Source organism: Salvelinus alpinus, chromosome 25 (assembly GCF_045679555.1).
Source record: "Salvelinus alpinus chromosome 25, SLU_Salpinus.1, whole genome shotgun sequence".
NCBI classification, from domain to species: Eukaryota; Metazoa; Chordata; class Actinopteri; order Salmoniformes; family Salmonidae; genus Salvelinus; species Salvelinus alpinus.
The window spans coordinates 32911850-33056028 of NC_092110.1; the positions used below are offsets into that span (position 1 = coordinate 32911850).

At 42.1% G+C, this 144179-nt stretch overlaps 6 protein-coding genes across 21 annotated transcripts in view; 3 read left to right on the forward strand and 3 right to left on the reverse strand.

Moving 5' to 3' along the window:
- Window positions 1-25846: 25846 nt before the first annotated feature.
- Window positions 25847-105302, reverse strand: LOC139553101 (doublecortin domain-containing protein 2C-like). Its single transcript, XM_071365055.1, has 13 exons — window positions 104736-105302; window positions 104529-104577; window positions 104128-104204; window positions 103667-103798; window positions 103201-103353; window positions 103030-103093; window positions 98035-98194; window positions 96274-96374; window positions 95885-96001; window positions 94625-94726; window positions 90286-90364; window positions 82132-82186; window positions 25847-26576 (listed from the first exon to the last, which is right to left on the reverse strand). Exons 1-12 carry the CDS (start codon window positions 105023-105025, stop codon window positions 82170-82172), a joined length of 1341 nt encoding a protein of 446 aa, XP_071221156.1. The 5' UTR covers window positions 105026-105302; the 3' UTR covers window positions 25847-26576; window positions 82132-82169.
- An 18091-nt stretch (window positions 105303-123393) lies between these two features.
- LOC139553815 (putative nuclease HARBI1) lies at window positions 123394-127127 on the reverse strand. 6 transcript variants are annotated; one of them, XM_071366521.1, is made up of 11 exons: window positions 126749-127127; window positions 126381-126451; window positions 126117-126293; window positions 125965-126026; window positions 125793-125882; window positions 125664-125705; window positions 125422-125595; window positions 125307-125342; window positions 124469-125208; window positions 124261-124372; window positions 123394-124166 (listed from the first exon to the last, which is right to left on the reverse strand). In XM_071366521.1, the coding sequence occupies exons 1-8, from the start codon at window positions 126904-126906 to the stop codon at window positions 125307-125309; spliced, it is 810 nt and encodes a 269-aa protein (XP_071222622.1). In that variant the 5' UTR covers window positions 126907-127127; the 3' UTR covers window positions 123394-124166; window positions 124261-124372; window positions 124469-125208. The 6 variants fall into 6 exon arrangements, with proteins under 6 accessions (XP_071222622.1, XP_071222621.1, XP_071222619.1 ...); XM_071366520.1 differs by having other exon boundaries at window positions 125307-125595; XM_071366518.1 differs by having other exon boundaries at window positions 124654-125595.
- A 639-nt stretch (window positions 127128-127766) lies between these two features.
- LOC139553820 (collectin-11-like) lies at window positions 127767-132776 on the reverse strand. 4 transcript variants are annotated; one of them, XM_071366534.1, is made up of 8 exons: window positions 132573-132776; window positions 132179-132314; window positions 131536-131690; window positions 130124-130195; window positions 129312-129383; window positions 129163-129216; window positions 128972-129067; window positions 127767-128747 (listed from the first exon to the last, which is right to left on the reverse strand). In XM_071366534.1, exons 2-8 carry the CDS (start codon window positions 132295-132297, stop codon window positions 128356-128358), a joined length of 960 nt encoding a protein of 319 aa, XP_071222635.1. In that variant the 5' UTR covers window positions 132298-132314; window positions 132573-132776; the 3' UTR covers window positions 127767-128355. The 4 variants fall into 4 exon arrangements, with proteins under 4 accessions (XP_071222635.1, XP_071222634.1, XP_071222637.1 ...); XM_071366533.1 differs by having other exon boundaries at window positions 127767-128765; window positions 132573-132712; XM_071366536.1 differs by having other exon boundaries at window positions 131536-131666; window positions 132179-132697.
- A 534-nt stretch (window positions 132777-133310) lies between these two features.
- LOC139553816 (putative nuclease HARBI1) lies at window positions 133311-136427 on the forward strand. Of its 5 annotated transcripts, XM_071366527.1 has the most exons (10): window positions 133311-133443; window positions 133531-133707; window positions 133798-133859; window positions 133942-134028; window positions 134116-134157; window positions 134226-134399; window positions 134479-134514; window positions 134613-135167; window positions 135449-135560; window positions 135655-136427. In XM_071366527.1, the coding sequence occupies exons 1-7, from the start codon at window positions 133380-133382 to the stop codon at window positions 134512-134514; spliced, it is 642 nt and encodes a 213-aa protein (XP_071222628.1). In that variant the 5' UTR covers window positions 133311-133379; the 3' UTR covers window positions 134613-135167; window positions 135449-135560; window positions 135655-136427. The 5 variants fall into 5 exon arrangements, with proteins under 5 accessions (XP_071222628.1, XP_071222627.1, XP_071222626.1 ...); XM_071366526.1 differs by having other exon boundaries at window positions 134226-134514; XM_071366525.1 differs by having other exon boundaries at window positions 134226-135167.
- A 725-nt stretch (window positions 136428-137152) lies between these two features.
- On the forward strand, window positions 137153-140889 carry LOC139553817 (myb/SANT-like DNA-binding domain-containing protein 4). Of its 3 annotated transcripts, XM_071366530.1 has the most exons (11): window positions 137153-137533; window positions 137832-137902; window positions 137990-138166; window positions 138257-138318; window positions 138401-138490; window positions 138578-138619; window positions 138688-138861; window positions 138941-138976; window positions 139075-139629; window positions 139911-140022; window positions 140117-140889. In XM_071366530.1, exons 1-8 carry the CDS (start codon window positions 137376-137378, stop codon window positions 138974-138976), a joined length of 810 nt encoding a protein of 269 aa, XP_071222631.1. In that variant the 5' UTR covers window positions 137153-137375; the 3' UTR covers window positions 139075-139629; window positions 139911-140022; window positions 140117-140889. The 3 variants fall into 3 exon arrangements, with proteins under 3 accessions (XP_071222631.1, XP_071222630.1, XP_071222629.1); XM_071366529.1 differs by having other exon boundaries at window positions 138688-138976; XM_071366528.1 differs by having other exon boundaries at window positions 138688-139629.
- A 718-nt stretch (window positions 140890-141607) lies between these two features.
- Window positions 141608-144179, forward strand: part of LOC139553819 (putative nuclease HARBI1) — a 3743-nt gene continuing 1171 nt past the window's right edge. The window contains exons 1-8 of one of the 2 annotated variants that reach the window (XM_071366532.1): window positions 141608-142363; window positions 142451-142627; window positions 142718-142779; window positions 142862-142951; window positions 143039-143080; window positions 143149-143322; window positions 143402-143437; window positions 143536-144090. In XM_071366532.1, the coding sequence (XP_071222633.1) occupies window positions 142300-142363; window positions 142451-142627; window positions 142718-142779; window positions 142862-142951; window positions 143039-143080; window positions 143149-143322; window positions 143402-143437 (645 nt within the window). In that variant the 5' untranslated portion in view covers window positions 141608-142299 and the 3' untranslated portion in view covers window positions 143536-144090. The other variant, XM_071366531.1, reaches the window with a different exon arrangement.

The window sequence follows — 144179 nt, forward strand, 5'->3', positions numbered from 1 at the left end:
AGATGACTAATAATGATCTGTTTTAGTTTTGCTAACCCTGCTAGGTTCAAAGAAACCCAATGTAGCAGGCATAGAAAGACGCCTGAGCGGAGTAATCACATACGTGTTTTAGGGGAAACAGAAGTTAGGTTGAAAATACTGTATCCCTGAAAATCGGCAACATCCGCTTTCTTCCAACGTGGCTAAGGGTGGGTTGAAAGGGACAGGAGAACAGGTTGACCGGGAGGAGAGTAGTCCTGGTATCCGTCTGACAAGACATGCTTTATTCTATGTCTGTCTCCAATTCCACTGAGGAGACATGAAAGGCAAAGAGAAGCACAGAAAACATTGATTGAGGCACAGTTGAGACATGCTAATATTTTGTTTTCATTTGGCAGGACTTCTGGCTGTGGGGCATCATTTGATTTCTGCATGCATGGAGTCACAGCGCGTGAACCGTCACAACATGTGTTTCTGTCTGCTGAAGCCTGAATAACTGCCTTTCATTGGACAATCATCTGGGGACAACGGTTGGATGTTTATTTTGGCAGAAATCCCATCATGTGTTCATGCCCATTTCCTTTGGTCTGTCTGGTGGCCCCGTGTATCATTGTAAAACCAAATAGAAACAGAATATACTGTAGTGTAGATATTGTAGTGCAAGATAGTAAAAACATAATTAAACCTTGACTCAAAACACAGTACACAATTTGCAGTAAACTGATTATGAACAAATGTTCTTTATCTCTCTCGTATCTAGCTGGTTTTAAGAGCTAGGCCATTAAAACAGCGAGGACTTTTAACACCATCCCGTTAACACATCTTAGCAAAATACTCTCTGTCCGCCTGCCTTTTCCTCATTTAAATTAAATTACTGTGGAGAAGCAATTTAGACAGCCGGGGGAATAATGAGGAGAGAAAGTGCACAGGAAACATAAAGGTGCCTGCATGGTGACATCTTTTGTTCCGTTTTCCCGGATTGGCAAGATAATGGCGCGAGGAGCCGCGAGGGGGGCAGGGAAAAGTGGAGCTCACCACACAGGTTATCTTTCACACTGTACAGGATAATCATGGTGTAGGGAGGCTGGGAGTAGTAGGAGAGACATATCTGCTTTGATATCAAGGTCAAAACAACTCACACGGAACAAGGTGGAAATTCCGTTTCAGAAACACTCATAGCCTCCTGAAACCGTATTGATCTAGATTCTAGTTACTCTTCCCCTCCAGTTCCAAAGTAATTTCACTGATAGACTCAAGTAGAAAAATATATTATTTTCTTGTCATAAGGCCCACAATGGATCACTGTTAAGAATATACTGTATTGCAGAGGAGAAAGGAGGCAGTAGGGAGGAATTGTAAGAGGCTCATTGTATGAGACGTTTCAAAGAGAAACAGTGACCTACCCATCAAGTGTTCAAAACGCCCTGCATTCCCAAGACCTGAAATTTACATCACTCAAGACTGGAACATGGTAAATTGTCAGTATTTTATTGTGGAATTTCAACACAGACTCGAAATACCCCTGTATTATAGGTTTAAATAAGACACCTGAAAGATGAACGAATGTTGAGCAAATGTTTGTCCAGAACTATTATCATGTGGATTGAAGGAGATTCATTTTTTGGTTTCAAGGCTAGACAGCAGTTAGCCGCTATCCCTGAGAATACACTCCTGCTTTCTACATGCAATCAGTGGGTTGAAACTTTACACACACAGATCAATACCCCCCTAGCATAAGGTCCATTGAGGCGTTGCAGTGAGCTCAGCCCTGAATGCAACCGAGCCAAAAGCACTTTACAACAATGTGAGAGCTACTTTTTCTTATTTATTCATATGATTTATGCACCAACTTTATTTAAGTAATAGAGTTCTCTATCTTTATACAGTACCAGTCAAAAGTTTGGACACACCTACTCCTTCAAAAAATGATTACATTGTAGTGAAGACATCAAAACTATGAAATAACACACTTCTTCTACAAAGTAGCCACCATTTGCCTGATGACAGCTTTGCACTCTTGGCTTTCTCTCAACCAGCTTCATGAGGAATGCTTTTCTAACAATCTTGAAGGAGTTCCCACATATGCTCAGCACTTGTTGGCTGCTTTTTCTTCACTCTGCGGTCCAACTCATCCCAAACCATCTCAATTAGGTTGAGGTCAGGTGATATTAGAGGCCAGGTCATCTGATACAGCACTCCATCACTCTCCATGGTCTTATAGCCCTTACACAGTCTGGAGGTGTGTTTTGGGTCATTGTCCTGATGAAAAACAAATGATAGTCCCATTAACCTTTCTAGCCCAGGGGTTCCGCTAGCGGAACACCCACAACATTCCGCTGAAAAGGCAGCGAGTGAAATTCAAAAATATTTTTTAGAAATATGTAACTTTCACACATTAACAAGTCCAATACAGCAAATGAAAGATAAACATCTTGTTAATCTACCCATCGTGTCCGATTTTTTTAATGTTTTACAGCGAAAACACAACATATATTTATGTTAGATCACCACCAAATCCAAAAAACACAGCCATTTTTCCCAGCCAAAGATAGAGTCACAAAAGCAGAAATAGAGATAAAATGAATCACCAACCTTTGATCATCTTCATCAGATGACACTCATAGGACATCATGTTACACAATACATTTATGTTTTGTTCGATAATGTGCATATTTATATCCACAAATCTCGGTTTACATTGGCGCCATGTTCAGAAATGCCTCCAAAATATCCGGAGTAATTACAGAAAGCCACGTCAAATAACAGAAATACTCATCATAAACTTTGATGAAAGATACATGTTTTACATATAATTAAATATACACTGGTTCTTAATGCAACCGCTGTGTCAGATTTTTTTTAAACTTTAGGAAAAAGCATACCATGCAATAATCTGAGACGGCGCTCAGAAATACACAACATTTCGCCGCCATGTTGGAGTCAACAGAAATACGAAATTACATCATAAATATGTAATACCCACTGATTGCATGTTTTCGCTGTAAAGCCTATTTGAAATCGAACACTTTGGTGGGATTAATAACAAGATTACCTTTAAAATGGTATAAGATACATGTATGTTTGAGGAATTTTAATTATGAGATTTCTGTTGTTTGAATTTGGCGCCCTGCACTTTCACTAGCTGTTGTCATATCATCCCGTTAACGGGATTGCAGCCATAAGAAGTTGTGTGCCTTGAATTCTAAATTATTCACAGACAGTGTCACCAACAAAGCACCCCCACACCATCACACCTCCTCATCCATGCTTCACGGTGGGAAACACTGATGCGGAGATCATCCGTTCACCTACTCTGCGTCACACAAAGAAAAAAACAAGTGATGCAATCAGTGGGTTGAAACTTTACACACACAGATCAATACCCCCCTAGCATAAGGTCCATTGAGGCGTTGCAGTGAGCTCAGCCCTGAATGCAACCGAGCCAAAGGCACTTTACAACAATGTGAGAGCTACTTTTTCTTATTTATTCATATGATTTATGCACCAACTTTATTTAAGTAATAGAGTTCTCTATCTTTATACAGTACCAGTCAAAAGTTTGGACACACCTACTCCTTCAAAAAATGATTACATTGTAGTGAAGACATCAAAACTATGAAATAACACACTTCTTCTACAAAGTAGCCACCATTTTCGCTGTAAAGCCTATTTGAAATCGAACACTTTGGTGGGATTAATAACAAGATTACCTTTAAAATGGTATAAGATACATGTATGTTTGAGGAATTTTAATTATGAGATTTCTGTTGTTTGAATTTGGCGCCCTGCACTTTCACTAGCTGTTGTCATATCATCCCGTTAACGGGATTGCAGCCATAAGAAGTTGTGTGCCTTGAATTCTAAATTATTCACAGACAGTGTCACCAACAAAGCACCCCCACACCATCACACCTCCTCATCCATGCTTCACGGTGGGAAACACTGATGCGGAGATCATCCGTTCACCTACTCTGCGTCACACAAAGAAAAAAACAAGGCTGTTTGAACCAAAAATCTCATCAGGCCAAAGGACAGATTTCCACCGGTCTAATGTCCATTGCTTGTGTTTCTTTGCCAAAGCAAGTCTCTTCTTATTATTGGTGTCCTTTAGTAGTGATTTATTTGCAGCATTTTGACCATGAAGACCTGATTCACACAGTCTCATCTGAACAGTTGTTGTTGAGATGTGTCTATTACTTGAACTCTGTGAAGCATTTATTTGGGCTGCAATTTCTGAGGCTGGTAACTCTAATGAACTTATCCTCTGCAGCAGAGGTAACTCTGGGTCTTCCTTTCCTGTGGCGGTCCTCATGAGCGCCAGTTTCATCATAGCGCATGATGGGTTTTTGCGACTGCACTTGAAGAAACGTTCAAAGTTCTGGAAATGTTCTGTATTGACAGACCTTCATGTCTTAAAGTAATGATGGACTGTCGTTTCTCTTTGCTTATTAGAGCTGTTCTTGCAATAATATGAACTTGGTCTTGTACCAAATAGAGTTATCTTCTGTATGCCCCCTTACCTTGTCACAACACAACTAATTGGCTCAAACGCATTAAGAAAGAAACAAGGCACACCTGTTCTCTAGCATAGGGTGCAGCATTTTCACGTTTGGATGAAAAGCGTGCCCAGAGTAAACTGCCTCCTACTCAGTCTCAGATGCTAATATATGCATATTATTGGATAGGAAACACTCTGAAGTTTATAAAACTGTTTTAATCATGTCTGTGACTATAACAGAACTTATTTGGCAGGCAAAACCCAGAGGACAAACCATTCAGATTTTTTTTTTTTAGGTCACTCTCTTTTCAATGAGTTTTCATTGGGAATCCAGATTTCTAAGGGACGTTCCTGCAGTTCCTATCGCTTCCACAGGATGTCAACAGTCTTTAGAAATTGGTTGAGGTTTTTCCTTTGAGAAATGAAGAAGTAGCAATGTTCAGAATGAGGCTCCAGTGAAGTGTACTGTTTGTTAGAGGCGCATGACCAGAAAGCATGCTACACATTGTTTTCCTCCGGTATTGAACACAGATCATCCCGTCTTCAATTTTTATTGATTATTTAAGTTAAAAAATACCTAAAGTTGTATTACAAAAGTAGTTTGAAATGTTTGGACAAAGCTTACAGGTAACTTTTGATATATTTTGTAGTCACGTTGTGCAAGTTGGAACCGGTGTTTTTCTGGATTAAACGCGCCAAATAAATGGACATTTTGGATATATATCGACGGAATTAATCGAACAAAAGGACCATTTGTGATGTTTATGGGACATATTGGAGTGCCAACAAAATAAGCTCGTCAAAGGTAAGGCATGAATTATATCTTTATTATATTGCGCCGGGAGGGTTGAAATATGATGGTCTGTGAATGTTAGCTGGGGTGCTATCCTCAGATAATAGCATTGTTTGCTTTCGCCGTAAAGCATTTTTGAAATCTGACACGTTGGCTGGATTCACAACAAGTGTAGCTTTAATTTGGTATATTGAATGTGTGATTTCATGAAAGTTGAATTTTTATAGTAATTTATTTGAATTTGGCGCTCTGCATTTTCACTGGATGTTGGCCAGGTGGGATGCTACCGTCCCACATATCCCAGAGAGGTTAATTGAAATGCATTCCAAGTGACTACCTCATGAAGCTGGTTGAGAGAATACCAAGAGTGTGCACAGCTGTAATCAAGGCAAAGGGTGGCTACTTTGAAGAATCTCAAATATAAAATATATTTTGATTTGTTTAACACTATTTTGGTTACTACATGATTCCATATGTGTTATTTCATAGTTTTGATGTCTTCACTATTATTCTACAATGTAGAAAATTGTAAAAATAAAGAAAGACCCTGCAATGAGTAGTCCAAACTTTTGACTAATCTGAAATAAATTAGGTGTTGTCCTCTTTTCTGAGGACTTGATTAAGTCATTTAATTAATTTGTCAATGTCAAGAGTAAGTGGCGCTACTGTGCTGTAGCCTACGTCGTTTTCATTGTTTTTCAGTGGTTAATATATTGACTGAGTGCTTAATTGATTAACTGAAGCCTTTTGTTCAAAGTCACCTCACCTGGATGTTCATGGGGAAACACATCCAATCATCCTCTCATCCACGCATCAGCACCATTAATTAATTAATCCATTAATTACTCCTGTTAATCAGATGCGGACAGACCTAATCAACTGTTAACGAGATATCTCCACTATAATGACTCTCTAATAGTTGCATTTCAGTACACATTATTGTTGCGTTATCATTTTATTTTAATCCTCCAAAGTATTAAGTACCAATGCTTACTTGTTGTATATTTATATTAATCTCAATAAAATGTGGGACTTTTCTCAAAGTTAACATGAAAACTACATTAAACATGAAAACTCTTCAAAAATAAAGCAGGGCATAAAATAAAATAAAAGGTTATTCAGAAACCAAATGCCCAAAACAGAAAGCAAAGCATTTTGGGGAAGTGAAGCCATGTTGATGAAGCTTCCCTGTGTTTGGGCCTGGCTGTGTAGTTTGAAAGAGTCACACATCAATCATTAATAGGAAGAGTCGTGCTGTCTGGCCATCCTGGTAGGGAGTTACAGGAGCTAGACATATACACGCACACTCAAGCCGCTCTCTTCGCTAGGCTAGAATAATTGGCTGTCGCACCATGTCAATGTCTCGTTAGCCCCTGTATTGGCTCCTCTGTAGGTCAGAGCAGTGTCAGTGTCACACTGAGCCGAGCCGAGGACAGACATAGCCAGGTGCAGCTCTAATATGGGCCAATAGGAAGACACCAAGGCTGTGAATGACGTGAGCTGTGAGACTCAGAACCATACTATTATTGAAAGCTATTCAGACAAGATCAGTGACCAGATTTCTGGGATTAAGTCACAAATCCTACCAGGGCAAGACGAGACGTTTAAGCTTTGATTATTCAAAATTTAGCCTAAATGTGATATATAGGCTACAATGTGCATTATCTGTGCTTGATGAATGTTGTTTTTCTTAAAGAGTTTCTCCGGCACATTTGTTAACTTTTTTGCCAGTAGATGTGAAAGTAGCCTTCAAAAGCCAAAATTGGTCCCCGAAAACTGATCTCTCTCTCTCTCGCTCTTATGTATGTGCATCCTGCTAGCTGTCACTCAAATGGCGAAGGGCTGAAGCTCATTCGCTAGAACTCAAATTGCTAGGGGGCTGGCCCACGTGGGGGGGGAAATTAAGGGAAAATAGCGCCGCACAGCTTCCAGTAAACAGTCGCTTTGAAACTAGGGATTTTGTGGCTAATTGAGGCAAGACAGTAATTCTGCTCATAGATTATGCATGTATGATCTACACATTGACACATCCAGCCCAAAGCGGGAGTTTCAAAAATACTTACTAGTTTCCAAAGTTTTGGGGCATATCTTTAACTTTTCCTGGACATTTAGTTCCCTGTTTTGATTGAACAGGGCTTGTCATGGTCCTTCGAGCCAGATTGGATCAATTATCAATGTTGCTGCTATGACAGAGAATAGGGGACAGATAGCACTGAACCACCTTTACTATCCAACTAGTCTATCCTCATCACCCAATGTTACTACTGACAATGTGGGGCAGATAGGTTGCATTGAAGTACTTTTACTAACCAACCATCATTGCAACATACAATGTGCATAGCTCAGAAGTCAGAACACAATAAATGACTGTCGTGAATGAACAACAACGACAACGACATAGCCATATGGAACGTGCTTTACACAGTATTAAAAGTGGCTATCTGCTGACCTTTCAATCACTTCTATACAACATTTCCACCTCTAATTCCACAAGACATTTCTGCCGTAATTGTCCCCTACAAAATACAGGGTATGAAAACCACCCGTCACTCGACAGTCTTTTGTATGTTGACTTGAAGATGAGCCTTAACAGCTGTGACATTTACCAGCTCAACGAAATAGGATTTGCAACACAAATTACACATCCTCGCCTGACACGAATCCTCGACTGACCTATTCTAGTCTCAGGAATATATTTTTCAGCCTCGTGTGATTGTTCCTTTGTCCTGTTTTCTCTCTATAAACCGAGTTTGATTCCGTATAAGTATCCCGGTATCCATTTAAGGTTTTTGACAAGCCTGATAACGGTCTTCAGTGGAAGAGGGAAGGGATGAGAACTGACAGGTGATGAGACACAAACAGGAAATTCAGCCGGTGCCCTGTCTACCGTGCACTCTAATACGTCCAGGCATAGACAGAGCTGAGATACAAAACAATATGGCACATTTCTTACAGTCCGCCGACAGTCTTTCATTTTTAGGACTGTGCAGCGGTGCTCAGCAATTGGCGGAACTATTAGCCGAATCACATCAATGTGTTTATTTTCTCCTCCTCTCGTCAGACAGGTCAGATATTATAAACCTGTATTAATCTGGTTATCCCAGAGATACCGGTGGAAAGGTTACAACGCCCAATTGAATCTCCTTATCCTTCATCCCCATCCAGCTGTCCTGGCAGACTGAACACAGAGACAGCTAGGCTAGAGCTCGATGGGCTATCTGCGCCAAAAGAAGGACTAAAGGAATAGTAATTATCTATCTAGAGTGGTGAGAGAGGCCAGTCAGCGCACATGTCACTGCCTGGAAGCTGGGGGAGTGTATAAATCTTCAATGCTACCCCCCCCCCAACCCCCCTTTTCCAAACCTTTATCTATTGCCATTACACCCATTTATCAACCAGTAAACAAAACCTGTTACCCCCCCAACAGTTCAACTCTAAAGCAAACCATCAGACAAAGCTAAGTCATTTAAAGGAGAACCGAAGACTGAAGGTCACCGAGGACATTCATTAAAATACTGTAACTTGGCTAATTGAAGCCAACTCCTGATAAAGGGGAGAAGAAAAAATATATTTTCTGTTGACTGGGCCAGCCGTCATGGCTGAGTGGCCGTCAACGGCACAAAGAGACCCATTATAGCTTTTTCTGGATACATAGAGGAAAAGTGAGTCTTGGCTAGGGGGTGGGGATAGAGGGAGAGGGAGGTAAGGGAGAGGTGACGGATGAGGCCACTGTGGAGCTGTGGGGAATGGGAGAACACACGCAGTGGCAGCAGAAGGATACTCAATCCGGAATGCCTAGCCTTCATTAGGGGTGCTATTTGTGAATGCAATTACGTCCCCCGCCCTACAATCAAATCACATAGAACTTATGTGGTGACTATAGGCCTAGTTTCATTCCATATGCTCTTCACTCATGTGAAAATTAGTGTTTGTAGCCTACCAGTTTGTAGTATACTGTATGTCCCCCCCACAAACGTAGACCAAATGTACAGTAACTAGTCTATATAAATAACATAATGCATACATTATTTACCAAAAGCTCCAAGTGCATTCTACTAAAGTGTATACGTTAGTGCTCGGTTTGTTTAAATTAATGAAAAGACGGCTGACAATTTGTAGCACGTTGCCGGACTGTGTGTTCATGGGTTGAACAGAGTGTAACCTTTACTGAAGTGCACAGTTAATCAAGTCTTTCATCTTGGAGCATTCACTCCCTTTACCAAATTCCAGCCACATAGAACTCGCTGCATTCATCGGATTGGTTGCACCTTCAAGTAAAGTGACAAAGACAAACTCCATTACTATCAATGTACCTTAGGGTTTTCCTGCTTGCGCTCTCCTTCATCCGAACCAAATAATGTTGGACTTTTCAGCTTTGGAAACTTTTAATAGAGTTCATTCCGCAATCAACCTCAGTTGGGAGCAGAGTGAACTGTGACCTCATAGTATTGATCCTCTCATATGTTTTCTGGCCGAGGTCACAAGAATCCGTTTCCCCTTCCAGAGGTCAATAATGTCAATACAGTAAATTAGGTCATTTTGCTGGAAAACATCCCGAGATGGGTCTATTTCCATTATACCAAACTTTATATGCAGGATAGACAATTACGGCCACATTTCAACTTGTCAAGTTGCCACACTTCCTGGTCTGAGAAGAAACCTGCGGTTCGAGATATATCTAAGGAAGATAAACAAGCTACCTATTGTCAGGACCAATGATAAATCACTTGCTCATTGGAGACAGAGGATTAGTGGCATTTAACCATTTTCTCTCCGTTTGAAATGGAGAGCTAGAGAAGCCTGAGAGGATACAACAGCTCCACCACAGGAGGTTGGTGGCTCCTTAAATTAGGAGAAAAGGCTCATGGTAATGACTGGAGTGGACGGGTGGAGGTATCAAATACATCAAAAACATAGTTTCCAGATGTTTGATGCCATTCCATATGCTCCGTTCCGGCCATTATTATGAGCCGTCCTCCCCTCAGCAGCCTCCTGTGACCTCCACAGACTGTTCTATTTGGTCAAATAACCTAGCTACTACTGACTCGTAATTCCACTAAAACATAGGAACGGCTAGTATTTAGGTTAAAATGACTCCCTGAGTAAAGTTTCATCTAGCACATTTAAATCATGGTCAGTATACTTAGAAAAAGGCAGTAGTACTTGTAAGTGTTTAAAAAATATATATATATCAAATGGAAGTAGGCCCTTAAGCCCAAATGTTACAATTAAGCTGTAGTTATCTGCTTCAGTCTTTTCCTTGAGGTTGCCTACTTGCAATAATAGGGCATGAAAAAAACTACAAAAGAGCGAAGAAGAAATTGACTAACGCAACAAATCCTTTGAGAGCAAGAATTCATCACTGGAGCTGAACTACTTTTTTTTTGCTAATGCCATGCACGATATCCCTCTGGTTTAGGTCAGTGAAGTAAAAAGTAGTAGTAAACAGTTTGTCAAATCGCTCCCTTCATTTTGTTCAGGTTGGAGTGGACGCCAAGGCCTGACCTCCAGTGCATATTGGAAAAGCTCACCGACGGGATAGTGTAATCAATGGGCATGATCGGGGCGGAAAGAGGAGAAAGGAGATATAGGAGAGAGGAGATATAGGGGAGAGAAGAGAGTAGATATAGGAGAGAGGAGATATAGGGAAGAGAAGAGAGTAGATATAGGAGAAAGGAGATATAGGGGAGAGGAGAGAGGAGACATAGGAGAGAGGAGATATAGGGGAGAGGAGAGAGGAAACATAGGAGCGAGGAGATATGAGAGAAGAGATATAGGAGAAAGGAGATATAGGGGAGAGAGAAGATTTAGGAGAGGAGAGAGGAAAGAGGAGATAGGAGATATAGGAGAGAGGGGATATAGGTGAGAGGAGATATAGGTGAGAGGAGAGAGGAGATATAGGTGAGAGGAGAGGAAAGAGGAGATATAGGTGAGAGGAGAGAGGAGATATAGGGGAGAGGAGATATAGTGGAGAGGAGATGTAGGAGAGAGGACATATAGGGGAGAGGAGATGTAGGAGAGAGGACATATAGGGGAGAGGAGATGTAGGAGAGAGGACATATAGGGGAGAGGAGATGTAGGAGAGAGGACATATAGGGGAGAGGAGATGTAGGAGAGAGGACATATAGGGGAGAGGAGATGTAGAAGAGAGGAGATATAGGAGAGGAGAGAGGAAAGAGGAGATATCGGGGAGAGGATAGAGGAGATATAATAGAGGAGAGAGGAAAGAGGAGATAGGAGATATAGGAAAAGATATAGCGGAGAGGAGAGAGGAAAGAGGAGATATCGGGGAGAGGATAGAGGAGATATAATAGAGGAGAGAGGAAAGAGAAGATAGGAGATATAGGAGAAGATATAGCGGAGAGGAGAGAGGCTTCAGACTTGGCTAAAGGGCTGCAGACAGACAGAGCACCGACTGGGACCACTGAGATGGAGTCCAAATAGACCCTAAATATGCCCCGTGAAACAGGAAATATATTTTATTGGAGAACTAAGGGGGTAGGGCACAATTTAGATTTAGATTGGATTCCTACTGACGTCAGTGTTATCAATGTGTCTCATAAGTCCACACTGCAGTCTGATGAATGTTCTGGTGCATGGTTGATGTGTTTAATCGATTGGTTGCTTACTGTGTAGTCTGCATTGCCATTGGCTAGTTATGACTGGTTAATCACTTTGTTTTTGTCATGATTTGTATTTGTCGTAACAGTACCATGCATTGTGACAAATGCTCAAGGTGCCTAAGTTTTAGAGGTACTTTTGTGTTTTGTTGATGGGTTTTAGATAACCTACAGTGCAACTTGAGGTAACCACATTCTACATCACTAGCAATGCTCAAATTCTAATCTAATTGCATAATTATTTGAGAAGGTAACTCAATTTGCCACAGCAGGCAATATAAAACATATGATGGCATACACTTACATGATGATGAACAAGTCAATATGTCAAGTTGTTTCACATTTTATCTCTAACAAAAAAAAGGTTTGTCACGGTCTTGGAAATGAGTGGACCAAGGCGCAGCGTGAGTATAGTTCCACATATTTATTTTAGTGAAACTAACAAAACAAAATAACAAAACTTACAAAGATCGTGAGGACGTAGTGCCCAAACACACTAACAATCAATCAATATCCCACAAATGCAGGTGGGGAAAAATCCTACCTAAATATGATCCCCAATTAGAGGCAACGTTGACCAGCTGCCTCTAATTGGAAACCACACAAACCACCAACCTAAAAATCTATGAACTAGATAACCCCCCCAGACAGTACCCCCCCCAAAGATGCGGACCCCGGCCGCAAAACCTGAAACCAAATGGGGAGGGTAGGGGGGTGACTAATGTCGGTGGCGGCTCCGGTGCGGGTCTTTGCCCCCGCCCAGACCACGGGTCCGGCCATGGAGCCGGGTAGAACGCCATGCCCGGACTGGACATTGGCGCAGAGGAGGACCCTGGCCATGGAGCTGGGTTGGACGCCGCACCCGGACTGGGCACCGGCGCAGAGGAAGACTCCGGCCATGGAGCTGAGTTGGCCGCCGTGCCTGGACTGGGCATCGGCGCAGAGGAAGGCTCTGGCCTTGGAGCGGGACTGGAAGCCGTGCCTGGACATCGGCGCAGAGGAAGACTCCCGCCCTGGAACAGGACTGGACGCCTTGCCTGGAAGCTCCGGACCGTGGACCGTCGCTGGAGGTTCCGGACCGTGGACCGTCGCTGGAGGATCCGGACCGTGGACCGTCGCTGGAGGATCCGGACCGTGGACCGTCGCCGGAAGGTTCCGGACCGTGAAACGTCGCCGGGAGGTTCCGGACCGTGAAACGTCGCCGGGAGGTTCCGGACCGTGAAACGTCGCCGGGAGGTTCCGGACTGGGAACCTTCGCCGGGAGGTTCCGGACTGGGAACCGTCGCCGGAAGCTCTGGACTGGGAACCGTCGCCGGAAGCTCTGGACTGGGAACCGTCGCCGGAAGCTCTGGACTGGGAACCGTCGCCGGAAGCTCTGGACTGGGAACCGTCGCCGGAAGCTCTTGACTGGGAACCGTCGCCGGAAGCTCTGGACTGGGAACCGTCGCCGGAAGCTCTGGACTGGGAACCGTCGCCGGAAGCTCTGGACTGGGAACCGTCGCCGGAAGCTCTGGACTGTGAATGCGCACTAGAGGCCTGATGCGTGGAGCCGGCACAGGTGGCACCGGACTGGTGACACGCACTTCAGGGCAAGTGCGAGGAGCAGGCACAGGACATACCGGCCTGGTGACACGCACTTCAGGGCGAGTGCGAGGAGCAGGCACAGGACGTACCGGACTGGGGAGGCGCACTGGAGGCCTAGTGCGTGGAGCCGTTACAGGTGGTACCGGACTGGTGACACGCATTTCAGGGCGAGTGCGGGAAGCTGACACAGGACGTACCGGACTGGGAAGGCGCACTGGAGGCCAGATGCGTGAAACCGGTGCAGATGGCACCGGACTGGTGTCACGCTCTTCAGCATGCCTGTACGGCAGCATTCTCATCGCTACCACCTCTCTCCGGAATCTTTCATCAAATTCCTCCTCTGACTCCCAAACAAGCTCTGGCACTCACCGCTGCTCGACCGCCAGCTCCATGTGCCCCCCCCCCCCAAAACAATCTGGGGTTTCTGTGGCCGTGGTCCCCGGTGTCATCGCTGTCCTTCCATGCTTGGCGACTCCCGCCAAGGAAGGGACTCGTGTCCTCTCATGTCCTCTCAAGTCCAAAACTTCCTTACCTCATTTTCACACTGCTTGGTCCTTTGTTGGTGGGATATTCTGTCACGCCCTTGGAAATGAGCGGACCAAGGCGCAGCGTGAGTATAGTTCCACATATTTATTTTAGTGAAACTAACAAAACAAAATAACAAAACTTACAAAGGCCGTGAGGACGTAGTGCCCAAACACACTAACAAACAATCAATATCCCACAAATGCAGGTGGGGAAAAAATCTACCTAAATATGATCCCCAATTAGAGGCAACGATTACCAGCTGCCTCTAATTGGGAACCACACAAACCACCAACCTAGAAATCTATAAACTAGATAACCCCACCGGTCATGCTCTGACCTAAACACAATAGAGAACTGAGGGCTCTCTATGGTCAGGGTGTGACAAGGTTAGAATGTTGCATTTTGAAATATGTGTATTACTTACAACCTGCATACAAAACATTGTGATGAAAGCCTTTCTTTTAAATATATATACATATATATTTATAATTGCTTTTTTCCTCATCAATCTACACACAAACTCCAAGCGGGCTGTCAGAGCAAAAACATTTTTTTATTTTTTATTATTAATTTAAAAAATATATATAATAATAATCAGTTACATAAGTATTCAGACCCTTTACTCAGTACTTTGTTGAAGCACCTTTAGCAGTGATTACAGCCTTGAGTCTTCTTGGGTATGATGCTACAAGCTTGGCACACCTGTATTTGGGGAGTTTCTCCCATTTTTTTCTGCAGATCCTCTCAAGCTCTGTCAGGTTGGATGGGGAGCGTTGCAACACAGCTATTGTCAGGTCTCTCCAGAGATGTTCGATCGGGTTCAAGTCCAGGCTCTGGCTGGGCCACTCAAGGAAATTCAGAGACTTGCCCGGAAGCCTTTCCTGTGTTGTCTTGGCTGTGTGCTTAGGGTCATTGTCCTTTTGAAAGGTGAACCTTGGCCCCAGTCTGAGGTCCTGAGCGCTCTTGAGCAGGTTTTCATCAAGGATCTCTCTGTACTTTGCTCCGTTCATCTTTGCCTCGATCCTGAATAGTCTCCCAGTCCCTGCCGTTGAAAAACATCCCCACAGCATGATGCTGCCACCACCATGCTTCACCGTAGGGATTGTGCCAGGTTTCCTCCAGACGTGACGCTTGGCATTTATGCCTAATAGTTAAATTTTGGTTTCATCAGACTAGAGAATCTTGTTTCTCATGGTCTTAGAGTCTTTAGGTACCTTTTGGCAAACTCCAAGCGGGCTGTCATGTGCCTTTTACTGAGGAGTGGCTTCTGTCTGGCCACTCTACCATAAAGGCCTGATTGGTGGAGTGCTGCAGAGATGGTTGTCCTTCTGGAAGGTTATCCCATCTCCACAGAGGAACTCTTGAGCTCTGTCAGAGTGACCATCGAGTTTTTGGTCACCTCCCTGACCAAGGCCCAATTTTTAAAAATAGCCGAAACATTTCTAAAAAACTGTTTTTTCTTTTTCTTTATGGGATTTTGTGTGTAGATTGCTGAGGAAATGTTGTTATTTAATCAATTTAAGAATAAGGCTGTAGCGTAACAAAATGTGGAAAAAGTCACGTACTTTCTGAAGGCACTGTACATTTTACATACACATTTTACATATACATTTTACATACACATTTTACATATACATTTTACATACACATTTTACATATACATTTTACAATCATGGTACTTTTATATACAGCAATCACATAACAAGAATACATTATCGAACATAAACTCTTTAATCCCAACCCTCAGTCACTCTCAACCCATCCCACCTATCATCATTGGCCACCCTCGTTTGGTTTCCTTGTGCCATATATTTTTCAATTGTGCTGTGACGTTTTACATACATTTTTTACCTTTCTAATCGCATACTATCTACAGATTGCAAGCTAAAAATGAAAACCTTCCCTACAAGTATTATTATATTATTGATTGATTTACTATGGCTTTCCAAATTACCCAACACTGCTATTTGTAAGGTTAATTTTAAGTGATTTTTTAACCACTCCTGAACCTGTGACCATAAACAAGCTTCATAGGGGCAATACCAGAATAACTGATCTAGTGATTGTCTCTTCGTAGTGCTGAGATTGTTGTATGCCCTATATATAGCATTCTGCTGATGGCAGAATTTTGTATAGTAATTTAAATTGAAAAACTCGAAGTGTTGAATCAAGTGTTGTTTTTTGTATCAGTTCATGTGCCATGGAATCGGTACATCGAAAATCTCTTCCCATTTATTTTGCAACCTGTATGGCGCAGCTGCTACCATTTTTGTCCTCAAATGAAACTGGTATATTTTTCTATTTATACCAATTATTTTCAGCCAAGTTCCCTACCTTCTCCCTCTTCCACTTGCCTCCTCCATTTTTGTGGTAATGCTGCAATCAGTCAGTTGTATGTTTGGATTGAGCAGACGTTCACATATATTTTCAATAGCTGCATATGTGACATAACTCCACCGTTTCTATTCATAATATTCATAAATATTTATTATATTTAATAAATATAATACCTTTTTTTTTTCATTCCCCCCCCATTTTTTTAATGAATGATTATATTTGATTTTAACGAGAAGATTTTTTGTGATATTTCTTCTATCTTTTCTGGAGGAAAAGCAGCTTTGTAACCCGCTTTGTATGGCTTGTTTAAGAAAGGACGGTACTTTAAACAAAGTTTCATCTTCAATTAGTCGGAAATTAGACTTTCTAATCTGTATAAAGGCAAAAATACACATTTTTAACAAAGGATGAACCTTTCTTAATAATCTTAATAAAGGCCTTTCTTTAAAGCTGGACCTAACCCCTGCCTCTCCAAGTCCCATGTCACGTGTGTCCCTCTCCGGCCTCTAGGTCACCAGGCTGCTCGTTAGGGTGCACACCTGTCACCAGCGTTACGCGCATAATGACACTCACCTGGACTCCATCACCTCCTTGATTACCTGCCCTTTATATGTCACTCCCTTTGGTTTCTTCCCCAGTCGTCATTGTTGCTGTTTCATGTCGGTGCGCTGTTTGTGTATCTTGTTTTGTTCATTTATTTATTAAATGTATTCACTCCCTGAACTTGCTTCCCGACTCTCAGCGTACAACGTTACACCCCAGGACTCGCCTCTAGTCTGTAGCAGCACCCCACTCCAAATGTTATCATACAGGCTGACACTTTATCATACCGACACTTTATCACTCCAAGTTCAGGTTGAAAAACTTACTGAGGGAGTGCAAACTGTTTTCCATCAACTTTCTTTCTCCCTCCCTAGCAATTAAACCTTTGGGTCTAACCCAAATAACCGCTACATTTCAGCCGCTCATTAATCTAGAGAATTTCATTTGGATACACTACAGTAGCACAACCGTCACCTTAGATCAATTTGACGACCCAGTCCCTAGCCATTTATATGACAATAAATAGGAGTGAAATGGTAAGTGAAATGGTAGTTAGTAAACAATGTAAATGAACATCTGTGAACAGTGTGTATTGATCTTGTTTTCATTTGAATGTTGGCTCATACCCTTCATTTGTCTGTTTCGCCTCCTCCATCAGGTATAATGAAAGTGTTTTATTGAATTTAGCATCTGGTGTGCTAACTAGCAATATCTGAACCCAATTTGGCCTGTAATAACATTGGCAAGCAAACAGCATTCATGTCAGGTTCTCTCCAACATGGTATGGTGTTGTTGACTGTAGCCTTGGGGATTCTCTGTTCTTTTAGATGTTTCTTTTAGAGGCTATAGCATGAAGTCATTGATACAATATAATATATGATATAAAATTATGTTAAAACGATCCATAAGAGTGCATGCAGGCAAGGGAACAGCTAAAGGGATGAGAGTGCATGCAGGCAAGGGAACAGCTAAAGGGATGAGAGTGCATGCAGGCAAGGGAACAGCTAAAGGGATGAGAGTGCATGCAGGCAAGGGAACAGCTAAAGGGATGAGAGTGCATGCAGGCAAGGGAACAGCTAAAGGGATGAGAGTGCATGCAGGCAAGGGAACAGCTAAAGGGATGAGAGTGCATGCAGGCAAGGGAACAGCTAAAGGGATGAGAGTGCATGCAGGCAAGGGAACAGCTAAAGAGATGAGAGTGCATGCAGGCAAGGGAACAGCTAAAGGGATGAGAGTGCATGCAGGCAAGGGAACAGCTAAAGGGATGAGAGTTCATGCAGGCAAGGGAACAGCTAAAGGGATGAGAGTTCATGCAGGCAAATGAACAGCTAAAGTGCCAACACATTACTTGATATGCATTTCCTACTCTATATTAAACTTTCAGGTATGCATTTTTTGTTTACCTGTGTTTTGGCACAATTTCAAAGTAATGTTTTCTCACCCTCACCTACTAATCTCTACATGTTCATAATTTTGATCGGGTGTTGGTTTTGACATTGAAAATACTTAGAATATCCTCTTATGTGGAGATCAAGAGGGATACTTTTTAATGTGGCCCATTCTAAGATAGCTCAATGCCAAATACCATCAAAACCAGCCTTTGATGCCCGAGCCAAAGATATTAAACATTGTGGAATGTGGTAGTGGAGTGCAAGTGCCAGGTGTATACCACAGTATAATTAGGTCTGAATTGAATTAAAGCAACATATAAAATACAATGTCACTTACTTGTTAGGTTCATCTTTACGGTCGGTATTGGTATACGTTAAGGTTTGGGTTTGGTTTGGGTTATTATAGCTGATATAGTTTATGGTCAGGTGTAAATCAGGATTTTTTTTAATAATTTTTCTCCACATCAAAGGATTTCCTATGAGACACATAGTTCATGAGGTATGTATGTGAGTAGGTGTTTCAAGTTTCAAGTTTTTATTGTCACGTGCACTAGTTCAGTCTTTCTTGCTTGCTCTTTCCCAACAATGCAGTAATCAATATCAGTAGAACTATAAAAAAAAAAAAAAGTAGAACAAAAACAGACGAGAAATAGAAATAAGAAGAACACAAGAAAGTAATTAAGCTATATACAGGGTCAGTTCCAGGGCAAGTGCTAATAACATATTTACAATTAGCAAAGTTTGTTCGGAGCTCGCAAGATGGCAGCCATACAGTACAGCGCCAACTTTGTCTTAAGGTGTCAAGAATCTGTCGTATTAAGGTTGAAGAATGTCAACCTTATAATGACCTAATGAGGGAAGTGAATGCTTATGCAGGGATCAAGGATAAAGTCTTCAAAAACACACTCACTCACACTCACACTCATTGGCTTACTCTGACATTGTAACTTACTCTCCCTGCCCACTCATTTTGAAAAATATTTTAAATATGTATTTACTGCATGTAGGAGTTTCACAGTATTGCATGCCTCTATTGTGTATGGATGTGGGGATGAGAAGAAGGAGATACAGTGCATTTGGAAAGTATTCAGACCCTTTGACTTTTTCTACATTTTGTTACGTTACAGCCTTATTCTAAAATGGATTAAGTAAAAACATTTCCTCAGCAACCTACAAACAATACCTCATAATGAAAAAGCGAAAACAGGTTTTTAGAATTTTTTGCAAATGGGGAGAAGGGCCTTGGTCAGGGAGGTGACCAAGAACATTATGGTCACTCTGACAGAGCTCCAGAGTTCCTCTGTAGAGATGGGAGAACCTTCCAGAAGAAGGACAACCATCTGTGCAGCACTCCACCAATCAGGCCTTTATGGTAGAGTGGCCAGACGGAAGCCACTCCTCAGTAAAAGGCAAATGACAGCCTGCTTGGAGTTTGCCAAAAGGCACCTAAAGGACTCTCAGACCATGAGAAACAAGATTCTCTAGTCTGATGAAACCAAGATTGAACTCTTTGGCCTGAATGCCAAGCGTCACGTCTGGAGGAAACCTGGCACCATCCCTACGGTAAAGCATGATGGTGGCAGCATCATGCTGTGGGGATTTTTTTCAGTGGCAGGGACTTGGAGACTAGTCGGGATCGAGGGAAAGATGAACGGAGCAAAGTAAAGAGAGATCCTTGATGAAATCCTGCTCCAGAGCGCTCAGGGCCTTAGACTGGGGCAAAGATTCACCTTCCAACAGGACAACGACCCTAAGCAGACAGCCAAGACAACACAGGAGTGGGTTCGGGACAAGTCTCTGAATTTCCTTGAGTGGTCCAGCCAGAGCCCGAACTTGAACCCGATCTAACATCTCTGGAGAGACCTGAAAATAGCTGTGCAGTGACGCTCCCCATCCAACCTGACAGAGCTTGAGAGGATCTGCAGAGAAGAATGGGAGAAACTCCCCAAATACAAGTGTGCCAAGCTTGTAGCATCATACCCAAGAAGACTCAAGGCTGTAATTGCTGCCAAAGGTGCTTCAACAAAGTACTGAGTAAAGGGACTGAATACTTATGTAAATGTAATATTTCATATATTTTTTTTTTTATTAGCAAAAATGTCTAAATAACAGTTTTTGCTTTGTCATTATGGGGTATTGTGTGTAGATTGATGAGGATTTTTATTTAATCCATTTTAGAATAAGACTGGAATGTAACAAAATGTGGGAAAGGTTAAGGGGTCTGAATACTTTCTGAATTCACTGTAGTTGCAGCCTAACTCCTGATAGCAGAGTATTCAACCTTGACATTGCCTCTCCTCTCAATACATAGCTGTGCAATGCTTGATGTCGATAGCAAACAACCTATTGAATCCCGCCGCTAAAAGCAATCAAATGAAGTATGTAATTGTGAAGTCAAGCGTTAATCGCCAGCATAACTATAATACCAGAATAATGAAGGGTGTTATTTTTCTTAAGGATTGGCACACAATTATACCTCTCATCACAGTGGCATACAGAGACATTAAATAGAAGAGATGCACGCTAATAACAATAACGACAGGGACAATAGAATTAAAACATGGCTATGAGTGATACAATACAGTACTAATGGAGTACTGCTGCAAGGCTGTATCCAAGAGGGTTGCCATATCTCCAAAGTCAATTTGCATGCCTATTATGTCCAATAAGAATTTTTAGGTTTGCATTCTAGTCTTCACACATAAATGAAATCATAACCAATGAGATCCATCTAGAAACAGTGTTAAACAGAAATGTGAGTTCCATTATATTTTGTTTTCCCAAGGTAGCTTGTTTGTATTTGTATGCAGGTCATAAATGCCACCTACTCAGTCGTTCTGATGAAGAAAATAATCACCATGGCTGACATGGGTGTCTTTCCATTCCCTTCTCTACCAACTAAGATGTGTTTCCCTATGTCACCCTGACAGTTAACTAGTTGCACTGTCAATAGCTATAGCAGTGGATTTTGTGGTGAGTAATTCAATTTAAGTCAAATTATTCATAATTTCAAAATGGAAATCCCCAAGGCTGCTATATGTTGAGCTCCATTCTCAGAGGGGTGCAAATAACTAGCACCAAACATCCCTAAACAACTAGCACCAAACATCCCTAAACAACTAGCACCAAACATCCCTAAACAACTAGCACCAAACATCCCTAAACAACTAGCACCAAACATCCCTAAACAACTAGCACCAAACATCCCTAAACAACTAGCACCAAACATCCCTAAACAACTAGCACCAAACATCCCTAAACAACTAGCACCAAACATCCCTAAATAACTAGCACCAAACATTCATAAACAACTAGCACCAAACATCCCTAAACAACTAGCACCAAACATCTCTAAACAACTAGCACCAAACATCCCTAAACAACTAGCACCAAACATCCCTAAACAACTACAACCAAACATCCCTAAACAACTAGCACGAAACTTCTCTAAACAACTAGCACCAAACATCCCTAAACAACTAGCACCAAACATCCCTAAATAACTACCACCAAACATCCCTAATCAACTAGCACCAAACATCCCTAAACAACTAGCACCAAACATCCCTAATCAACTAGCACCAAACATCCCTAAACAACTAGAACCAAACATCCCTAAACAACTACCACCAAACATTCCTAAACAACTACAACCAATCATCCCTAAACAACTACAACCAAACATCCCTAAACTACCACCAAATATTCCTAAACAACTACAACCAAACATCCCTAAACTACCACCAAACATTCATAAACAACTACAACCAAACATCCCTAAACAACTACAACCAATCATCCCTAAACAACTACAACCAAACATCCCTAAACTACCACCAAACATTCCTAAACAACTACCACCGAACATTCCTAAACAACTACAACCAATCATCCCTAAACAACTACAACCAAACATCCCTAAACAACTACCACCAAACATTCCTAAACAACTACAACCAATCATCCCTAAACAACTACAACCAAACATCCCTAAACTACCACCAAACATTCCTAAACAACTACAACCAAACATCCCTAAACTACCACCAAACATTCCTAAACAACTACCACCGAACATTCCTAAACAACTACAACCAATCATCCCTAAACAACTACAACCAAACATCCCTAAACTACCACCAAACATTCCTAAACAACTACCACCAAACATTCCTAAACAACTACCACCAATCATCCCTAAACAACTACCACCAAACATCCTTAAAAAACTACCACCAAACATCCCTAAACAACTACTTTACCGCCAAACATCCATAAACAAATATCACCAATCATCCCTAAACAACTCACCAAACATCCCTAAACAACTTCTACCAAACACCCCTAAACAAATATCACCAAACATCCCTAAAAAACTACCACCAAACATCCCTAAACAACTACTTTACCACCAAACATCCCTAAACAACTATCACCAAACATCCCTAAACAACTTCTACCAAACACACCTAAACAAATATCACCAAACATCCCTAAACAACTACTTTACCACCAAACATCCATAAACAAATATCACTAATCATCCCTAAACAACTATCACCTAACATCCCTAAACAACTACTACCAAACACCCCTAAACAAATATCACCAAACATCCCTAACAGCTACATGTCTAACAAGCTACTACCTTCTCATCCCCAACCAGCTGTACTGCACGTAATATAGGCTTGTGTTAGAAACACTGGGAATGTTTATCCTAAAGAAGGCCTATGTAATTTAGTCAAGAGGCCCCAAGTCATGCTTTAACCATCACAGAGTGCTAATTAGCAAAACCGAAAGTACAGATATTCTGTCTTGTAATTCAATGTGTAATGTACATGGGAATTGTGAGGATCTGTGTTTATTGCACTATAACCCAATACTATATCACATGTGATATAATATTAGCAACTGTTAGCCTGGGCGCCTGGGTGTCTGTGTGTGTGTGCTGAAAGTAACATTGTGCCCCAGATAGTGTGCTGAGAAGCTGTGGTTAACCTTGAGCGAGAACAGTATGCTTTCTATGCAGGTGCAAATAGCTCAGACAATGTTACAGAACTGTCTGACCTCAGACTCCAGGGTGTGGGAGCGTAATCTACACAGCAACAGCGCCGGACACCAAGGAGCGCCAAGAGGCTGGGACCAGCCTGAGCGCCGGCGATAGGCTGAGCAAGTTTAAACCACGCTCAGCCTCTACTGTGATAGGCCAACAGATGGGTTGGAACTACGTCTATCACAGTATAAGAACAGCTGTTTACTTACTTCCTGCCAGGTCTCTGTTCTGCCCTGCGAGGTGATACAGAGAACCCGTATATACGAAAATTGCATTTACCATTTTTCGCTTGAGTTTAATAAAAATACTTAAAGTATATTCGGTCACTCTGAATCACATTTTGTCCTGATACCAGATTAGAATTGACGCAAATCCTTAATAGAATATTACGAGACCCAGAAAGTGCCCCCTGTTAGCCAAACATTTAGGAACTATTTCTTGGAGCAATGGTCTTTGGCCTGACACATGTTAATAACAAGTTGATGATAGTTTGAATAGTACTCTCACATCAAAAAGTTACACTTTTTAGTCTTGCGTTAACTTTGACTGTATGCAGCGCCTGCCAGTTTTAAATATGAATGGAGAGAATGGTTAGCCTGTCACACCCTGATCTGTTTCACCTGTCTTTGTGCTTGTCTCCACCTCCTTCCAGGTGTCACCCATCTTTCTCGTTATCCCCAGTGTATTTACAGCTGTGTTCTCTGTTTGTCTGTTGCCAGTTTGTTTTGTTTCGTCAAGCCTATCAACGTTTTTCCCTTGCTCCTGTCTTTCTCTAGTTCCTGTTTTCTAGCTTTCCCAGTTTTGATTATTCTGCCTGCCCTGACCCTGAGCCTGCCTGCCGTCCTGTACCTTGTCACACCACCCTGGATTACTGACCTCTGCCTGCCCTGACCTTGAGACTGCCTGCCGTTCTGGACCTTTCTGACTCTGCTCTGGATTACTGACCTCTGCCTGCCCTTGACCTGTTCGTTGCCTGCCCTCCAGTTTTTGTAATAAACCTTTGTCACTTTGAAACTGTCTGCATCTGGGTCTTCTCCTGAGGCGTGATATAGCCTTAAAATGTCTTAAAAGCAATAATAAATATTTATGCATTTACTTGCAATGTAATCACCTAAAGCAATCACAACCCTGTTTAGAAAGAAATATGAATAAATCAGTTTAGCCACACACACAATCCCTGAAGTGCCATACAAATATTTTTTTAACACCAAAGTGGCTCCGTTGTCTTGTTGTATTTACATAAGTGTATTAAAAAGAATAAATTGCACTTAAGTGAAAAACAAACAGTGTGCCATTACACAAGTATCAGGAGATCTCCAACACTCTTAGAAACACTCCTATCTTGGATGGTAATACAGCTGTTGTAGCATCCTTCTCACACCCCCTCCTCTGGTCAGAGGAAGATCCAGCATAAGGGACCCGCTGTGCCTCTATCAAGATGCCATTCTCTGAGGTCACCAAAGGTCACCGAGGTGCCCAGAGTTCATGTGCACTTTTAAGTAACGTGAAACTCTACTCAGGCTCCTTATCAACTTTCTAATTGGATTAGAGCTCAAAGCAGAGGCCCTCTTTTGACTCTTTTGTCTGCTTCATTGACGAATGGAGTTTAAGGGCCATGCCGCTCCAAGGTTCCAAGGAGCCGACCGACTCAGGGATTAGGTGAGGTGTCTCGACCAATTAAATCCAGGGGCCAGGTATCATCATGATTTGACAGGGGAAATTGAGATTTCTCTCCACATCTGTCAATTTTACCCCTTGTTAGCCCACAACCGCTTGTTTGAGGGTTTGAGAGAGACAAATGCCTATTTTTTCAAACCTTTCTCATTCTCTTCTTCTTCCAAGGTAATCCGATCTGCCATGCTTTGACCCCGTCTCCAACGCCTCTTCCATAGAGAACTAATCAGATTCACTTGGAGGTTCCCAGCGGCCAGCAGGCAGAGCGCCCAGTCAGAAACCGCTGATCCTGGTTGATCCCATGGGCAAACTGGCGGGCGTCGCCTCCCCTCGCACCCACCAGGCCCCTGACTCAGGATCAGGGATGGAGGGATGGAGGGATTTTCCAACAAGTGGTTCATTGGGCCCAGAGTGAGATCACCTATGATAAGGAGGTGAATATAGGGGTAGACCATCAGGAAGGAAACATTACCCAAGGCACTCCCTTACCGACTACGTACCCGCCCGGAAGGCTGTAGGAACACCAGGCACATCAGAAAACTCAATTTACTGTAGGAACTGCAGATCCTGTACTGTTGCAAGCAACATGGCAATACATCAAAGGAAATCATTATTACCATGTCCCATCTACTCTACTCTGCCCGACAACAAGCCAACTGTGTGCAAAGGTATGGGGCACAATTGTTCAATCAGTGCCATGTCTCATTTAAACAGACATACTGTACATAATACATGTTGCCATGATCCTTTTAGACATAAAAAAAAGCAATAATGATAAAAGCTTTTCCCTGATATGCGGAATTAAATTATTATAATATAGCCAAAGGCCACCAGTAATGGAAACGGTGACATTCGCATTCAGTCCTTTATAAATTGTTAAACATTGATCTATGGTTTAATATTTGCTTCCCAACAGCGTTGACAATGTGATATTACCTTGACAGAGGGCCATAATGTGTTCCGACGTGCAAGTGATTATTTAAGTAAGCTGTGACAGTAAATATAGCTATATATGACCTGAGAAATCAGCCTTACGGTTAGCGTGTAGCGTTACAGAGGGAGGAGAAATGAGTAATATGACTACGGTATTAGACAATGCGCTCATTATCATTATAAGGTTACACACAAGGTGATTTAGTACAAGATCACAGTCGAAAATGAATGCATCGCAGTAGCCAATAAATATTGTTTTCTGCATGAAATAAAGGGAGCATCAGTAAAGGGAGAAGGTAATAATTGCATCATCCTAGGGGCTGATGAATGACTTAAACCTGTGTGACCACATTAACGGAGATTGAACAGCCCACAATGGTTGTTGGTGTGCCCCTGAACCAAGCCCCTACATTACTTCATCCCTGTTGCTTACATTAAGTATACTGACTCCATAGCATGGCCTCCTCTTCTACAGTATGCAATATATTTCAATGTATTTATTTACTGTAAGGATGCAGCACTATTCCCCGAAGAGACCAAAGACAATGAGTGGCTTCAGCTGAAAACATATAAGACTCTCCATATGCTGGATTTGGTGAGAGAGTTGGTGCAAAGAGCATGATGGCATCATCTCCATCTGGATCTGAAGAGAGAGGAAGAAGAGCGATAGAGACAGAAGAAAAACAGAGAGAGAAGAGAGAGAGAGAAGAAAGAGAGAGAGATAATCAACTATTAAAGACTACCAGAACCCACTGGATTCTCCAATTACATTGAATGAACTACAGGACAAAATACAAACCCTCCAACCTAAAAAGGCCTGTGTTGTTGATGGTATCCTCAATGAAATGATAAAATATACAAACAACAAATTGCAATTGGCTATACTTAAACTCTTTAACATCATCCTTAGCTCTGGCATCTTCCCCAAAATTTGGAACCAAGGACTGATCCCCCCCCCAATCCACAAAAGTGGAGACAAATTTGACCCCAATAACAACCATGGGATATGCGTCAACAGCAACCTTGGGAAAATCCTCTGCATTATCATTAACAGCAGACTCATTCATTTCCTCAGTGAAAACAATGTACTGAGCAAATGTCAAATTGGCTTTTTCTTTTAAATATTTTTTTATTTTTTAAATTAAATTTGATCCCATTTTCTCCCCAATTTTCGTGGTATCCAATCGCTAGTAATTACTATCTTGTCTCATCGCTACAACTCCCGTACGGGCTCGGGAGAGACGAAGGTCGAAAGCCATGCGTCCTCCGAAGCACAACCCAACCAAGCCGCACTGCTTCTTAACACAGCGCGCCTCCAACCCAGAAGCCAGCCGCACCAATGTGTCGGAGAAAACACCGTGCACCCGCCCCCCTCGGTTAGCCCGCACTGCGCCCGGCCCGCCACAGGAGTCGCTGGAGCGCGATGAGACAAGGATATCCCTACCGGCCAAACCCTCCCTAACCCGGACGACGCTATGCCAATTGTGCGTCGCCCCACGGACCTCCCGGTCGCAGCCGGCTGCGACAGAGCCTGGGCGCGAAGCCAGAGACTCTGGTGGCGCAGCTAGCACTGAAATTGGCTTTTTACCAAATCACCGTACGACAGACCACGCATTCACCCTGCACACCCTAATTGACAAACAAACAAACCAAAACAAAGGCAAAGTCCTCTCATGCTTTGTTGATTTAAAAAAAGCCTTTGACTCAATTTGGCATGAGAGTCTGCTATACAAATTGATGGAAAGTGGTGTTGGGGGGAAAACGTACAACATTAAAAAATGAATTTACACAAACAACAAGTGTGTGGTTAAAATTGGCAAAAAACACACACATTTCACAGAGCTGTGGAAAGAGGGATGCAGCTTAAGCCCCACCCTCTTCAACATACAGTTGAAGTCGGAAGTTTACAATCACTTAGGTTGGAGTCATTAAAACTCGTTTTTCAACCACTCCACAAAATTCTTGTCAACAAACTATAGTTTTGGCAAGTCGGTTAGACATCAGCATGACACAAGTAAATTGTTTACAGACAGATTATTTCACTTATAATCCACTGTAATTCACTGTAATTCCAGTGGGTCAGAAGTTTACATACAATAAATTGACTGTGCCTTTAAACAGCTTGGAAAATTCCAGAAAATGATGTCATGGCTTTAGAAGCTTCTGTTATGCTAATTGACATCATTTGAGTCAATTGGAGGGGTACCTGTGGATGTATTTCAAGGCCTACCTTCAAACTCAGTGCCTCTTTGCTTGACATCATGGGAAAATCAAAAGAAATCAGCCAAGACCTTAGGAAAAAAAATGTAGACCTCCACAAGTCTGCTTCATCCTTGGGAGCAATTTCCAAACGCCTGAAGGTACCACGTTCATCTGTACAAAAAATAGTACGCAAGTATAAACAACATGGGACCACGCAGCCATCATACCGCTGTCACGCCCTGGCCTTAGTTATCTTTGTTTTCTGTAATATTTTGGTTAGGTCAGGGTGTGACAGGGGGGATGTTTGTGTATAGTTGTCTCGTCTGGGGTGGTTGTATGGTATAGGGGGTTTTGGTAGAGTGTATGGGTTTGTGTTGAGTGTAGGTGTCTAGGTAAGTCTATGGTTGCCTGAATGGTTCTCAATCAGAGACAGCTGTCATTCATTGTCTCTGATTGGGAGCCATATTTAAGGCAGCCATAGGCAGTAGGCTTTTGTGGGTAAATGTCTATGTGTAATGTTTAGTGTCAGCACTATTTTGTTTGATATAGCTTCACGGTCGTCTGTTTGTTGTTTTTGTTCGTTTGTTTCGTCTTTCTAATAAAAGGAAGATGTATTGTTATCACGCTGCGCCTTGGTCCTCTATTCAAAGTTACGACGATCGTGACAACCGCTCAGGATGATGAACATACTTTGATGTGAAAAGTGCAAATCAATCCCAGAACAACAGCAAAGGACCTTGTGAAGATGCTGGAGGAAACAGGTACAAAAGTATCTATATCCACAGTAAAATGAGTCCTATATCGACATAACCTGAAAGGCAGCTCAGCAAGGAAGAAGCCACTGCTCCAAAACCGCCATAAAACAGCCAGACTACGGTTTGCAACTGCACATGGGGACAAAGATCATACTTTTTGGAGAAATGTCCTCTGGTCTGATGAAACAAAAATAGAACTGTTTGGCCATAATGAACATCGTTATGTTTGGAGGAAAAAAGGGGAGGCTTGCAAGCTGAAGAACACCATCCCAACCGTGAAGCACAGGGGTGGCAGCATCATGTTGTGGGGGTCCTTTGCTGCAGGAGGAACTGGTTCACTTCACAAAATAGATGGCATCATGAGGTAGAAAATTATGTGGATATATTGAAGCAACATCTCAAGACATCATTCAGGAAGTTAAAGCTTGGTCGCAAATGGGTCTTCCAAATGGACAATGACCCCAAGCATACTTCCAAAGTTGTGGCGAAATGGCTTAAGGACAACAAAGTCAAGGTATTGGAGTGGACATCACAAAGCCCTGACCTCAATCCTATAGAAAATGTATGGGCAGAACTGAAAAAGCGTGTGCGAGCAGGGAGGCCTACAAACCTGACTCAGTTACACCAGCTCTGTCAGGAGGAATGGGCCAAAATTCATCCAACTTATTGTGGGAAGCTTGTGGAAGGCTACCTGAAACATTTGACCCAAGTTAAACAATTTAAAGGCAATGTTACCAAATACTAATTGAGTGTATGTAAACTTCTGACCCACTGGGAATGTGATGAAATAAAAAAAAAGCTGAAATAAATCATTCACTCTACCATTATTCTGACATTTCACATTCTTAAAATAAAGTGGTGATCCTAACTGAACTAAGACAGGGAATTTTTACTAGGATTAAATGTCAGGAATTGTGAAAAACTGAGTTTAAATGTATTTGGCTAAGGTGTATGTAAACCTCCCGAATTCAACTGTCTATATCAACGAATTGTCAAGGGCACTAGAACAGTCTGCAGCACCCGGCCTCACCCTACTAGAATCTGAAGGCAAATGTCTACTGTTTGCTGATGACCTGGTGCTTCTGTCACCAACCAAGGAGGGCCTACAGTAGCACCTAGATCTTCTGCACAGATTCTGCCAGACCTGGGCCCTGACAGTAAATCTGACTAAGACAAAAATAATGCTGTTCCAAAAAAGGTCCATTCGCCAGGACCACAAATACAAATTCCATCTAGGCACCGTTGCCCTAGAGCAGACAACAAAAACATATATACCAGGAAACTTCCACAAAGCTGTGAACGAGCTGAGAGACAAGGCAAGAAGGGCCTTCTCTGCCATCAAAAGGAACATAAAATTTGACATACCAGTGAGGATCTGGCTAAAAATACTTGAATCAGTTATAGAACCCATTTCCCTTTATGGTTGTTTGGTCTGTACAATGTAAAACCCCAAAGAATGCATGCAGAGCAGAATTAGCTAATTATCAAAATCCAGATAAGAGCCGCTAAATTCTACAATCACCAAAAAGGAAGCGATTCCCATAACAAAGCCATCATCAACAGAGAGATGAACCTGGAGAAGAGTCCCCTAAGCAAGCTGGTCCTGGGGCTCTGTTCACAAACACAAACAGACCCCACAGAACCCCAGGACAGCAACAAAATTAGACCCAACCAAATCAAGAGAAAACAAAAATATAATTACTTGGCACATTGGAAAGAATTAACAAACAAACAAATCAAACTTGAATGCTATTTGGCCCTAAACAGAGAGTACACAATGGCAGTATACCTGACCACTGTGACTGACCCAAACTTAAGGAAAGCTTTGACTATGTACAGACTCAGTGAGCATAGCCTTGCTATTGAGAAAGGCCGCCGTAGGCAGACCTGGCTCTCAAGAGAAGACAGGCTATGTGCACACTGCCCACAAAATGAGGTGGAAACTGAGCTGCACTTCCTAACCTCCTTCCAAATGTATGACCATATTAGAGACACATATTTCCCTCAGATTACACAGATCTAAAAAGAATTTGAAAACAAACCCAATATTGAGAAACTCCCATATCTACTGGGTGAAATACCACAGTGTGCCATCATAGCAACAAGATTTGTGACCTGTTGCCACAAGAAAAGGGCAACCAGTGAATAACAAACACCATTGTAAATACAACCCATATTTTTATTTTTTTATATTCCTTTTTGTACTATTTGCACATCGTTACAACCCTGTACATAGACATAATATGACATTTGAAATGTCTTTATTCTTTTGGAACTTCTGTGAGTGTAATGTTTCCTGTTAATTTTTATTGTTTATTTCACTTTTGTTTATTATTTACTTCACTTGCTTTGGCAATGTAAACATATGTTTCCCATGCCAATAAAGTCCTTAAATTGTATTGAATTGAGAGGAAGAGAGAGAAGCAAGAAAAAAACTATTCTCTGCTGCCAGGCTGGGACGCCCACACCCACCTGTTTCTACTCCTGAGCAGCTTCAGACTGTTGTTTTGTCATGGTGCCATCTTAGTTAGACCCTGCCTGCTCTAATGAGATGAGATGGCCCCGAAATGAGCCCGGCGGTGGGGAGAGTCAACTGTGAAAAGATGCTATTAACAAACAAATTATTTACGGGAGCTGTGGTATTTTTGTGGGCCCCCCGAGGGATTCCACCGTCTCTCTCACCGTCCTTTTCTTAATGAGCGGCAGAGTATGGAAGTGATATTCAGACGCTGTAAAAATGTATAAGGTGGATGATATTGATTTGGAGGCATGGATTCAATTTAAACGCAGATGCTGAGTGTTTTTTAAGTCGTAAGCACACAAATTAAGTGACGTGATTCTAAACTCTTGAAATATGATTAAAAAGTTTTATGTAGGAGAGGGAATTAGGTGGGCATGTGAGTTTTCAGCTAATTGAGATGCAGTTGCACATGCAAGCATGTTGTTGCTGAAACACAGTGTAAACCATTCCAATAACTGTTTTTTATCTACAGAACCTCTACCAGATGCCCCAATGGTGGAGCTCGTACAGGCCAGAAAGGGTATGCATGAAGGGTGGATTTAGCTGCCGGCCTTAATAATGTGCTGACATGAAGTCATACATGTTTAACGAGGTAATAGGAGTGGATAAATTAATGATCAATATCGGCTTTTAAGACAAACTGTTAATCTCTGGCTTCCCTTTCAAATCAAATCAAACCCTTTGCCCCTTTTCCTGTGTCATTTTCTTTGGACTCGGGTTAAAACAGATTGACCTTCCTTCAAAATTAAATGTATTGTTTCTGGTGCTCATTTTATTTGTTGTGAAAAAATATGCTATGCTGGTGAAATGTTTACCCAGGTGTCAGCGTTTTCCTTTATTGGCACACACCTAAATATATGCATTTTTATTCCGTAAGGGTTTTATATTATGTGTAATACCCTGTTAACCAGTGATAAAGTGCATTTCATTTCAGCAGTATCTCGGAGATGTAATCAACATGCAATTTGCTAAGTGCACAAAACTATCATTTTTGTTAACATTGCATATTTGCTTGGGAAATATTGCCCCGCCAGAGTGTATTAATAAAAGGGCCCCCAATACATCTTCCCATCAGACCTGCGAGATTCTTGTCATCACTATCTCCCCTAATCTGTTTAATACTGTTGATGTCCGCCCGAATTGCAGATACTCATGGGAATTACTAATGTCATTCTTCTCATCATTTAGTCATAGCACCGTTCCTAGGGTCCCTTACATGGGCGGGCTGTACTGTCAAATAGAGCACGCCTCCTCTGTCCTCCCTTTACTCACCCCATGACCAATCACCCAATCCCATCTCCCTATGCTACCTGGGTCTGCCATACCAAAGAGAAGACAATAAGGGTGTGATCTGGAACCTGTGTGTGCCATGTCCAGGCAGCCCATCCCTATGGATGATCTCATTGACCTCCTGCTGTGAAGGAGACAGGTTGTCCCGGCCTGAGACTTCTTCTACTGTTCACTTAGGGAACTTTGACTTATGAGGTGCACCACATTTAGCCCAGCTAATGCAAGTGAGGGCTTTGCCATTAACCTCGGGTGGGGAGGGGAAAGGGAGTTTGATGCATTCAGATTGGCAGAGGAGAATATTTCACCATGACAGGCATTACCAATGAATAATTAAGTGTTTAATATAATGATCTCGGGGATAGGGAGAGAAAGAAAAAGAAAGAGAGAGTGAATGAGAAAGAAAGGGAAGGGATCGGAGAAAATGATAATTCCACAATTCATTGCTCTTAAACCCTATCTGGTATTATTACCCAGTATTGCATTGGGGGGAAACTGGGTTTTTGTTGAAACAAATAGGTTTTTGATGGCTCTGCCAGAATAGTTACGGTTATTAGGTTCGAGAACTCTTTCATGATGGAAGTGGCATCCTGCAGTGCGGAGATCATGAAATTTTAAGTGGGGAATTTACGCCAGAAAGACTGTGGGACAGTGCAGTCTGGGGCATGCCGGGGGACACATGTGTTTTCATTGGGCGTAATGCTAGGCTAATGTCACTGGAAATAAATAGTTAACAAGACAGGGATATTTGTGCTACAGTAGCCTGGTGTGGTAGCTAGATATGTTTTTCTTCAAGCATTCAGAATCTGATGAGACACGTTTAGCAATGAGCCAATTGAAAAAACCCTGTGCCCTGACACAAGGCTATGATTCAGTCAAGAGGTTTTGCAATGTTTGCAGCAGTTGTTGTACACCAGTAATGCAAACCAATAGTCTGTGGCAAATAAGAGTCTCAGCTTGAATGCTCAGAAAAAAATGTAATAATGCCTATCCACAATAAGGAGAAAAAAAACAGAACAGTGTTATTTGAGGAACATTTACGTGATCGTTTGTTATTCCTGCAACACTCAAAATATGCAGTTTAGAGTAAATTGTACAAATTCAACGCAGGGACAGTCTTATCCAACCTTTGAGGTGTCCATTGTCAAAATCGGTCAATGTGCCCTTGAGCAAGGCACGTAATCCTAATTTGATCCAGGGACGCCATAATACTATGGCTGACCCTGCAAAACAACATTTCAGTGTACACTTATTCGGTGTATGTGACAATACAATATACAGTGGGGAGAACAAGTATTTGATACACTGCCGATTTTGCAGGTTTTCCTACTTACAAAGCATGTAGAGGTCTGTAATTTTTATCATAGGTACACTTCAACTGTGAGAGACGGAATCTAAAACAAAAATCCAGAAAATCACATTGTATGATTTTTAAATAATTAATTTGCATTTTATTGCATGACATAAGTATTTGATCACCTACCAACCAGTAAGAATTCCGGCTCTCACAGACCTGTTAGTTTTTCTTTAAGAAGCCCTCCTGTTCTCCACTCATTACCTGTATTAACTGCACCTGTTTGAACTCGTTACCTGTATAAAAGACACCTGTCCACACACAATCAAACAGATTCCAACCTCTCCACAATGGCCAAGACCAGAGAGCTGTGTAAGGACATCAGGGATAAAATTGTAGACCTGCACAAGGCTGGGATGGGCTACAGGACAATAGGCAAGCAGCTTGGTGAGAAGGAAACAACTGTTGGCGCAATTATTAGAAAATGGAAGAAGTTCAAGATGACGGTCAATCACCCTCGGTCTGGGGCTCCATGCAAGATTTCACCTCGTGGGGCATCAATGATCATGAGGAAGGTGAGGGATCAGCCCAGAACTACACGGCAGGACCTGGTCAATGACCTGAAGAGAGCTGGGACCACAGTCTCAAAGAAAACCATTAGTAACACACTACGCCGTCATGGATTAAAATCCTGCAGCGCACGCAAGGTCCCCCTGTTTAAGCCAGTGCATGTCCAGGCCTGTCTGAAGTTTGCCAATGACCATCTGGATGATCCAGAGGAGGAATGGGAGAAGGTCATGTGGTCTGATGAGACAAAAATAGAGCTTTTTGGTCTAACTCCACTCGCCGTGTTTGGAGGAAGAAGAAGTATGAGTACAACCCCAAGAACACCATACCAACCGTGAAGCATGGAGGTGGAAACATCATTCTTTGGGGATGCTTTTCTGCAAAGGGGACAGGACGACTGCACCGTATTGAGGGGAGGATGGATGGGGCCATGTATCGCGAGATCTTGGCCAACAACCTCCTTCCCTCAGTAAGAGCATTGAAGATGGGTCGTGGCTGGGTCTTCCAGCATGACAACGACACGAAGCACACAGCCATGGCAACTAAGGAGTGGCTCCGTAAGAAGCATCTCAAGGTCCTGGCTGGAGTGGCCTAGCCATTCTCCAGACCTGAACCCAATAGAAAATCTTTGGAGGGAGCTGAAAGTCCGTATTGCCCAGCGACAGCCCCGAAACCTGAAGGATCTGGAGAAGATCTGTAGGGAGGAGTGGGCCAAAATCCCTGCTGCAGTGTGTGCAAACCTAGTCAAGAACTACAGGAAACGTATGATCTCTGTAATTGCAAACAAAGGTTTCTGTACCAAATATTAAGTTCTGCTTTTCTGATGTATCAAATACTTATGTCATGCAATAAAATGCAAATTAATTACTTAAAAATCATACAATGTGATTTTCTGGATTTTTGTTTTAGATTCCGTCTCTCATAGTTGAAGTGTACCTATGATAAAAATTACAGACCTCTACATGCTTTGTAAGTAGGAAAACCTGCAAAATCGGCAGTGTATCAAATACTTGTTCTCCCCACTGTATATACATACTTTATATATCATCTTTTGTTATTATATACTACCGGTTTGCTACTTTTTCCGATATAACAAAGATGCTTCCTCGAACTCTCAGCAAAATCATAAGTGGTAAAATTTCTCAATCAATGTTGTCCTCCAAAAGTGAGTCAAGGACTACATTTCCATGATTCTCAGTCCACCCACGCGTACTGATGCCTGCCCAGCAGAGAGCCACTTCCCGCCTCACATTAGTGACCTATGGCATCATATACGTCCCGCTTGTTGTCTGTATGACAGATTCACATGCATATTCATGCATACATATGGTTAGCCAGAATGAAGCGTGACTCTTCCCTGTAGCCTCTCCCATGTCCAGCTGCATGAAGTCAGTTCATTAAACTGCAGGTTCTAAAACCGGTCCGGTCGAACCCTAAGGAGTTGTGTGTGCATTTGTGCATGTTTGTGTGTGTGTGTGTTTGCGCGTATGCCAGCATGAGTGTGTGTCAGTGTGCGCGCCTGTATATGTGCGCGTATGTGTGCATGCCGTGTGTGCCAGTGTGGTTTTCAGTGTGTGAGGTGAGAACAGAGAGTCCCACAACAGGCCTCCACCTTCTCTTGCTCCATCTGCCTGTTTCACTCAGTCCTCCATAAATTAACAACATTGTACATCTGCTTTGGGGTACATTGTTACTTGTGTGCATTTGGTGGTTCCTCTGTTAATGAAAAATGAAACACTTTTTTAATTTAACTAGGCAAGTCAGTAAAGAACAAATTCTTATTTACAATGACAGCCTACCAGGGGGTTAATTGCCTTGTTCAGGGGCAGAACAACAGATTCTTACCTTTTGAGCTCGGGGATTCGATCCAGCAACCTTTCAGTTACTAGCCCAACACTCTAACCACTAGGCTACCTGCTGTCCCACATAATAGGCCTGTAGGGGCCCTCTGCACACATCGACAATAGTCACCCACGAAGCTCAACAGAAGCCGCAGCACTTTGCTGCATTTCATTATTTCTCTCCCCCCGAAACACCCTCTGCAACGATTTTTTGTTGGATGTCCCACTGATTCATTGTTGGGATAATGCAACAAAAGTCAGTTTTTGTTTGATTTTGGTTGTTTTGAATACTTTCAAGTCCAGGGGTGTCAAACTCATTCCATGGAGGGCCTATTGTCTGAAGGTTTTTGTTTTTTCCTTTCAATTAAGACCTAGACAACCAGGATGGGGAGTTCCTTACCAGTTATTGACCTTAATTCATCAATCAAGTACAAGGGAGGAGCGAAAACAAACAGAAACTCAGCCCTCCTTGGAATTAGTTTGACACCTGTGCTTTAAACCCTTTACTTTAATGTAATGTAAAACTAATGTATTATTACTTCAGGAAAACAGTTCATTTCCAAGGATATTTTGACATTTAACTAGCATACCCAATTTGAAAACGCCTGCTCGAAGTTCCCTGACCTGAGTGTTGCAGCTGACTTGGCCCATTCAACATAACATGCTACAGATACATGAATCAGGCTGGTTTAAACACAGAATAATTAGCTAACTAGTTAGTATACGTTTGTCATTTCCAATCAACAATGTAGTTATGAATACAAGTGGGTCGGATTTAGATTTTGTCTACAAGTAGTCGAACACCGGAGCTAACGAGTAACGTTCATAAAAGGTTCATACTCCTTCCGATGTTGCTTGATCAGTGGGTATGCCTATTAGCTGGCCAAAATGACATGAAAAGTGATCAAAATATATTAACAGTATTGCAGTAATTTCTGCAGTTCAGAATTGTTTTGATTTTAGAAAGCAAAGCAATCGATATCCTATCCTAAACTTGCATCCCATTTCTTGCTAGCCCTGGCCACTCGCATTCACTCCCCTCAAAGATGTAAAAACATTGGGTAGGTATAGATGAATTGTTTGGTGAAGTGTTGCTTTAGCTTAATTTTTTTTATTTGTTTTGCTGTTCATGTGAGCAATCTTTGTTGGAAGGGAGTTCCATGCAATCATGGCTCTATATAATAATGTACGTTTTCTTGAATTTGTTTTGGATTTTGAGACTGTGAAAAGTGTAATTTGACAATGCAAACAATTTGGCATTTTCAACACTAATGTTTCTTATAAAAACAAAAAGTGATGCAGTCAGTCTCCCCTCTCCTTTTAGCCAAGAGAGACGAGCATGCATAATAATGATTTTAGCCCTCTGATTACAGTGAAGTGCAAGACATGCAGATGTGCCAGCTGTAGTATCTCTAGGTCCTTCTTTGCAGTACCTGACCATATGACTGGACAATAATCAAGATAAGATCAAACTAGAGCCTGCAGGACTTGCCTTGTGGAGTGTGGTGTCAAATAATCTGAGCATCTCTTTATCACGGACAGACCTCTTCCCATCTTCACAACCATTGAATCAATATGTTTTGACCATTAAAGTTTACAATCCAAGGTAACACCAAGTAATTTAGTCACCTCAACTTGCTCAACAGCCACATTATTCATTATCCAACATCTAGAACTTGGGGAATGATTTGTACCAAATGCAATGCTCATAGTTTTACAGATGTTCAGGACTAGTTTATTACTAGCCTCCCATTCTAAAACTGTCAAACTCTGTTTAGGGTTGCAGTGATTTCACTAGCTGTGGTTTAATCATAAGGGTTGAATCATCAGCATACACAGACTTTGTTTATTGCCAGGGGCAGGTCATTGGTAAAAATAGAAAAAGTAGATGGCCAAAAGAGCTACCCTGCGGTACACCACACTTTATATGTTTAACATTAGAGAAGCTTCCATTAAATTAAGCCCTCTGTGTTCTATTAGATAGATAGCTCTAAATCCTTGATTTGGCAGAGGTTGAAAGGCCATAACACATATATTTTTTCAACAACATATTATGGTCAATAATATCATAGGCTGCACAGAAATATAACAGTACAGCTCCCACAATCTTCTTATTATCAATTTACTTCAACCTATCATCGATTTCTTTCAACTCAACATGATAAGAGGCCCACGCATTACCCTCGCTGTGCAGGCAGACCAGCCAGGCATCTAGCTACATACTGTGGATGCGAGATGTGAGATGAAGGGAGTGTAGATTAACCTCTTCGGCAGAATGGAGGCTGTGTGTGCAGTCTAGAAATGCAATTCATCATGAGCATGATGCTCTATTTCCACTGCAGTAATCATCCGCAGCGCAAAACTGTTCGATAAACATTGGCACAAGACAGAGCTAGGCTAGCTAATTGTGTTAGGGTAGTTTCAGGGGTTTGGGTGTGGTGGTAGACTAGAGGACATGCAGTTCAGTCATCATCGTCATCTATTTATCCACAGATCGGGTGATTGTACGTTTGAGAGCCAAGAAACTAAACATCATGATGATTGTCTTAGCCGGGAAACGTGAACCAATTGCAATCAACAGAATTTATAGACCAAGATTACAGTTTTATGGGGTCCACTGTACCTTTAGACACCACAAGACATTCCTCCACATTTTATTTAACCTGTAATTAACCAGGAAGTGCCATTGAGCTCAGAAGAAGTCTTTCTCAAGGGAGACCTGTTCAAGAAGAGCAGCTTTGCAAAACAAAAATCTGTAGACATAATAGCACCAATGGCCACTTCTTGTAATTGGACAACAGTTCCTCCGGTGCATGCCCCCTAGAACAGCCCAGTCCCAGTTGAAGTAATGACCACGCTCAGAGGTTGTGTTCACACCGTTGCCCAATACAAAACAAACAGTGTGTGTGTTTGTCTTTGACATTATTGCACTGGGCTCGGGCGGTCATATTCTGGTAACTGGGAGCTTCCTAGTAGAACAGGTGTTGTGGGCCGACCAGACCATCAATCTCCCCGTGACCCGTTTCTGTTGGATTCAGGGTTAATTATCGTCAAATAACCCACGAAAGAGAGTGATGAAAATGGAGGAGTTGGAATGCTAACCTTCGCAAAAGAGCTAGCTAGCGCTGATGTGGTTTGAATAGTGAGGCATCACTGGATGTATTCTTGGGACTACTGTGTAGTTGGGACTACTGTGTAGTTGGGACTACTGTGTGGTTGGGACTACTGTGTAGTTGGGACTACTGTGTAGTTGGGACTACTGTGTGGTTGGGACTACTGTGTAGTTGGGACTACTGTGTAGTTGGGACTACTGTGTGGTTGGGACTACTGTGTGGTTGGGACTACTGTGTAGTTGGGACTACTGTGTAGTTGGGACTACTGTGTGGTTGGGACTACTGTGTGGTTGGGACTACTGTGTGGTTGGGACTACTGTGTAGTTGGGACTACTGTGTGGTTGGGACTACTGTGTGGTTGGGACTACTGTGTAGTTGGGACTACTGTGTAGTTGGGACTACTGTGTGGTTGGGACTACTGTGTGGTTGGGACTACTGTGTAGTTGGGACTACTGTGTAGTTGGGACTACTGTGTGGTTGGGACTACTGTGTGGTTGGGACTACTGTGTAGTTGGGACTACTGTGTGGTTGGGACTACTGTGTAGTTGGGACTACTGTGTGATGGATAAAGAGTGAGTGAAAAGAGGGAAAGAGGTGTTGAAATAGCAATTCACATTCAAATAAAATACCTTTCTAAAAAGCAGCTCATTTTATGAAGCAATGTCTTTTCCTGAGGTCTTAGTGTACCCATCTTAATCTATATTACTGCATGAATGCCATTAGGGTTTCTTTTAATTCCGTTAACATATTAATTGACATTTGACTGTATGTGAGATCATACAGTAAATTGGATCCAGAGGAGTCAGCGACACCTGACCTATTGGAGATTTCACAGTGTGCTTATACCTTCATTTATCCACCCAACGTCCCCATGAATATTTAAGATGGCCAATTAAACCCCAGGCTGCTGTCACACCGCGACCACACACACACGTGCATGCACACACACTGACACAACCCATATCTGACAGACACATCACACACACATAGAGGCACACACACTTTCTCTCTCTCACACACGCACACGTACACACACACACAAAGTGACAGTGACATTGTCCAAGTCTGACAGTCACGTCACACGTGTCATGTTTATGAGGGCATCTACAGGCTGGGTTTGTGTTTTCTTTATGTAAATGTCTTTGGAGGGTCAAAGTCAATGGATGTCAGTATGCTCATTCACCTTGCTGGGGCAATATAGAACACTGGGGAATCAGACGCCACTGTGCAGCTATGGCTATCTCTATACATGGCAACGGCAGTCTAACAGATGTTTACCACAAAGAATATATGGCACTTCTAAGATATTATTCCTTCCAATTATATATACTTAATAGTGATTAAAAAGAGAGGATATGTGTTACTTAACATAAGGCGCTTGTGACATATCTTGCCTGCTGAATATTTCAAAATATCAAAATTAAGTGAATGATCTCATAAATGCTTAAAAGGAGAAGTGATGTGTTAGCTACTTAGCTAATGTAAAGACTATATTGAAAGTGACGGAACTTAACATGTCTAATGCATGGGGTTCAACAAACGTCACTCCGCTGTCAAACACAGATGATATTTTATGTGATTCCCTTCTAAAAGCATGCCATTTTATTTGACAGATATACAGTATACAGTCAGTACATAATACACATTACGCAAGATTGACTGGGCTGATCTAAGATATCTAAGAAGAAAATGTTCATACTGTCGCCCATATTTGATCCCTAAGCTTTTATTAGTGCAAATGTATTTTGTAAATGGGTTAGACCTATACATTTTCAGGCACTCGACATCAATGATTCTTTTGAAATTAAGCATTTGGACTAAAAAGATTCTATGGAAGTAGGCCGGTTTGGTTCTATCAGCCATTGTGAACTACTGTATGGGTCAGATTACTATTTCATATGCTATATGAAGTAGTAATGAACAAAAGGCTTGTTCCTACCTAATCAGATTCTTGTGTTTCTATCACCATTGTGTAATGGAGGTGGAATGACTTCCTATGCTAATCACATTACTATACCCTGAGGTTAACCCCACTATTACAGATGTCTATAAAAAAAACTGTTTTTCAATGTACTAGAAAACGTATGTTCCAATGTATAAGCATCTACTTCACATGTCCAATCAAATGAGCTAGTGATAATGTGTAGCCTAATTAAAATCCATCCATTTGTGTCAAATAAACATCAACTTTTAAATAAAGCTGCCAGAAACTACTCTAACTACTTTGCAGTAGTCAGTCATTGTTTTTGCAGTAGTCAGTCATTGTCTTTGCAGTAGTCAGTCATAGTGACCTTATTCATTTAAAACATCTATGAGTTGCCTTGAAGCGCCCAATGCATCTATGCAGCAATTTAGAATAAAGCGTCTCTAAATTGTCCGAGAAATCATACCATATGGATGCCTTCTCTCATAAGGGGCTCCCAAGTGGCGCAGCAGTCTAAGGCACTGCATCTGAGTGCTAGAGGCATCACTACAGACCATGGTTTGATTCCAGCCTGCATCACAACCGGCCTTGATTTGGAGTCCCATAGGTCAGCACACAATTAGCCCAGAGTCATCTGGGTTAGGGTTTGGCCGGTGTAGGCCATCATTGTAAATAAGAATTTGTTCTTAACTGACTTGCCTAGTTAAATAAAAAATAAATCCAAGGTTCCATTCATGAAAAAATGGCAAATAGTACTCTATCATTCTTTCGCTGTTGTATCATTTCTTTGTAGAATGCATCACTAAAGGCCTCTGCACTGGTATTAAAACAATATATATATATAATTTCGCTCAGACGGGCAATCTGCCTCTAGTAGTAGTAGGGCACGTCTGCATTTGGGAATAGGAACCAGACACCTGTCGGTCGCAGGGAGACTCTTTACAGCATAACACGCTGGAAGCAGACAGGCATAACAAAGCAGTGGAGAGTGAAAACGCATCCCGGAATGAGAGAAAGGGAACATATTATATCTTCCAGGCTTTGGGGACTAATAATCGTCATGCTCTTCTTTGTGGTTTTCATCACTACTGACATTTGACTGGGACAGTAATCACACCTTAAATGTGATCGCTGGGGCCGATGACAACTTTAAGATGGATAATTTCTCAAAATATCCTGATATCACAGTGTATTAGGGGGATAGGACGGCAGTTTGACGTTGGTGTTTTCTTTGTCTGGTAGGCAGTGTGGCAGTCAGTGAGGTTACAGTATAGTCAGCTTGGATGTTCGTCTGCCAAATAAGTCCCTGGAGGATCATTAAAACGTCTGATTTCAAGTCCTAGGGGAAATAACATCAGTCTTACTGCTGTGTGCCAAATTGACGATGTGCCTGATGTTTGCACTATAGGCAACTGTAAGACATGAATGTGTTATGAGAGGATGAAAACTGAATGGTGCTATCGGGGCAGACTGAACATGATATTGGATTTCAAATAGATTTCAAATCAAATACAATTTTATTTGTCACATACGCCGAATACAACAGGTATTCACCTTACACGGAAATACTTACTTACAAGCCCTTAACCAACAATGCAGTTTTAAGAAAAATAAGTTAGATAAATAAAAATAAAATTGTTCAACGGACACTAAAGTACTACTGGCAGAATCCTAAGCCAACCACTTAAGTAATGCTTATTGATTGTCACAACTCGGAGTGTATAATTGTCTTATTGACTTTAATAGTGGGCACATGAACATTGAGCAAGGATTCATACACTCCACGCCATAATATGCTGTATGTAAAAACACATATAGAACAGCGGGATTTTTCTTTAGAAATCTCCAGTCCAATGCATTCCTTCAAATAAGTGTTTTTTATCATCTAACACCCTTTAAGACTGTGTTGTAGTCAAGTCACTAAACCTCCAGTCCGAGTCGAGTCTCAAGTCCTTAGTGTTCGAGTCCAAGTCCCAGTCCTTTATACTTGAGTCACGAGTCAAGTCACAAGTCCCTAGTGCTCGAGTCCAAGTCCCAGTCCTTTATACTAGAGTCACGAGTCAAGTCACAAGTCCCTAGTGCTCGAGTCCAAGTCCCAGTCCTTTATACTAGAGTCACGAGTCAAGTCACAAGTCCCTTGGTAGGGGAGAGTGGGGTATGTTGAGCCATTTGTTACATTCAGCATCACTGCGTCAAGGAAATATAGTATTCTTTCTAACAAAGATATCTACATATATTTCAGGATGTTGTGTATCCCTGGAAATAATCAGAAATCATGTTAACAGTTTTTAAAACATTGCTTGTCCAAAAAAAGTGGTCACTTGGCACAACTTACCCCGGATATGGTATAAATTGAGCATAAGGATAGGGTAAGTTGAGCCACCTTGGGGTAAGTGGGTGATGGTGTCCTGTGACAGTGGGGGATGGTGCTGGTCGGCCAAAGTTGAATTCATGGCAGAGGAGGCTGGTGGGAGGAGCTATAGTAGGACGAGCCAGGGATATTGAATGGATGTGCCAATTTGTAGGCACCTTCTCTGCATTTGAGACTACTAAGCCCATTAAACTGGTCCGCGAGATTCTTGATATGTTTATCAAGCTCAGACTCCAAGTCATCAGAAAATATGTTGTTCCTCTGCTACTCTATCATAGCCTCTCTTTCGCACAGGTCTCCCGGGTGGCGCAGTGGTCTAGGGCACTGCATCGCAGTGCTAGCTGCGCCACCAGAGTCTCTGGGTTCGCGCCCAGGCTCTGTCGCAGCCGGCCGCAACTGGGAGATCCGTGGGGCGACGCACAATTGGCATAGCGTCGTCCGGGTTAGGGAGGGTTTGGCCGGTAGGGAGGGTTTGGCCGGTAGGGATATCCTTGTCTCAGTATGTAAAAATGTATGCACTCTACTGTAAGTCGCTCTGGATAAGAGCGTCTGCTAAATGACTAAAATGTAAAAAAAAAAAAAAAAATGTCTAAAATGTACATGCTCGCTTTCTTTTTTAACAGTCTACCTCTTCAGTGTCATTCAGTCGATTATTTCCTCCCTTGCTGCTGCTCAAATGGACTTCTTCCCTTCTCTCACTGCCTTGGCTGCTCTCTAAAGAACCTCGAGGGGGGCTAGACCCCTGCTTGTTTTACATTGGTATACACGGGGCATGATGATGTCTGCTCTGTAACAATAAAAATGGACTAACTTGAGTTCATATGCATGACACATTGTATACCCCAAGGCAAACATTTTGACTATATTAGTCTACACAGCTACAAGGATGCACTTTCATGCTTGGTTTAGGACCTCATATTGTAGCTTATAGAGACCCCAAATGAACAAAACAATGTACGTTGGTTTATTGACAAGCACAATTAATAATTTGACTTTGTGAAAATCTGTTTTCGGACCTAGCTTGCCACTTTTTCCATGTGAGTTCTTCCTTCACAGACTCCATGAAATGATGACCTCTTCCTAAATATTTGGTCACATGATTCATCTTGTTGATGGTTTACTAGAAACAAGGGGTGGCTCAATCAACTTACCCCACTCTTCCCTAGTGCTTAAAGTTGCTGTCCAACCATTGAATAAGCTACATTTAATTAGTGTTGCACATTTGTAAGGCTAAATAGATTATACAGCTCTATAACATTTGTTGTTGTACCAAGTATATTAAATTATGCAAAAGATAGTCACAAGTGGTCAAGTCCGAGTCCGAGTCACCACTGATATAGTCCGAGTCAAGTCACTAGTCATGAGTCCGAGCCAAGTCCGAGTCCTGTACTAGAGTACTACAACACTGCTTTGAGATATTATATTTTATTAATCAATGATTTTATCCATCTGGAGTGGGCTTAATTTCTAGTTACTTCCTACTACTGTACTCTTTAATCAACCTTTTTCAGGGAGGAGCAGACGCTCAATGTGTATCTTGCCATCTAGTAGAGGATGAGTGTAATTGGATTGCAAACTACTTATCTTGAACAGATGCTGTTAACATCCCCCATGCACTGTTTTTCATGAATATGAGCACATCAAGCTCTACCATACCAGACCCTTCGAGAGGGGAAACTAAATGGGTAGTGTACTTCTCACAGTAATTTCTCAATGCATCCAAGGGCCTTTTAGACTTCATTTTTAAGTATCCCACTATTATACATATTATAAAAAATGTTTATAAGATTCCCCATAAATTACAGCAAAGAGCCGGAGTGGGGTAGGTATCCAGATGGATACCCTGAAATCTGTCTTCAATTGCTCTCAACTAATTTCGTATTCCAGTCGAATTCTGATTAGCTGATCTAGCAATTTAGTGAGCTGCATGGTGCTACAGAGCACTTGTTCCCTCTCTTGAGTGCAACATCAAATCAAAATCAAATACAATTGTATTTCTCACATGCTTCGTAAACAACAGGTGTAGACTAACAGTGAAATTCTTACAGGCCTTTCCCAGCAATGCAGAGAAAAAACAAATAAATAATAGAACAATTATAATACGAGGAATAAATGCACAATGAGTAACGATAACGTGGCTGTATATACAGGGTACCAGTACCGAGTCGATGTGCTGTGGTACTAGTTAATTGAGGTAGATACACGATATGTGGACACCTGCTCGTTAAACATCTCATTCCCAAATCATGGGCATTAATATGGAGTTGATCCACCTATGTTGCTATAACAGCCTCCACTCTTCTGGGAAGGCTTTCCACTAGATGTTGGAACATTGCTGCGAGGGCTTGCTTCCATTCAGCCACAAGAGCATTAGTGAGGTTGGGCACGGATGTTGGGCAATTAGGCTTGGCTCAGAGTAGGCATTCCAATTAATTCCAAAGGTGTTCGATGAGTTTGGGTTCAGGGCTCTGTGAAGGCCAGTCAAGTTCTTCCACACTGACCTGGACAAACCATTTCTGTATGGACCTCACTTTGTGCACGGAGGAATGTTCATAATGAAACAGGAAAGGGCCTTCACCAAACTGTTGCTGCAAAGTTGGAAGCACAGAATCATCTATAATGTCATTGTATGCTGTAGCATTAAGATTTTCCTTCAGTTGAACTAAGGGGCCTAGTTCGAACCATAAAAAATAGCCCCAAACCATTATCCCTCCTACAGTTGGCACTATGCATTGGGGAAGGTAGTGTTCTCCTGGCATCCGACAAAACCAGATTCGTCCATCAGACTGCCATATGGTGCTCGTCTGTGGAGATTGCATCGCTGTGTGCATTGCTTATACACCTGTCTGCAACGGGTGTGGCTGAAATCGGTGAATCCACTAATTTGAAGGGAAGCCCACATACTTTTGTATGTACAGTACAGTTGAAGTCGGAAGTTTACATACACCTTAGCCAAATACATTTAAACTCAGTTTTTCACAATTCCTGACAATTAATCCTAGTAAAAAATTCCCTCTCTTAGGTCAGTTAGGATCACCACTTTATTTTAAGAATGTGAAATGTCAGAATAATACTAGAGAGAATGATTTATTTCAGCTTTTATTTCTTTCATCACATTCCCAGTGTGTCAGAAGTTTACATACACTCAATTAGTATTTGGTAGCATTGCCTTTAAATTGTTTAACTTGGATCAAACGTTTCCGGGAGCCTTCCACAAGCTTCCCACAATAAGTTGGGTGAATTTTGTCCCATTCCTCCTGACAGAGCTGGTGTAACTGAGTCTGGTTTGTAGACCTCCTTGCTCGCACATGCTTTTTCAGTTCTGCCCACACATATTCTATAGGATTGAGGTCAGGGCTTTGTGATGTCCACTCCAATACCTTGACTTTGTTGTCCTTATGCCATTTCGCCACAACTTTGGAAGTATGCTTGGGGTCATTGTCCATTTGGAAGACCCATTTGCGAACAAGCTTTAACTTCCTGTCTTGAGATGTTGCTTCAATATATACACATAATTTTTCATCCTCATGATGCCATCTATTTTGTGAAGTGAACCAGTCCCTCCTGCAGCAAAGCACCCCCACAACATGATGCTGCCACCCCTGTGCTTCACGGTTGGGATGATGTTCTTTGGCTTGCAATACTCCCCGTTTTTCCACCAACCATAACGATGGTCATTATGGCCTAAGAGTTCTATTTTTGTTCCATCTGACCAGAGGACATTTCTCCAAAAAGTATGATATTTTTCTCCATGTGCAGTTGCAAACTGTAGTCTGGCTTTTTATGGCGGTTTTGGAGCAGTGGCTTCTTCCTTGCTGAGCAGTCTTTCAGGTTATGTCAAAATAGGACTCGTTTTACTGTGAATATAGATACTTTTGTACCTGTTTCCTCCAGCATCTTCCTTTGCAAAGGTCCTTTGCTGTTATTCTGGGATTGATTTGTACTTTTCACACCAAAATACGTTCATCTCTAGGAGACAGAACGCGTATCCTTCCTGAGCGGTATGACGGCTGTGTGGTCCCATGGTGTTTATACTTGCGTACTATTGTTTGTACAGATGAACGTGGTACCTTCAGGCATTTGGAAATTGCTCCCAAGAATGAATCAGACTTGTGGAGGTCTACAATTGTTTTCTGAGGTCTTGGCTAATTTCTTTTGATTCTCCCATGATGTCAAGCAAAGAGGCACTGAGTTTGAAGGTAGGCCTTGAAATACATCCACAGGTACACCTCAAATTGACTCAAATAATGTCAATTAGCCTATCAGAAGCTTCTAAAGCCATGACATCATTTTCTGGAATTTTCCAAGCTGTTTAAAGGCACAGTCAACTTAGTGTATGTAAACTTCTGACCCACTGGAACTGTGATACAGTGTATATTAAGTGAAATAATCTGTCTGTAAACAATTGTTGGAAAAATGACTTGTGTCATGCACAAAGTAGATGTCCTAACTGACTTGCCAAAACTATAGTTTGTTAACAAGAATTTTGTGGAGTGGTTGAAAAACGAGTTTTAATGACTCCAACATAAGTGTATGTAAAATTCTGAGCACTTGTTGGATTCTTTTCCTTCACTCTGCAGTTCAAATCATCCCAAACCATCTCAATTGGGTTGAGGTCGGGTGATTGTGGAGGCCAGGTCATCTTGGTCAAATAGCCCTTACACAGCCTGGAGGTGTGTTGGGTCATTGTTCTGTTCGAAAAACAAATGATAGTCCCAATAAGCGCAAACCATATGGGATGGCGTATCGCTGCAGAATGCTGTGGTAGCCATGCTGGTTAAGTGTGCCTTCAATTCTAAATAAATCCCTGTCACCAGCAAAGCACCCCCACACCATCACACCTCCATGCTTCACGGTGAGAACTACACATGCAGAGATTATACCTTCACCTACTCTGCGTCTCACAAAAACACAACAGTTGCAACCAAAAATCAGAAATTTGAACTCATCAGACCAAAGGACAGATTTCCACCAGTCTAATGTCCATTGCTCGTGATTCTTTGCCCAAGCAAGTCTCTATTTCTTATTGGTGCCTTTTAGTAGTGGTTTCTTTGCAGCAATTCCACCATGAAGGCTTGATTCACGCAGTCTCCTCTGAACAGATGATGTTGCGATGTGTATGTTACTTGAACTCTGAAGCATTTATTTGGGCTGCAATTTCTGAGGGTGGTAACTCAAATTAACTTGTGGTTTTTGCGACTGCGCTTGAAGAAGCTTTCAAAGTTCTTGAAATTTTCCGTATTGACTGACCTTCATGTCTTAAAATAATGATGTACTGTTGTTTCTCTTTGCTTATTTGAGCTGTTCTTGCCATAATATGGACTTGGTCTTTTACCATCTGTATACCTCCACTACCTTGTCACAACACAACTGATTGGCTCAAACACATTAAGAAGGAAAGAAATTCCACAAATTAACTTCTAACTTCTCTGGGATATGTTGGATGCTAGCGTCCCAATTGGCCAACATCCAGTGAAAATGCAGAACGCCAAATTCAAATAAATTACTATAAAAATTCAACTTTCATGAAATCACACATTCAATATACCAAATTAAAGCTACACTTGTTGTGAATCCAGCCAACATGTCAGATTTCAATAATGCTATACGGCGAAAGCAAACAATGCTATTATCTGAGCATAGCACCCAAGCAAACAAACACAGACCATCATATCTCAACCCTCCAGGCGCGACACAAACCGCAGAAAAATATATATAATTCATGCCTTACCTTTGACGAACTTCTTCTGTTGGCACTCCAATATGTCCCATAAACATCACAAATGGTCCTTTTGTTCGACTAATTCTGTCGATATATATCCAAAATTTAGATTTATTTGGCGCGTTTAATCCAGAAAAACACCTGTTCCAACTTGCGCAACGTGACTACAAAATATTTCAAAAGTTACCTGTAAGCTTTGTCCAAACATTTCAAACTACTTTTGTAATACAACTTTAGGTATTTTTTTACGTAAATAATTTATAAAATTGAAGACGGGATGATCTGTGTTCAATACCGGAGGAAAACAACGTGTAGCGAGGCTCTGTGTAACGCGCCTGTAACAAAGAGTAAACTTCCCTCGAGCCTCATTCTGAACAGTGTTACTTCTTCATTTCTCAAAGGAAAAACCTCAACCAATTTCTAAAGACTGTTGACATCCAGTGGAAGCGATAGGAACTGCAAGAAGGTCCCTTAGAAATCTGGATTTCCAATGAAAACTCATTGAAAAGAGAGTGACCTCACAACAACAAAAAATCTGAATGGTTTGTCCTCTGGGTTTTGCCTGCCAAATAAGTTCTGTTATAGTCACAGACATGATTCAAATTCTATCCAAATCTACTAATAATATGCATATCTTCGTTTCTGGGCATGAGTAGCAGGCAGTTTATTTGGGCTCTCATTTCATCCAAAATTCCAAATGCTGCCCCCTATCCTAGAGAAGTTAACAAGGCACACCTGTTAATTGAAATGCATTCCAGGTGAATACCACATGAAGCTGGTTGAGAGAATGCCAAGAGTGTGCAAAGCTGTCATTAAGTCAAAGGGTGTCTACTTTGAAGAATCTCATTTTGATTTGTTTAATACTTTTTTGGTTACTACATGATTCCATATGTGTTATTTCATAGGTTCGATGTCTTCACTATTATTCTACAATGTAGAAAATAGTTTAAAAAAAACTTGAATACGTAGGTGTGTGTAACGAGCGTTGTTGGAAGGATCGTCGGACCAAGATGCAGCGTGGGGTAGGTTAATAATTTATTATTTATGATAACCGGCACAAAACAAGAAAGCGTAACGAACGAAACGTACAGCCTTGTAGGGCTAAAAAGCAACAATACAAAATCAAGATCCCACACACAACAGGTGGAAAAAAAGGCTGCCTAAATATGATCCCCAATCAGAAACAACGATAGACAGCTGCCTCTGATTGGGAACCATACCAGGTCAACATAGAAATAAACAAACTAGAGTACCCACCCTAGTCACACCCTGACCTAACCAAAATAGAGAATAAAAAGGCTCTCTAAGGTCAGGGCGTGACAGTGTCCAAACTTTTGACTGGTACTGTAGGTAGGGATAAAGTGACTAGGCAACAGGATAGATAATAAACAGTAGCAGCAGCGTATGTGATGAGTGAAAAGAGTAATTGAAAAAATGTTACACCCGAGTAATGTGAAACTTTGATCAGGATCCTTATTAACTATAAAAGCCCAGGCCATCCAGTGTTGCATTGCCTTTTTCCATCTATAGTGCTTTCCCCCATCTATATTAGACATGATAGACTTAAAGGAGACACACAAAAAACTCAGTAATCATAAAGAGAAGTGAAATGAATGATAATGTATTTCTTCCTCTGTAACCCCTTGGTGGGCTGCTTTGTCTGGCCTTGGCCCATCCTCTGTGTTGCTACTCCCCTCTAGTGGTCACTCTGCAATCCATGCTGTGTGTGTGTGTGCCAAATTTTCTGCTTAGGTCAACATGTTGAATGTTGGTCAGGCACTTTGTAAAGCATTAAAAATGAAGTTTTAACGTTTATATTACATTAGCTCTACAAACTCTCACAAGAGACACACAGACCACTAAGCAGTCTCTTCTCTTCCTCTCTCTCTCTCTCCATAGAATGTATAGCACCAGGGAACTCTAACCCTCATCACCATTAACATATAGAGTCTTTATTTAAATCCCATTCTATTTCCCATCCATTTAGAAGAGTGATGCCAGTGGGCTGCAGAGATTGCGAGGAGCGCGAGCCTGATTGAGCTTCAATTTGATCGTTTGATCTGATTGCGGGGTAAACAGTGGCCTGATGGATACGATCTCATTACAATTGGAAAGTGAGGGTTTAATTTCCTGTTCTATCTTTGTTAACGTCAGGGACAGCAGGTCGTCAATTGCATTAAGCAGTTAAATGTAACTAAATGTAATCTAAAATGTAATCTACGTCATCTCCAAAAGTATTTATTTATCATGAGAGGGCCATAAACAATAACTAGTAATTCTGCATACTTCAAGAAAGGTTAAAATCTCACCTTCTGGTAAAAATAGTTATTAATTGCTGAGGTGTAGTCACTTTGAGGACACAAGCTCAAGTACACAGTACAAATATGATACAAATATGAAAATATGAATATTCCTATTCAACAAAACTGTATAAATAAGGTTTGAAATTATATGCTTTCTAAATATAGTATAATCAAACTATAAAACGATTTCACCTTCCATATAACTGTACGTTTAGTGTTAGAGACTATTTGCATATTTGCTAAAGGTCTCTCTTGACACTGGTATAACGCAAAGTCTGGACCTCCCCTCCTTCCCCGCCATAAAGAAATGCGTATTTAATGCATCAGCCACTCACAAAGTGTCCATGGTTCTGAAATTGAGACGTCGATAGGCTATCAGATCATGTGGTGCTAGTGCTTGTAGAAGCCTATATCTTTGCTTTATTGGATACATGTTTGTATTTATTATGGATCGCTATTAGTTCCTGCCAAGGCAGCAACTACTCTTCCTGGGGTCCAGCAAAAATTAAGGCAGTAATATACATTATAATAAACATTTGAAACATTTCACAACACATTAAGTGTGTTCCCTCCATCCACTACTACAACACAGAATCCAGGCGTGCGTGTGTATAGTGTGTATGTTACAGTATTTTGATTTGACAATGCGAAACGTTCTGGATCTTTGAACTAAGTGCCAGGTCTAAATTAGGGAATGTATTGTTCTCCGTTCCTGTAACAGATATGTGGTTGATTTTGTTCTTCTCCATATTTTTGGTAACAAGTTTAATAATATGAGTTCATGTGTAAATAGTTTGTGTTTTCCTTTTATGATATAGCATTTTCATTATGCCACATTTGTCTTGATTATCTTTGCATCTTGCATGGTTGTTTTTTGTGTTTTTTCCCCAAGTTTTTTCCTTTATCAATTACATATGGTAATGATTTGAGTAACTTCCTGTGAGAGTTGGGATTGACACCTGTTTGTCCACTATTCTTTGTTGTCACCATGATGAAGGTTGTTGTAGCCGCAACTCTTCTGTGTTTTTGTTATTCTTGCCATGCAATAAGCCGTAAAACAATAAAGGATTTTTCATTTTTCAACTACATGAGAGTTCCTTGATTACTTCTGGAAGTTTGTTTTGCACAAAGGCTTTTCCTGCATTGTTCACTATCCAGTATCAACACATTTTTGTTCTATAGTAGTTCATTACAAGATCAAAGAGCACCTCATGGATTAACTACAAACCAAATAAGTGCTCTTCTCCTGTGTCTCTGGGAAATTCAAACATTGCAGATTGTAAAATTAATTTCCAATGCAACAGCATACTACTCAGTAACCAATAACTTTTTATTATATATACAGTGCATTCGGAAAGTATTCAGACCCCTTGACATTTCCACATTTTGTTACATTACTGCATTAATCTAAAATGAATTAAATAGTTTTCCCTCCTCATCAATCTACACAGAATACCCCATAATGACAAAGCAAAAACAGGTTTTTAGATTTTTTTTTACTGAAATATTGCATTAACATAAGTATTCAGACCCTTTACACATTTGGTAGCAATAACAGCCTTGAGTCTTCTTGGGTACAAGCTTGGCACACCTGTATTTCGGGAGTTTCTAAAACATTTCTCTGCAGATCCTCTCAAGCTCTGTCAGGTTGGATGGGGAGCGTTGATGCACAGCTATTTTCAGGTCTCTCAAGAGATGATTGATCAGGTTCAAGTCCGGGCTCTGGCTAAACCACTCAAGGACATTCAGAGACTTGTCCCGAAGCCACTCCTTGTCTTGGCTGTGTGCTTAAGGTTCTTGTCCTGTTGGAAGGTGAACCTTTGCCCCAGTCTGAGGTCCTGAGCGCTCTGAAGCAGGTTTTCATCAAGGATCTCTCTGTACTTTGCTCCGTTCATCTTTCCCTCAATCCTGGCTAGTCTCCCAGTCCCTGCTGCTGAAAAACATCCCCACAGCATGATGCTGCCACCACCATGCTTCACCGTAGGGATGGTGCCAGGTTTCCTCCAGACATGATGCTTGGTATTCAGGCCAAAGAGGTCAATCTTGGTTTCATCAGACCAGAGAATATTGTTTCTCATGGTCTATGAGTCCTTGAGGTACCTTTTGCCAAATTCCAAGCGGACTGTCATGTGCCTTTTACTGAGGAGTGGATTCCGCCTGGCCACTCTACCATAAAGGCCTGATTGGTGGAGTGATGCAGAGATGGTTGTCCTTCTGGAAGATTCTCCCAACTCCACAGAGGAACTCTGGAGCTCTGTCAGAGTGACCATCGGGTTCTTGGTCACCTCCCTGACCAAGGCCCTTCTCCCCCGATTGCTCAGTTTGGCCAGGCGGCCAGTTCTAGTCTTGGTGGTTCCAAACTTCTTCCATTTAAGAATGATGGAGGCCACTCTGTTCTTGGGGACCTTCAATGCTGCAGAAATGTTTTGGTACCCTTCCACAGATCTGTGCCTCGACACAATCCTGTATCGGAGCTCTACGGACAATTCCGTCAACCTCAAGGCTTGGTTTTTTTCTCTGACAGGCACTGTCAACTGTGGGACCTTATATAGACAGGTGTATGCCTTTCCAAATCATGTCCAATTCATTGAATTTACCACAGGTGGACTCCAATCAAGTTGTAGAAACATCTCAAGGATGATCAATGGAAATAGGATGCACCTGAGCTCAATTTCGAGTTTCATAGCGAAAGGTCTGAATACGTACAGTTCAAGTCGGAAGTTTACATACACTTATGTTGGAGTCATCAAAACTCATTTTTCAACCACTCCACAAAGTTCTTGTTAACAAACTATAGTTTTGGCAAGTCGGTTAGGACATTTACTTTGTGCATGACACAAGTAATTTTTTCCAACAATTGTTTACAGACAATAAATAAATATAATCTTATTTCACTTATAATTCACTGTATCACAATTCCATTGGGTCAGAATTTTACATACACTAAGTTGACTGTGCCTTTAAACAGCTTGGAAAATTCCAGAAAATGATGTCATGGCTTTAGAAGCTTCTGATAGGCTAATTGACATAATTTGAGTCAATTGGAGGTGTACCTGTGGATGTATTTCAAGGCCTACCTTCAAACTCAGTGCATCTTTGCTTGACATCATGGGAGAATCAAAAGAAATCAGCCAAGACCTCAGAAAAAAAATGTAGACCACAAGTCTGCTTCATCCTTGGGAGCAATTTCCAAATGCCTGAAGGTACCATGTTCATCTGTACAAACAATAGTACGCAAGTATAAACACCATGGAACCACGCAGCCGTCATACCGCTCAGGAAGGAGACGCGCTCTGTCTCCTAGAGATGAACGTACCTTGGTGTGAAAAGTACAAATCAATCCCAGAACAACAGCAAAGGACCTTGTGAAGATGCTGGAGGAAACAGGTACAAAAGTATCTATATCCACAGTAAAACGAGTCCTATATCGACATAACCTGAAAGGCCGCTCAGCAAGGAAGAAGCCACTGCACCAAAACCGCCATAAAAAAGCCAGACTACGATTTGCAACTGCACATGGGGACAAAGCTCATACTTTTTGGAGAAATGTCCTCTGGTCTGATGAAACAAAAATAGAACTGTTTAGCCATAATGAACATTGTTATGTTTGGAGGAAAAAGGGGGAAGCTTGCAAGCCGAAGAACACCATCCCAACCGTGAAGCACGGGGGTGGCAGCATCATGTTGTGGGGGTGCTTTGCTGGAGGGTCTGGCATACTTCACAAAATAGATGGCATCATGAGAAAGTAAATGATGTGGATATATTGAAGCAACATCTCAAGACATCAGTCAGGAAGTTAAAGATTGGTCGCAAATGGGTCTTCCAAATGGACAATGACCCCAAGCATACTTCCAAAGTTGTGGCAAAATGGCTTAAGGACAACAAAGGCAAGGTATTGGAGTGGCCATCACAAAGCCCTGACCTCAATCCTAACTGAAAAAGCATGTGCGAGCAAGGAGGCCTGCAAACCTGACTCAGTTACACCAGCTCTGTCAGGAGGAATGGGCCAAAAATTCACCCTTATTGTGGGAAGCTTGTGGAAGGCTACCCGAAACGTTTTAACCAAGTTAAACAATTTAAAGGCAATGCTACCAAATACTAATTGAGTGTATGTAAACTTCTGACCCACTGGGAATGTGATGAAAGAAATAAAAGCTGAAATAAATCATTATCTTGTGACGACCCTCCCACTCTGTCTGCCGAATTCTTTCTCTTTGCTCTTGTTTTCCTTAATAGGATGTCGGTGGGCGGAGCCGGGAGGGTCGTCAGCGAAATGGAACACACCTGGGCTCGGTTGTGTCCCAGGATAAATGCACCTCTTCCCCATTCATTGAGGAGACTCTCCATGCAGACACTGATAGATTTTGGTTGTGGCATTTTTGTGGCTGTTTTTGTTTGTTTGTGTTGGCACCTTTCAACACCCCTCATTATCACATTTATGCACGCAATCACTCACTTACACTACTGATTACTGACTGACTATTTAGTTTACTTTAGTTAATAAATATATTTTGTTATTCCTTATCTCCACGTCGTCTCCCTTTTTGTTACGGGCTCCGAGCTGGTTCGTTACACTCTCTACTATTATTCCACATTCTTAAAATAAAGTGGTGATCCTAACTGACCTAAAACAGGGAATTTTTACTAGGATTAAATGTCAGAAAGTGTGAAAAACTGAGTTTAAATGTATTTGGCTAAGGTGTATGTAAACTTCCGACTTCAAATGTAAATAAGGTATTTCTGTTTTTCTGTTTTAATAAATGTTTTAATGTCTAAAAACCTACTTTCACTTTGTCATTATGGGGTATTGTGTGTAGAGTGATGAGGATTTTATTTTATTTCATACATTTTACAAAAAGGCTGTATCAAAATGTGGAAAAAGTCAAAGGGTCTAAATTTTCCGAATGCACTGTACAACTGTACTGTAGGTCTACCTTAGCAGGCTTAGCAGTCCTCGCGCTCTCTCAAGCTTGGGAAAAAACAGTCTATTAATGCCAAATAATACAACCAGTCCACCATCAAAACAGCTCACTAGGGATTATTTAATAATGCAGACAATGCAGATAGCCTACTAGCTTATCTATAGCTATATACAGTATTTAGCTGGTAGCCTATTTATATTACACATTGAAACTCGGACTTCACGCTGTCGGTGCTATTCGTCTCATCTTTTTAGGTTTACCAGTGTTCACAGAAGGGGGGGGGGGGGTCGCTCTCATGAGCGCCGCTGGGTATCTGGCAGTCAGCAGCTTGGTTTTCTGGGAGAGGAGGAGGAGTGGAAGGAGGGCCGAAAATCTCACTAGAGCAACTGTCTCTATTCTCGAGGGGAGGAAGAAGAGGAGGAGCAAGGCCACTGTCATTGCCGGGCCTGGTAGTGAGGTCTCTGTCGGGACTGGAAGGCTGCTAGAGCCCGCTTCTGCATAAGGCCTACTAGCTTCCAGCTCCCATGGTGTTTCATCAGTCGAAGGACGATGTAGTAGCTTTACTGATGTTGTTATCTTCGGTAATTTGACACAAGCTTGATCAGATAAAACATTTTGGGGGCGTTTTCTTGCCTTTTGTTTATCGATCTTGAACAACTCACTCACTCTCCATCCCAGTCCCAGATGATTAATTTAAAAAAAAATTGATAGCCAATTAGGTGAGGAGGCCGAGGCGAGCTACTGCCAGCACCGCTGAGTAATAGACTAACTAGATGCCAACTATATCGTCTGTCTGAGTCACCTACTACCATGTAGATTGGACAACACAAACACTTTGCTTGCTACATGTGAAAAAAAGTGTTTTTTTGTTTAAAATCTATGATATATTTTAGATTACTTTGATAAAGTTGGCAATAAATTGATCTTTGATTGTGCTAGAGTGATGAAACCACTCACCTGCTACACTTCAAAGTAAGGATTCCAGTTATGTGCTTTGTCAGGGGCTCTGACATATGATTCAGCCAGGAGTTGATGGACAGTCGGAAAGACGAATGAAATGGTAGGAGGGACATACCAGCTTCAAGTGGTGTCAGATTTCACATCCTACTTTACATTTACATTACATTTTAGTCATTTAGCAGACGCTCTTATCCAGAGCGACTTACAGTAGAGTGCATACATTTTTTATTACATACTGAGACAAGGATATCCCTAACGGCCAAACCCTCCCTAACCCGGTCGACGCTATGCCAATTGTGCGTCGCCCCACGGACCTCCCGGTTGCGGCCGGCTGCGACAGAGCCTGGGCGTGAACCCAGAGACTCTGGTGGCGCAGCTAGCACTGCGATGCAGTGCCCTAGACCACTGCGCCACCCGCAGACAGGTGGAAGAGAAACAGTACTCCTGTGTCCATGAGAACCAGGGCTACCGCTCAATCCAAGCCATTTCTACAATTTTAAAGCTGAAATGTTGGTCGGAACCGGTACCAGAACCACGTAAGGGGACTTTACATGTAAGAGGTTTAAAGGGGCTTCGCTTCCTGGCTAGGCATTCGGCCTTTGGCTCACTGGTCTAACGGAATTAGTCTTGACACAAATCTGCAGCCAATTTGGGTTCTTGGGGGCTGTAAATGTGCCTAGCCATTGTAAATGTACACTGACTTAATGGTTAATGGATATAAAGTAGATTCGAATGAGGTCAGGGGTTGTAACGCATCTAGCTAACTACTAACGTAATTCACTTATTTTCTTGTGTCGTTATCGAAATAAATGAATCCACTAGGAAAACTAGCTAAATGATTCACAGAATAGAACAGCAGATGTTTGTGATGTGTTGGTATCCATCATGTATGAAATATGGAAAAACACTGAGGATTCCATGTTCTGACTACATATCCATCCATACTAAGAAACCCACAATAATAACCCTGTCAACACTGGCGACTGAACCCAGGAGCCACTGCTGTCTCTCTCTCTCACACACACACACACACACTGAGTGATAGTCATCACAGTCCATCTCCTCAGAGACCGCATCTCATCTGTCCATCACTCAGACACATACACACACACGCACACACACACACACCTTAACGCATTGACTTTGTCCCATTTACATGCTTAACACAAGCTAATGTCCTCTTGTTGCCTTCTCTAGGTCTAAGGAGGAACACACACTCACAGGCACTTCCATTTACAAATGGTGCCGTCTCTAAACAGCCTTGTTTGTCTGCGTGTACTCCGTTAGTAATCCCCAGTAGAGGCATATAGTGAAGCAGAACAGAGCCCTACACCCTGAAAAAAGGTGCTATCTTAGAACCTTAAAGGGTTATTTGGATGTCCCCATAGGAGAACCCTTTTGAAGAACCCTTTTTGGTTTGCAGGAAGAATCCTTTTGTTTCAAGGTAGAACCCTTTTGGGTTCCATGTAGAACCTTTTCTACAGAGGGTTCTAAACTCAGCAAAAAAAGAAATGTCCCTTTTCAGGACCCTGTCTTTCAAAAATAATTCATAAAAATCCAAATAACTTCACAGATCTTAATTGTAAAGGGTTTAAACACTGTTTCCCATGCTTGTTCAATGAACCATAAACAATTAATGAACATGCACCTGTGGAACGGTCGTTAAGACACTAACAGCTTACAGACGGTAGGCAATTAAGGTCACAGTTATGAAAACTTAGGACACTAAAGAGGCCTTTCTACTGACTCTGAAAAACACCAAAAGAAAGATGCCCAGGGTCCCTGTGCATCTGTGTGAACGTGCCTTAGGCATGCCGCAAGGAGGCATGAGGACTGCAGATGTGGCCAGGGCAATAAATTGCAATGTCCGTATTGTGAGACGCCTAAGACAGCGCTACAGGGAGACAGGACGGACGGCTGATCGTCCTCGCAGTGGCAGACCACGTGTAACAACACCTGCACAGGATCGGTACATCCGAACATCACACCTGTGGGACAGGTACAGGATGGCAACAACAACTGCCCGAGTTACACCAGGAACGCACAATCTCTCCATCAGTGCTCAGACTGTCCGCAATAGGCTGAGAGAGGCTGGACTGAGGGCTTGTAGGCCTGTTGTAAGGCAGGTCCTCACCAGACATCACAGGCAACAACGTCGTCTATGAGTACAAACCCACCGTCGCTGGACCAGACAGGACTGGCAAAAAGTGCTCTTCACTGACGAGTCGCGGTTTTGTCTCACCAGTGGTGATGGTCGGATTTGCATTTATCGTCGAAGGAATGAGCATTACACCGAGGCCTGTACTCTGGAGCGGGATTGATTAGGAGGTGGAGGGTTCGTCATGGTCTGGGACTGTGTGTCACAGCATCATCGGACTGAGCTTGTTGTCATTGCAGGCAATCTCAACGCTGTGTGTTACAGGGAAGACATCCTCCTCCCTCATGTGGTACCCTTCCTGCAGGCTCATCCTGACATGAACCTCCAGCATGACAATGCCACCAGCCATACTGCTCGTTCTATGTGTAATTTCCTGCAAAACAGGAATGTCAGTGTTCTGTCATGGCCAGCGAAGAGCCCGGATCTCAATCCCATTGAGCACGTCTGGGACCTGTTGGATCGGAGGGTGAGGGCTAGGGCCATTCCCTCCAGAAATGTCCAGGAACTTGCAGGTGCCTTGGTGGAAGAGTGGGGTAACATCTCACAGCAAGAACTAGCAAACCTGGTGCAGTCCATGAGGAGGAGATGCACTGCAGTACTTAATGCAGCTGGTGGCCACACCAGATGCTGACTGTTACTTTTGATTTTGACCCCCCCTTTGTTCAGGGACACATTATTCCATTTCTGTTAGTCACATGTCTGTGGAACTTGTTAAGTTCATGTCTCAGTTGTTGAATCTTGTTATGTTCATACAAATATTTACACATTTTCCTGAAAATAAACGCAGTTGACAGTGAGAGGACATTTACATGGAACCCAAAAGGGTTCTACCTGGAATCAAAAAGGTTTCTCCTATGGGTGACAACTAAAGAACCATTTTTGAAACTTTTTTCCTAAGAGTGTAGTTGTGTGTGTCCGTCAGACACAGGAATGGTATCTTTAATACAACAAATAAAAAAATAACTCCTCTTCAAGACGATGGATGGAGACACTCAGTCCAAAAACTTGCCATGGGGCAAAGAGTTTTATAGCTAATCTCGTGCTATTCTACACATTTTGCAATGAGGCTGAGAGAATTTTGTATTTGTAAAGCACATTTCCGGCTATTCTACACATTTTGCCATGAGGCTGAGAGAATTTTGCATTTTTAAAGCTAATTTCATGCTATTCTACATATTTTGCCATGAGACTGAGAGAAAATGTTGCAGTTTCCTGTCATTCTAAACATGTTTTGGTATTGGGATATGCTATCTGTGGAGGTTGGTGACAGATGTTTTGGGGTGGAAAGGGGTGTTTTGGGGGCCCCCTTGCAGGGGCTGTGGGGGGGTTTGTGGTATGTCAGTGCCTCTGAGCCTGTTGGGATTGTGTAGTCTCCTACCGCAGAAGTTTGTACCAGGAGAAGAGGCAGGGCACTGGAGAGTTATACCCCCAGTGCATGATCATTACCATGCTAAATTTATATTGATTGCTGTAGCTTAAGAGCTAAACGTGAGTTATTCCCCGGGCGCTGTGGCCGTGTACATGTGCAATACCGCGGTAGAGCTGGTAATCCAACTGCCAAATGTCCAACGCGTTTGGCATAGATATGGGTGTAGATATGGGTGTATTATAGTACCGGTATGAACCTGTTCCCCTCACCCATCCCCCACATTGGCCTTCCAGCAGTGATTGTAAGTGGATGATTTGCCATAGTACATCATCCTCACACATGAGAGTGGTAGTACAGTAGCAGAGTGGAGAAGGGAGGGTGGTTGTGGAAAATGGGGGAGGAGGAGGTGGAGAAGGGGTAGGTGGAGGAGGTGGGGAAAGGGGGTTGGAGGAGGTGGAGGAGTTAATACAAGATGTTTCCAAGCTTGTCCCAGGATGCGCTCGCTGGGCTCCCCTATCCTCCTGCGGGCAACTCTCATCACACATATGCATATTTGCTTGCCCTTGACATTATCATCAGCAGATGTGCTGAGGCCCCGAGGTAAGGTTGAAATACTGCTGAGGCTTTAGAGACCGAGTGGCCTGCTTCAGAGAGTGTCCGAGGGCTAAATACGCGCCGAGAGACGGAGGAGAGGGAGGAGAAGAAGAGGGAAACCTCCGAAACCGAACCCAGCTGAGCTCCTCCGGGGATGGCAGTAATTAAACAGTGATTAAATGAAGGGGCGACGCGGGCAAAACGCTGGTTGATTGACAGACAGCCTGCCTCTACTCTCTCTCTGTAGTCTAGGATTCAATGGTCTAGGGTTCTGTGGTCTAGGGTTCTGTGGTCTAGGGTTCTGTGGTCTAGGGTCTATGGTCTAGAGTCTGTGGTTTAGGGTTCTGTGGTCTAGGGTTCTGTGGTCTAGGGTTCTGTGGTCTAGGGTCTATGGTCTAGAGTCTGTGGTTTAGGGTTCTGTGGTCTAGGGTTCTGTGGTCTAAGCTTCTGTGTTCTAGGGTTCTGTGGTCTAGGGTATGTGGTCTAGGGTTCTGTGGTCTAGGTTCTGTGGTCTAGGGTCTGTGGTCTAGGGTTCTGTGGTCTAGGGTTCTGTGGTCTAGGGTTCTGTGGTCTAGGGTTCTGTGGTCTAGTGTCTGTGGTCTAGGGTTCTGTGGTCTAGGGTTCTGTGGTCTAGGGTCTGTGGTTCTGTGGTCTAGGTTCTGTGGTCTAGGGTCTGTGGTCTATGGTTCTGTGGTCTAGGGTTCTGTGGTCTAGGGTTCTGTAGTGGAGCCTTCTGTGGTCTAGGGTTCTGTGGTCTAGGCTTCTGTGGTCTAGGCTTCTGTGGTCTAGGCTTCTGTGGTCTAGGGTTCTGTGGTGGAGGCAGAGCAACTCACCAATGACTATTGGAGCATTCGTTTCCAATGACCTCCAATTACTCTTCCATTCAGATTTAAACGATCTATTCTGGAAAACAGTTTTCTTTAACTGTGTCGGGTCGACGGATCAGTGAACATCTGATACTGCAGAGACCGCTGTGTTGTAGGGAACTGAGAGTACATTGAAAACAAAATATTATTTTAAACAGAATGTATACAGGCCTTGTGTCTCCAATGCTATCAGTGCTCTTCAGATAAACTCACAAACTACACAGAACAATCACTTGGAAGAATGCCTTTACAGAATTCGCCTTGAGAATACGATTAGTGCTTACTTCAGATAAACTCACAGAGTACAATCACAAGCCATTGCCAGTGATGTTGGAGTGCAGTGCACTCACTCAGAATCCAAAATGACCACCGGACTCGTTGCTTTCTCTGCAGTCTGGAGTAGGTCAGTTTTAGAAACGCCTTATAAACACTTTCCTCCACGAGGAAAATGCCAGAAATGATTGTCGACTCCTTAAACCCAAAACAAATAGACAGACAGGAGCTGGAGAAAAACACCAATAAAAAACGCTTTTACAAAACAATCAGAAAAATCGAGACACTGAAATTGCCTTTGGGTGGGAGGACTAGGTGCGAGAACTAGGATTCTCCACACGTCCTCTTTCCTCTGTCACCAGGCTGCCTCAGGACCTCAGGCAGTGTATAGATTTTTATAAAGCAGGTCTGGTGCTTATGAAACTACATACTGAAGGTCCTTAAACAATCCTTTAAGTTGTCTGATGGTAAAGAAGGTCCTCTTAACGTGTAATACAAATTCAAATAGCTCTATATGGAGACGGATTATGGGGCAGGCTGAGAACGGGGTCTACTTTGAAGGATGACTTGGAGATGACAGCTATTGATTAAGTGTCCAATGAGAGTCACGCATACGAAAGGCTAGCCAGCACACAGCTCATGAAAGAATCCTATGCAGGCTCAGTAAACAGATAAAGCCTGGCTCGAGCAGCTACCTTATGAAAAGGTGCCAGCATGTTAATGTGCAATAGTGAGGATAAACACTTCTTCAGATTTTTCTGTATTCTTTCTTTGAAAGTAACTTGTAGTTTTATGTTTACTGACAGCACAATTTAGATCATGTTGAAGTTGCACAATATTGTATGCAACTCTAGGTCCATTGTTTAGAAGATAGTGCCATAGCTGCCACACGAACTTGAAAAACAAAGAATCTTATCATTTTCTGAATGTTTTGTCGAGTCCATCGTTTCAGAAGCCCTCATCTAGCCACAAAGTAAAACATTTTGTACAACATTCTAAAGCCTGAGTCCATTTCTAATTGCTTTAACAGTAGCACAGTGGGGCACCTGACCCTTACCTACTCCGACGCTGGCATCAGGGTGATGAGGGAGGATGTTCTCAAAGATAACATGTGAATCTAATTTCCAGGTGAAACACAGCGGGACTCGGAGAGGAGCAAGTCTCTGAAGCATGCATTATTGGGTCTCACTGCGGTTCTCAGAGTTTGTGATGATGCCATGCGAGGCCAACTGCTGTCTTAATAGCAACAGCGCTGCCAGCCTGACCGACCTCATCATCCTTGACATTTACCACAGTGCTGAGCTGCACTCCCTCTCTCTCTGTCTCTTTCTGTCTCGCTTTCTCTGTCTCTCTCTCTCTTTTCACAGTCAAAAAACACTTTTGCCTGGATTCCTATCAGTTGTGTAACGGCGCCCCAGAAGAAGAACCTAAGAGCCGAGGGGGACTTTCTTTCAGGAAAAAAACGATCTGTGCAGACTGCTGTCTAACAAAGGTATCTGAGACTAATCTCAAAGGAAAGCTGTCAAGTCCTTGCACATAATCACCTGATGAAAGCTTTCATAGATATGCAATTGCTGGGGCTAATAGCCATTGCTAAAAACCTGGCTCAGCTCTCATTATCCATAGGATCCGCTGGCAAGCTGTTGCGTGAAAAGGATGCAGGGGAATAAGTCAAATCCGTACATTAGCCTCCGAAGACTACAGCCCTTCTGAGAGCACTATCTTTGATCAGGTGGTCGTGAAATCAGTGGGATATTCAAAACATGGGTTAAGCTACTGTGTTGTGCTGGGTAAATCTTTAAATCAAGAGATGTTCATCTCATCTTATTTCATCTCAAATGTGCATCTCATGTTTAGCTCAGGTGAAATGTACTTAAAAAACATGAATGAAAAATTGTGTAATAATACGCAGTTTCTCATATGGGAATAGCATTGATAAAGGTGCTATTTGACTTGATTAGTTCTTGATATTTCTATTCGTGAGTGAAGGCGGTGCTAGATAACCACGTTGACACAATGTAAATATAGAAATATGTATAAATATGCTTATTTATCCCTGGGCTCAGATAAATACATATGGGCAGAGGAAATGCCTGAATGGACAATGTCTCCACACAGGGCCCAGCCTGCTGGTAAGAACCTGACAGCAACATCAACATAACCTTCACTATCGCCCAGAAATGCTCATCATAACGGCTGTATTTTTCCATAAAACCCAAAGTCTCACACACAATGAGAACTGGGGGAGATGAGGTGCGGGAGACCATTTCTCTTGACATTCACGACGGAAAACTCATCAGTCATGCTGTCAGAGGCAGTGGACTGGGCTACTTTGGGATTTATGAGGAATAATGATAGGTTGGACATGGCTGTAAGCCTGTGCCTTTACCTTTGGTACAGAGCTATTGGGAGAGTTGTGTATTGAGGCACACGGTCTGGGTAAAACCCCATTCCTTTTGTCAGTGACCCTTGCACTGATTTCTCATCCAACCTCTCTCCACGTTTTGGTGTTTGGATGTTCTCTGTTGGAGTTGTGGCTGTAAAAAAAATAAAAAAATGATATTTCCGCCTCACATGATAAAGTAGTAAAGTGCTGATAAGTATATTCAAAATAGAAAGGGGATCGCTTTATCCTTTCTTTTGATGCATGTTCAGGTTTTGCATTTATTTGATATTTTTTTATCTTACATTTATTGTCTACAAAACAGATGATTATTGTTGGTAACCATTGACGCTAATCTCTTCTTTTTTATAACAGAAAAACCAACAGCATTTCACAAACTCTGATAAGAGCTTTTTTCAAATTTCCTTCAAGGACGTGACTGTCAATGAGAGATGGCTCTAGTGAAATTGGAAACATTGTTAACATTTACGGACAAACTACCATCCATGTAACGATTAACCATTGTGATAATATGAATACGGTCAAGATAAAATACTAACTCCAATGTCATTTGAAAGTGGATTTCAATATTGTTGTGAGAGGGATAACATGGCCAAACTGTACAAATGGCACAACTATATGTTAAGGATTTATTGAAGAAGGCCCTCATGGGGTCCCTATGGAACCCTAATGCGGGGATGTCCTCCAGCACCACATTATTAGTCCATTTCAGGATACTCTGAATTATCAGGTTTGTTAATTACTATTCTTAATATATCTTCCAAGTGTGCCAGAACATATAGCCTAACTACCTAGTTCATCCTAATGAAATGTTCGACATACATTTGCATCCTATATATAACTGTTTTATTGGATTGTCTGAGTGCAGGGTTGGGGTTTTATGTGGTATTTTACAGTGGCTACAGGTATTTCTAAGTGTTGTGAAATTAGTGGGCAGAGAGGTTGGGGCAATTTCAAATCAAGTGCATCAGTGAGGCCCCTTGAAGCTCAAGGGTGCTTTTATCAGAGGGGAACGAAGCCATAGACTTGTTACATAGGAGAGAAAATGGTGGCTAGACAGTGACATTATTACCTTAAAACGCAGATGAACACTTGATCACTTCTGTCTCATTCTGCTCTGGGAACTAGAAAGGCAGTAACAGCAAATTTCTAATTTTGATCAGAGGGAAAAGCAGAGTTATTGTCAAGTATAGGCTAATTTAAGGAGATACTTTTGAGATGGGGTTTAGTCAAATAAAAAGAAGTGCCTCTGTAGTGTTTTGGTTAATGGGTAGCTACTCAAACCAATATTATTTAAGACTGAGCATATTCATAGTCCTATTTTACATGTCAATGATTTAAAAAAATACTTTTCCTCATTATATTATCATGTTTTGTCTAAATTTACCCCTCATACTTTGACTAACTTTAATAATGTCACTTTACTTACAGTATATGTATATACTGTATTCTATACTATTCTACTGTATCTTAATCTATGCCTCTCTGACATTGCTCGTCCATATATTTATATATTCTTAATTCCATTCCTTTACTTAGATTTGTGTGTATTGGGTATATGTTGTGAAATTGTTAGATATTATGTAACGGATGTTCTCCTCCTCGTCTGAGGAGGAGCAGGGATCGGACCAAAACGCAGCTTGTGGAGAATACATGATTTAATTATTTTAAAGAAGACGAAACGACGAACACTGACAAACTATACAAAACAACGTCAACAGACCTGAACATGAGAACTTACATATAACGAAGAACGCACAAACAGGTACAGACTAAACAAAACGAAACAGTCCCGTGTGGTACAAACACTGACACGGAAGACAATCACCCACAAACAAACGGTGTGAACAGCCTACCTTAATATGGTTCTCAATCAGAGGAAACGTAAAACACCTGCCCCTGATTGAGAACCATATCAGGCTAATTAACAATGAACCTAAACATAGAAACACATAACATAGAATGCCCACCCAGCTCACGTCCTGACCATACTAAACAAAGACAAAATAAAGGAAATAAGGTCAGGAACGTGACATATTACTTGTTACCGATATTGCTGCACTGTCGGAACTAGAAGCACAAGCATTTCGCTACACCATCTGGTACATTACATTACAGGTACATTACTTGCTGTGCTGTAAATGCAAAAGTTGGAGCAATTTTAAAACAAATAATAGGCTAGGCCTTTTCCTTATGTTGACAATACATTTCTCAATTGTACCTGTATGCACTGCTGTGAGAACCCTGTCCTCTAAAAGCCCATATGTTGTTTTTGTTGTTGTTTTCCTCTTGTTGTTTTGAGCCAGGGTTCAGTGACACCATATTGCTTTGGCCCAGTGCTAACTTTGAGCAAAGTCAGCAAATTTCAGCACTGCGAGCACGTACACACACACACACACAGACAGACAGACAGACAGACAGACACACACACACAACCAACCCATTGCTTTTTCAGCTGGAAGTACACAGGAGAGCAAGGCATTTTTCAATGCATTTAGATGAGACCTTTAACAAAGGTCTCTAATGCAGATATGAGTGATCCCGGGGAGGAGCTATTGGGGCGAAACTGGCTGACGGGAGGATGTCACTCTGTGCATGAAAAATGATGGATCCCATTTGTAAAGCTGTTCTTCTCCAGCCCCCGTCGCTGGGCTTTCACAGAACTGTGCCAGTGGTCATTAAAACAGGAAGCACCCCAATAACTTTGCTGGCGAATAACAAGTGAACTGGTTAAATTGGCACTTTGTCATTACATCTGCGAATTCACAGAGGACAGATAATTCAATGACGACAACACAGATTAATATCGTGGCCTTTTTTGTTTCATCTATCATTAATTTGTTTTATTCCCCAGAGGAGAAAAAAAAAGATATGCAACCAATATCAGACAAGACTGCAGCCTTTCAAGGATCTTTGACAATATGGTGTGCTTAGAGCTGTCGGTTTAGGGGTGCAAGTGACGCTACTGTAGTGTTTGTCCTTGTTACGATGACCATAGAACAAAAATCCTAAACCAATACACACAAATTCACTACACTCTCCATAGGGCCAGAAGACATCAGTATTACATTACAGAACATACTCTCCTGCAGTAGCTACAGTATATAGAACTAGCCTGAGCTCCAACTTGTGCTGCAGTTCCTTAGGTTTGTTATCGGTTATTTGGTTGATATAACACATTTATCACAGGGTTAAGCTGTTGTGAATGGAGAACAAAACAAAGAGCTGTAGCTACACGTCCAAAACAATATTGCTGAGACCTTAGGAAATGTTCCTAAAACTTCAGGTCCAATGTCCAGCAGCAGCTCTTATACACAGATGCAGGATCCTAATTTGAGGCAGTTTTTTTTACAACAGGAAATGAATCCTGCAGCAACAGGAAATGGGAATTATTATGTGGATTAAAATTAATATATATTTTTTGTAGGAGTTGATATCTTTTTGGTTAGGGCAAATCAATTCTGATATTTTAAAATGGAAATTACAAACTTTAGAAGCCTTTTTAAACCTTGAATACACTCCAAGTTTATATTTCCTGCTGTGCAGGAAAATGTTCAGCAACAAAAGATTGATCCAATTAAAATCCTACAGTAGGCCTACATGCTGACACTGTGGTGTGTATGATGGAGTGACTTTGGGACGCCTCTTGGTCTGCTACTGTTTAACGCTGTGCCCTTGAGGAGAAGAGGTACATTTTCTAAGTTAATTACATAATGAGGCCAATTAAACATTAGAGGGCTCAGGTGAAATGAGAGCCACCTCAGAGCTTGCAGCTAAATTAGCCTGATTTCCCCCTCTGGCCAGGGAGACTGCCCAATCTCAGCTGCCTGTCACAACCTCCACTAATCACTGCGAAACTAAAACTGTCAAACATACCTGTATGGATACTGACACACTGTTGATCTTATTAATGTATATATCCTGGAATATAAATGCTGTTGCCGTAGTTTATAGGTGTAAATGTAAAGATTATTATCGCGGCTGATCCGGATTAACGCCCGTAATGTTTAAGAACCATCTTAAAAACCTTGACCATGTTTTTGACCTTGGTCATAACCAATGCTTAAATCCATAATAGTTTTAGACACTTTCACAAGACGTGTCATAAACAACCACTTGACTGAATAATTATCCCAAGAGGCACCTATTTTCTAAAGAAACCCCTTCAAGGGTATAGCCTCCTCATATCATTTGGGGTTTTGCTGACAAGAGTGGCTCCCTGGTAGAGTGCACTCGGAGGGCCTACAGGTGCATAAATCACTTCAGCTGCACTTATGGACAACCCCCTAACGAGAAGGACTCTGGAAGGGCCAAGGTGAGAGATGGTCAGGGTTACACACTGAAGGAGAGGACCATGGGTAAGATATGTAATATATCCACATTGTCCTGCTGTCAACCACTCCTCTTGGATAAAGGAGCACTAAAACAGACTGGATGGATAAAGTGGGAGGCCACTATTTTGAAAACACTTCTGTTCTACCCTGTCCTTATCATTTGACAACAACCCCCTAAGAGGCAATTAAGGAAGCGAGCACAGCATTACATTAAAATATGAATACACCAAAGAGATATAGGGCCGGAAAGAAAGGATATTTCATCACCATCATCAGGGCTTTATAAAAAGTTCATTGCCCACTTTGTGTATCCGTTAATCTGGATATTATGGATTTATGAAGCGTAAGATGGACAAGGAAAATGACAGAGGACACATTTTACCAGATCATATTGCAATGATTTGTTAATCAAATGCACGGAGACAGTGGGAAATGTAACGCAGGGACAAAACCATCACTGTGATTTACACTTAATCCTTCATTATCGCGCCTTTGAAGTGACCTCGCCGGGCATGTTCCCACAGTGACCCAGAAGCACTCTCGCCGTTTGCTCATTAAACAGGATGAAATAGAGCCGGCGCGTGGAGTGCTGCACGACTTTGATGTCTCCACACGTCCAGCACCCAGCCAAGGCGAAAACATTGTGGTTTTTAATCAATTATGGCATTCACCTTTGGGGCAATACATTCATTAGATCTGTTAGGAATAGCTAAGGGACGATATTCCGATTGCATGCTGAGATTGAAATGAAGGTAATGGTGGTAGTGGTTGGGGGTAGGCATTCTAGACAAAGATGGCAATTTCACAGAGCATAGCATATCATATGACCGCCTGGGGCTGGCTAAATTTACATATGCACCCCACAAAGGAAATATAGCTGGGGACTTGGGATATCATTTATATATGCTGTGTGATTTATAGGCCTTAGATCATCGCCGAAAATCTAGCGTAGATCTCCTAAAGAGGTCTACACATGCTGCAGGTAAATGATAGCTGTCATAAAAGTTTATCACAGTGATTCAATGAAATGAATCTATCAAAAACACATTATGCAAAATGGTAGCCAATCAGAGGTATTATTGGGAGGGAGTGAAAGTGTTAACTGCATGCTGAGCAAGGCAACAGTCTAACCCTTATGGTGAAAATCAGTCAAAATGATCACATAATTAGGAGGACATCATGCAACATTCTACATGTTGTCAACACCAAATAGAATATATAAACATGTGTTATATAGCATAACAAGTACAGTTCATAGTACTAGAGGTTTTAAATCAATCCATTTGTCTACGCATTTTAAATCCACCTCTCAACCTGCCTTTTTCTATTGAATGTGTAAGAGAATCCATCAGTGAACTATCATGTGTTTGAGCACTGCATGTCCTATACAGCCTACTATAGCCAACTAAACTATCTCCCCCCAAAAGGAGTGACCACTCCTGCAGTTAGTTACTAACACTGCACAGATGCAATGACGTGGTAGACTAAGGCTACTGTACTGTCCTGTCCCCCAGGCCCAGCAATGTCAATCAGCTCTGACAAGCAGGCTGGATGTTAATATAGTCTATATGTGTACTGGAAGACACACAGAGGAACAATAACCACCATCTACCCTTGGAACACCGGCATCAATGCATCTTACTAAGGACAGTAACTCTGAGATACCCTGCCCTGAGTTGAGAAAAAGGAAGGAAGAAGAGGAGACAGAGAGAGAGCGAGAGAGAGAGAGAGAGCGAGAGAGAGAGAGAGCGAGAGAGAGAGAGAGCGAGAGAGAGCGAGAGAGAGAGAGAGAGAGAGAGAGAGAGAGAGAGAGAGAGAGAGAGAGAGGGAGAGGGAGAGGGAGAGAGGGAGAGGGAGGGAGGTCATTTGGACCAGTGGCTCCCTCTGCAGACTTTAATTGTCCCCCACAATGAAATAGGGGAGGGGACTATGGATCTGTCTTCGTCCGTTCGTTTGTACGTTTGTTCATACGTTTGTTCGTACGTTTGTCGTACGCTAGTCACACAATAATGTAGACAGAACTGATAAACAAAATGTCAAGATTCATCATATAGACTGGTTGGTTGTATAGCAACAAAACCGATGCATGCACAACTATGGGGAAAAACAGACAAGGTTGGATTAGATTATTGACAACATGTAAACTATATTTCGTCTCCAATGTTTATTGAAAACATAAATAAATTTGCACAATGAGCACTTGTTGTCTCTCAAATACATTGTTACAGTTGTTGGTTAGCTAGCTAGCTAGCTAGTTTTAGCCATATACAGAACCAGTCAAATGATTGGACACACCTACTCATTCAAGGTTTTTATTTTAATTTTAGTTTGACTATTTTCTACATTGTAGACTAATAGTGAAGACATCAAAACTATGAAATAACAAATATGGAATCATGTATTAATCAAAAAGTGATACAAATATCATATATTTTATATTTGAGATTATTCAAAGTAGCCACCCTTTGCCCTGAGGACAGCTTTGCACACTCTTGGCATTCTCTCAACCAGCTTCATGAGGTAGTCACCTGGAATGCACTTCATTTAACAGGTGTGCCTTGTTAAAAGTTAATTTGTGGAATTTCTTTCCTTCTTAATGCATTTGAGCCAATCAGTTGTGTTGTGACAAGGTAGGGGTGGTACACAAAGATAGCCGTATTTGGTTAAAAAAAACAAGTCCATATTATGGCAAGAACAGCTCAAATAAGCAAAGAGAAATGACAGTCCATCATTGCTTTAAGACATGAAGGTAAGTCAATAGGGAAAATGTCAAGAACTTTGAAAGTTTCTTCAAGTGCTGTCACAAAAACCATCGAGAGCTATGATGAAACTGGCTCTCATGAGGAACATCACAGGAAAGAAAGACGCAGATTTACCTCTGTTACAGAGGATAAGTTCATTAGAGTTACCAGCCTCAGAAATTGCAGCCCAAATAAATGCTTCACAGGGTTCAAGTAACAGACACATCTCAACATCAACTGTTCAGACGAGACTGTGTGAATCAGGCCTTCATGGTCAAATTGCTGCAAAGAAACCACTACTAAAAGGCACCAATAAGAAATAGAGACTTGCTTGGGCCAAGAACCACGAGCAATGGACATTAGACTGGTGGAAATCTGTCCTTTGGTCTGATGAGTCCAAATTTCTGATTTTTGGTTCCAACCGACATGTCTTTGTGAGACGCAGAGTAGGTGAACGGATGATCTCCGCATGCGTGGTTTTCACTGTGAAGCATGGAGGAGGAGTTGTGATGGTGTGGGGGTGCTAAGCTGGTGACATTGTCAGTGATTCATTTAGAATTCAGCCCAATTGACATGGTTTGGACCGCAGAGTGAAGGAAAAGCAGCCAACAAGTGCTCAGCATATGTGAGAACTCCTTCAAGACTGTTGGAAAAGCATTCCTCATGAAGCTGGTTGAGAGAATTCCAAGAGTGTGCAAGGCTATCATCAAGGCAAATGGTGGCTACTTTGAAGAATTTGTTTAACACTTCTTTTGCTTACTACATGATTCCATCTGTGTTATTTCATAGTTTTGATGTATTCACTATTATTCTACAAGGTAGAAAATAGTAAAATAAATAAAGATAAACCCTTGAATGAGTAGGTGTGTCCAAACTTTTGACTGGTACTATAAGAATTGACAAGAAATCAGTCAAAACACCTCAAATGCCACGCCCTGACCTTAGAGAGCTTTTTATGTCTCTCTTTTGCTTTGGTCACGGTGTGATTTGGGTGGACATTCTATGTTCTTTTTTCTATGTTTTGTATTTCTTTGTTTTGGCCGGGTATGGTTCTCAATCAAGGACAGCTGACTATCGTTGTCTCTGATTGGGAACCATACTTAGGTAGCTTTTCCCCACCGATGCTTGGTGGGTAGTTATTTTCTGTTTAGTGTTTTTCTGCACCTGACAGGACTGTTTCGGTTTCGGTTCTCACTTTGTTATTTTGTTCTAGTGTTCAGTGTAAATAAAAATCATGAACACTTACCACGCTGCGCTTTGGTCCGATCCTTCTTCATGCAACGATGACCGTTACATCAAAACAAGACATGGTACCAAGAACAAGATGAAACCATATAGCCGAAACGAGTCACTTACGATTCCCCACATGGCAGTTTTTTGTCATTGTTGGTAGCTATCTGGCCATCAAAAACCACAACAACTGCCCCATTGAAGCGTGCTCATAACTTTCGTGACGTTGTCAGCAAACCAACGGTGGCACTATAACAGGCATATGTTTATATCTGTTTGACTGAAATAGCGCTGAAATATGACACACATGCTCAGGGATATGAGTCTAGCTTATCCACGTAACATCTCAAACACCACTGGCCTGATTTTGATGAAACTTGGTTCAATGATAGGTCTTCTGATAGAGATGCAGCATTTACAAAATTACACTGATTGGCCCAAGGGGGGCGCTGCATCATTCGTAGGGGAATACATATTTACTGTTGCCTTGTTTGGACCAGTGTCTCCCTCTGCAGACATCATTAGAAGCTGAGCAAGACAAATGAGAGGGGGGGGGGGGCATGTAGTACACCTGTGAATATCTACGTCTTCAAGACCACCACTCTCCTGGCAAAATGCACCGTCTAAGAACCCTAAAGGCAAACGTTTATCGAACCTCACCTGTTTGAACTTGATGGCCATTTAGGAGGTGCACGCGGCCCACCACCCACATTGATTGGACCACATACTTTGGTGGCATTCAGCAGGACACAATGTTTAGGAACATTCAGATATAAATGTGCTATTTAAAACAAACATGCATCTCTGACATGTAGAATAAGGAATCACGTTGGCTCTATTTGTGGTATTTCTATCTGCAACGTCAAGAATGTTTTCGTACTGAACATGGCCCTGGTTTGCTACAGGTGGAACTTCAAAAGGATCATCATAAATTTAGGAGGGTTACTGTCTCATGTATATATTGTGATGTATATTTGTCGCCTATTGTCAAAACACTTTCTATGGATAGGTGGAATGTCCTTGAAAGATCTGATTATATTTATTACAATACTACCTCCCATGATTCCCAATGCTACTAACTAGCCATACTAACACCAGTTTTAACTAAGTTATTTGAGGAAGCAGAGAAGTCGCCGTCTCCCTACACACCCCTCCCTCTCTCCCGTCGCTGTACTCAGCAATCTGGGGATGATATCATCTAGCCTTTTTCCATTTGGGTTTATTTATAGACCATTTCCTCATCACAGAATAATCAGTACATACTGTAGCTGGCCCAATGATACTGTCTCTCTCTCAGACTCACATCTTATCACACTGGGGGCTTTTAGCTGAGCCTCCAGCCATTAGCAGTAGCTCGCCGGATGAAAGAGAGCGATGGAAAAAAGAAGTGGCTCCTGGTGGCTCTGGATGATGTCAGTTGACTGGGACAGTAAGACCGTACGGCCGCCTGCTAGGAGGACCACTTTAGGCCCTTCAGAGAGCTACTGTAAGACTGTAAGACCGCATGCTAGGAGGACCACTTTAGGCCCTTCAGAAAGCTACTGTAAGACTGTAAGACCGCATGCTAGGAGGACCACTTTAGGCCCTTCAGAGAGCTACTGTAAGACTGTAAGACCGCATGCTAGGAGGACCACTTTAGGCCCTTCAGAGAGCTACTGTAAGACCGCATGCTAGGAGGACCACTTTAGGCCCTTCAGAGAGCCACTGTAAAACCGTGACAGTAAGACAACCTGCTAGGAGGACCACTTTAGGCCCTTCAGAGAGCTACTGTAAAACTGTAAGAGCGCCTGCTAGGAGAACCACTTAAGGCCCTTCAGAGAGCTACTGTAAAACACATGCGCGTGTCACAAACACACGCGTGCACTCACACACTGTAGGTTTCTTTCTAAATGTAATCCATTACAGTTACTAGTTACTTGTCCAAAATTGTAATCAGGAAGGTCATTTTTGGATTACCCAAACTCAGTAAAGTAATCGGATTTATTTATGAGTACTTTCCCCTTAAGAGGTATTAGAAGAAGACTCGCTCAGGTGGAACAAACTTAAACTTGCGCTTTTTTTCAATGCTGAATTGAATGTCATTGAGAAAACCGAAATGTGTCATAATGTATTTTTTTCTAAACATCCTTTCTGAATTTTAAAGTAATCCAAGAAGTAATTGTCCAGCTTTTCAAAAGTACCTGTAATCTGCTGGTAACGTAACTGATTCCAGTTATAGTTTTATGGGGTAATTGATTACATGTAATCATTTACTCCCCAACCATGCACGCAAGTACTACAACTACAGTGGGGCAAAAAAGTATTTAGTCAGCCACCAATTGTGCAAGTTCTCCCACTTAAAAAGATGAGAGAGGCCTGTAATTTTCATCATAGGTACACTTCAACTATGACAGACAAAATGAGAAAAAAAAATCCAGAAAATCACATTGTATGATTTTTAATTTATTTATTTGCAAATTATGGTGGAAAATAAGTATTTGGTCAATAACAAAAGTTTATCTCAATACTTTGTTATATACCCTTTGTTGGCAATGACAGAGGTCAAACGTTTTCTGTGAGTCTTCACAAGGTTTTCACACACTGTTGCTGGTATTTTGGCCCATTCCTCCATGCAGATCTCCTGTAGAGCAGTGATGTTTTGGGGCTGTTGCTGGGCAACACGGACTTTCAACTCCCTCCAAAGATTTTCTATGGGGTTGAGATCTGGAGACTGGCTAGGCCACTCCAGGACCTTGAAATGCTTCTTACGAAGCCACTCCTTCGTTGCCCGGGCGGTGTGTTTGGGATCATTGTCATGCTGAAAGACCCAGCCACGTTTCATCTTCAATGCCCTTGCTGATGGAAGGAGGTTTTCACTCAAAATCTCACGATACATGGCCCCATTCATTCTTTCCTTTACACGGATCAGTCGTCCTGGTCCCTTTGCAGAAAAACAGCCCCAAAGCATGATGTTTCCACCCCCATGCTTCACAGTAGGTATGGTGTTCTTTGGATGCAACTCAGCATTCTTTGTCCTCCAAACACGACGAGTTGAGTTTTTACCAAAAAGTTATATTTTGGTTTCATCTGACCATATGACATTCTCCCAATCTTCTTCTGGATCATCCAAATGCTCTCTAGCAAACTTCAGACGGGCCTGGACATGTACTGGCTTAAGCAAGGGGACACGTCTGGCACTGCAGGATTTGAGTCCCTGGCGGCGTAGTGTGTTACTGATGGTAGGCTTTGTTACTTTGGTCCCAGCTCTCTGCAGGTCATTCACTAGGTCCCCCCGTGTGGTTCTGGGATTTTTGCTCACCGTTCTTGTGATCATTTTGACCTCACGGGGTGAGATCTTGCGTGGAGCCCCAGATCGAGGGAGATTATCAGTGTTATCAGATTATCAGTATGTCTTCCATTTCCTAATAATTGCTCCCACAGTTGATTTCTTCAAACCAAGCTGCTTACCTATTGCAGATTCAGTCTTCCCAGCCTGGTGCAGGTCCACAATTTTGTTTCTGGTGTCCTTTGACAGCTCTTTGGTCTTGGCCATAGTGGAGTTTGGAGTGTGACTGTTTGAAGTTGTGGACAGGTGTCTTTTATACTGATAACAAGTTCAAACAGGTGCCATTAATACAGGTAACGAGGAGGACAGAGGAGCCTCTTAAAGAAGAAGTTACAGGTCTGTGAGAGCCAGAAATCTTGCTTGTTTGTAGGTGACCAAATACTTATTTTCCACCATAATTTGCAAATAAATTCATAAAAAATCCTATGATGTGATTTTCTGGATTTTTTTTTCTCATTTTGTGTGTCATAGTTGAAGTGTACCTATGATGAAAATTACAGGCCTCTCTCATCTTTTTAAGTGGGAGACCTTGCACAATTGGTGGCTGACTAAATACTTTTTTGCCCCACTGTATATCTTGATCCATCATTTTTGTCAATCTTGATACTGGTTTATCCTTTGTTGCTTTCTAAAATGTCACTGCTGCTAGTTAGTGGACCTACGCATTGACTGAAGCCAGAGAGAGTAGGATATTGATGCATAGCTGCGGGAAATAGGGGATTGAAAAAAGTATTTATATATTTTTTATAAACTTATTTATATATGTATATACGTATTTATAAACTGGGTGGTTCCAGCCCTGAATGCTGATTGGCTGATGACAGCTGTGGTATATCAGACCGTATACCACGGGTTGTAAGGTTCTGTATTTATTTTCTTAGTCAACCTTGTGTTCTGTTTCGTTGTGTTCTTGAACGTAGCCCTGTCTTTCATTTTTGTTCATTGATTTCACCTGTGTTAGTTACTGACCTGGTCTCATCAGCTCCTTATTTAGTTCAGTTCATTCTGTTTGTGCCTTTGTAAGGTATTGTTGGTTTTGACTCTACTAAGCCTTTTCCTAGCTCGTTCGTGAGAACCAGTTGTAGCCTTCAGTCCTAGTTTTGAGTCACCTGTCTGTTTGCCTACCTGTGTATGACCATTGCCTGCAACCACGATTCCTGCCTTCTGTGAAGGTGAAATAAACATCTCCCGCGCTCTGAGCGTGAATCTATACCTTTTTCTCCCTGAGTATTCATTACATGGGTATGACAAAACAGTTATTGTTACTGCTCTAATTCTGTTGGTAACCAGTTTATAACAGCAATAAGGCACCCCGGGAGTTTGATATATGGCCAATATACTACAGCTAAGGGCTGTACCCAGGCACTCCGCATTAGGTAGTTGTTGGGGAATTGTTAGATTACTTGTTAGATATTACTGCACTGTCAACTAGAAGCATTTTGCTACACTCGCATTAACATCTGCTAACCATGTGTATGTAACCAATAAAACTTGATTTGATTGTCGTGCCTAAGAACAGCCCTTAGCCGTGGTATATTGGCGATATACCACACCCCCTCGTGCCTTATTGCTTAAATATATATACAAAACAACCCACAAAATTAGAGAACTAGGCCTTTATTACTCCTGTATGAACGGAGAAAGAAACTTGACGAAAGCACGACTAATCCAAAATATCTTCCCGCGGGTGGCCATGTATTGATGAGTGAATCAGTCACCCAGTGATCTGTTTAAGTGAAAGCCTTGGTTAGATGTTGACTTTAACAAATGTGTTGCCCTTAGTTTTTTGTCACGATTCTATTTCTTGTTATCCTGCTCCAAAATCCCTTTCAGGTCAAACCTGAAAACCACAACAACCAAACATTCTGTCAGGATGTCTTCAAACTGTTCCCTACGGAGCAGTTCCTTGACTTACTGGATCAACTCAAACAAGGCCTTGAGCCCTGTCACAGAATAGTTGGTTGTCCAAAAACACACACAGGAAGTGGATAGCTACAGTAGGTGATGTCTTGCATGTCTAGGTACCCTGTAGACTATAAGAAGACTGACACGTCATTGACAGACAGGGTATAGGAGAGTTAGCCACACCACACACTGCTTGACACTCAAAGTAATCCTCCCATTGATCCTGATCAATTATTCATCTATTTGTGCTGGTCTTGCAAAAAGAAGCTTGACTGGAGTGCGAGACTGCAATGCATTTTGCAGGAGCTCTTTGATCCATTACTCAGAGTTTGAAGCTATTGTAGTGTTCACAGTGCCGTAGCTTGAAGTAGCTTGTTGTGGATAGACTGTGTGGCACTGAGTATTACGGGTCAGCTGTCAACATGATTCTTATTTTATAGTCATAGGAGATATGCTTTAAAGTTGCAACATGAGCTAACTGTGAAAAAAGGGGCTCTCAAAACAGCAGTCATCTCAAATTTGACCTCCATTATAGTTCAATGTGGCTTCTATTTATTTTGTATTTGATGACAGAGTGAAAAGGCTAATGGATGCTCAAAAGGGACTTTAGATGGGCTCTTCCAGTTCACAAAAAAGTGAAGACTTGAAAATAAGTAATGCCTTACCTCCAACCACTGCGGACATAAGGAATAGAACAACCCCTGCACAGTACGTTACTCATTTGGGACGGGAAATAGTGTAAGTCAGTACAAAATACAAAATTACCACAGGAGTCTTCATTTCATGTGTAGAGAAATCTACAGCTTTTACCACGTTGGTGTTGGAAAACTGCTCGAAGGTGGTTTCCTTTCTCTGTCCTTGATTGCTAAGTATTGCTCAGGACAGTGTCAGGAAATACATTTTATTTACAACATATACTGGGGTGTACAAAATATTATGAACACCTGCTCACTCCATGACATAGACTGACCAGCTGAAAGCTATGATCCCTTAATGATGTCACTAATTACATCCACATCAGTCAGTGTAGATGAAGGGGAGGAAACAGATTGAACATTTTTGTTTAAGCCTTGAGACAATTGAAACATGGATTATATATATGTGCCATTCAGAGGGTGAACTGCCAAGACAAAAGATTTAAGTGCCTTTGAACGGGGTATGGTAGTAGGTGCCAGGCGTGTCAAGAATGGTCCACCAACCAAAGGACATCCAGCCAACTTGACCCAACTGTGGGAAGCACTGGAGTCAACATGGGCCAGCATGCCTGTGGAACGATTTCGACACCTTGTAGAGTCCATGTGCCCCGACAAATTGAGGCTGTTCTGAGGGCAAAAGGGGGAGTGCTACTCAATATAAGGAAGGTGTTCATGTTTTGTGCACTCAGTGTAGGTTACTCTGCACTCAGGCAAACACCACTGTTTCTATCTCTCTCTCATGTTACATGGACAAATTAAACCAGTGCCCTGAGGGTCAATACCAGCAGCTCTTATTCTCCCCATCAAGGTGCCTCTGTATTTTACTAGCCTTGACTGAGAGGAATGAAATTTGCTTGATCCCCTCGACCACTTCAATATCATTAGTTTTTAGTTGATTCCACCGGATTTTAATCAGCAAAGTAATTCCTCTCCACAGGAGGCTAAGTCTCTCTCAAGAGCGGTTACACTGTCCACTAGACCTGCTGAGGCACCAGCCCAAAAATAATTAATCAGAAAAAACACAAAAAATAATTGATCAAAAGTGCTTCTGTGTAACCCGCCAAGGACCTTTGCTTCTTAATAATTAAACTCTGCAATTAGGCATTTTACCATGCGCTCAGTGTGAGGCGCCATGCAATATTCATAGACCATACATAATTATGCAATACAGTCCGTGGAATAAGAGGCCATATATATCCACGGTGGGGCTGTCAAGACGCAAACATTTTTATTTGGTTTATAACACTTTTTAATCTCATACGTGGGGGTCTCGTAAGGGGTACGCTGTCCTCGACCGCTCCTGTTACTACAGGACTCTCTGATTCTGGCTCTTAGAATTCTGTATAGGGCAAGAGAAAACAGAGAACTGATACATTCAGAACCACTGGATCCGCCCACATCAAAGCGCATCCAAAAACACAACCAAGCCATACGTTGTTACAATAGGTTTACCACAGTCTGTCAACAGGAGAAATAAAAAATGGCATTCAGTTAAAATGAAGGAACAGAGCTGGGGCTGATGTCGGAGATTCATTGTATGATACATTATACATAATGCTCATCGCAGCATGGTAGCTAAAGTCTTGAAGGCCCTTGATGGCGCCTGGAGACAATTAAAAAGAATATACTGTATATATATTGAATCTTTATTTAACTAGGCAAGTCAGTTAAGAACAAATTCTTATTTACAATGACGGCTTACCAAAAGGCAAAAAGCCTCCTGCGGGGACGGAGGCCAGTTCTTTTGCAATAAAGAGCTATAACAGTAGACACAATGGATGGACACACTGGACAAGGTTGGCTTTCATCTCGAGATGCGGTTCAAAGCGGACCGTGAACAGAGCAAACTGGCAATCAAAGTTAACGTGTAACTGGCCAGTGGTGCACTTCACAGGGACCCGTCATCACAATGGTAGCTGAGGTCACACTCAGACATCCCCTCTCTCCTCCTCACATCACAATGGTAGCTGAGGTCACACTCAGACATCCCCTCTCTCCTCCTCACATCACAATGGTAGCTGAGGTCACACTCAGACATCCCCTCTCTCCTCCTCACATCACAATGGTAGCTGAGGTCACACTCAGACATCCCCTCTCTCCTCCTCACATCACAATGGCAGATTCTCCACACACGGTCTTTGGAACTATTTATTTTTCCATGTTGAAAACATACTGCTAGTGGAGCTGCTTTGAAGGGCCTTTCATGCCATGTATATGATGAATGGGAAGAAGTATTCAATTCCATAGGGATATTATTTGCTCTGAGCATAAACCAGTACTCAACTTGGATGAATGAGTATAAAAAGGCATATTGTGAAATGGACTGTGTGTTGAAATACCCATGGAACATGCAATTACCAGTGTGTCACAAATAACATGAACTCTGTTGTGGAATGGCTTCACAACAATTTGATATATTCGCTGGATATTTTACATATGAATGGCACCAACAATATGTCTGTAAATATAATGCATACTGGAATTAATAACATATAAAATGCCAACATAAGCACACAACCTACCTCTGACTGAATAAATGGCATTTTGGTCTGGAAGCTGGTCACTTTTTGCTTTTTTCTGTAGAAAAATTATGAAGGGAAAAAGGACTCAGTTACAATCATTGAAGCATTAACAGAAAACATGTTTTTATACTGTAAAATGTTATACTGTAAAAAACAAAATGTTTTTGTCTCAAATAAACAGTACCATCATGACCTTCGATGAATATGACACCCTGAACAACACCGATTTACATAAATACGAGTAAAAGTCAAATAGGCGTAAAGGTCGTCATTCGAGACTACTCACGGGTCCAGACAAATGATTTACTACACATTCATTTGGTTGTGTGGAATAACTTATCTGTGACACACAACTGCATGTAGTGTGTGCATGCAAGGGAGACAATATACCATGACTGCACACATCTCATATCGCCAATCAATCACAATGCTTTACAACTTCTGTCAGAAGCTCTAATAATCACCATCCATAGACAGACCATTGTTCATGTTGCCAATAACTTTTGAAGGAGAATCTCCAGCAAAATGAACACTGTAGTGTCTACTGTTATACACGGAAACCCAGGACAGAATGCCCTAGTATAGAGGCCATATACCTAATCCAACCCGGAAGCAAATAAAAAAAAGCACTTTGAAGGTATATTTACATTTGCTGAATAAGGTTTCCTATTTGGGTCATTCTTGAATTGCGGTGGACTTGCATCCCTTGACTTTGCAACCATGAAAAACACTTTAAAATGACAAATAGTTAAAATCAAATTGTATTAGTCACATGCGCCGAATACAACAGGTGTAGTAGACCTTACAGTGAAATGCTTACTTACGAGCCCCTAAACAACAGTGCAGTTTAAAAAAAATACAGATAAGAATAAGAGATGAAAGTAACAAGTAATTAAATAGCAGCAGCAAAAAATAACAATATATACAGGGGGGGGTGCCGGTACAGAGTTACACATCGTACATGTTTTGGCTTATATTGATAAAACATAATGCAAGTCCTTTATACTGCAAAATTGTATGCTTATGCATTGTTTAAAGTACTTAGGGTAAGCAAATTGGCTTGTCCCTGTAGTGATGTGTAAAGTTGTAGAGACATGTTTTAGGCATTTAGAGATATCTATATATAATTTTTTATATTAGAAATTGAACAAAATAATGTAATAATAATTTTAAAAAATACAAAATATACTATGTTTTAAGTGAGAAGAAGTAGATATTTGTCTGAAGCCGAAAAAGAAAGGAAATTCACATGAACACCCCAATGCCTACTCCACCAATACTCTACCAAAGTTTTCCAACCACACAGCTTTGACCTACTACAGTAGCTATGCTGATCTATTACTTAAAACAATGGGTATGCAGGTTGCTTAGGAGTCAAACATTCGCAAACAGCCTAATTCATACTCTTAAAGGTTAGTGCACCTACAATAATGTGATTTCTACCGCATATATTCTTCACGCACCATACTAATCCCATTCCGCTACCCTTTTCAATATATTTTTTTATTATTATATGAAAACAAGCTTTACCTTTATACTTATGAGACCATCATGCTTTTTTATTATTGTAGTAATGTAGTGCCTGCCTTTATTTCCTTTAACCTTTTTGATTTAGCAATACATGTCAGTATATTTGATCTTTTTTTGGGTCAGTAGGTGCCCAACATAACACCAGGTGATGGTGGGTTGGACACAGTCACTCTTATATAGAGGTCTATAGAGCCTGTCTGCATTCCTGATTTCTGTAACCGTTAGCTTACCCGTGTAATATTGACATAAGCTCAGAAACACTTGGTCTGCAAACATGTTCCTGTTTTATCAACTGCAGTGCTGATCAATGGGCAGTTTATTAACTCTGTTAAATTAATATGTAGCTTACAGTTGTGTGTATTTGTATTTATTTTTGCAAAAAGATGGTGAGGCTACAATAATACTTATTTACATAAGTATTCAGACCCATTGCTCTGAGCTCAGGTGCATCCTGTTTCCATTGATCATCCTTGAGATGTTTCTACAACTTCATTGGAGTCCAACTGTGGTCAATTCAATTTATTTGGACATGATTTGGCACACACCTGTTTATATAAGGTCCCACAGTTGACAGTGAATGTCAGAGCAAAAACCAAGCCAAATCAAAAACCACCGAGACAGGATTGTGTTGAGGCACAAATCTTGTGAAGGGTACCAACACATTTCTGCATCATTGAAGGTCCCCAAGAACACAGTGGCCTCCATCATTCTTAAATGGAAGAAGTTTAGAACCACCAAGACTCTTCCTAGACCTGGTAGCCTGGCCAAACTGAGCAATCGGGGGAGAAGGGCCTTGGTCAGGGAGGTGACCAAGAACCCGATGGTCACTCTGACAGAGCACAAAAGTCCCTCTGTGGAGATGGGAGAACCAACTCTGCAGCACTCCAGCAATCAGGCCTTTATGGTAGAGTGGCCAAACGGAAACCACTCCTCAGTAAAAGGCACATGACAGTCTGCTTGGAGTTTGCCAAAAGGCACCTAAAGACTCTCAGACCATGACAAACAAGATTCTCTGGTCTGATGAAACCAAGATTGAACTCTTGGCCTGAATGCCAAATGTCACGTCTGGAGGAAACCTGGTACCATTCCTACGGTGAAGCATGGTGGTGGCAGCAACATGCTGTGAGGATGTTTTTCAGGGAAAGATGAACGGAGCAAAGTACAGAGAGATCCTTGATGAAAACCTGCTCTAGAGCGCTCAGGACCTCAGACTGGGGCGAAGGTTCACTTTCCAACAGGACATCGACCCTAAGCACACAGCCAAGACTCTGAATGTCCTTGAGTGGCCCAGCCAGAGCCCGCGACTTGAACCCGATCAAACATCTCTGGAGACGTAAAAATAGCTGTGCAACGACTCTCTCCATCCAACCTGACAAAGCTTGAGAGGATCTGCAGAGAAGAATGAGAGAACCCCCCCAAATACAGCTGTGCCAAGCTTGTAGTGTCATACCCAAGAAGACTCGAGGCTGTAATCGCTGCCAAAGCTGCTTCAACAAATTACTGAGTAAAGGGTCTGAATATTTATGTAAATGTGATCAGTTATTTTTACTGCCAAAATGTTTAAAAAAAAACGTTTTTGCTTTGTCATTATGGGGTATTAAGTGTAGATTGATGAGGGGGGAAATTATTTTATCAAATTTAGAATAAGGCTGTAACGTAACGTGGAATATGTCAAGGGGTCTGAATACTTTACGAATGCACTGACTGTCACATTAGGTGGCTTGGAGAGCAAGGCTGCTCGGTGTTCTAGCAAGGCTGCTCTGTGTTCTAGTCATCCACCTTGGTGGAAATTACATGGGATACACTAAGGGGACGGCACTGGTGCAGCAGATGCGAGGATGTTTCCCGGGACAATGGTCTTCTCTGATATCGCGCAGAGGAGTAGCTGGATGTTCCAGTGTGTTGAGAAGATAAGTGCATAGAGAGGCCCCGGCGCTCTCTGTCAATCAGTTGGTGTACGCATTTCAGGGAACACAATCCGCCACCCTGTCATGAAGCATTGTGTCCCTGGGATGGACCATAGGCGTGGAATGCATCAGATGGATGAGGGCAAAGACATATTCCTTGAGAGTTGGTCTCTCCTGTCTCCACTGTTCTCTCCTCCGTAGTAGCAAGTTGGAGAAGGGCACTGGGTAAACAAATGTGAGCATAAAATCTGAGAGAAATACGATTTTTGTGCATATGGAACATTTCAGGGATATTTTATTTCAGCTCATGAAACATGGGACCAACACTTTACACTTTACAAAGAAGGCTATATTTTCTATTTTTTTACTAGTATGTCTGTCCCTTGGTTTTGTCATTGGTGTTACCGACTTGAAAATGACTCATTACAAAGATATACAAGGACCTTAAGCATTCCCTCCAGTGGCAAACTGTTATAGGTATCAAGTATCAAGGTAAGACCCAGATGCAGACACGTCGAATAATCAATGGTTTAATAATCCAACAGGGGCAGGTCAAGGCAGTCAGGGGTCAGTAAACAAGAGGTGGGGCAATGGTACCAGGCTCAGGGTAGGTAGAGGTCAATAATCCAGAGGTGGGGCAAAGGTACAGGTCGGCTGGTAGGCTCGGGGTCAGGCAGAGTGGTCAGGCAGGCGGGCTCAGAGTCAGGACAGGCAAGGGTCAAAACCAGGAGTGCGAGAAAAAGAGAGACTGGGAAAAGCAGGAGCTGAGAACAAAAACGCTGGTTGACTTGACAAACAAGACGAACTGGCAACAGACAAACAGAGAACACAGGTATAAATACACAGGGGATAATGGGGAAGATGGGTGACACCTGGAGGGGGGTGGAGACAATCACAAAGACAGGTGAAACAGACCAGGGTGTGACAATAGTGGGAAGGAGTCTATATGTATGTCATACGTTTGAGGATTCCATTGACAATTTGGTGTCACTTGGTGTTAGTCCATTTAAATGAACAGAAATTACATTGTGAGCAAAATTATTCATCATATCAATTTAGTAAATCATTTTTAAAGGGTTAATGATTTCAGCATAATTTAAGAAAAACCTCAACCAAACATTTCTCAGGTGTTGCATCATTCGTGTTACACCTACTGGTGGCACAATGTTATCATAATGGTAAACATTATTTAAAGTCATTAAGATGTTATTAGTTGATGTAGAATGGGAAGATAAATAAATAAAATTAGAAAATTAGAAAAAATATGTATATTTTTCCCAAAATGCCATGCCCAAATGCCACCGCAATTCCAGAACAACCAATTTCTACCAACTGAAAAATTCCCATTGAGGACAAATATTTGCAGACAGACAGACGTATAGTTTTTGATACAAAGCAGTCAGGCAGTGTTGGATTTCCCTTACTGTTACAATAGATCCCATGTATTTCCTGTATTTAAAAAATTACCCTTCACTGCACTTCAGCTCTGAAGTGGTTGTGGCATAGAGCTACTGAACAGATCTGTTGATGTTGTGAATATTGGGCATACAGTAGCCTATAGCTGAGCCATTCCGCCCCATTGAGAAATAAGGACAATAAACAGCAATGTGCATACGTATAATAAGGACGAGTCTAGAGTTCACAATGCCAATGATGAGAAGTCACAATTCCAAGGACCCCTAATGGGAATATCTCCATTCCAAACAGAGAGACAAACTTAACAGGACATAATTTCCATCAATTTGCTGAAATTCCCATCTCTCTCATCATGCCAGACCTCCAGTCCAGTCAATATAAAACAAACGTGAATATAAAGAAAATATTTGAGATAAATGGGGATGAGATTGCTTCTGTAAATTGCCTTGTGTGCTGACAGCGCGGCTACATGTGAGTGAGATGGGCGCCTGCTGTTAGCAACACAGGATGTAGTGAAGTTCTTGGTACCCGTGACAACCTGTACTACCTCAGATCAGGGACAGAAAATAACCATATCGAAGGACCCGGACTTTCTCTCTCTCTCCCTTTAGCCACATAAGGAAATCTCACGGGACGATGGCAAATGCTGCAACACATCTGGACCACTGAATGGTCTTGCTCCTACAGCCTATGGTTTGTGGCCAATTAGAGAAAGTTATTTGAACTGGGAATGAGGCACATCCCCCGACATAGGAGAGTTTCATGTTCTGTCATGGTACCGTTAGGTCTCGTTCTGTCATGGTCTCGTTCTGCCATGGTACCGTTAGGTCTCGTTCTGCCATGGTACCGTTAGGTCTCGTTCTGTCATGGTCTCGTTCTGCCATGGTACCGTTAGGTCTCGTTCTGCCGTGGTACCGTTAGGTCTCGTTCTGCCGTGGTACCGTTAGGTCTCTTTCTATCGTGGTACCGTCAGGTCTCTTTCTATCGTGGAACCGTTAGGTCTCTTTCTATCATGGAACCGTTAGGTCTCTTTCTATCATGGAACCTTTAGGTCTCTTTCTATCATGGAACCGTTAGGTCTCTTTCTATCGTGGAACCGTTAGGTCTCTTTCTATCATGGAACCGTTAGGTCTCTTTCTATCATGGAACCGTTAGGTCTCTTTCTATCATGGAACCGTTAGGTCTCTTTCTATCATGGAACCGTTAGGTCTCGTTCTGTCATGGTATATCTTTCTAATCATAAATTGTGTTTATACACATGATTTGAAGTCATATTCAAGAATAAAGTTATTTACATTTTTGCTCGATAGATGGATAGATAGATACTCTACTAATTTTAAAATACTGTATCCAAAATGCAATAATTGAGAAGATACAGTCATACTAAACTAAGACCAGTCTTATATTCCCACCTATCAAAATATCTGTCAGGGTAGACATGATTACCTAGGACATGGGTAAAAGTAAAACGTATGTGAATAATCTACGTTTAAAGTGGCAATATGTAACTTTTTGGGCGAACCGACCAAATTCACATACAATTGTGAGTTATAGATCTATCCTTCTACTTGAAAGCAAATCTAAGAAGCTTTCAAGTAGAAGCCGCCCCTTAAAATGAGTGGATTCGCTATTTCAGCCACACACGTTGCTGACAGGTGTAAAAAAAAATGCACACAGACATGCAATCTCCATAGGTAAACATTGGCAGTAGAATGGCCTTACTGATAAGCTCAGTGACTTTCAATGTGACACCGTCATAGGATGCCACCTTTGCAACGAGTCAGTTCATCAAATTTCTGCCCTGCAAGAGCCGCCCTGGTTATCTGTAAGTGCTGTTATTGTGAAGTGGAAACATCTAGGAGCAACAGCGGCTCAGCCACGAAGTGGTAGGCCACACAAGCTCACGGAACGGGACCGCCAAGTGCTAAAATCTTCTTTTTGGTTGCAACACTCACTATTGAGTTCCAAACTGCCTCTGGAAGCAACTTCAGCAAACTAACTGTTCTTCGGGAGCTTCATGAAATGGGTTTCCATGACCGAGCAGCCGCACACAAGTCTAAGATTAACATGCGCAATGCCAAGTGTGGTGTAAATCTTGCCGCCATTGGACTCTGGAGCAGTGGAAATGCGTTCTCTTGTGTGATGAATCACGCTTCACCATTTGGCAGTCCGACGGACGAATCTGGGTTTGGCGGATGCCAGGAGAACGCTACCTGCCCAAATGCATAGTGCCAACTATAAATATTGGTGGAGGATAAATAATGGTCTAGTGTTTTTTTCTCTTGGTTCGGGATATGCGTCTGAGTTCCAGTGAAGGGAAATCTTAACGCTACAGCATACAATGACATTCTAAACGATTCTGCGCTTCCAACTTTGTGGCAACAGTTTGGAGAAGGCCCTTTCCTGTTTCAGCATGACAATGCCCCCGTGCACAAAGCGAGTTCCATACAGAAATGGTTTGCCGAGATCAGTGTGGAAGAACTTGACTGGCCTGCACAGAGCCCTGACATCAATCCCATCGAACACCTTTGGGATAAATTGGAATGCTGACTGCGAGCCAGGCCTAATCGCACAACATCAGTGCCCGACCTCACTAATGCTCTTGTGGCTGAATGGAAGCAAGTCCCTGCAGCAACATTCCAACATCTAGTGGAAAGCCTTCCCAGAAGAGTGGAGGCTGTTATAACAGCAAATTGGGGACCAACTCCATATTAACGCCCATGATTTTGGAAGGAGATGTTTCGATCAGCAGGTGTCCACATACTTTTGCTCATGTAGGGTATGTTCTATGTGTGCTATTTCTATGCTTCCCGTTCTTAAGTTTTGTTTTAGCGTCTTTTACTTTTGTTTTTGTACACCAGCTTCAAACAGCTGAAACAACAACATTTTTGGCAATGGAAAATATATTTCACAGCGGTTTAGATGATACAATGATTCTCTGCACAATACTAGCTTATTTTGGCACATAAACTGAAATTAGGCAAACTACTAGAGTTTTAGCAAACAGGAATTTGCAGAGCGATTTCTGTAGAGTGCAACTTTAATACTAAAATAAGTAATGTGATATGGGGGAGCGCAACTTCAACCTCTCGACCACAAGGTAAACATAAAGTACGGTAGCTCTCCCAGATGTGCAGAGCTGCAGTTGAGGATTAGGTGACATGCCAATGGGGAAACCGGGTAACTCCGAGACTATTAGTTGTCTCTTTATGGTTTCTTATGGTCACATTATGTTCAATTGTGTTGTGGAGGAAACGTGGGGTGATTAGCTTGTGGTGCTACTATGCTTTGATTAACCTACCCTTGAAGAACTTGGACATCCGTGACCGTATTCCGCACAGATTTGAGGACGACACCGCCTCCACCTCCTCTTTAGCCTCCTGGAACACAGGCACATAAATCAGTTCCTCATATCATATCCAGTCAGATTCAATGCATATGGGCTGCATTCACTAAATCTGTCAAGTTACTACTCCAAATGATCTATTTGACTCCTAATACTGTGGCATATCTCTAGCACGCTCTGTTTATTAATCTAACATTCCGAGACTGTAGGGTGGAGAAGTTTAAAACAGACATATCGAGTGGGAATCCCAGAGTGTCTTCTTTGTGCTCCTACAGTATCTCAGAACAGGAAACAAGGATAAACAGCCAGTGTTTTTCCTCCCTGGTTCAATGGCCCTTTGAAGAATAGCAGAACATCTCAGTTTGATTAATGGCTGTACACTGTCTAATGAACAGTAATTGAATGGTAGAATGCAGCGGGCCCTAAGAGCCCCAAAGGAATACCCTGGTTGCTGCAGAAGCCAGTGACATTGTCTGGGGTTGATTATAGTTGACCTTGCATGAGAGGAGAAGCTTTACAAATAGCGAACCTAAGAAGCTAGGGGAATAGTAGGCAGGAAAACAGGACAAGACAAATGAAAAGGAATTGCATTGGTAAAGAATAGTGGAGGTCGATGGCAAGATCGATAACTATTTGATTTCTTATCACAAAATTCTTAAGAGGAAGACGACTGATAAAACATGCCTAGTCCTATTGGCATTTCTAACAATATTAATTAAGAAAGAATGCTTAGCTGACCGGCTGATAAATCAGCCAATATCGTTAAATCAAAACAAACGATTGTTAAAAACAGACAATTACACAAGCTCATTCAACTCTACCTTTGTTCAACATGCATGAACATTCAGCGAACCATAACCATTTCTACATTGTTTCTAGGCTAAAGGAAAACTGTATATAAATAAGGAGAACACATTCGACAGTATCTTCAACTGAAGTTGTTCCAAAAGACCCATCAGGAAACAACTCATGTCAATTTAACGCAATGATCATGTTTGAGATCGACTTCATTGCAGTCGGCGTCTGCACAATGACTGATCTACAAATCACCTTGGATTCTAAATAACTGCTCGTTATTATTTGTAGATCAGTCAGTCGGCTCAGTCTGTGATCGGCTCAAGCTCTCAAACATGAACAAACTACTTTAGTAGTTAGGCCGTCATTGTAAATAAGAATTTGTTCTTAACTGATTTGCCTAGTTAAATAAAGGTTAAATAAAAAAAATAAAAAGAAGATGGTTACCCTGTTCTGGCCTTCGCATCAGCCTATTGCAGAAGTCTGTTGTCATGCCCAAGAGACATTGTGTGTCACCATTTGGCAGACAGACAAACATGCTGATTCTAATAACTCTTTATGTTGTCTAGCAGAGGTCCTTCAAATATTACCTCTACCGTGCCACTGTAACTATTCACTATTTAAATCCAATGCAATGAATCATTTAAACTGAGGGGGAAGAGGTTTTGGCTGAGAATGCAATCATGTAATTGAATTTGGTCATCAATATATATGGCATGAGAGGTATTTCACAAGCGTGGCCAGACTGGGATGTAATCTATTTCAAACTCAGCTCAACTATGAGTCATAGCCATAGTGTTTTATTATCATTCATACTAGATGATGAAGAAGCAGGACAGACTGAAACACTCTGCTTATCTTCATAAGGAGACTGGAAGAGAGAAAGGGAGAGAAGTAAGTAATATTAATATGTTGTTTGGCCAGAATATCAGCTCTGAGTTTGACCTGCTATCAAAGCTTCCATAAATAATATTGATATTATAATCTCCAATAAAAATCTCAGCCCATAAAATGTAGCTACAAAACACATTAAATATATTCACCAGGGGTGACATTAATATGCTTCGGGTTTTCTCTAATTACGACAATAAACTTCATGAAGTCAAACCTTGCTTTTAAAGCAGCAATTCCCTGTGCTAACACTAATAAAATAAAGTATATTTTTTACTGCTATAGTTAATTTCATCCAACCCTATTTCAAACCACTCACTGTAGATGTATCTATTGAATTTTGGACAGAAGTGTAAATACCCCAATTACAATTAGACTGACTTCTTGTCAGCTGCAGCAAGTCAAGTCAAACATTGTTTGGTGGAGTGGTGGTGAAATAACTCTACAAATTAGCTGAGTCCAGATATCATTATTCCCCATTATCTAATGGTCATTCCCGGAATCTATAACCATTCTGATTCAGCAATATTCATTCATGAGTAAATGCGATAAGTAATGAACAAAGCTAGTGATCTTTAACAGGGTCCTTAACAGGGTAATAACTCCCCCGAAGTCAATAATGATTTTGATAAGAATATCTTTATTACAAAAGTGCATACCACTGCAAGAATCATCATCACACCAAAACATCTCTCTAAAGTGTGATTACCATAGGCTGAAATTATCGTTTTCATTAAACAAAATGTTCACTGTTATTGATTTCCTAAATAAGACTCAATATCTTCTCATTTCCAAAGCTGAATGCAATTGCATGGAATAGTAATATCGCCCAAGTATTGTGTACGTTCATCACTGTTATGAGGCTCCCCATTTTAATTCCTTTAAAGATTATAAGATCAGAATACGTGTATTAAAATGAGTACAATTTCTAGAAACAATACGATACCAGGCCAAGTATCACGATACCGAGTAGTATCGCAATACCATGGGCAATTTTTTTTTGTGGCCTAGCATCCTGTACGCCCTGTTCCCCGGACGCTTGCTCACGTTTTCTAAACACTCTACAAAAACCTGTCACTGAAATTCACACTTCTACTCAATACAACACATTGAATTCAACTTCACACTGTTCAGTGTATAACAGAATACTGCATAGAATGGCTGATTTTCTCATATTTGAAAAGGCCTACCTGTGATTTCAAATCAAATCAAGCTTTATTTATACAGCACATTTCAGACATGGAATGCAACACAATGTACTTCATAGGGAAAAAACAAATAAAAACAATGAAAATAAAAACTGAAATATTTAGTACACAACAAACATCAGAGGATAAAAAACTAAAGAATAACAATAAAAACTGAACGACTAAAAAACTCCCTAAGGAAAATTTGGCTGGAGGATTGGAAGGATGAATATACATGCATAATGATCTGCATATCATTGTCAGTAAGGGGAAAACACTGCATGAAACCTTTACTCTTCAGTTAACATTGACACACTGTTTCCCTCACTCTCATAAAAACACAACACCCTCGCTCTCCCACAAAAACACACACTGCTCCCTACTTTTAAAATGTTGGGCACCAAACAGAATTGAAGGAGCAGCAGAAAGAAATAGATTTTTGATATAGTTTAGGCTTCCATTAGGCCTATATGAATCCTACCTTTTGAAGCACATCTCATGAGTAGCACACCCTTTTCCTTTCTTCCTGTATAAATCAAATGTGCCTAAACCTACTGTCAAGTTACCAGGTTGTTAGCTAGCTAGGTATCATGACTGAACAACGTTGCTCGTTATCAACCAATAATTAGTGACCCAGGATTAGTTTTAAACAGCCTGCGACATGGTTTGTGAAATTATATAAAATGCGTGCGACTCCCGATAGAAAGAAAAGAAGGCCTCTCAGGTAATATGGGTCATGTTTTAACCTCTCTGAGGGGATGCTTACAGAAGCAGGTGAGTGAGGGCTGGTAGGGGATGCTGAGGGAAGCAGGTGAGTGAGGGCTGGTTGATTACAGTTGCCACGTGATGTGCGCATGAAAGTGAAGTGGATATTATTAGACCTGCTCATACAACAGACTAGTGGCTGTTGCTTCAATTCTATTGAATCTATAAACAAGACTTTATAAAACATGTTCTAACAGGCGCCAGCAGGTTCTTTCAATCGGTAGGGATGAAAAAGTTGGTTGTATCATATGAAACGGTACTACGGCATTTAAAAATGTTGGTATCATAATGTTTTGGTACCGTGATATTACCGTGGTACCGGTATACCGTGCGACACTAAACCACACATCCATGCAGAAACATCTGTATACACAGCGCTCTAACTGTTGTTTATGACCTACATAATAACTAGAATATGCGAGGGACAAGGATCTAACACAAGTTATATAATAAGATGGGCCAACGCTGCATTTCCCCAGTCTAGTAGGCATCACTCTGTTCATTCTGCTAGCAGGAGATAAGCTCAGTGTGTGTGTGTGTGTGTGTGTGTGTGTGTGTGTGTGTGTGTGTGTGTGTGTGTGTGTGTGTGTGTGTGTGTGTGTGTGTGTGTGTGTGTGTGTGTGTGTGTGTGTGTGTGTGTGTGTGTGTGTGTGTACCTGTGGCTCAGGTTCCAGAGGTGACTTTAGTCCTCCGTCTCTGGAGCTGGTCAGACCAGTGCCTCTACCTGACTCCCCACGACCAGACGAGGGTGCCGAGGCCTGGAACACACACACACACACACACACACACACACACACACACACACACACACACACACACACACACACACACACACACACACACACACACACACACACACACACACACACACACACACACACACACACACACACAGAAAACTCTTGTTAAACCCGTATCAACACTACCATTCAAAAGTTTGGGGTCACTTGGAAATGTCCTTGTTTCTGAGAGAAAAGCACATTTTTGGTCCATTAAAACAACATCAAATTGATCAGAAATACAGTGCTAATGTTGTAAATGACTATTGTAGCTGGAAACAGCAGATTTTTTATGGAATATCTACATAGGCATACAGAGGCCCAAAATCAGCAACCATCACTCACTACCGTGTTCCAATGGCACGTTGTGCTAGCTAATCCAAGTTTATCATTTTAAAAGGCTAATTGATCATTAGAAAACCCTTTTTCAATTATGTTAGCACAGCTGAAAACTGTTGTTCTGATCAAATAAGCAGACTAGCTAAGTATAGCTAGACTAGCTGAGTATCTGGAGCATCAGCATTTGTGGGTTCGATTACAGGCTCAAAATGGCCAGAAACAGAGACTCTTTCTTCTGAAACTCGTCAGTCTATTCTTGTTCTGAGAAATGAAGGCTATTCCATGAGAGAAATTGCCAAGAAACTGAAGATCTCGTACAACGCTGTGTACTACTCCCTTTACAGAAGAGCGCAAACTGTCTCTAACCATAATAGAAAGAGGAGTGGGAGGCCCCGGTGCACAACTGAGCAAGAGGACAAGTACATTAGAGTGTCTAGTTTGAGAAACAGACAGCTCACAAGTTCTGAACTGGCAGCTTCATTAAATAGTACCTGCAAAACACCAGTCTCAACGTCAGTCTCAACACCAGTCTCAACGTCAACAGTGAAGAGGCGACTCCGGGATGCTGGCTTTCTAGGCAGAGTTCCTCTGTCCAGTGTCTGTGTTCTTTTGCCCATTTGAATCTTTTCTTTTTATTGGCCAGTCTGAGATATGGCTTTTTCTTTGCAACTCTGCCTAGAAGGCCAGCATCCCGGAGTCGCCTCTTCAATTCCATTCCATTCTTTAATTTATGAATTAATTTATTCCCTTCATTCCAAAATGCCACGCACTGTCCACGTGGCAGTCCAGTCCACTGACCTTCCTGGATGCATCAGAGCCTTGGAGGAAGGCTTTGTAGGGACTCTGGGTTTCACCGGTCGGCCTGGAATTCCTCCGGACATACTGCTCTTCCTCCTGGACTACCTTGGCCTCAACCTGGGCAGGGAAAGGAAGGGGAACCCTCTCTTAGCTAATTACCGCTCAACACACAGTTGCCCGATACATCTGTATTACTGGTTTTGTCGTCTGTTGATGATCAGTTACAACTAGCCTTGTCTCAGATCTGTCTGTTTGACCATATGAGTTTTGACCAAGACAGCAACAACAGATCTGACCCCAGGCTACAGCACAACCACTTTGGGTAGTCATTGCATAAGTTTCATGCCCATATACTACAGGTATTGCAGATCATGAAGGTGGGTTTTTACCTGGTCAATTGGCAGGTCCACCGTCACTCTGCCATCTTCCTGGACCTCAGCTGCTCCCACAGTTTCACTTCTTTTGTCTTTCGCACGGAACACACTGCCTTCTAAGAAAAGTGATTGATCACAATTACCTCTTCTCTTTTTCCTTCTCTTTCCCATTTCTCCTTCACATCAGAAGTGATCATGTCAAACAATTAATTTATTTAGAGTGCAAGCCAAGTGTAAGCCAAGACTTCTCCGCTACAAGTTTGTCCTCCCTGCGTGAGGATATGTTCCTACAGTAGTTTCTGACAGTGACTAGATGCATTTGAGTAATGCACACCACACTGTCCTTTGGTAGTAAATAAATAGAATTGGGTCTGTGTTTAAAATAACATATGGACCAAGAGCCATTTGAACTTTGTTCAGTAACTGTGTGTTCGTCGTAGACAATCACTCTGTTAATTTGTGAGCAAATAATGAAACAAAAGGTCGGACTTTGCCACCAGCTACAGTAGGACGTCACCAAATTGAAGCATGTTGCACGATGTGACGGTGTTCGATTTCACAGAGTGCAGCGCGGATCAATCCTTCCATATCAAGTTCAGAAGAAAAGCCAGTGATGAAAATCTGCTGCCGAAAGCTTTGCCTCCTCTCCTGCGATTGACAGCGAATGCTTGCCAACAGTGCTCAGAGCCACTGCTTGATAGGCCCTGATTGTCCCTGTGCGGTAAGAGTGATGTATGTGTGTGTTTGCATGCATGCATGCATGCTTTTGTGTGTGAGGCCAGATTGATGTAGTTAAGAGAAAGCCTATGGATTTTTTTCAACCATTAGTAATGAGTTAATGAGGAGGAGGGTTCTTGCCCCCAGGGGATGATCAAGTGTCCAAAAAGTGGCCAGAGACTTGTGAGAGGAGCTCTCTCATAACCAGGTCTGCAGGGGATGTAGACAGCCAGTCAGGCGCTAATGCGCTGTCCCAACGTGATTGGAGGAAAGGAAATTCAACTCCATCACATAGGATACTGCTGGCTCAGCTGTAATGTGTGATGTGAAATGATGGCAGGATGCTAAAACGGTGGCAATTACTCATTGTATGATGTCATGGTATATCTCTGGTCCGGACACTGTAAAGAGACACCGGCATAATAACTATTGAACAGTTGAGCGTCTAAGGCCACTGGTGCAATTACTATGTATCGTATAGCTTACGTATCACAATCAAACTGTGTAATTGCCGCAATGCTAAATACCATCAATCTAACAGAGGATTTTGTCAGCTTTATGATCTCTCCGCTATATTATTGTGATGAATAACTTATGATTGTTTTGATTCCCCCATCAAGAGAAAATACGAAGCATTTTGTTTTCCTAGCCTAGTTAACAAGGCTTTTCTGGATACATTTTCAACAAAATGGCCTGATTGAATGAATCTATGATTTAGAGCACTGGATGGTGTTTGAAGTTTTGTACGGTTTAATATTCACAGCGTAAAGAGTTACATTCTTCCTAAGGCTGAAAACCTGTTCTGTTCCCCTGATGTACGAAGTCGATTTTGGAGAGCAGGTTGGGAATTCAAAGAAAGCTCTTCACACTTCCACATGCCTCTGCTTTCTCTGTATACACACATGCACACACCGAGTGCTAAGAAAATCTTCCCTTCAACAAAAACAACAGGTTCAATTGATATCACAGAGAGCGAGGAACAGAGAAGGGGAGCGTAGCGAAACAGTGGTACACACATGAAACATTGGAAGACATTTCTATAGGAAATGCTCTACTTACCGCCCGTTGTGTAAAGAAGTGGGAGTCTGGACACCTGCCTCTGTTGTTTGGCTGTCTCCCTCTCTTTCTCTGGCTTGGCGTAGAAGTAAGACTCTGTGGCGTTCTTGGGATGGCCCCTGGCTGTGTGCTCAAGGTCATCTCCAGAGCCTGTGTGAGCAAACTACACAAAGCAAAGACCATGGATCGAATCTGAACCGAAGCCCACAGAAGTTTATTTTCTCACTGAGATGTATCTATTTCTTGTTATTTTCAAAGACTAAAACATGTTGTGTTACACGTCTAATGTGCTTTAGTACAAAACGTGTACCCCTTTCCTTTCTTCCCCTCTTTGTTTTTTACATTTTCCATTGACCTCAATGTTTCATGAGCTGATATGCTTTGTGTCTCCCCAGTGACTCCCACTGTATTGAATTCATTTGGTTCCAATACATCCCATGCAGAACCTATCAATCACTGGGGAGCACAGCAAACTAATAATTTATTGATGAAACAGGGCAGCCATGAATTTCTAACGGCATTCATCTTATTTATCAAGCCAGATCAAACAATGAAAATCCCAACAAGCATAAAGGGAAAGGGAGTTGCAGGGAATAATTTATTCTTAGAGAAGACGGCAGACGGTTATTGATTAAAAAAAGGGCTGGGGAGCTAGGCGGGAGAGGAGAGGGAGGGAAGTACGGGGGGAGGGAGAGAGACAGAGGAGAGAGAGGGGGGGTGTGAGTGGGAAGCTGAGTTCAGAGTGATGCTTGAGACAGTAGGCTGCTCAGACTCTTTGTAGGTAGCAAGGTGAGCTCTGTCTCCCTCTGAGAGGAAAAGGAAGAGCAGACATCATTTTTTCAGATTTGTTTTTGTTCAGCCTCGATCCCAAGGCTGGTTGGAGGGCCAGTGTACTGAGCTCAAGCTTCCACACAAGAACACACTCCGGGCAATGGTGTTTGCCATCCCGTTAACATGTGGTTTGGGGAATAGCGCGGCTGTGTTGTTTCTACTTGTTTGCTTTCTTTAATGCAAAGGCCAAGTTTGTGTTGATGTTGTTTTGAATTTATACAGCTGTTGGTGGGCTAGAGACAAAAATAAAACAACATGAAAAGACTGCAGTTTGCCTGGGATATTCAGTTAAGGAAGGTTCAAAGAGTGATGTACTGTAGCTTGTAATGAAAAGACCACAACCAAATCTTACAACCCATCTGAAATATAAAAAAAGGTAAACACTTTTATCTTTAAAGCCTTGTGGAGAAAAATGCCAAATCTTTAAATCAGCAGAAAAGCCCTTCTCAAGGAGAGAGAGGATGGGCACTCCAGTGCAGTTAAGAGCTCTGGGAGTACAGTACAGTACAACTGCAAAATTCAGCAATGTAAAAAGCTGCTGAAGTCATTGCTGCTGCTTCTTTTTCCGCTGGCATTACACATCTGCTATGTCCTGTGGGGCGACAGTGTCTATCGGGCCCCGCCGAGACCTGAGTCGTGTGGAATCAATGTTGAGTAGGACCCAAGAGGGCGGCTAGCGTGTAATCTCTGGCCCTCTCAAGAAGCAGAGTGGAGGAGTCAACGGGAGGACAGTACGATATGATAGCGGGTGCCGGCATGAGAGAGAGCCAACAGCAGCCAACCTCCAACCACTGTATAGGATCAGAGCCAGAGCCACTCCCAGTGCCTGGTCCTTAGTGGGAAGACAGATTAACAGCAGGCGACTAGGGTGTAACGCTTCCCGCTGGGCATCACCACTTCCTCTGAATCAGGTCACATTGGATGGGAACGATACAGTTGGAAAGGGGTGATGATGTCACCTGATGATGTCAGGGGAGCACTCTAGCTCCTCTCTCCCTGAGTAGTCCGCTGAGTTCTTCTCATATGGCCAGGTGACTGAGTCTACTGGCGCCGGTGTGACGTCACTTATGTTACTGTGCTCAATGGACCTCAAATGCAGGAAATACATTTTTCCAACCAATCCTGTTTTCTGGTCATCATCACACATAGACAACTAGCTCAGCCTCTAGGCTGCCAACGGGGACACACTGTACTGTCAATACCACATGCTGCAAGCAGAGCCTTCAGTGCAGACTTCAGTGACTACTCAGTGCTCCAGCTGCCCCTGTACAGTACTAAATGATCGAGACGCTCTGCTGGTGCAGACAGACACCATGCTCCATGCTCACAAAGCAAGGTTGCAGAACCCCGAGAAAGGTTACATTTTACACCAGCCCACAACGGGATGTTACAGAGATTTTACAGGCATTTCAAATCAGGTCGCTTGTCGCTTTGTGAGGTCAAACCAAAATGAATGAGGAACACAACCCTATAAACGTATGTGTATCAGTAAGCTAAACAGCTGACAGATCTAACTACAGTGGACAATTTCTCTGCCAATAATCTTGTTTCTGAAACGTCCTCATTAACTGGTCAAATCATATTTACGAATTCATGAGGGGTAAGGTGATGAGGGAGCATAAAAGTATGGTAGCGTTTCCAGTCAATGAGTAATAATGGATGAGCTGGCTGATGGTCGTCACTAGTTACCACAGCCACAAAGTCATAATTATGGCTAAACCCTGCCTATTTCTAAAATGTATCTTCTTAAAATTAACCGTAACCACACTGACAACCGAAAAGCATTCATGAAATTTTACAATAGACAATTTTGACTTTGTGGCTGTGGTAACTGGTGACAACACTGGCTGAGGGATAGAGAGGACATAACGCTGTCTCTGCCTCCCCCTTCTGGTGTATAATAAAAGGACATGCTCCCTCTGTGTAGGTCAATGAAATATGGCAGATAATAACAACAGAATTACACTGGTTGGTGGAATGAACAGTGCAAACTGCTCTTTGTGGATTCCATCCTGCATTGAAAAACTGACACAAGGCCTCCCGAGTGGCGCAGCAGTCTAAAGGCACTGCATCAGGGTGCTTGAGGCGTCACTACAGCAGGGTGCTTGAGGCGTCACTACAGATCCGGGTTCGATTCCAGGCTGTCGCAGCCGGTCACGACTGGGAGACCCATGAGGCAGCGCACAATTACGGGAGGGTTTGGCCGGCTGGGATATTCTTGTCCCATCGCGCTCTAGCAACTCCTGTGGCGGGCCGGGCGCATGCACGCTGACACGGTCGCCAGGTGTTTCCTCCAACACATTGGTGCGGCTGGCTTCCAGGTTAAGCGAGCAGTGTGTCAAGAAGCAGTGCGGCTTGGTTGGGTTGTGTTCCGGAGGACACATGGATCTCGACCTTCGCCTCTCCCGAGTACGGGAGTTGCAGCGATGGTACAAGACTGTAACTACCAATTGGGGAGAAAAAGGGGTAAAAAAAATACATAAATTGACACAATTATGCAGGACCACTTATGTTGTTTCCAAAACAAAAATGGCAAAAGGAGCTCTGGTAACTCAATTCACATTTCTGCCATTTCAATCACATTGATAAAGCATTATTATAGTTTGAAAACAAGACATCAATTCAAGTGTTAAAGCTGCAATATGGGAGACCTGACCTGACTTTTTGGGAGACCTGACAAAATACATAGAAATGTGACTTCTAGATCTGTCATTCTCATTGAAAGCAAGTCCAAGAAGCGGTACATCTGTTCTATGTGAGCTATTTCTATGCATTCCATTTTTAAGTTTAGTTTTTGAGTCTTTCACTGTCGGTTTTGTACACCAGCTTCAAACAGCTGAAAATACAATATTTTTGGTTATAGAAAATATATTTCACAGCGGTTTAGATGGTACAATGATTCTCTACACTATGCTTGCTTGTTTTGTCATATAAACGGAAATTAGGCAAACTATAAAAAAAATTGCAACCAGGAAATGGCAGAGCAATTTCTGCATAGTGTATCTTAAATTTTTTTTTGCTTTTCTATATCAGAAAAAATGTACACATGCCATGCTGTTACTGTCACCTTTCTTAGTTAGAAAAATCAGTTGTCAGATATCTGCCCATATAGCCTGATCTCTAACTGTCCGCTGAGTGTGCATGTTCTCTTCTTCTTCACTTGTTTGTATGTACGTGGCGCTCATCTTGGGCCCTGTGCATTTCTCATATCACTGCAATGCGTTTCAACGCCTACTAATCAGCATACAAATTGTCCCGGGTGGCGCAGTGGTCTAGGGCACTGCATCGCAGTGCTAGCTGCGCCACCAGAGTCTCTGGGTTCGCGCCCAGGCTGGGCTGGGTTCGCGCCCAGGCTCTGTCGCAGCCGGCTGCAACCGGGAGATCCGTGGGGCGACGCACAATTGGCATAGCGTCGTCCGGGTTAGGGAGGGTTTGGCCGGTAGGGATATCCTTGTCTCAGTATGTAAAAAAAAAAAATGTAATAAAATGTATATGCACTCTACTGTAAGTCGCTCTGGATAAGAGCGTCTGCTCTTGGCCGGTAGGAATATCCTTGTCTCAGTATGTAAAACAATTTAATAAAATGTATGCACTCTACTGTAAGTCACTCTGGATAAGAGCGTCTGCTAAATGACTAAAATGTAAATGTAATGTAAAATGTCCCGGTTCAGGAGGAATTACATTTTTTCCGATTTTTTTGTCAGCATGGTCCATTGGTTAATATGTTCAGTCTATGAGACTCGCTGTTACTTGATCAAACGGCCAGGCTCGTTCTGTTACCTATCAAAGTGGAAGGCAATGGTAACTCAATGCCTCCCCCACACGGCAAGGCTCATGAACAACACACGCTGGAAATGTTAATTGAAATGCTGTACGCAACAGAAAACGTTTACATCGTTCACTGTTCTAAGCGTGAAGACAATTTCCAGTCACACTGTACAGTATGTCCTTGAAATAAAATTATTGTAGGATAAACTGTGATCACAGCTGTTTCCTACTTCAGGGTGATAAAACATGATATTTTTCAAATGGAACTCTTTAGTGGAGGTCTTTCTTTCTCGCTTCTCCTGGACTGAAACTAATGATTTCATGGGGGGAGGTTAATACAAGCATGTACTGTATGTGGTGTATACTAGTATACTTTTGCTGCACAGTAGGCCTACTTACTTTTGCATGTTTGCCTTTCCTTGTGGGAACAGGGACTGGGAGACTGTCATTGAAGGAAAATCTACTAATTAGTAAGAAGAACACCATAATCTGAATGAAACCAACAGAACATAAACTTCCATGAACTTGAATTCTTTCTTTTTCTGGAGAGGAATACATCGTTTTTCTTACGCATGATGACTGTTGTCCTGGATGATTCCTCTGCTGGGGACCCACTGGAAGTATGGCGAGAAGCGGAACTTCTCAGCTCCCACAGCAACATAGTACTGGTTGTTCTCTAGCTCCACTGGCCCAAGTAAAGTAGTCCCATCTAATGTGCACAGTCTAGTTATCAAAGAAAAATTATCATTAACATGTATTTGTATTTATTATGGATCGCCAAGACAGCAGCTACTCTTTCTGGGGTCCAGCAAAATTAAGGCAGTTATACATTTTAAAAACATTACAATACATTCATAACATATTTCACAACATATTAAGTGTGTGCCCTTTCAATATTTAAATGGTACGAAAAGCAACACTAATTATGTGATTATGTAAATCATAAATGAGGTCAACGCTACAAGTTGGATGACTTTTTATTTTATTGAAAAACATGATGATCTATAACATAGAGCTATTATTAGTTATTTCCTACCTGTACACAGCACCAGTGCGCAGATGTACCCTCTCGGTCACCATGGCCAAGACACTTTCCCAGTTTGTGAGAGTATACTTTGGTATCAGTATCCGAGCTGGAGGAACCAACACATCTCCATTGGTAAAAACACTACAAAATACAAAAACACATGAAACTCAGTACCATTTTATGGGCTTGCGATTTCAACATGGTTAAGATCATTGACATTTTCAACATCAGAAATGTTGTAGGACTAGCCTACATAAATCAATTGAATCTAACAAAGTAGAATAAATAACATCTCTTTAAGTATTACGTGACACAAGAAACATTTCGGCCTACTTAGTTTTGGCATTTATAGAATGACAAGACAAGTGAAAAGAGTTAATGCCTATTTTGTATTCCCTACATCCCATTGCAAACAATAATGTTTGCAACAGCACAATATCATTGTAGGACACTTGAAAACCCAAACTCACTTGATAGTGCATGACTCGTTTATTATTTTCCTCCAGCGAGCAGAAACAACTATTCTACTGTGAACTACAGGTCGGATCTGTAATTTCAAACAACAAAAATAAAAATGGTTATTGTATTACATGGTTATTACCAAGAATCTTGCAATCCTGTAAAAGTATTGTGTGAATGTAACATTGATAGCCTAGGCCTATCTTTCAGAGGTGCACATGCATTCCTTTACTGACAAAGAATTGGTGGGGCCAGTATGGTATCAAATATCAGTTCCATTGTTCAGTTATGGTCGAAAGCAATTAGGCTAATTAGTAATTTGCAACAAACATACACATGGATGATTTTCAAAAAGCTTTGTGATAAAACATTTAAAAAAGCAAAAAGATGAGGGTATAGTTAGTGGCCTTACCTGTTCATTCTTCTTTTTCTGTGGTTTCTTCGTTGTTATATGGTAATAACTAGAATTAAAAACAGTAGATTACATTACAAATTACATGCATTTTGGTTTAGCTAGTCATTAAACATGATTATTTATGGCTGGCTGCACCAGCAACAACAAGGGCTGTCTAACAATAACATCAGCCTTATAATTCCCGGCTAATTACAGTGTACCTACTCAAGCTTTTTGAAACGCTCTCCTCCAGCTGCAACATATCTCTCCCCGTGCTGCAAGTTGACGAGGTCATGGATTTTGTGCCCTTCCCTTGGAGTGTAAACATTTCGGACCGCTCCAAAAGGGGCCTCAACCCCACGCGTGACATAGCTCAAAAAGCTGTCAAACGTTGACATCTGTCGTTGATTTATAACAAACTTTCGTCCAGGAAAGAAAGCATCCCCATTCCTGTAGACAACAATAGTTTTTGTTGGAGGTTGAGGGAGCACCGCTCTACCTGAAGTCCCAGACATGGTAATGTGATCACAACCGTGGCAGACAACGTTCCAGAACCGAGGTCAAAATGGCAAGAGTTAGCTAGTAGTTAGCCAGCTAACGTTAGCTAGAGAATTAGATTTTTCTCGCAAAGAAATAGATATCTGAAGATGAGACAGACGTCCACTTGGGTACGCATCCTATCAAGAAGCCTATCCTTCGTTACAGATGTTTCTGGTCAACAAACGTGCTGTTGTTCCTCGTTAACCGTGTTGTTTCTGTTTTCAAAAGCTGTCTAGCCTTGTGGCTACCACCAATCTAATTTATGTTGTTGGATGTGTTTCCAAGGAAACCTGTGGGGGGAAAGCGCGCGTTCTCCAGAAATGCTTGGTGACCCATGGGCCACATATAATGATACAGTATATCAAGTAGGATCCCGCAAAGGGGACCACATCAAGCACAACAAGCCTATGCTTCAGTATTCATCCTATCTATTCATTTTGTTAATCTTAAATTCCAAGTTGCATTTCTAAAGTTATTCTTGAAAATGCTCAATGACATTTAAAGGTGAGAAGAAACAATGTGTGACAGATCATTTCTCCATAATATAAACCATGCCATGATGGCACATTGGGCCCTCAACTTCTGTAGGCACTTGAAACACTCATGTGTGTTCAGTTCATAATGTGGTCAAATGTGGTCATTGCTATTACTTTGGTCTTTCAGATCAACCAAAGTGTTAACTGTATACTACATTTCACCAATCAGATGTAGCAGTAGGACTATCTGCCTGAAATCACAAAATGTCTGACCAAATAGCCTACCAGTTTGAATTGCATTATAGATTACAAACGTATGCAATCTTAACTGTTAAACTTCTTGCAGACTTTTGATTACATTTTTTAAATGATTGCATGTGGATGGAATCCATAATTACATTAATAGGTGGGAGTTTTTCCACAAAGCATCACCCATGGACATGGTTGCGACTTTTTCCACCCGAATAACCTGGCAATGTTTCCCTCCCCTCAGTCAGTGCTGTCCAAATTGTTTACTGCAGAGGTAACCAGAGATTTCACCACTACAACAGCAGCTAATTGGTTTTTGCCAGACACTCTCCTGGTCAATGGGATGCATAATTCATCATCTCTGTGTTCATTATTCATGGCTTAAGGGACAACTCATACTGTGCTTTATCAAAGAACTGTGCCATGCATATACAACATTGTTCTGAATTTGTGTTTGGTTTACAATATGATTTCATTTTAGATGCCCTGTTGAATCTTTAAAATAGTGTTGTTGAGACAATCTCGATTTAAACAATGATAAACCTTTGCCTGGATTCTAGAAGTTAAATGGATAAGAGTATCAACGTTCAAGACTTCAAGGAGAGATAGAAACTATGTGCAGTTGAAGTCGGAGGTTTACATACACTTAGGTTGGAGTCAACCATTCCACAAATTTCTTGATAACAAACTATAGTTTTGGCAAGTCGGTTAGGACATCTACTTTGTGCATGACAAAAGTAATATTTCCAACAATTGTTTACAGACAGATTATTTCACTTATAATTCACTGTATCACAATTCCAGTGGGTCAGAAGTTTACATACACTAAGTTGACTGTGCCTTTAAACAGCTTGGAAAATTACAGAAAATGATGTCATGGCTTGAGAAGCTTCTGATAGGCTAATTGACATTATGTGAGTCAATTGGAGGTGTACCTGTGGATGTATTTCAAGGCCTAACTTCAAACTCAGTGCCTCTTTGCTTGACATCATGGGAAAATCAAAAGAAATCAGCCAAGACCTCAGAAAAACAATTGTAGACCTCCACAAGTCTGGTTCATCCTTGGGAGCAATTTCCAAACGCCTGAAGATACCACGTTCATCTGTACAAACAATAGTATGCAAGTATAAACACCATGGGACCACACAGCCGTCATACCGCTCAGGAAGGAGACGCGTTCTGTCTCCTAGAGATGAACGTGCAAAAAGTGCAAATCAATCCCAGAACAACAGCAAAGGACATTGTGAAGATGCTGGAGGAAACAGGTATAACAGTATCTAAACTCAGCAAAAAAGGAAAGGCCCCTTTTTCAGGACCCTGTCTTTCAAAGATCATTCATAAAATTCCAAATAACTTCACAGATCTTCATTGTAAAGGGTTTAAACACTGTTTCCCATGCTTGTTCAATGAACCATGAACATGCACCTGTGGAACGGTCGTTAAGACGCTAACAGCTTACAGACGGTAGGCAATTAAGGTCAAAGTTATGAAAACTTATGACACTAAAGAGGCCTTTCTACTGACTCTGAAAAACACCAAAAGAAAGATGCCCAGGGTCCCTGCGTATCTGTGTGAACGTGCCTTAGGCATGCCGCAAGGAGGCATGAGGACTGCAGATGTGGCCAGGGCAATAAATTGCAATGTCCGTACTGTGAGATGCCTAAGACAGCGCTACAGGGAGACAGGACGAACAGCTGATCGTCCTCGCAGTGGCAGACCATGTGTAACAACACCTGCACAGGATCGGTACATCCGAACATCACACCTGCGGGACAGGTACAGGATGGCAACAACAACTGCCCGAGTTACACCAGGAACGCACAATCCCTCCATCAATGCTCAGACTGTCCGCAATAGGCTGAGAGAGGCTGCACTGAGGGCTTGTAGGCCTGTTGTAAGGCAGGTCCTCACCAGATATCACAGGCAACAACGTCGCCTATGGGCACAACCCCACCGTCGCTGGACCAGACAGGACTGGCAAAAAGTGCTCTTCACTGACGAGTTGCGGTTTTGTCTCACCAGGGGTGATGAATGAGCGTTACACCGAGGCCTGTACTTTGGAGCGAAATCGATTTGGAGGTGGAGGGTCCGTCATGGTCTGGGGCGATGTGTCACAGCATCATCGGACTGAGCTGGCTACCCGAAACGTTTGATCCAAGTTAAACAATTTAAAGGCAATGCTACCAAATACTAATTGAGTGTATGTAAACTTCTGACCCACTGGGAATGTGATGAAAGAAATAAAATCAAAATAAACCATTCTCTCTACTATTGTTCTGACATTTCACATTCTTAAAGTAAAGTGGTGATCCTAAGTGACCTAAAACAGGGAATATTTACTAGGATTAAATGTCAGGAATTGTGAAAAACTGAGTTTAAATGTATTTGGCTAAGGTGTATGTAAACATCCAACTTCAACTGTATGAGCAGATTACTCCAATGCTGTATTTGGTGACCTTGTCTGGAGTCAGTTCCATCACATATAGTCTGCACTCAGCTCTATTGAGACTGAGTAGCCTACCTGTCAGTCTGAATTCTGGACCGTCCGTGACAATCCGGTAACCTTCCTCCAGTCAGGATCCTTCTGGATAGTGCTATCCGGAAACCTTGAGACGTCCCTACACTAAACCTAACCCTAACCATAATCCTAACTCTTACCCTAAAGCAGCAATCAACAGTAGAAGCAATAACACATACTCCCTGTTTGTTTCAGTAAAAGCTGAGAGATTGGGATGGAGAAATGTAACCACTCTCAAATAAACAGAGCAATGGATGCAAGGACTGACCATCCATGATATCAAAATTATAGTTTTAACCATGTTTTGAGGCTATATAGTGTTTGTTTATATTTACTTTGTTTACAGACATTGGAGTAAATCAAGCTCATATTTTGGGTTCTGATGGTGTACGACAGTTGAACTCAGCTCATGAGGCATTTATAAGTTATATTCTTCAAGAATCAATGGGTGCATATAATCCATTTATAAGTCCAAAAATAGATGTAGCAATTGCTGATTAAGACACTGCGGAGCCAGCGCAAGATATGGGTTGGAAAACATAAATCAATGCAGGGATGTGGGATATGCCACTGTACTCCAAATGTTACCTTAATCCTCACTGATACAGTGCCCGTGTAAAAAGTATTCAGACCCCTTGTTTTTTTTCTACATTTTGTCACGTTCCAGCCCAATTCTAAAAAAAATAATAATAATTATCCTCAGCGTATCTACACACACAATACCCCATGATGACAAAGCAAAAACAGTTTTTTAGATATGTTTGCAAATACAGAAATACCGTATTTACATAATTATTCAGACCTTTTGCTTTGAGACTCGAAATTGAGCTCAGGTGCTGTCACGCCCTGACCATAGAGAGCCATTGTTTCTCTATGGTATAGTAGGTCAGGGCGTGACTGGGGTGTTCTAGTCTATTATTTCTATGTGGTGTTCTTGTTTATTATTTCTATGTGGCATTCTAGTTTTCATATTTCTATGTTGGTGTGCTTGATATGGTTCCCAATTAGAGGCAGCTGGTAATCGTTGTCTCTAATTGGGGATCATATTTAGGTAGCCTTTTGTGTTTTGTGGGATATTGAATTTTGTATTTTGTATTTTGAGTAAGTGTATGTAGCACCTCTGTAGTCACGGTTCGTTGTTCATTTTTGTTTATTGTTTTTGTTAAGTTTCACTATTAATAAATTATGTGGAACTGTAACCACGCTGCGCCCTGGTCCGTTTTTACAAACGATCGTGACAGAATATCCCATCACAACGGGACCAAGCAGCGTGCCCGGGAGGAAATGGCATCCTGTTCTTTGGAGGAGATCAGGGAGAAAATAAGTTGGACCTGGGAGGAAATATGGGAAGCACAAGAAATCCTTCCTTGGCAGGAGTCACAGAAGACGCAAGGAGAGAAAGGAGAACAGCGACGACGCCGGGGTTCGCGGCCACAGAGAAAGCCCAAAAGACAGCCCTAATTTTTTGGGGGGGAGGCACACGGGGTGGTCGGGGTGTGAACCAGTGACAACATGAGAGGAGGTAGAGAGGTGGTCGGTCGACCCAGGGAGAGTGCCAGAGCCCGCCTGGGAGTCAATGGAACAGTGCGAGGAGGGATACCGGAGAATGGAGTTGGCGAGGAGTATGCGGCAACGCAGGCGTTTGGAGGAGCGTGTTAACAGTCCGGTGCAATCTGTGCCGGTCCCACGCATCAGGCCTCCAGTGCGCCTCCCCAGTCCGGTACGTCCTGTGCCTGCTCCTCGCACTCACCCAGATGTAGGGTGGGTGCTCAGTCCCCTCCTGTACTCCCTGTTCACCGACGACTGCATGGCCAAGTACGACTCCAACACCGTCATTAAGTTTGCTGACGACACAACGGTGGTACGCCTGATCACCGACAATGATGAGACAGCCTATAGGGAGGAGGTCAGAGACCTGGCAGTGTGGTGCCAGGAGAACAACCTTTCCCTCAACATGAGCAAGACAAAGGAGATGATCGTGGACTACAGGAAAAGGAGGGCCGAGCACACCCCCAGTAACAGCAACGGAGCTGTAGTGGAGAGGGTCAAGAATTCAGTTCCTTCGTATCCACATCACCAACAAACAATCATGGTTCATGGTCCAAACACTCCAAGAAAGTCATGAAGAGGGCACGACAACGCCTTTTCCCCCTCAGGAGACTGAAAAGATTTGTCATGGGTCCCCAGATCTTCAAAAAGTTCCACAGCTGCGCGGTGGTATTTACGGTGGTGGAAAAAGTATCCAATTCTCATACTTGAGTAAAAGTAAAGATACCTTAATAGAAAATTACTCAAGTAAAAGTCACCCAGTAAAACACTACTTGAGTAAAAGTCTAAAAGTATTTTGTTGGAAATATACTTAAGTATCAAATGTTAAAGTCTAACTCATTTCAAATTTTTACGGTTAGCCAGGGGAACGCTCCAACACTCAAAGATAATTTAAAAATTAAGCATTTGTGTTTAGTGAGTCCGCCAAATCAGAGGCAATAGGGATGACCAGGCATGTTGTCTTGCTAAGCATTCAAAATGTAACGAGTACTTTTTGGTGTATGGATGTATGGAGTAAAAAGCACATTATTTTCTGTAGGAATGAAGTGTAGTAAAAGTTGCAAAAGTATAAATAGTAAAATTAAGTACAGAATCCCCAAAAAACTACTCAAGTAGAACTTTCAAGTATTTTTTTCTTAAGTGCTTCCACCCTGAGCCATTAAAAAGAGGACTTCCAAGAAGCCAATTTTTTAGACTGTCAGGTGGAACCACTCTCAAATAAACAGAGCAATGGATGCAAGGACTGACCATCCATGATATCAAAATTATAGTTTTAACCATGTTTTGAGGCTATATAGTGTTTGTTTATATTTACTTTGTTTACAGACATTGGAGTAAATCAAGCTCATATTTTGGGTTCTGATGGTGTACGACAGTTGAACTCAGCTCATGAGGCATTTATAAGTTATATTCTTCAAGAATCAATGGGTGCATATAATCCATTTATAAGTCCAAAAATAGATGTAGCAATTGCTGATTAAGACACTGCGGAGCCAGCGCAAGATATGGGTTGGAAAACATAAATCAATGCAGGGATGTGGGATATGCCACTGTACTCCAAATGTTACCTTAATCCTCACTGATACAGTGCCCGTGTAAAAAGTATTCAGACCCCTTGTTTTTTTTCTACATTTTGTCACGTTCCAGCCCAATTCTAAAAAAAAAAATAATAATTATCCTCAGCGTATCTACACACACAATACCCCATGATGACAAAGCAAAAACAGTTTTTTAGATATGTTTGCAAATACAGAAATACCGTATTTACATAATTATTCAGACCTTTTGCTTTGAGACTCGAAATTGAGCTCAGGTGCTGTCACGCCCTGACCATAGAGAGCCATTGTTTCTCTATGGTATAGTAGGTCAGGGCGTGACTGGGGTGTTCTAGTCTATTATTTCTATGTGGTGTTCTTGTTTATTATTTCTATGTGGCATTCTAGTTTTCATATTTCTATGTTGGGGTGCTTGATATGGTTCCCAATTAGAGGCAGCTGGTAATCGTTGTCTCTAATTGGGGATCATATTTAGGTAGCCTTTTGTGTTTTGTGGGATATTGAATTTTGTATTTTGTATTTTGAGTAAGTGTATGTAGCACCTCTGTAGTCACGGTTCGTTGTTCATTTTTGTTTATTGTTTTTGTTAAGTTTCACTATTAATAAATTATGTGGAACTGTAACCACGCTGCGCCCTGGTCCGTTTTTACAAACGATCGTGACAGAATATCCCATCACAACGGGACCAAGCAGCGTGCCCGGGAGGAAATGGCATCCTGTTCTTTGGAGGAGATCAGGGAGAAAATAAGTTGGACCTGGGAGGAAATATGGGAAGCACAAGAAATCCTTCCTTGGCAGGAGTCACAGAAGACGCAAGGAGAGAAAGGAGAACAGCGACGACGCCGGGGTTCGCGGCCACAGAGAAAGCCCAAAAGACAGCCCTAATTTTTTGGGGGGGAGGCACACGGGGTGGTCGGGGTGTGAACCAGTGACAACATGAGAGGAGGTAGAGAGGTGGTCGGTCGACCCAGGGAGAGTGCCAGAGCCCGCCTGGGAGTCAATGGAACAGTGCGAGGAGGGATACCGGAGAATGGAGTTGGCGAGGAGTATGCGGCAACGCAGGCGTTTGGAGGAGCGTGTTAACAGTCCGGTGCAATCTGTGCCGGTCCCACGCATCAGGCCTCCAGTGCGCCTCCCCAGTCCGGTACGTCCTGTGCCTGCTCCTCGCACTCACCCAGATGTAGGGTGGGTGCTCAGTCCCCTCCTGTACTCCCTGTTCACCGACGACTGCATGGCCAAGTACGACTCCAACACCGTCATTAAGTTTGCTGACGACACAACGGTGGTACGCCTGATCACCGACAATGATGAGACAGCCTATAGGGAGGAGGTCAGAGACCTGGCAGTGTGGTGCCAGGAGAACAACCTTTCCCTCAACATGAGCAAGACAAAGGAGATGATCGTGGACTACAGGAAAAGGAGGGCCGAGCACACCCCCAGTAACAGCAACGGAGCTGTAGTGGAGAGGGTCAAGAATTCAGTTCCTTCGTATCCACATCACCAACAAACAATCATGGTTCATGGTCCAAACACTCCAAGAAAGTCATGAAGAGGGCACGACAACGCCTTTTCCCCCTCAGGAGACTGAAAAGATTTGTCATGGGTCCCCAGATCTTCAAAAAGTTCCACAGCTGCGCGGTGGTATTTACGGTGGTGGAAAAAGTATCCAATTGTCATACTTGAGTAAAAGTAAAGATACCTTAATAGAAAATTACTCAAGTAAAAGTCACCCAGTAAAACACTACTTGAGTAAAAGTCTAAAAGTATTTTGTTGGAAATATACTTAAGTATCAAATGTTAAAGTCTAACTCATTTCAAATTTTTACGGTTAGCCAGGGGAACGCTCCAACACTCAAAGATAATTTAAAAATTAAGCATTTGTGTTTAGTGAGTCCGCCAAATCAGAGGCAATAGGGATGACCAGGCATGTTGTCTTGCTAAGCATTCAAAATGTAACGAGTACTTTTTGGTGTATGGATGTATGGAGTAAAAAGCACATTATTTTCTGTAGGAATGAAGTGTAGTAAAAGTTGCAAAAGTATAAATAGTAAAATTAAGTACAGAATCCCCAAAAAACTACTCAAGTAGAACTTTCAAGTATTTTTTTCTTAAGTGCTTCCACCCTGAGCCATTAAAAAGAGGACTTCCAAGAAGCCAATTTTTTAGACTGTCAGGTGGAACCACTCTCAAATAAACAGAGCAATGGATGCAAGGACTGACCATCCATGATATCAAAATTATAGTTTTAACCATGTTTTGAGGCTATATAGTGTTTGTTTATATTTACTTTGTTTACAGACATTGGAGTAAATCAAGCTCATATTTTGGGTTCTGATGGTGTACGACAGTTGAACTCAGCTCATGAGGCATTTATAAGTTATATTCTTCAAGAATCAATGGGTGCATATAATCCATTTATAAGTCCAAAAATAGATGTAGCAATTGCTGATTAAGACACTGCGGAGCCAGCGCAAGATATGGGTTGGAAAACATAAATCAATGCAGGGATGTGGGATATGCCACTGTACTCCAAATGTTACCTTAATCCTCACTGATACAGTGCCCGTGTAAAAAGTATTCAGACCCCTTGTTTTTTTTCTACATTTTGTCACGTTCCAGCCCAATTCTAAAAAAAATAATAATAATTATCCTCAGCGTATCTACACACACAATACCCCATGATGACAAAGCAAAAACAGTTTTTTAGATATGTTTGCAAATACAGAAATACCGTATTTACATAATTATTCAGACCTTTTGCTTTGAGACTCGAAATTGAGCTCAGGTGCTGTCACGCCCTGACCATAGAGAGCCATTGTTTCTCTATGGTATAGTAGGTCAGGGCGTGACTGGGGTGTTCTAGTCTATTATTTCTATGTGGTGTTCTTGTTTATTATTTCTATGTGGCATTCTAGTTTTCATATTTCTATGTTGGTGTGCTTGATATGGTTCCCAATTAGAGGCAGCTGGTAATCGTTGTCTCTAATTGGGGATCATATTTAGGTAGCCTTTTGTGTTTTGTGGGATATTGAATTTTGTATTTTGTATTTTGAGTAAGTGTATGTAGCACCTCTGTAGTCACGGTTCGTTGTTCATTTTTGTTTATTGTTTTTGTTAAGTTTCACTATTAATAAATTATGTGGAACTGTAACCACGCTGCGCCCTGGTCCGTTTTTACAAACGATCGTGACAGAATATCCCATCACAACGGGACCAAGCAGCGTGCCCGGGAGGAAATGGCATCCTGTTCTTTGGAGGAGATCAGGGAGAAAATAAGTTGGACCTGGGAGGAAATATGGGAAGCACAAGAAATCCTTCCTTGGCAGGAGTCACAGAAGACGCAAGGAGAGAAAGGAGAACAGCGACGACGCCGGGGTTCGCGGCCACAGAGAAAGCCCAAAAGACAGCCCTAATTTTTTGGGGGGGAGGCACACGGGGTGGTCGGGGTGTGAACCAGTGACAACATGAGAGGAGGTAGAGAGGTGGTCGGTCGACCCAGGGAGAGTGCCAGAGCCCGCCTGGGAGTCAATGGAACAGTGCGAGGAGGGATACCGGAGAATGGAGTTGGCGAGGAGTATGCGGCAACGCAGGCGTTTGGAGGAGCGTGTTAACAGTCCGGTGCAATCTGTGCCGGTCCCACGCATCAGGCCTCCAGTGCGCCTCCCCAGTCCGGTACGTCCTGTGCCTGCTCCTCGCACTCACCCAGATGTAGGGTGGGTGCTCAGTCCCCTCCTGTACTCCCTGTTCACCGACGACTGCATGGCCAAGTACGACTCCAACACCGTCATTAAGTTTGCTGACGACACAACGGTGGTACGCCTGATCACCGACAATGATGAGACAGCCTATAGGGAGGAGGTCAGAGACCTGGCAGTGTGGTGCCAGGAGAACAACCTTTCCCTCAACATGAGCAAGACAAAGGAGATGATCGTGGACTACAGGAAAAGGAGGGCCGAGCACACCCCCAGTAACAGCAACGGAGCTGTAGTGGAGAGGGTCAAGAATTCAGTTCCTTCGTATCCACATCACCAACAAACAATCATGGTTCATGGTCCAAACACTCCAAGAAAGTCATGAAGAGGGCACGACAACGCCTTTTCCCCCTCAGGAGACTGAAAAGATTTGTCATGGGTCCCCAGATCTTCAAAAAGTTCCACAGCTGCGCGGTGGTATTTACGGTGGTGGAAAAAGTATCCAATTGTCATACTTGAGTAAAAGTAAAGATACCTTAATAGAAAATTACTCAAGTAAAAGTCACCCAGTAAAACACTACTTGAGTAAAAGTCTAAAAGTATTTTGTTGGAAATATACTTAAGTATCAAATGTTAAAGTCTAACTCATTTCAAATTTTTACGGTTAGCCAGGGGAACGCTCCAACACTCAAAGATAATTTAAAAATTAAGCATTTGTGTTTAGTGAGTCCGCCAAATCAGAGGCAATAGGGATGACCAGGCATGTTGTCTTGCTAAGCATTCAAAATGTAACGAGTACTTTTTGGTGTATGGATGTATGGAGTAAAAAGCACATTATTTTCTGTAGGAATGAAGTGTAGTAAAAGTTGCAAAAGTATAAATAGTAAAATTAAGTACAGAATCCCCAAAAAACTACTCAAGTAGAACTTTCAAGTATTTTTTTCTTAAGTGCTTCCACCCTGAGCCATTAAAAAGAGGACTTCCAAGAAGCCAATTTTTTAGACTGTCAGGTGGAACCACTCTCAAATAAACAGAGCAATGGATGCAAGGACTGACCATCCATGATATCAAAATTATAGTTTTAACCATGTTTTGAGGCTATATAGTGTTTGTTTATATTTACTTTGTTTACAGACATTGGAGTAAATCAAGCTCATATTTTGGGTTCTGATGGTGTACGACAGTTGAACTCAGCTCATGAGGCATTTATAAGTTATATTCTTCAAGAATCAATGGGTGCATATAATCCATTTATAAGTCCAAAAATAGATGTAGCAATTGCTGATTAAGACACTGCGGAGCCAGCGCAAGATATGGGTTGGAAAACATAAATCAATGCAGGGATGTGGGATATGCCACTGTACTCCAAATGTTACCTTAATCCTCACTGATACAGTGCCCGTGTAAAAAGTATTCAGACCCCTTGTTTTTTTTCTACATTTTGTCACGTTCCAGCCCAATTCTAAAAAAAAAAAAAAAAAAAAAAAATTATCCTCAGCGTATCTACACACACAATACCCCATGATGACAAAGCAAAAACAGTTTTTTAGATATGTTTGCAAATACAGAAATACCGTATTTACATAATTATTCAGACCTTTTGCTTTGAGACTCGAAATTGAGCTCAGGTGCTGTCACGCCCTGACCATAGAGAGCCATTGTTTCTCTATGGTATAGTAGGTCAGGGCGTGACTGGGGTGTTCTAGTCTATTATTTCTATGTGGTGTTCTTGTTTATTATTTCTATGTGGCATTCTAGTTTTCATATTTCTATGTTGGTGTGCTTGATATGGTTCCCAATTAGAGGCAGCTGGTAATCGTTGTCTCTAATTGGGGATCATATTTAGGTAGCCTTTTGTGTTTTGTGGGATATTGAATTTTGTATTTTGTATTTTGAGTAAGTGTATGTAGCACCTCTGTAGTCACGGTTCGTTGTTCATTTTTGTTTATTGTTTTTGTTAAGTTTCACTATTAATAAATTATGTGGAACTGTAACCACGCTGCGCCCTGGTCCGTTTTTACAAACGATCGTGACAGAATATCCCATCACAACGGGACCAAGCAGCGTGCCCGGGAGGAAATGGCATCCTGTTCTTTGGAGGAGATCAGGGAGAAAATAAGTTGGACCTGGGAGGAAATATGGGAAGCACAAGAAATCCTTCCTTGGCAGGAGTCACAGAAGACGCAAGGAGAGAAAGGAGAACAGCGACGACGCCGGGGTTCGCGGCCACAGAGAAAGCCCAAAAGACAGCCCTAATTTTTTGGGGGGGAGGCACACGGGGTGGTCGGGGTGTGAACCAGTGACAACATGAGAGGAGGTAGAGAGGTGGTCGGTCGACCCAGGGAGAGTGCCAGAGCCCGCCTGGGAGTCAATGGAACAGTGCGAGGAGGGATACCGGAGAATGGAGTTGGCGAGGAGTATGCGGCAACGCAGGCGTTTGGAGGAGCGTGTTAACAGTCCGGTGCAATCTGTGCCGGTCCCACGCATCAGGCCTCCAGTGCGCCTCCCCAGTCCGGTACGTCCTGTGCCTGCTCCTCGCACTCACCCAGATGTAGGGTGGGTGCTCAGTCCCCTCCTGTACTCCCTGTTCACCGACGACTGCATGGCCAAGTACGACTCCAACACCGTCATTAAGTTTGCTGACGACACAACGGTGGTACGCCTGATCACCGACAATGATGAGACAGCCTATAGGGAGGAGGTCAGAGACCTGGCAGTGTGGTGCCAGGAGAACAACCTTTCCCTCAACATGAGCAAGACAAAGGAGATGATCGTGGACTACAGGAAAAGGAGGGCCGAGCACACCCCCAGTAACAGCAACGGAGCTGTAGTGGAGAGGGTCAAGAATTCAGTTCCTTCGTATCCACATCACCAACAAACAATCATGGTTCATGGTCCAAACACTCCAAGAAAGTCATGAAGAGGGCACGACAACGCCTTTTCCCCCTCAGGAGAATGAAAAGATTTGTCATGGGTCCCCAGATCTTCAAAAAGTTCCACAGCTGCGCGGTGGTATTTACGGTGGTGGAAAAAGTATCCAATTGTCATACTTGAGTAAAAGTAAAGATACCTTAATAGAAAATTACTCAAGTAAAAGTCACCCAGTAAAACACTACTTGAGTAAAAGTCTAAAAGTATTTTGTTGGAAATATACTTAAGTATCAAATGTTAAAGTCTAACTCATTTCAAATTTTTACGGTTAGCCAGGGGAACGCTCCAACACTCAAAGATAATTTAAAAATTAAGCATTTGTGTTTAGTGAGTCCGCCAAATCAGAGGCAATAGGGATGACCAGGCATGTTGTCTTGCTAAGCATTCAAAATGTAACGAGTACTTTTTGGTGTATGGATGTATGGAGTAAAAAGCACATTATTTTCTGTAGGAATGAAGTGTAGTAAAAGTTGCAAAAGTATAAATAGTAAAATTAAGTACAGAATCCCCAAAAAACTACTCAAGTAGAACTTTCAAGTATTTTTTTCTTAAGTGCTTCCACCCTGAGCCATTAAAAAGAGGACTTCCAAGAAGCCAATTTTTTAGACTGCACAGTATATACCACTCCACAGAAGATTATCTAGAAAAAGCAGCGGAGATGCGCATGAGGTTTCTAACACGGAACCCAAACCGGCTGCGCGCGTGCGCCATCGTGTGCTATCGTGCATAAATGTATTTTGCCCCCCCCACACCAAACGCGATCACGACACGCAGGTTAAAATATCAAAACAAACTCTGAACCAATGACATTAATTTGGGGTCAGGTCGAAAAGCATTAAACATGTATGGCTAGTTAGCTTGCACCTGCTAGCTAACGTTAATTTGTCCTATTTAGCTAGCTTGCTGTTGCTAGCTAATTTGTCCTGGGATATAAACATTGAGTTGTTATTTTACCTGAAATGCACAAGGACCTCTACTCCGACAATTAATCCACACATAAAACGGCCAACCGAATAGTTTCTAGTCATCTCTCCTCCTTCCAGGCTTTTTCATCGTTTAACTTATATGGTGATCGCATCTAAACTTTCATTGTATTATCACGACTACCGGCAAAACAATTAATCTTTCATTCACCCACGTGGGTATAACCAATGAGGAGATGGCACGTGGGTACCTGCTTCTATAAACCAATGAGGAGATGGCACGTGGGTACCTGCTTCTATAAACCAATGAGGAGATGGGAGAGGCAGAACTTGCAGCGCAATCTGCGTCAGAAATAGGAACGTCATCTATTTTAGCCCTTGGTGTCGCAGACGCTCGTTGGCGCGCGCAAGCAGTGTGGGTGCAATAATTGAATAACATGGATTTCTAAATTTATTTTGCGACGCTCGCGCACGCGACGTGTCCGGTCTGGTCAGCATATAAGAAGAGGCTATTCGTCACAATGTGTGGATGAAGGTCATCATTTGGCATTGGAAAAAAACACGAGATGAACTGCTACAAAAAAGACCAGCTAAAGCTAAAGAACACTCTGTAATGTCCACAACTACATATACTTTGATTTCGCGAAAAGTGGGAGGTGTGGTCAAGAAACACTGGCATATTTTAATCATCGGACCCAGCTTTGCCGGCTGAATTTAAATATCCACCACGTATTGTGTATAGGAGAGGTCGCAATTAACGCGATAAATTGGTTCATGCCAACTGCCAGCCACAAAAGAAAATCAGCCAAGCTCTTTTACGCCCTCTACCAAATGGTAGCTATAAATGCAGAGGATGCGCACAGTGCAACAATATGATGAAGTGTGAATATTTCTGCCACCCACACAGGAAAACGGTTCCTAATAAATGACATTACGTGTTCCACCACCCATGTTATTTACATTATTAAAATGTCCATATGGCCTCTGTTATGTCGGTAAAACCACCTGCTCTCTCAAACAGAATTAGTGAATATAAAAATTAAATCAGGAGAAACGACAGGGATTATCCAGTCGCTGTACATTTCAATGACCTGAAGCATGACATTTCCACCTTTAGATTTTGTGGCATAGAGAAAGTTAAGATATCAGACAGGGGAGGAGATATTAATAATACTCTGAGTAAAAGAGAATGTTTTTGGATTTTCACCCTCCAGACATTATTTCCTAAAGGACTTAATGATGAAATGCCTATGTATGTTATGTTGTGAATTTGAACATGAAATGTGTGTATTGTAGATTATTCTGAAGTTTTTCATACGATGTACCCAATGACTAATGAAAACTTGCTATGTCCTCAGAGGTTTTCCAGACGTGCTCAATACGCCTTATTTATACACTTTTGTAATATTTATGAAATGCATATTGTTATATTTGGTAGCACTTATTTGTTTTTCCTTTGCCTCCAACCCCCTTCGATGAGTAGAACGGATGTGGATGGGTCCAGGTCTACATAAGGGTGCAATTATTATTTTTTAAATCACAAAAGCTCTGACGAAGGCCGTGAGGCCGATACGTAAACTTATTAAATATCGGTGATACTATCAAGAGCAGTGTGCGGTTTCCTTTTTCCTTCATCTTAAGTGCTTTACACCACTGACTATATTTGCATTGACACCCCCCTCCTCCCCACCTTTGTTTTTACACTACTGGTTTATCTATGCAGTCACTTTACCCCTACCTACATGTAAAAATTACCTCGACTAACCTGTACAGCCGCACATTGACTCGGTACCGGTACCCCCTGTATATAGCCTCATTCTGTTATTTTTTTAAACTTTAGTTTATTTAGTAAATATTTTAACTGCATTTTTTAAAAATGTAAGTAAGTATTTCACAGTAAGGTCTACATCGGTTGTATTCGGCACGTGACAAATACAAATTTATTTGGATAAGAGTGTCTGCTAAAATGACAAAATTGAAATACTGCTAGTCTTTCCAGAAAACTGCCCTTTTCATCCTCATGCTAGCTAGCAGTAGCCATTATGGAATGGCACATCGCATTGAACTACTAAGGACCTGATTGGCTGACACTGCCATTCCAAAATGGCTGTGGTGACTAGCTTGCTGGAGAACAAAAAGGGCAGTTTTCCAATCTCAATGTTTCAGTGTGGATAAAGGTAACATTTGGAGTACAGTGGCATATTCCATCCCTGCATTGAAGTACATTTTCCAACCCATATCTAGCACCAGTTCCACAGTGCCTTAATGTAACCATCATTGTGTTCAGACCTCAGTGCAGCTCAGTGTAAACAAGCGTAAGAGTAGGGTCGGAATCTTCTGGCAACATCTCCCCCAGTGTACCACCACAGAGACACGGGACCACAGGTATGACCACACCTTTATTTTTCACAGGCTGGAACTCAACAATTAACAGGTGCTGGATTGGCAGAACTCCTAAACCTTTTACTGTCAAAAAGGAATACAAATTATTACAAACTGATCTACTTGTGTACTTACATTACCAACATCACACCAGTCCTATTCCTGAATCAAATTCAAATCCACATAAGGCCTTGGAAAGAACCATGGAGGAACATTCCCCAGTGCCACAGATGGCCCGATTTATTAGATCTCTGAGATCCTACTCCGCTACCTTGTTTCCAATTCACCAGCCAAAAACCCTCTGAGACAGTTACACTTGTAAGGTATCAACAGGCACAGTCTTAAAAGCACTATTACACAGCCTATTGGAACCTATCAAGCAGCAATCTTTGCTGCAGCACAAAGCATCCTTAATCAATTGACGACCTGATGAAAACCAACCTGTGCTAGCCTAAAAACTCTTGATTCAGATTGAGATCAGGTGTAATCATTTAGCAAACGATTTACTATGCCCACAAAATGAGTTCCTGTTAGGCCCATACATGGAGTTCCTGCAAAGACACCATTCCAACATACATTTTTAGATGAGACAGCAATGCCCATATATGGAGTTCCAGTCAGGGGCAGCATTCCAACATGAATATTCCCCTATTAAGACTGTCAGCTCCTGACAGAAGGACATTACCAATGCTGCTCACTCATAATCTATCACAATAAGGTGATTTGTTGTTAGATGGAACTACAGTATAATAGATTTTGGATCTGGTCTTCATTGCAAACGATTACTGTTACAATTCTCTGATCACATGTCATTTTTGTTTCTTACCTTTCAATTGCTCCTTAAGGTCATGGCATCTTTTCAAATGTTTTCACCAGATTACATCATGTGCAGACAGACCTTTTGCTTCTGTATCTGGTCGAATTTGGGGCTCCCGAGTGGCGCAGCGGTCTAAGGCACTGTGCTAGAGGCGTCACTACAGACCCTGGTTTGATTCCAGGCTGTATGACAACCAGCCATGATTGGGAGACCCATAGGGCAGCGCACAATTGGCCGAGCGTCATCCGGGTTAGGGTTTGGCCGTCATTGTAAATACGAATTTGCCTAGTTAAATAAAATAGTTAAATAAAATAAGAGGTATGCCTATAGAGTAACATGGTACATATTTTATAAACATTAGAGGAAAAGGTAATTATAAGGACTGGATTTTTTAAATGAAATTGTAGATGATCTGCAAGCATCATAAACCTGTTAGTCTATATAAGTTAATAGGTTCACATGCAAGGTATGCCGGTTGAAATTGAATGTGGTGTCAGTATATTTTGGTTTGCTAGAAATAGCCACATCTGGGGCCTGTTGCACAAAACTAGGATAAGGGATTAAGCCAGGATATCTTGGTGATCCTGGCTCAATTGATCCGTAATCCGGTTGCACTAAAGATGGATAGGGGGCAGGAGGATATGTTATGGTATAAATTACCATGGAGATTTATTCTGTGGAGCTAGCCTGCTCCAGACCAGGCTAAATTCCAGGATCTATTTAATCTCATCCCTAATGTCAGTCAGCAGTCACCACAAATGGAAACCAATAGTTATTTCACTGCTCACTATACATTGTTATCACATAACTAGACCCACTGTTATTTAAACGTTTGTGATCATTAATTTCAATGATTTTGGATAAAAAATGATTTTTAGATGATGTTGCTATCATTAGATAATTTACAGTTTCCCATAGACTATAAGGCTATATATAAAATGATAGAATATTAGGGCCACAGAGGGGAAAAAAACACAAGTCATAATATTGTAACCAGTTGTTTTAAAGGAGGACAGTTGTTAAAATGACAGATGTGGGGCATTTCGTGAAATTGTACTTCAGTATGGTTTCATAAACAAAGACATGCTGATGTGCCAGAATATTAAGTATCACATTGTCATAAGTATCAAAACTGTAAAAACAATATGTAGCTTTTCTGCAGAAAGAACCAGCCTCATAAATTTATGACTTTATCCTTTTTCTTCAGTGTGGCCCTAGTACTCTGTCATATAAACAAATACACATTCCATATGAATATAAAAACACAATGTGTAACATTATGTTCCTTTATTGAATAAGGACAAAACAAAGCAGGTAAACCATCAGCTCCTTTCGAAACTGAAGTCACAGTGACTCTACAAGATGGAAAGCACAGAATCCAAGCATATTATACAAAATGATACATACACATTCAAAGGTCTGTATATAACACACCCTGCATGTCTGCACACTAAAATAAATGCAGGACAAATCCATACACATCAACTGAACAGACAAATGAATGGATGCAGTAGCCTCCCTGCAGCCTTGTATTACACACAGTATACCGCACAAACATCATAAGAGGCCAAATTCGTCAAAAAACGAACCCAAAAAAAACCAAATTCCTCTGCCACCGCAGGACATATTTAACCAAAATTGAAAGCACACATACTAACTAAAATAATTCAACACATATTGGTCCCTCAGCAGCCGACCACTGTCGTCATCAGGGAAGATTGCCGGATTGTCCCAGTCCATGGCTGGTGGCACTCTGGGGGCCCTCTCCTTCCTCAGGCAGGCCACATTGTGGAGGACAGCACAAGCCACAGTAATATCACATGCCCTAACAGGGCTGACCCTTAATTTGTGAAGGCAGTGAAAGCGTGCCTTCAGGAGGCCAAAGGTCATTTCAACTCTGGCCCTGGTCCTGGCATGGGCATGGTTGTAGGCCTGCTGTGCTTCCTGGGGGTCTGTGAAAGGTGTCAGGAGAAAAGGCTGGCAGCCATACCCCCTGTCTCCCAGCAACACACCAGAGAATTCACCTGTCAACACAAAATCTCATCATTACTACCTCATAAACACAGTGATATTCTTGACACAGCCATGATGGTTATAAATAGGGGTTGTGTGGCTTACCTTGTGATAGGCACTGATAGATTTCAGAGGCCCGAAAGATTCTGGAGTCATGGACTGAGCCAGGCCATTTTGCCACAACATTGCTGATCACACAGTCAGCATTGCAGACCATCTGAAATCATAAGATGAGGAATATTACACCAATCAATGCACATCACTGGCAATGCAGAGTGTTCGTCAATGGACAATATCAAAAAGTTATGTTCACCTGAACATTAATGCTGTGAAAGGATTTCCTATTCACAAAATCGGCCTCATGGGCACCTGAGGGGGCTTTTATCCTTATGTGTGTGCAGTCCACTGCACCAATGACATTGGGGAAACCTGTCACACAAAGTAATGAGTATCCTACTATGTGTTAACAGTTGTCCTGTAATTTGTAGATCCTCTTACCTGCAATCCTATAGAACTCCTCTTTGATGTCACAGAGTCTTCTGTGGCCAGGGAAGGAGATGAAGACATCTGCTAATGCTTTGATAGCCAGACACACACTCCTTATTGTGCGGCAAATTGTGGCCTTGTTCAGCTGTTCTGCATCCCCCACTGAGTACAGGAAGGCTCCACTAGCAAAAAAGCGCAAGGCCACACAAACCATTTGCTCCACACTCAGTGCATGGCTCCGTGCAGTGCGGTGCTTAATCCTGGGACCCAGTAGTCTGCATAGATACCTGATGCCATCTGCAGAAAATCTGTATCTTTCATATAGATGGTCATCAGGGAAGGCCAGTGGGTCCAACCGGTCCCTGAAGACCCTTTCTCGCCTGAAGGCTCTCCTCAGCACAAGTGCTTCTTCATCCACCACATCTCGCACGAATGGGCATGCCATTGTCAGAGCAGAAAGGAACACACAATTTTGGGCCTTCATATAGGCTAGTGGCCACACCTGGTGCTGGGGGGGTGGGCAAAAGAGGGCGATGCCTTATAACGATGACTTGGTTGTACTGATTGCTGGGAAAATAAAAAAAACCTTAGAAAGATGCCACCGTCCTGTGTGCTCACAATAAGAGCTCATATGTCATGGCTCACTTGACTTTACGAGAATATACCTAATTTTTATTTTGAGCTGTGTCATCTTCTTGGAGCTGGGGGAGGAAAGAAAAATAATGATTAATACATTTGTGTTACAGTTAGCATACAGTGTACATTGAAGGCATATCTCACCTCCCTCTCAAGTTTTTTTATTTCAAGGTCCAGTTTCCTAATTGTCCTCTTTTTTATTTCGGACTCCAGTGCAAGATTTTCCATCTTTTTCTTCTTGTACTGAATGTCTATGTCTGCCAGTTCTATTTGGCGCCGGAGGTGGTTGCCATACAACTTTCTGATAGCTTGTGAGCTCTGTGAACACAATACAATTAGCGCAGCTGGAATTTGGCAGGATGTGGTGTCCTTTTATTAATACGCACTATGTTGCCAGGCTGGTTTTCCCACTGTATAGCATCTGGGTCCTGTAAAAGAAATTAGATTTTTTGATTTTGATGAGGACTCCTCACCATTGTAGAGTAAATAGTACTTTCACAGTCTTAACATGATACCTCATGCCTTCTGGAATCCAGAGAGATGGTCTCCTCCTCATCATCATCGTCTCCATCATGTGCTGTTGCTGCTGCACTGGGGCCTTCACCCTATCACATTTAATCGGATTCATATTGAAGCTAGTAGACAAGACATGCCAGGCCTACAGTATGCCTTTGATGGAGTACTCACTGGATCAGCATCGTCTGGTGCTTGTGCTGGTGGCTCTAACAGGAACACAGTGCTGCCAGACACTGCAAGGCAATAGGTAAACCAAAGTCAGACAGTCCAAATTGATTCAATATGAATGTGGTTGTATCCCATGTAGAGATGGAAGGACATACCTTGAATGAAGCGGGTGGCATCTTGGGAGGAACCTATGCTCGTCTCTTTCCCCCCAGGGATCCCCTCTAAGACGGGCCTGCCTTTATTTAGCTCCAAGGCCATGTCCTCTGCTGGGGTAAGGTCAGCCTTTGTTGACCCACCACCCGTGCCTTGTCTGTGGGTATTCTTTTTCACTGCTAAAACAGTACAGACAATGTGTGAGCAGGCACCTTCTGGGTACAATATATGCTTGTGCTTTGTTAAATATTAGTCAGGGACCATACCATTCTGCAGAATGTTCTTGTATTTGATTTTGACCTGCTGCCATGTCCGTTTTGGCCCGTTCATGTTTAATCTACACACACACACACACACACACACACACACACATTTAATGGAGTCACACTGCAAAAAATTACTTGGTATTTTTGTCTTGTTTTCAGTAAAAATATCAAAAAATTTATCATAGCTTTATACAGTGTGATGGAGTTACTTTACACAATTTCACTCATATCTGCAGTGCATTTCAATTAAAAATTTAACCGTTTCATAATTACAGTACAACTGCATTTTTGGAGATGTGAATTAAATATTTGAATTGTAATTGTGATGTTTCAGCGGAGCGGTGAGTGTGTAATTGTGCACTACTTACGCATTCAGGCGGTCTGCAATACTTTGCCACGCTTTTTCTCTTTGCTTTATCACTGTGGCGGTGTTGCCTTTCTTCTTAATTATATCTTTTACCTCCTCGTATGCCTCCATGAGGATTTGTGCTTCCGACGGGGAAAAGTACGCGGCTCTAGTTGCCATGGTAAATCAGTTAATCTGTGATCTGTGGCGGGGTCTATTTGAGTGAGCCGTGAGCGCGCACCTATCCAGGATTGGTTTCACCTGGTTTAATGAATCCGTGTCTGCTCATCCTGGCTTGGTCTTTGTGCAACCAATTAAGCCTGGACGCACATGTTTTGGCTTCATTGAGCTCAGCTGAGTCATTTATCCCGGATGTCTTAATTCTACTTTTGTGCAACAGGCCCCTGGTTTGTGTCTTTCTTATCTTTCCATTTTAATTTGCAAACAATCCCGATAGCTCTATGTGAGGAGATCAACCGTGAACAGTGGTAGGAGTGTTTCACTATTAGCCACTAGGTGGCAGTAGCCTACAGAATACACCAGTAGGACAGTTACATAGTGTTTACCAACTTGTAAAAATTCATGACCTACTATTAGTATCAGTGCTTATGTTGTACATTACAGGCAAATGAGCAATACCAAACCACATATTTCACCATCTGCATCCCTGAGGACACTGTTCTGTTATAAGGACATACATTTCCATATTTTAGAATAGATACTGTATTCAGTCGTTGAAAGCCTATTGGTAAAACAGACATTATGATATGTCACAAAATCTTATTTCTTTCTGTTTTTGCTGATGAATATCCTATAACACACCAGAAACCATTAATTATCTGGATAATTTCAGCTACATGAACTCTGCACCATCATTGAAGTCAAGGCACACGGCAGAAGTCAAGACATCTGACAGACCTCAAACACTTTCAAGCCCATCCCCAACTACTCTATGCCAACCTAGCTTGTCTATAGTTCCTGTAAGTGTGCTTTCCAAGAAATGACTTTCATAAAAAGATAATGGACCAACAATATGAACATACTGCAAGACATGTTTGTGTATTTTCCAACATGTATTAGGTAATAGTAAATACATTTTGCATCTACAGTTACTCACTACTTTGTTGAGTTTGCATGGTCCCTATTAAAGCAATATTGTATTTTTCACGTTCAATATTCAGTACTGCAGAACAAACTATGGTGAATATTTGTTTTAAAAAAGAACGACTAATAATGACAAGAAACAGACCCCCAAAAAGAATATGTGTTATATCTTACTTTTTTTTAAACAATCAGATCAAGAGATTAAAGGGAACATTGCTGTAGCCATTCAATGCAAAGGTTTATAAAAACAGCATCCATTCAATTCAAACTTTCAAGTCAAAAAAGCAGAATTCTGGAAAAACTGAGAAGTGTATACACAGTATTCTATATACAATATTCTAAACTGTACAATGATATTTAGAACTGGTGGGTGATTAAACAAATGCAGCTGTGTCGAAATAATGTTACATACTGAACATCATCTGTGTAACTATAAAGGCTTCTCTATAATTATAGCCTCTCTCTGTCATGCAGCTCCAATGAGGTCTTTGCCCTTCCAACTCACTACCACTCTCAAAATGCCCCTCAGACACTGTCCTTGTCAAACTCACACACAAAGTACATGGTGGGATGGCAGGCCACATCTGTCCAGTCCCCCGCCGCCATCATCTCAGCACAGTCCTCGTCCCTGTAGGCATTGTTGGGTTCTCCTTCCCTCCACTTGCTGAAGGTGCTCATGGGGGAGCGATCCACGTAGGTGAAATGGCCCTCACGGTCTATGTCGTTGATGCCAATGTACACCCGGCTCAGGCCCGCCTCAGTGATGTACCCAGCGATGGCTGCGTTGGCCCCCTCGTCCTTGGGCATGGCCAGGTGTCCACCTCTTCCCTGACAATAGACCTCTGCATCTGTGTAGCGTTTCTCCTCCTTGACCAGTAGATAGACCTTACTGTCGGTCTCTTTGATGCCAGCGACAGCTGCAGGGGAGGGCAGTGCTGAAAAATGAGCACTTGTATTTCTATAATCACACTGACATATATACCCAGCATTCACATTGTGGAATGGAAGCAAACAAAGCCAAATGGTCATAGATGAGAGTGATACTGAAAGGAAACTGATGTCTTTACCTTTGCGTTACTCTTTGGAAATTCCTAATTCAACATTCATATTTTACTATAAACCAGACATCCTAAAAGCGTACCAGTTTTGATGAACTTCATCTCATTGGATAACTGGGCCACTAGGATGTCCATCTCACCAATCATCTTCCTCAGGGGTGTGCATTCACATGGAACACCTGATGAGACAAAAGGAATGCATATTTTCCATACTCTTTGTGGACTCATTGTTAACTAGACCTGTAATGTTTCCCCAAACAAATACATGTTGTACCTGGATCACCATTCAGGCCCATTGGCCCAGGATCCCCCATATCTCCTTTTAAACCTGAGTGTGGAAACATTGTCAAAGTACATGGGAAATATGGTAATGCATCCCAAAACACTGTTGTAAATGCATGTTCTTCTGTTTTTTATTCCTACCTTTGATTCCACAGGGGCCCATTTTCCCATAACGTCCCATAATACCCTTATGTCCTTTAACTCCAGTATGTCCTGCAGGGAAACATGTGTTACTGTAACTAGGTTTTTTGTGACTGATTTCAGAATCAAATGAATAATTGGGTTAAATAACAAAGTCTCCATGTGAGAATTTAATCTGTCTTCGATGTCAGCCGCATCATTCATCAACAACAGCTGCAGTCAGTGATTCAGGGGATTCTGGGTAGCGTTTCTCACACAACCTCTGACCTAAAGTAAACATTTTGTTGCTCTGGACTGCCTAGCAGCGATGTAACCAGATCACAACATCCTGTAGGATAAATTCTTGTCAGTGCATACTGTGATCTTTACCCTAGTTTATAGACAATAACTGTCCAATTAAATAAACTCTAGAATCATGTTCTGAAGGGAAATAGGATTATTTTAAACCATTCTGAACAAAATCTGTATGGTTTCGTCTCTTGTAAAATACATTTGTCCACAAATGTAATGAGACACCATAATGAGAGGCCAAAGGGTTATCCAAATACCTTTTCCAAAGGTCAATCAGAAGAGCTGTTTAAACAGATTTTCATGACAACCAAATTCTCAAACTGCCCTGAGCATTCTCTGAAACTGAAAAAATGACCACTCATACATTTAAAATCAATATATTTCTCAAGTTTCACAAGCCTCCATAGATGAGTCATCAGCATTTTGTGATATTGTGAGGGGTGAAGCATAGCACCTGTACAGCTGTACAGAGAGAATACTGCACATTGTACTTGTTTCTGTTTTCAAAGATGGATGCTTACCTATCTCCCCTAGTGGACCCACTCTTCCTGGTCTCCCAGGTGCCCCTTTCTCTCCCTTTTCTCCTGGCTCTCCTGTCAAATGGAGAGAAAGCTTCACGGATCAAAAAAAGCTTCATGAATCAACAACCTCACACCTCTGGAATGAGTGTATAGAGTACCACAGTCTGAGTCCTAATACCCATATAACCAAGCAGTCAAACAGGGAAATGGTTCCAATTGTTTTTCCACCATTCATTTTTCCCACAGGGGATTTTTAGAAACATTTAAATTAGGACTGTGTTTCGTGCATGCTTACCCGGGTGTGATGTTTTGATAACCGTGTAAATCTCTCTAGGAGAAGGTGACTTTTCAATATATTCTCCTGTATTTACACCCCAAAAATGAAATGCTAATTAGCTGCTAATGTGGCTATCATAAAGAACTACAAATGCCATGACGATCTGGACGAGACTGCCGAATCGAGGCAAAGGTAAGAATCTCTGGATTAACTATCTAATGTTAGCTAAATATAATTAATAAATTGGCTACATTTCTATAAATGGACAATTCTGTGAACTGTCTGTCTTGTGCAAGTTTGAAATGGACACAATACCTGTTAGCAAAGGTGTCAGCTAGAGAGGATGTGCAGGGATTTGTAGTTTTCCATGATGTATACTTTGATGCTAAATAGCATTTTCGAATCAATGTAAATAGAGCCGAATTAATTGATAAAAGTCACCTTGTTTGAGAGAGATTTACACGGTTATCAAAACATCACACCAGGGTAAGCCTACACAGAACTTATTTTAAGCTTTTCTAAAATCCCCTACACTGTATGGGAAAATGTAATGTTGGAAAAACAATTGGAACCATTTCCCTGTTCGACCGCTAGGTTTTATGGGTATTATGACACCTCTACTGTGGAGCTCTACTGTGTCTACAAGACATTAGGAACTGGATCCCTTATTGATGTCACCTGTTAAATCCACTCCCATCAGTGTAGATGAAGGGGATGAGACAGGTTAAAGAAGGATTTTTAAGCCTTGAGACAATCAAGACATGGATTGTTTGTGTGCCATTCAGAGGGTGAATGGGCATGACCACATTTTTTATTAAGTGCCTTTGAATGGGGTATGGTAGTAGGTGACAGGGGCACTGGTTTGAGTGTGTCAAGAACTGCAATGCTGCTGGGTTTTTCACGCCTAACAGTTTCCTGTGTGTATCAAGAATGGTCCACCAACCAAAGACATCCAGCCAAGTTGAAACAACTGTGGAAAGCATTGAAGTCAACATGGGCCAGCATCCCTGTGAAACGCTTTCGACGCCTTGTAGAGTCCATGCCCAACGAATTGAGGCTGTTCTGAGGGCAAAAGGGGGGTGCAACTCAATATAAGGAAGGTGTTCTTAATGTTTTGTACACTCAGTGTATATGCCTTTGAGTCCTGGGACGAGGATCTGGACGGAGCAGGGTTCGTCTGACATGTGCTGTCCATGAGCTGACTCCATCAGGGTCAGCCCCAGCAGAGTGATAAGAACACAAGGCATCAGCTCCTCTGCTCTCATCCTGCAACATGGACAGGTTGATGGACTGAAAGACATTTAATTAGATATTCACTGACTGGCAAACACACAAACAAAGAGACACCAGGAGAGCCGAGGTAAGACTGATTGGCAGACAATTGAGAAAATACAATGTCATGGTTGGCACCGTGGTACAATTATTGCAGATATGAGCAAGGATTCTTCAGGCCTATTTGATAGTTTGCTTTCATACAGTACATCACAACAACTGATTTTAGACCTCAAATCAACTATCACATCACTCAGTACAAAACAATGTGATTGACAAAAACTTTTCCTGAACTAAGACCAAATGTTCTTCCCTGGCTTAAATTCCCTTAAAGTGCCTTGGGACACTCCAGATGAAACAAGACAAAGTGTTGTGACAGATCGCATGCCGACAAACACACCCCCCCCCCAACCACAATGTTTTTTTTACCAAGCTTGTTTTATCATGGCATACACAGCAAATCATGTGGGTCTGGAGTCACATCAATAGTTCTACATTTAACCTACCTTTTGTGTTGTTTTCCAGATCCCAAAGCAGCAAGTAGCTTCAGTTTGAGGATTTTCCCAAATTGTCCTTGTGAGTTAACAGGGGCTTGCACACTGGTGGTCTTTTCAAAGGATTTCATTTTTCCTCCTCAGGACCCTAGAATGTGTGTGAAAGGCCTTCCATAAACAGTTTCACAGATAAAGCCAGGGGCGGCTGGGGTCTCAGAGATAATTGGATGGGAAAGTGTGGGGGTCACTGACATCATCCACATCTGGGGTGTATTCATTAGTCCGATTCCGTTGCAAAATGTTTGGTCTATAGCAAAACGTTTTGCATCGGAAATTGTTTACCGTTTACTCTTGGAACCAAACGGAAGCAAGCAGAGCAAACGGAACGAAACGGGGAGCAACCAACCTGAATATGTCCAATAGAAAATCTCGTCTTCATTTCAAAACACGGCATCTAAGGAGCTGATTGGCCCAGCATAGAATCAACATTGAACGTTATTATATTTGAGTTCATTTTACATGGCCCGGGGCCTGTTGCACAAAAGTAGAATTAAGACATCCGGGATAAATGACTCAGCTGAGCTCAATGAAGCCAAAACATGTGCGTCCAGGCTTAATTGGTTGCACAAAGACCAAGCCAGGATGAGCAGACACGGATTCATTAAGCCAGGTGAAACCAATCCTGGATAGGTGCGCGCTCACGGCTCACTCAAATAGACCCCGCCACAGATCACAGATTAACTGATTTACCATGGCAACTAGAGCCGCGTACTTTTCCCCGTCGGAAGCACAAATCCTCATGGAGGCATACGAGGAGGTAAAAGATATAATTAAGAAGAAAGGCAACACCGCCACAGTGATAAAGCAAAGAGAAAAAGCGTGGCAAAGTATTGCAGACCGCCTGAATGCGTAAGTAGTGCACAATTACACACTCACCGCTCCGCTGAAACATCACAATTACAATTCAAATATTTAATTCACATCTCCAAAAATGCAGTTGTACTGTAATTATGAAACGGTTAAATTTTTAATTGAAATGCACTGCAGATATGAGTGAAATTGTGTAAAGTAACTCCATCACACTGTATAAAGCTATGATAAATTTTTTGATATTTTTACTGAAAACAAGACAAAAATACCAAGTAATTTTTTGCAGTGTGACTCCATTAAATGTGTGTGTGTGTGTGTGTGTGTGTGTGTGTGTAGATTAAACATGAACGGGCCAAAACGGACATGGCAGCAGGTCAAAATCAAATACAAGAACATTCTGCAGAATGGTATGGTCCCTGACTAATATTTAACAAAGCACAAGCATATATTGTACCCAGAAGGTGCCTGCTCACACATTGTCTGTACTGTTTTAGCAGTGAAAAAGAATACCCACAGACAAGGCACGGGTGGTGGGTCACCAAAGGCTGACCTTACCCCAGCAGAGGACATGGCCTTGGAGCTAAATAAAGGCAGGCCCGTCTTAGAGGGGATCCCTGGGGGGAAAGAGACGAGCATAGGTTCCTCCCAAGATGCCACCCGCTTCATTCAAGGTATGTCCTTCCATCTCTACATGGGATACAACCACATTCATATTGAATCAATTTGGACTGTCTGACTTTGGTTTACCTATTGCCTTGCAGTGTCTGGCAGCACTGTGTTCCTGTTAGAGCCACCAGCACAAGCACCAGACGATGCTGATCCAGTGAGTACTCCATCAAAGGCATACTGTAGGCCTGGCATGTCTTGTCTACTAGCTTCAATATGAATCCGATTAAATGTGATAGGGTGAAGGCCCCAGTGCAGCAGCAACAGCACATGATGGAGACGATGATGAGGAGGAGACCATCTCTCTGGATTCCAGAAGGCATGAGGTATCATGTTAAGACTGTGAAAGTACTATTTACTCTACAATGGTGAGGAGTCCTCATCAAAATCAAAAAATCTAATTTCTTTTACAGGACCCAGATGCTATACAGTGGGAAAACCAGCCTGGCAACATAGTGCGTATTAATAAAAGGACACCACATCCTGCCAAATTCCAGCTGCGCTAATTGTATTGTGTTCACAGAGCTCACAAGCTATCAGAAAGTTGTATGGCAACCACCTCCGGCGCCAAATAGAACTGGCAGACATAGACATTCAGTACAAGAAGAAAAAGATGGAAAATCTTGCACTGGAGTCCGAAATAAAAAAGAGGACAATTAGGAAACTGGACCTTGAAATAAAAAAACTTGAGAGGGAGGTGAGATATGCCTTCAATGTACACTGTATGCTAACTGTAACACAAATGTATTAATCATTATTTTTCTTTCCTCCCCCAGCTCCAAGAAGATGACACAGCTCAAAATAAAAATTAGGTATATTCTCGTAAAGTCAAGTGAGCCATGACATATGAGCTCTTATTGTGAGCACACAGGACGGTGGCATCTTTCTAAGGTTTTTTTTATTTTCCCAGCAATCAGTACAACCAAGTCATCGTTATAAGGCATCGCCCTCTTTTGCCCACCCCCCCAGCACCAGGTGTGGCCACTAGCCTATATGAAGGCCCAAAATTGTGTGTTCCTTTCTGCTCTGACAATGGCATGCCCATTCGTGCGAGATGTGGTGGATGAAGAAGCACTTGTGCTGAGGAGAGCCTTCAGGCGAGAAAGGGTCTTCAGGGACCGGTTGGACCCACTGGCCTTCCCTGATGACCATCTATATGAAAGATACAGATTTTCTGCAGATGGCATCAGGTATCTATGCAGACTACTGGGTCCCAGGATTAAGCACCGCACTGCACGGAGCCATGCACTGAGTGTGGAGCAAATGGTTTGTGTGGCCTTGCGCTTTTTTGCTAGTGGAGCCTTCCTGTACTCAGTGGGGGATGCAGAACAGCTGAACAAGGCCACAATTTGCCGCACAATAAGGAGTGTGTGTCTGGCTATCAAAGCATTAGCAGATGTCTTCATCTCCTTCCCTGGCCACAGAAGACTCTGTGACATCAAAGAGGAGTTCTATAGGATTGCAGGTAAGAGGATCTACAAATTACAGGACAACTGTTAACACATAGTAGGATACTCATTACTTTGTGTGACAGGTTTCCCCAATGTCATTGGTGCAGTGGACTGCACACACATAAGGATAAAAGCCCCCTCAGGTGCCCATGAGGCCGATTTTGTGAATAGGAAATCCTTTCACAGCATTAATGTTCAGGTGAACATAACTTTTTGATATTGTCCATTGACGAACACTCTGCATTGCCAGTGATGTGCATTGATTGGTGTAATATTCCTCATCTTATGATTTCAGATGGTCTGCAATGCTGACTGTGTGATCAGCAATGTTGTGGCAAAATGGCCTGGCTCAGTCCATGACTCCAGAATCTTTCGGGCCTCTGAAATCTATCAGTGCCTATCACAAGGTAAGCCACACAACCCCTATTTATAACCATCATGGCTGTGTCAAGAATATCACTGTGTTTATGAGGTAGTAATGATGAGATTTTGTGTTGACAGGTGAATTCTCTGGTGTGTTGCTGGGAGACAGGGGGTATGGCTGCCAGCCTTTTCTCCTGACACCTTTCACAGACCCCCAGGAAGCACAGCAGGCCTACAACCATGCCCATGCCAGGACCAGGGCCAGAGTTGAAATGACCTTTGGCCTCCTGAAGGCACGCTTTCACTGCCTTCACAAATTAAGGGTCAGCCCTGTTAGGGCATGTGATATTACTGTGGCTTGTGCTGTCCTCCACAATGTGGCCTGCCTGAGGAAGGAGAGGGCCCCCAGAGTGCCACCAGCCATGGACTGGGACAATCCGGCAATCTTCCCTGATGACGACAGTGGTCGGCTGCTGAGGGACCAATATGTGTTGAATTATTTTAGTTAGTATGTGTGCTTTCAATTTTGGTTAAATATGTCCTGCGGTGGCAGAGGAATTTGGTTTTTTTTGGGTTCGTTTTTTGACGAATTTGGCCTCTTATGATGTTTGTGCGGTATACTGTGTGTAATACAAGGCTGCAGGGAGGCTACTGCATCCATTCATTTGTCTGTTCAGTTGATGTGTATGGATTTGTCCTGCATTTATTTTAGTGTGCAGACATGCAGGGTGTGTTATATACAGACCTTTGAATGTGTATGTATCATTTTGTATAATATGCTTGGATTCTGTGCTTTCCATCTTGTAGAGTCACTGTGACTTCAGTTTCGAAAGGAGCTGATGGTTTACCTGCTTTGTTTTGTCCTTATTCAATAAAGGAACATAATGTTACACATTGTGTTTTTATATTCATATGGAATGTGTATTTGTTTATATGACAGAGTACTAGGGCCACACTGAAGAAAAAGGATAAAGTCATAAATTTATGAGGCTGGTTCTTTCTGCAGAAAAGCTACATATTGTTTTTACAGTTTTGATACTTATGACAATGTGATACTTAATATTCTGGCACATCAGCATGTCTTTGTTTATGAAACCATACTGAAGTACAATTTCACGAAATGCCCCACATCTGTCATTTTAACAACTGTCCTCCTTTAAAACAACTGGTTACAATATTATGACTTGTGTTTTTTTCCCCTCTGTGGCCCTAATATTCTATCATTTTATATATAGCCTTATAGTCTATGGGAAACTGTAAATTATCTAATGATAGCAACATCATCTAAAAATCATTTTTTATCCAAAATCATTGAAATTAATGATCACAAACGTTTAAATAACAGTGGGTCTAGTTATGTGATAACAATGTATAGTGAGCAGTGAAATAACTATTGGTTTCCATTTGTGGTGACTGCTGACTGACATTAGGGATGAGATTAAATAGATCCTGGAATTTAGCCTGGTCTGGAGCAGGCTAGCTCCACAGAATAAATCTCCATGGTAATTTATACCATAACATATCCTCCTGCCCCCTATCCATCTTTAGTGCAACCGGATTACGGATCAATTGAGCCAGGATCACCAAGATATCCTGGCTTAATCCCTTATCCTAGTTTTGTGCAACAGGCCCCAGGGGCCTGTTGCACAAAAGTAGAATTAAGACATCCGGGATAAATGACTCAGCTGAGCTCAATGAAGCCAAAACATGTGCGTCCAGGCTTAATTGGTTGCACAAAGACCAAGCCAGGATGAGCAGACACGGATTCATTAAGCCAGGTGAAACCAATCCTGGATAGGTGCGCGCTCACGGCTCACTCAAATAGACCCCGCCACAGATCACAGATTAACTGATTTACCATGGCAACTAGAGCCGCGTACTTTTCCCCGTCGGAAGCACAAATCCTCATGGAGGCATACGAGGAGGTAAAAGATATAATTAAGAAGAAAGGCAACACCGCCACAGTGATAAAGCAAAGAGAAAAAGCGTGGCAAAGTATTGCAGACCGCCTGAATGCGTAAGTAGTGCACAATTACACACTCACCGCTCCGCTGAAACATCACAATTACAATTCAAATATTTAATTCACATCTCCAAAAATGCAGTTGTACTGTAATTATGAAACGGTTAAATTTTTAATTGAAATGCACTGCAGATATGAGTGAAATTGTGTAAAGTAACTCCATCACACTGTATAAAGCTATGATAAATTTTTTGATATTTTTACTGAAAACAAGACAAAAATACCAAGTAATTTTTTGCAGTGTGACTCCATTAAATGTGTGTGTGTGTGTGTGTGTGTGTGTGTGTGTGAGATTAAACATGAACGGGCCAAAACGGACATGGCAGCAGGTCAAAATCAAATACAAGAACATTCTGCAGAATGGTATGGTCCCTGACTAATATTTAACAAAGCACAAGCATATATTGTACCCAGAAGGTGCCTGCTCACACATTGTCTGTACTGTTTTAGCAGTGAAAAAGAATACCCACAGACAAGGCACGGGTGGTGGGTCACCAAAGGCTGACCTTACCCCAGCAGAGGACATGGCCTTGGAGCTAAATAAAGGCAGGCCCGTCTTAGAGGGGATCCCTGGGGGGAAAGAGACGAGCATAGGTTCCTCCCAAGATGCCACCCGCTTCATTCAAGGTATGTCCTTCCATCTCTACATGGGATACAACCACATTCATATTGAATCAATTTGGACTGTCTGACTTTGGTTTACCTATTGCCTTGCAGTGTCTGGCAGCACTGTGTTCCTGTTAGAGCCACCAGCACAAGCACCAGACGATGCTGATCCAGTGAGTACTCCATCAAAGGCATACTGTAGGCCTGGCATGTCTTGTCTACTAGCTTCAATATGAATCCGATTAAATGTGATAGGGTGAAGGCCCCAGTGCAGCAGCAACAGCACATGATGGAGACGATGATGATGAGGAGGAGACCATCTCTCTGGATTCCAGAAGGCATGAGGTATCATGTTAAGACTGTGAAAGTACTATTTACTCTACAATGGTGAGGAGTCCTCATCAAAATCAAAAAATCTAATTTCTTTTACAGGACCCAGATGCTATACAGTGGGAAAACCAGCCTGGCAACATAGTGCGTATTAATAAAAGGACACCACATCCTGCCAAATTCCAGCTGCGCTAATTGTATTGTGTTCACAGAGCTCACAAGCTATCAGAAAGTTGTATGGCAACCACCTCCGGCGCCAAATAGAACTGGCAGACATAGACATTCAGTACAAGAAGAAAAAGATGGAAAATCTTGCACTGGAGTCCGAAATAAAAAAGAGGACAATTAGGAAACTGGACCTTGAAATAAAAAAACTTGAGAGGGAGGTGAGATATGCCTTCAATGTACACTGTATGCTAACTGTAACACAAATGTATTAATCATTATTTTTCTTTCCTCCCCCAGCTCCAAGAAGATGACACAGCTCAAAATAAAAATTAGGTATATTCTCGTAAAGTCAAGTGAGCCATGACATATGAGCTCTTATTGTGAGCACACAGGACGGTGGCATCTTTCTAAGGTTTTTTTTATTTTCCCAGCAATCAGTACAACCAAGTCATCGTTATAAGGCATCGCCCTCTTTTGCCCACCCCCCCAGCACCAGGTGTGGCCACTAGCCTATATGAAGGCCCAAAATTGTGTGTTCCTTTCTGCTCTGACAATGGCATGCCCATTCGTGCGAGATGTGGTGGATGAAGAAGCACTTGTGCTGAGGAGAGCCTTCAGGCGAGAAAGGGTCTTCAGGGACCGGTTGGACCCACTGGCCTTCCCTGATGACCATCTATATGAAAGATACAGATTTTCTGCAGATGGCATCAGGTATCTATGCAGACTACTGGGTCCCAGGATTAAGCACCGCACTGCACGGAGCCATGCACTGAGTGTGGAGCAAATGGTTTGTGTGGCCTTGCGCTTTTTTGCTAGTGGAGCCTTCCTGTACTCAGTGGGGGATGCAGAACAGCTGAACAAGGCCACAATTTGCCGCACAATAAGGAGTGTGTGTCTGGCTATCAAAGCATTAGCAGATGTCTTCATCTCCTTCCCTGGCCACAGAAGACTCTGTGACATCAAAGAGGAGTTCTATAGGATTGCAGGTAAGAGGATCTACAAATTACAGGACAACTGTTAACACATAGTAGGATACTCATTACTTTGTGTGACAGGTTTCCCCAATGTCATTGGTGCAGTGGACTGCACACACATAAGGATAAAAGCCCCCTCAGGTGCCCATGAGGCCGATTTTGTGAATAGGAAATCCTTTCACAGCATTAATGTTCAGGTGAACATAACTTTTTGATATTGTCCATTGACGAACACTCTGCATTGCCAGTGATGTGCATTGATTGGTGTAATATTCCTCATCTTATGATTTCAGATGGTCTGCAATGCTGACTGTGTGATCAGCAATGTTGTGGCAAAATGGCCTGGCTCAGTCCATGACTCCAGAATCTTTCGGGCCTCTGAAATCTATCAGTGCCTATCACAAGGTAAGCCACACAACCCCTATTTATAACCATCATGGCTGTGTCAAGAATATCACTGTGTTTATGAGGTAGTAATGATGAGATTTTGTGTTGACAGGTGAATTCTCTGGTGTGTTGCTGGGAGACAGGGGGTATGGCTGCCAGCCTTTTCTCCTGACACCTTTCACAGACCCCCAGGAAGCACAGCAGGCCTACAACCATGCCCATGCCAGGACCAGGGCCAGAGTTGAAATGACCTTTGGCCTCCTGAAGGCACGCTTTCACTGCCTTCACAAATTAAGGGTCAGCCCTGTTAGGGCATGTGATATTACTGTGGCTTGTGCTGTCCTCCACAATGTGGCCTGCCTGAGGAAGGAGAGGGCCCCCAGAGTGCCACCAGCCATGGACTGGGACAATCCGGCAATCTTCCCTGATGACGACAGTGGTCGGCTGCTGAGGGACCAATATGTGTTGAATTATTTTAGTTAGTATGTGTGCTTTCAATTTTGGTTAAATATGTCCTGCGGTGGCAGAGGAATTTGGTTTTTTTTGGGTTCGTTTTTTGACGAATTTGGCCTCTTATGATGTTTGTGCGGTATACTGTGTGTAATACAAGGCTGCAGGGAGGCTACTGCATCCATTCATTTGTCTGTTCAGTTGATGTGTATGGATTTGTCCTGCATTTATTTTAGTGTGCAGACATGCAGGGTGTGTTATATACAGACCTTTGAATGTGTATGTATCATTTTGTATAATATGCTTGGATTCTGTGCTTTCCATCTTGTAGAGTCACTGTGACTTCAGTTTCGAAAGGAGCTGATGGTTTACCTGCTTTGTTTTGTCCTTATTCAATAAAGGAACATAATGTTACACATTGTGTTTTTATATTCATATGGAATGTGTATTTGTTTATATGACAGAGTACTAGGGCCACACTGAAGAAAAAGGATAAAGTCATAAATTTATGAGGCTGGTTCTTTCTGCAGAAAAGCTACATATTGTTTTTACAGTTTTGATACTTATGACAATGTGATACTTAATATTCTGGCACATCAGCATGTCTTTGTTTATGAAACCATACTGAAGTACAATTTCACGAAATGCCCCACATCTGTCATTTTAACAACTGTCCTCCTTTAAAACAACTGGTTACAATATTATGACTTGTGTTTTTTTCCCCTCTGTGGCCCTAATATTCTATCATTTTATATATAGCCTTATAGTCTATGGGAAACTGTAAATTATCTAATGATAGCAACATCATCTAAAAATCATTTTTTATCCAAAATCATTGAAATTAATGATCACAAACGTTTAAATAACAGTGGGTCTAGTTATGTGATAACAATGTATAGTGAGCAGTGAAATAACTATTGGTTTCCATTTGTGGTGACTGCTGACTGACATTAGGGATGAGATTAAATAGATCCTGGAATTTAGCCTGGTCTGGAGCAGGCTAGCTCCACAGAATAAATCTCCATGGTAATTTATACCATAACATATCCTCCTGCCCCCTATCCATCTTTAGTGCAACCGGATTACGGATCAATTGAGCCAGGATCACCAAGATATCCTGGCTTAATCCCTTATCCTAGTTTTGTGCAACAGGCCCCCGGGGCCTGTTGCACAAAAGTAGAATTAAGACATCCGGGATAAATGACTCAGCTGAGCTCAATGAAGCCAAAACATGTGCGTCCAGGCTTAATTGGTTGCACAAAGACCAAGCCAGGATGAGCAGACACGGATTCATTAAGCCAGGTGAAACCAATCCTGGATAGGTGCGCGCTCACGGCTCACTCAAATAGACCCCGCCACAGATCACAGATTAACTGATTTACCATGGCAACTAGAGCCGCGTACTTTTCCCCGTCGGAAGCACAAATCCTCATGGAGGCATACGAGGAGGTAAAAGATATAATTAAGAAGAAAGGCAACACCGCCACAGTGATAAAGCAAAGAGAAAAAGCGTGGCAAAGTATTGCAGACCGCCTGAATGCGTAAGTAGTGCACAATTACACACTCACCGCTCCGCTGAAACATCACAATTACAATTCAAATATTTAATTCACATCTCCAAAAATGCAGTTGTACTGTAATTATGAAACGGTTAAATTTTTAATTGAAATGCACTGCAGATATGAGTGAAATTGTGTAAAGTAACTCCATCACACTGTATAAAGCTATGATAAATTTTTTGATATTTTTACTGAAAACAAGACAAAAATACCAAGTAATTTTTTGCAGTGTGACTCCATTAAATGTGTGTGTGTGTGTGTGTGTGTGTGTGTGTGTAGATTAAACATGAACGGGCCAAAACGGACATGGCAGCAGGTCAAAATCAAATACAAGAACATTCTGCAGAATGGTATGGTCCCTGACTAATATTTAACAAAGCACAAGCATATATTGTACCCAGAAGGTGCCTGCTCACACATTGTCTGTACTGTTTTAGCAGTGAAAAAGAATACCCACAGACAAGGCACGGGTGGTGGGTCACCAAAGGCTGACCTTACCCCAGCAGAGGACATGGCCTTGGAGCTAAATAAAGGCAGGCCCGTCTTAGAGGGGATCCCTGGGGGGAAAGAGACGAGCATAGGTTCCTCCCAAGATGCCACCCGCTTCATTCAAGGTATGTCCTTCCATCTCTACATGGGATACAACCACATTCATATTGAATCAATTTGGACTGTCTGACTTTGGTTTACCTATTGCCTTGCAGTGTCTGGCAGCACTGTGTTCCTGTTAGAGCCACCAGCACAAGCACCAGACGATGCTGATCCAGTGAGTACTCCATCAAAGGCATACTGTAGGCCTGGCATGTCTTGTCTACTAGCTTCAATATGAATCCGATTAAATGTGATAGGGTGAAGGCCCCAGTGCAGCAGCAACAGCACATGATGGAGACGATGATGATGAGGAGGAGACCATCTCTCTGGATTCCAGAAGGCATGAGGTATCATGTTAAGACTGTGAAAGTACTATTTACTCTACAATGGTGAGGAGTCCTCATCAAAATCAAAAAATCTAATTTCTTTTACAGGACCCAGATGCTATACAGTGGGAAAACCAGCCTGGCAACATAGTGCGTATTAATAAAAGGACACCACATCCTGCCAAATTCCAGCTGCGCTAATTGTATTGTGTTCACAGAGCTCACAAGCTATCAGAAAGTTGTATGGCAACCACCTCCGGCGCCAAATAGAACTGGCAGACATAGACATTCAGTACAAGAAGAAAAAGATGGAAAATCTTGCACTGGAGTCCGAAATAAAAAAGAGGACAATTAGGAAACTGGACCTTGAAATAAAAAAACTTGAGAGGGAGGTGAGATATGCCTTCAATGTACACTGTATGCTAACTGTAACACAAATGTATTATTCATTATTTTTCTTTCCTCCCCCAGCTCCAAGAAGATGACACAGCTCAAAATAAAAATTAGGTATATTCTCGTAAAGTCAAGTGAGCCATGACATATGAGCTCTTATTGTGAGCACACAGGACGGTGGCATCTTTCTAAGGTTTTTTTTATTTTCCCAGCAATCAGTACAACCAAGTCATCGTTATAAGGCATCGCCCTCTTTTGCCCACCCCCCCAGCACCAGGTGTGGCCACTAGCCTATATGAAGGCCCAAAATTGTGTGTTCCTTTCTGCTCTGACAATGGCATGCCCATTCGTGCGAGATGTGGTGGATGAAGAAGCACTTGTGCTGAGGAGAGCCTTCAGGCGAGAAAGGGTCTTCAGGGACCGGTTGGACCCACTGGCCTTCCCTGATGACCATCTATATGAAAGATACAGATTTTCTGCAGATGGCATCAGGTATCTATGCAGACTACTGGGTCCCAGGATTAAGCACCGCACTGCACGGAGCCATGCACTGAGTGTGGAGCAAATGGTTTGTGTGGCCTTGCGCTTTTTTGCTAGTGGAGCCTTCCTGTACTCAGTGGGGGATGCAGAACAGCTGAACAAGGCCACAATTTGCCGCACAATAAGGAGTGTGTGTCTGGCTATCAAAGCATTAGCAGATGTCTTCATCTCCTTCCCTGGCCACAGAAGACTCTGTGACATCAAAGAGGAGTTCTATAGGATTGCAGGTAAGAGGATCTACAAATTACAGGACAACTGTTAACACATAGTAGGATACTCATTACTTTGTGTGACAGGTTTCCCCAATGTCATTGGT

Coding starts and splice junctions, on each gene's coding strand:
- LOC139553101 (XM_071365055.1), bottom strand. CDS start 105,025: ATGTCTGGGACTTCAGGTAGAGCGGTGCTCCCTCAACCTCCAACAAAA. Junction 104,578..104,735: donor GAGCGTTTCAAAAAGCTTGA/GTAGGTACACTG, acceptor TTTTAATTCTAG/TTATTACCATATAACAACGA. Junction 103,799..104,127: donor AACGAGTCATGCACTATCAA/GTGAGTTTGGGT, acceptor TGTATTTTGTAG/TGTTTTTACCAATGGAGATG.
- LOC139553815 (XM_071366516.1), bottom strand. CDS start 125,125: ATGAAGGCCCAAAATTGTGTGTTCCTTTCTGCTCTGACAATGGCATGC. Junction 124,373..124,468: donor TTCACAGCATTAATGTTCAG/GTGAACATAACT, acceptor TTATGATTTCAG/ATGGTCTGCAATGCTGACTG. Junction 124,167..124,260: donor CTATCAGTGCCTATCACAAG/GTAAGCCACACA, acceptor TTGTGTTGACAG/GTGAATTCTCTGGTGTGTTG.
- LOC139553817 (XM_071366528.1), top strand. CDS start 137,376: ATGGCAACTAGAGCCGCGTACTTTTCCCCGTCGGAAGCACAAATCCTC. Junction 138,319..138,400: donor CACCAGACGATGCTGATCCA/GTGAGTACTCCA, acceptor TAAATGTGATAG/GGTGAAGGCCCCAGTGCAGC. Junction 138,620..138,687: donor AAAACCAGCCTGGCAACATA/GTGCGTATTAAT, acceptor TTGTGTTCACAG/AGCTCACAAGCTATCAGAAA.
- LOC139553820 (XM_071366533.1), bottom strand. CDS start 132,297: ATGAAATCCTTTGAAAAGACCACCAGTGTGCAAGCCCCTGTTAACTCA. Junction 131,691..132,178: donor TCTGGAAAACAACACAAAAG/GTAGGTTAAATG, acceptor AATGTCTTTCAG/TCCATCAACCTGTCCATGTT. Junction 128,766..128,971: donor GATGAAGTTCATCAAAACTG/GTACGCTTTTAG, acceptor CTCATTTTTCAG/CACTGCCCTCCCCTGCAGCT.
- LOC139553816 (XM_071366522.1), top strand. CDS start 134,696: ATGAAGGCCCAAAATTGTGTGTTCCTTTCTGCTCTGACAATGGCATGC. Junction 135,353..135,448: donor TTCACAGCATTAATGTTCAG/GTGAACATAACT, acceptor TTATGATTTCAG/ATGGTCTGCAATGCTGACTG. Junction 135,561..135,654: donor CTATCAGTGCCTATCACAAG/GTAAGCCACACA, acceptor TTGTGTTGACAG/GTGAATTCTCTGGTGTGTTG.